At 41.7% G+C, this 144,179-nt stretch overlaps 1 protein-coding gene across 4 annotated transcripts; it reads right to left on the reverse strand.

Annotated features, from left to right (window-relative positions):
• Positions 1–7,120: 7,120 nt before the first annotated feature.
• Positions 7,121–91,443, reverse strand: PHF21B (PHD finger protein 21B). Of its 4 annotated transcripts, none has more exons than XM_077266618.1 (13): positions 90,871–91,443; positions 58,882–59,172; positions 36,721–36,813; positions 30,318–30,662; positions 29,390–29,512; positions 29,118–29,169; positions 25,748–25,824; positions 23,444–23,495; positions 18,582–18,604; positions 16,549–16,707; positions 15,868–15,940; positions 9,658–9,761; positions 7,786–8,246 (listed from the first exon to the last, which is right to left on the reverse strand). In XM_077266618.1, exons 1-13 carry the CDS (start codon positions 90,889–90,891, stop codon positions 8,022–8,024), a joined length of 1,638 nt encoding a protein of 545 aa, XP_077122733.1. In that variant the 5' UTR covers positions 90,892–91,443; the 3' UTR covers positions 7,786–8,021. The 4 variants fall into 4 exon arrangements, with proteins under 4 accessions (XP_077122735.1, XP_077122733.1, XP_077122734.1 ...); XM_077266619.1 differs by having other exon boundaries at positions 91,116–91,436; XM_077266621.1 differs by lacking the exon at positions 90,871–91,443 and adding an exon at positions 59,296–59,520.
• Positions 91,444–144,179: the final 52,736 nt, after the last annotated feature.

A 144,179-nucleotide genomic window follows, 5' to 3' on the forward strand; every position in this document is an offset into this window, starting at 1 on the left:
ATTGGTCCTTTTGAAATTCAATTTTCAGAGTGAATCCCAATGAGCTGATTGTGTTTTTTTTTTATTATTTTTTTTCTTTTAAGATTGATTCCACTTTGAAAGCAACCGGGAATTTTTTTTTTTTAATAAAACCCTTCTCCCGAAACAATGATAAAAAGTTCATTAAGGGTCAAAGCAATAAAATCAGCAGCGCCAAAAAAATTTCTCTCCCCCGTTCGTATAATAAAGCTTTTCTACAATTAATTTTGAAGTTCCTCGCTGTAACCAGAATGTTAGATCCGAGACTATTAAAAAGAAAGTGACCCCTCCTGAGCATAGAAAAAAAAATTGAAAATATTTTGAGAGATTAAAGCCCAGCGTAAGTCTACATCTTCATGAATCCACATTAATTATTGAGGCCCCCCGCCGGGCGATGTAATTGGCTGCTGTCTCTTAGCCGAGTGCAGATTTTTTTTTTGTAGGTTAACATTACAAATGTTTTCTGGATTTTCATTATAAAAAAAAAGACTTTGGTTTTATAGAGATTATTTTAATGAATACACACAATGTTTGCTCGGCCGGGCATCGACTCGCTCACAGCTGTCTTTTTTTTCATCCTTTGGTCTTTGCTGGTCCGGCCAAAAAAAAAAAAATTAGGGAAGGGAATGTCTCCCCCGAAACACTACCCCTGACAAAAGGGAATGGATGTGTGCATTGCTTGTAGCTGACATCAAAGTGCGGCTTAATCCTATTGTTGGAAGCTTTACACCTTTACACGCAATTTTTTTTTAAACATTTGTTATACCGTTTACTTTCTACAACCTAAGCATGTGAAAAACTTTTGGACCATACCATTATCATAACTTAACATCTAGCTCACTGTCCTCCATAGCCATGCCTCTTGTCATTCATGGTATGTATATACCCTGGCGCAGTTCCTCAAAATAGGATTCCAATTAAGACTCACCCAAGTATACTAAGTACCCTTAGGATCAAATTTGATTCATTTTAAAACTGCCCTAAGTATCCTAAGCACCCTGAAGGTCAAAATCGATATTATTTAAGAATCCTGTAAGTAGTCTAAGTACCCTAACAAACAAAATTGATTCCTATTAAGACTCACCCAAATATCCTAAGTACCCTGTGGTAGTTCAACTCACTTGGTACACGAAGGTAGAAAACAGGAACACTGTCTGTTTAAATCTTCTGTTGGTTTATTATATGGCAGCATAAACCAACAAGAAGGGAAAAGTAAACACAGCAAAAACCGGAAAACAAAATGCTGTAAAGGTACCTTCACACGAAGCGACGCTGCAGCGATAGCGACAACGATGCCGATCGCTGCAGCGTCGCTGTTTGATCGCTGGGGAGCTGTCACACAGACCGCTCTCCAGCGACCAACGATGCCGAGGTCCCCGGGTAACCAGTGTAAACATCGGGTTGCTAAGCGCAGGGCCGCGCTTAGTAACCCGATGTTTACCCTGGTTACCAGCGTAAAAGTAAAAAAAACAAACAGTACATGCTCACCTGCGCGTCCCCCGGCATCTGCTTCCTGACACTGACTGAGCTCCGGCCCTAACAGCACAGCGGTGACGTCACCGCTGTGCTTTCACTTTCACTTTAGGGCCGGCGCTCAGTCAGTGTCAGGAAGCAGACGCTGGGGGATGCACAGGTGAGTATGTACTGTTTGTTTTTTTTACTTTTACGCTGGTAACCAGGGTAAACATCAGGTTACTAAGCGCGGCCCTGCGCTTGGTAACCCGATGTTTACCCTGGTTACCAGTGTAAAATATCGCTGGTATTGTTGCTTTTGCTTTCAAACACAACGATACACGGCGATCGGACGACCAAATAAAGTTCTGGACTTTTCTCAGCGACCAGCGACATCACAGCAGGATCCTGATCGCTGCTGCGTGTCAAACGAAACGATATCGCTAGCGAGGACGCTGCAACGTCACGGATCGCTAGCGATATCGTTACAAAGTCGTTTCGTGTGAAGGTACCTTAACAGAGTACATTCGTTTGCAAGTAGTACCCAGTTCTGTAGCAACACATGTTCAGTCTTTCCTCCTCAGGATGCAAACCACTGGAGATCCTCCCTCCAGTCCTGCTGAACAAAGACTGCCTCTGGAGCCCATCTATTTAAGCCCCAGATCATGTGACTCCTCCCCCATGTGCCTGAACACAAGACTGTGACATCACACAGGTCCTGTCAGCACAATATGGTGCCGACTCTGCAGGTGGAGATAAGGTGGACATCCTCCCACCCACTCTATGGATGACCGCATAAAGGCCAGACCAATTATGAAACTTAGCTTAATCTTCACAACACTTAGTGTGCTGGAGGAGAATACTCTGGGGTTTCACATTGCTGTACTTTACCAGTGACTTTGTCAAATCCCTTAAGATCAAAGTTGATTCATTTTAAAATTGCACTAAGTATCCTAAGAACCCTAAAGGTCAAAATTGATAGTATTTAGTACTTCTGTATGTAGCCTAAGTACCCTAACGATCAAAATGGATTCCTATTAAGACTCATCCAAGTATTCTAAGCACGCTTAAGATAAAAATTGTTTCCTTTTAAAGCTCCACTAAGTGTCCTAAGTACCCTAAAGGTCAAAATCGACTTCTTTTACCCTGGCCTGGAGAAACCACCGGCAATCTAGAAACAAGAACATATACCCCGGCAGTCTCGTTTCCAGTAGTTCCTCCAACTGTCAAGGTCTTTAATAGTATTGGTCTTTTCTTATGGGTGAAAGGGACCTTTTGGACTCTCCTTAATTTCCAGGACCAGGGTGTGACCACAACTTCTGCACTCACTACATTTTACACCCCTACCTGTTTCCTCTCCTCTCAGTGTTTCCTTAATAAAAAATACTGATTAATCTTAACGGGGTTGTCCACTACTCAAATTTGGTAGTGGTCAACCCCTTTGATTCAAAATACTTGGACAAAAATCTTCTCTGATCGAGAAAAGTACAAGACCGTCCACAGTATGTTTGGCCAAATCTTTTATCACACTGTAGTACAGGAGGGACGCTAAGAGTAAATGTAAGAGTCCATATCATGTCAGCCTCATAGGTGTCACGTATCCATGATAGGCGGCGTTCTTCAAAATGGGAAATTGATTACCAAGGCTTCCCTTATTCTAAGGAGGTTGAGAACGACTGAACAAGATACTATGGTGTAACTTCTTGCTAATGGGCCTCAATGCAAAATTTGTAAAAAAAACCTCACTTATCTTAAACTATTTATATGGGTCTTCAGGACTTCCTTAGACATCAAGACCCAGTGGGACTTTACCTATGAAACCCCTATAGGTTAGACCCTCAGACACATGTCACAACTCGGTGGTACAGTAGAGGGGCTATTCACTATTGACTTGACAGAGGGTCCAAAGCATTAGGATCATAGGACTTACAACCTAATGTGCACCTTCTTCCACCACCTTAAGTCCCACCACCATAAGTATGACCTACACCACCACTATCCATCTAGAAATGACAAGCCCGAAAACATCGCTGGTCACAAAAATTAAAAAAAAGATGGTAAACAAATTACCCCATGGGATAAGTAGTCTTTGCTATACCTAGTGCATACTTCCATAGCAGCTTCTTGTTGATGCACCCCACTGACACCCAACATGAAGGGGTTGACCAAAATATTTTTGTTAAAGGGGTCTACTGATCCTAAGCAGCTCACTGGATGTCCCTGCTGAGATTCTTAATGATCGTCGCTAATCTTTTGATGAACCAGACAAGAAGTGTGTGATTTCCCTGCAGTGCCTCCAGAGGGGAAATGAAGTATTACACATTTTTGTTATTGAAATGAATGAGCTAATGCATGTGTTGGGCCACATAATGGCGGAGCTAAGCTTCACGTGATGTTGTGTTCTGCCTCTGTATAGCACTACAATTTTTCTCTCTGGTACATAGAGGTATAATGGACCATTGCATGAAATTATATAATCACAAACACCATTAAATTGTCAATCAAGTTTTAATGCATCATAGAGAAGTAAAACTACATCGGAATATTTAGGACGAACACTTTTTATTTATTTATTTTTTCTATGCACACTAAATGGACTGTCCCTTTAAATTAAAACAAAATAAATAATACTACTTTTAACAGTCCCATACATTTTCTCCGTACATCCGCTCACATATTATTTTTATTTTTATTTTTTTTTTCCTATCTGCACGTCGTCAATTGTATTCAAGAAGAAAAATAACTTAAAAAACCCTTTAAACCTAAAAAACTACATTGCAAGCCGTATCTGAATGCGGAAATCGGCATAAAGCAACCAATATATAGCAACTTGTGGGTTTTTTTTATGTTTTTTTTTTTAAGTCAAGTTTGTTTTTATTTTTGTTCATCAGTAAAAGAATAGAAAATCTTGGTCAACCCATGGTTAAGTGTATTAAAATAGATTTGTATAGTACTGCACAGTTTCTCCCGGAGTTGTGAGAATGGTGGTCAACCCCCTTTTTTTTTTTTTTTTCCGTAAGACATTCACAACCGTGTGATATGCAGATGTACAGCGGAGCTGCCTGGTTTTATGTAGGTTTTTTTTTTTTTATAATGCAAAAATCCTCTCAATATGAGATTAGTGTGATATGATATAAGCAGCCTATGTTGAAGCATGTATCTCAAAATCCATTAAAAAAAATAAATAAATAATTTAAAAAATTTACACGTTGAAATGAGCGAAGAACCATAGTACAAATGTACATACCACATTATAAACCACATTATATAAAATAAAAAAATAAATAAAAAAAACCCCAACTTCTAACACTGGTAAGTAACAGCCAACTTTTCGACTAAAGTTACCATAGCTTGGGTACATAAAATAAATGGTAAAATTGTAGGTGCTGTTGATATATAAAATAAGGTATCATACACCACATCAAATTTCAAGTTGATAAAGAAACATTGGTTTGTGTGTATTCTAGACCCCCAAAAGTTATAAAAAGTTGACCAGAATATAACTTTTTTCCATTAACAGCGCCACCCACGGCCACAGATTGTGTTTGGTCCTGCAGCTCAGCTTCATTGAAACAAATACGGATAAGCTGCAATACCACATGTGACAGGTGGTGTCACTGTTTTGGGAGCAAGCAGACAAGTTTTTCTAATACAGGAGCAACCACTTTGGCTAAGTTGACCACTGTGGTATCAGGAAGACTAGCTAATAAAATTGTAATTTACTTAGAAGCTGAGTTTTAAAAAATGTCTCCCCTGAGCCCATTGTAGAGTGGGTGAAAAAAGCATTGAACACGTCATCAATTTTCTAAGTAAATATATTCCTACAGGTGCTATTGACATGAAATTCTCACCACATGTGGTTAATAACCCATCCAATCCACATAGACAAAGAAATCATACCATAGATGTCCATAAATTGTGTGTAATAATGGGAAATGACACAGGGAAAAAGAATTGAACACATGAAGAAAGAGGTGCAAAAAGCCACGGAAAGTCCTGACACAGGCTGAAATCTATTAGTAATTGCAAAGCAATCCTGACATTTAGTGAAAAATAATATCACCTGGTTCAACTGATGGGCCTAAAAAAAAGTGTCAAATTACCAAGGTGCCACACAAGAAGCATCACATGATGGATAAAATCAGTGAGCTGTCTCAAAACCTTCACAACCTTATTGTTGCAAAACATACTGATGGCATTGGTTACATAAGAATTTTTAAACTACTAAAAGTTCCAGTGAGAACTGTTGGGGAAATAATCCATAAGTGGAAAGAACATTATTTCACTATAAATCAGCCACAACATGTGCTCCCCGCAAGATTTCAGACAGAGGAATGAAAATAATTATCAGAAGAGTTGTCCAAGAGCCAAAGACCAATTGTGGAGAGCTACAGAAAGACCTGGAATCAGCAAGTACAATTGCTTCAAAGAAAACTATAAGTAATACACTCAACCTCCATGGTCGGTATGTATGCTCACCATGCAAGACTCCACTGCTGAACAAAAAGCAAGTTCAAGAGCGTTTTAAGTTTTCTCAACATTTAGACAAGCCTATGAAATACTGGGAGAATATAGTTTGGTCAGATGAGACCAAAATTGTACTATTTGGATGCCATAATACACACCATGTTTGGAGGCCAAAGGCACTGCATATCACCCCTAAAACACCATACCAACAGTGAAGTATAGAGGTGAGAACATTATGGTGTGGGGTCGTTTTTCAGCATACGGCACTGGAAGCTTCATATAATTGAAGGAAGGATGGATTGACAAATATACCAAGACATTCATAATAAAAATCTGCTGACATCCTCCAGGATGCTGAAAATTAAACGAGGGTAGACATTTCGGCAAGACCATGATCCATAACACACAGCCAAGGAAATTCTCAATTGGTTTCAGAGACAGAAAATAAAGCTGCTAGAATGTCTGAGCCGATCCCCCTGACCTGAATCCAATAAAAAATTTATAGAAGGAACTAAAGCTCAGAGATCATAGAAGGAGCCAATGGAACCTACAGGATTTGAAGAGTGTTTATGTGGAAGAATGGGCCAAAATCACACCTGAGCAATGCCTGCGACTAGTTTCTCCACAGAGAAGGTGTCTTGAAGCTTCATCACCAACAAAGGCTTTTGAATGAAGTATTAAATACATTTCAGTAAGCATGTTCTATACTTATTTCCCTGTGAGATTTTTCATTATTACACATAACTCAATTTATGGACATCAATGGTGTGATTTTCTTGCTTGTGGCTATTGAATTGGTTGTTACCGACATCTGATGAGAATTTCATGTCAATAGCACCTTTAGAAATATATTTACTTAGAAAATTGGTGCCGTATCCAATGCTTATTTCATCCCCTGCATAAACCAACTAAAAAAAATCATAAGTTAAAAAAAAAAAAACATGATATATCAGATATGAGAAACTCCACTTGAGGCAGTTTTTTTTCCTGTACCATATAGCAGATACTTCTGCAAGCATAAAATAAAAAAAGCATATTGTTCCTTTCACATTAAATATTTTACAATAAAAATGCAGTACAAAAAGGTTAAGTTTTTTTTGGCATATTGTCTGTACTGGCAAAAAAAAAGAAAATATTTATAAAAAAAATTATTGTTATTTTTTTATTATTATTTTTTTTTTAACCAAAGTGTAAATTAACTGAGTTACCCACTTTATCCCCTTTTTTGGGGAAAAAAAATTAAAAAAATGAGAAAATCTCAATGAGAAAATACATTGATAGCAAAATAAGTACAAAGAACCTGCGAAAAAATGGAGGCGTTGTACAGTCGTACTTTGTTCAATAGTTCGGCACGCATATACACAAGCAAAAGCATGAAAATACTTCAATGTCCCACTAGAAATGCTAAGTTTATACAATTTGTTTTATGACCTTAAATATAGCTGCGGACCTTGACGGTAATAATACTTGGAGGAAGAAAAAAAAAAATACAAATAAAAAATAAATTAAGAAAATCAGCATTTGTTTGAAGGCTCTGAGTATTTATTAACATCCTTTCCGATAGCCCCGTCAAAAAATAAACCTGAATATGTGCGGCAGATTAGAATTGAAAAGGGTTAGAAATAGTCCAAAAATTATCCGAAAAAAATGTTAAGGTTGTTTTTTTCCTGATTCATTCACTTTTTCCCAAAATAGAGTTATGATTCCCTTCTGCACTATAACTCTATAATATTTCGATTCTCTAGCCGATAAATGAAAGGATAATTTTTAGGCCTATTGGCCTTCTTCATGGTCGCTAATTTGGCCTTTTTTAAAAAGTTTTTAATCTTTTTTTTTTCCATTTTTTTTAAGGCCATAGTAAAAATTAAATGAAAAAAAAAACTCTTTGAAGATGTCAGCACGTGTCGCGGAAATCACTGCCATTGTCGCCATGTTTGTCCATTGCGAGTTTTTTTGTTTTTTTTTTCTTTGTACATCGATGCTGCTTGTGTACTTATAGAAAAAAAAAACACACACAAAAACAGACTGTTCCTTCTTCCTTCTTGGCGAAATTTGCTTAAAAGTTATTGTTCCATCTGCCCGTGTCAATTGTTACTCTGTGACTGCTGTAGGCCTTTGTGAATGGTAGGGGTGGCAGATGAAGGTTTGATCCAGGGGACCGTCAGCAATGAAGCCGTGGCGGTGGTCGTCATGGTAACCTGAAGCATCTGTTCACTCTGAATCAGTCTAATGAGAGTTTTCAGACGTTCCAAAGATGACTGAGTTCCTCTCTGCTGGGCCAGTAAGCTATTCTTTAGCTCTAAGCATTTCTGTCACATGGGGAAAGAATAAAATATGATGGTTATATTGAAAACTGGCACTTTGCATGCATAGATAACGCACAACCGTGGATGGGTGAAAAAAAAATCCCTCATTGGCCTCGCTCTAGTAAATATTATACTGTATCCATGGGTCTGGTAATAGAACAGACTCCATCTACTTCTTTCTTCAGAAGTCAAAATTTTTTTTTTATTGCATGATTAATATTCATCAGCCATAAAAAAGTATCAATACTAGACCTAAAAAAATCAATAGCATAACATCAAACCCAGTCCAGCCAGACAGAGGTGGAAAAAAAATACAGAAAAACTTGGAAAAAAAAAAAAAGTTAAATAGTTGTTGCCCACTTTTTATCTTTCACCCTTGCTTTTGAAATTATATTTCAATCTTTATGCTATGAAAAAAAGATAATACAGCCCAAATTATCCAAAATTCATCTCTCATCAGTTCTTCTAGTTGTACTTGCACGGTCAGGGATTTTGTCATATTATAGTCAAGCTTATGAGCAATCAGTTATACACAACTGGTGATCATGATGATCATTTTCGTATATAGGTTGAAACATGGTTATTAACTGAAACAGCTGTGTAGGAGGCTTAAAACTGGTGGAGGAACAGCCAAATTCTGCCACAAAGGTGAGGTTGTGGAAGACGGTTTCAAGTCGTAGGTCATACACCATGGGAAATCACTGAATAGGAGGATTGGTGGGTTATGAGCCGTGCTGCCAGCACATCCAAAGACAGACCAATTGTATAGTTAAACAGGGGCTTATTCTACGCGTTTCGGAGTACATATGACTCCTTCCTCAGGAAATACCACAAGTCCACCATACACCATGGGAAGACTGAGCAGAGCAACAAGACACAAGGTAGTTATAATGCATCAGTCAAGTATCTCCCAGGCAAACATTTCTACACAGACTGGGTGGCTCAATATGTGCTGTTCAAGCTATTTTGAAGAAGTGCCAATAAGTGAGCAACATTGAGGACCATAGACACTGTGGTTGGGAAACTTAGTATAGCAGATGAAAGACACATCTTAATTAGTTCCTCAACTTTTATTATATAAATATGTAATAATATATATTAAAGGATATAAAAAATTTCCAGTGATCATCATCCAGTGATGGAACCTGGCAGCACTCATTCAATTTCTCTGTAGCACCACCATGGGAGAAACAAAAAATTACTAAATATCCACTGAAATCAATGGGTTTTCCATGTAATTAAAGGACGTTCCAGGTCCTCCAGGAATAAAAAAAAAGTTATTTGTAACATCTGTGGCTAAATATTGGGGGTGTTAAATGAGGGACCACTGACTATTATCTTAAAATCTAAATGTGGAATTATCTAGGACATGGTCCTATCTTGATGAGTAATATATCTGTAGATGAGCACTGACCTTTATAGCGTTGTTTAGAAGTCTCTCTTGATCTTCAAGCTGTCTCTGTTCATGTTTTAATTCATTGCCTTTCTTCAATAGTTTTCTCTTCTCCTCCTCTTTCACTGTAAAGCAAGAAAAAGGAATCAGGTGGGTGTGAAATCTGTTATGATCCCAATGGTAGAGGATCTCAGGGTTTTCAGCAAAGTCTGCAAACATAAAAAAACAGCTCATAGGGAGGTGGTAACTGAGCTGACCGCATACCTGATCCTAACCCACAACTAATAGCAGCCGGGGAACGTACCTACGTTGGTTCTAGACGTCTCGCGCCAGCCGGAGAACTAACTAACCCTTTCAGAGAAAATCAGACCTCACTTGCCTCAAGAGAAAGGTACCCCAAAGTAAAGATACGCCCCCAACAAATAATAACGGTGAGGTAAGAAGAAAAGACAAACGTAAGTATGAACTAGATTCAGCAAAGAGAGGCCCACTATATAATAGCAGAAATATAGAAAGCGGACTTATGCGGTCAGCGAAAAACCCTACAAAAATATCCACGCTGAATATCCAAGAACCCCCGCACCGACTAACGGCGTGGGGGGAGAACATCAGCCCCCTTAGAGCTTCCAGCAAAATCAGGAATCACATTATGAACAAGCTGGACAAAAAACAAAACAATACAAATGAACAAAAATAAGAAAGCAGGACTTAGCTTATCTTGCAAAAATCAGGACCAGTAGACAGGAGCAACCAGACAAGGACTGATTACATTAATGCCAGGCAATGGACTAAGAATCCAGGAAGTTTAAATAGGAACACCCAGGGTCTAACGAACCAGGTGACTACCAACCTGGGGAAAGACAATCCAAGGCCATACCGCTAGTGACCACAAGAGGGAGCCAAAAAGTATAGTTCACAACAGTACCCCCCCTTTAAGGAGGGGTCACCGAACCCTCACTACGACCACCAGGGCGATCAGGATGGGCAGCGTGAAAGGCACGAACCAAATCGGCCGCATGAACATCAGAAGCGACCACCCAGGAATTATCCTCCTGACCATAGCCCTTCCATTTGACCAGATACTGAAGCCTCCGTCTAGAGAGACGAGAATCTAAGATCTTCTCCACCACGTATTCCAACTCGCCCTCAACCAAGACCGGAGCAGGAGGGTCAACAGCAGGAACCACAGGCACAATGTACCGCCGCAACAAAGACCTATGGAACACATTGTGAATGGCAAACGACGCAGGAAGATCCAAACGAAAAGACACCGGATTAAGGACCTCCAATATTCTATAAGGACCAATAAAGCGAGGCTTAAACTTAGGAGAGGAAACCTTCAGAGGGACATACCGAGAAGACAACCAAACCAAATCCCCAACACGAAGTCGGGGACCCACACCGCGGCGGCGGATGGCAAAACGCTGAGCCTTCTCCTGTGACAACTTCAAGTTGTTTACCACATGATTCCAAGTCCGCTGCAACCTATCAACCACGGAATCCACCCCAGGACAGTCAGAAGGCTCAACATGACCTGAGGAGAAACGAGGATGAAAACCAGAGTTGCAGAAAAATGGAGAAACCAAAGTAGCAGAACTAGCCCGATTATTGAGGGCAAACTCAGCCAATGGCAAAAAGGTCACGCAATCATCCTGATCCGCAGAAACAAAACATCTCAAATAAGCCTCCAGCGTCTGATTAGTTCGCTCCGTTTGGCCATTAGTCTGAGGATGAAAGGCAGACGAGAACAACAGATCAATGCCCATCTTAGCACAAAAAGATCGCCAGAATCTGGACACAAACTGGGATCCTCTGTCAGACACGATATTCTCAGGAATGCCGTGCAAACGAACCACATTCTGAAAAAACAAAGGAACCAGATCGGAAGAGGACGGCAACTTAGGCAAGGGCACCAAATGGACCATCTTGGAAAAACGATCACACACCACCCAGATGACAGACATTCCCTGAGACACCGGAAGATCTGAAATGAAATCCATGGAAATGTGTGTCCAAGGCCTCTTCGGGACTGGCAAGGGCAAAAGCAACCCGCTGGCACGAGAACAGCAAGGCTTAGCCCGAGCACAAGTCCCACAGGACTGCACAAAAGAACGCACATCCCGTGACAAGGAAGGCCACCAAAAGGACCTAGCCACCAAATCTCTGGTACCAAAAATCCCAGGATGCCCTGCCAACACCGAGGAATGAACCTCGGAAATAACTCTGCTGGTCCATTTATCAGGAACAAACAGTCTGTCAGGTGGACAAGGGTCAGGTCTACCAGCCTGAAATCTCTGCAACACACTTCGCAAATCAGGAGAAATGGCCGACAAGATTACTCCCTCTTTAAGAATACCAGCCGGCTCTGAGACTCCAGGAGAGTCAGGCACAAAGCTCCTAGAGAGAGCATCAGCCTTAACATTTTTCGAACCAGGCAGGTATGAGACCACAAAGTCAAAACGGGAGAAAAACAATGACCAACGAGCCTGTCTAGGGTTCAGGCGTTTAGCAGACTCGAGATACATCAGATTTTTGTGATCAGTCAAGACCACCACACGATGCTTAGCTCCCTCGAGCCAATGACGCCACTCCTCAAATGCCCACTTCATGGCCAACAACTCCCGATTACCAACATCATAGTTCCGCTCAGCAGGCGAAAACTTCCTGGAAAAGAAAGCACATGGTCTCATCACAGAGCAACCAGAGCCTCTCTGCGACAAAACAGCCCCTGCACCGATCTCAGAAGCGTCTACTTCAACCTGAAAGGGAAGTGAGACATCAGGCTGGCACAAAACAGGCGCCGAAGTAAACCGGCGTTTCAGCTCCCGGAAGGCCTCCACGGCCGCGGGAGCCCAATTAGCAACATCAGAACCTTTCTTGGTCATATCCGTCAGAGGTTTAACAACGCTAGAAAAGTTAGCAATAAAACGACGGTAGAAATTAGCAAAACCCAAAAACTTCTGAAGACTCTTAACAGAAGTGGGTTGAGTCCAATCATGAATAGCTCGGACCTTGACTGGGTCCATCTCCACAGCAGAAGGGGAAAATATAAAACCCAAAAAGGAAACCTTCTGCACTCCAAAGAGACACTTTGAGCCCTTCACAAACAAAGCATTATCACGCAAAACCTGAAACACCATCCTGACCTGCTTTACATGAGAATCCCAATCATCAGAAAAAACTAAAATGTCATCCAGATAAACAATCACAAATTTATCTAGATACTTCCAGAAGATGTCATGCATAAAGGACTGAAACACTGAAGGGGCATTAGAGAGCCCAAAAGGCATCACCAAGTACTCAAAATGACCTTCGGGCGTATTAAATGCAGTTTTCCATTCATCTCCCTGTTTAATGCGCACAAGGTTGTACGCACCACGAAGATCTATCTTGGTGAACCAACAGGCACCCTTAATCCGAGCAAACAAGTCCGACAAAAGTGGCAAAGGATATTGAAATTTAACCGTGATTTTATTCAGAAGCCGATAGTCTATACAAGGTCTCAAAGACCCGTCTTTCTTGGCCACAAAAAAGAATCCCGCACCAAGAGGGGAAGAGGAGGGATGAATATGTCCTTTCTCCAAAGACTCCTTTATATAAGAACGCATCGCGGCATGCTCAGGTACCGACAGATTAAATAATTGTCCCTTAGGAAACTTACTACCAGGAATCAAATCTATAGCGCAGTCACAGTCCCTATGAGGAGGAAGAGCACTGGACCTGGACTCACTGAATACATCCTGATAGTCAAACAAATACTCAGGAACTTCTGAAGGAGTGGAGGAAGCAATAGACACCGACGGGGAATCGCAATGAATTCCCTGACAACCCCAACTTGACACAGACATAGCCCTCCAATCCAAAACTGGATTATGGGCCTGTAACCATGGCAGACCCAAAACGACCAAATAATGCATTTTATGCAGAACAAGAAAACGAATCACCTCCCGATGTTCAGGAGTCATGCACATGGTCACTTGTGTCCAATACTGCGGTTTATTCTCCGCCAATGGCGTAGCATCAATTCCTCTAAGAGGAATAGGATTTTCTAAAGGCTCCAGGACAAAACCACAGCGCTTGGCAAACGACAAGTCCATAAGACTCAGGGCAGCACCTGAATCCACAAACGCCATAACAGGGTAGGAAGACAATGAACAAATTAAAGTCACAGACAAAATAAATTTAGGCTGCAAGTTACCAATGGCGACAGGACTAACAAACTTAGTTAGACATTTAGAGCATGCTGATATAACATGTGTAGAATCACCACAGTAAAAACACAACCCATTCTGACGTCTATGATTTTGCCGTTCAGTTCTAGTCTGAATTCTATCACATTGCATTAAGTCCGGTGTCTGTTCAGACAACACCGCCAGAGGATTAGCGGATTTGCGCTCCCGCAAACGCCGATCAATCTGAATGGCCAGCGTCATAGAATCATTCAGACTTGTAGGAATGGGGAAGCCCACCATCACATTCTTAATGGTTTCAGAAAGGCCATTTCTGAAATTTGCGGCCAGAGCGCACTCATTCCACTGAGTAAGCACGGACCATTTCCGAAATTTTTGGCAGTACACTTCAACTTCATCCTGGCCCTGAGAGATAGCCAGCAAAGCTTTCTCTGCCTGAATTTCAAGATTGGGCTCTTCATAAAGCAATCCGAGCGCCAGAAAAAACGCATCAATATTTGCCAATGCCGGATCTCCTGGCGCCAATGAGAAAGCCCAATCCTGAGGGTCGCCCCGCAAGGAGATAACAATTTTAACTTGCTGAGCTGAGTCTCCAGACGAACGAGGTCTCAAAGATAGAAACAATTTACAATTATTCCTAAAATTCCTAAATTTAAATCGATCTCCAGAGAACAGCTCAGGAATAGGAATCTTAGGCTCTGACATAGGACTGCTAATAACCAAATCCTGAATGCCCTGCACACGTGCAGCAAGCTGATCCACACTAGTAATCAGAGTCTGAACATTCATGTCTGCAGCAGAGCTTCAAGCCACTCAGAGATAAAGGGGAGGAAGAAAAAAAAAAAAAAAACTCAGAACTTCTTTTCTTTTAATCCCACTTCTGCAATGCATTAACTATTCACTCGGCCTGGCATTCTGTTATGATCCCAATGGTAGAGGATCTCAGGGTTTTCAGCAAAGTCTGCAAACATAAAAAACCAGCTCATAGGGAGGTGGTAACTGAGCTGACCGCATACCTGATCCTAACCCACAACTAATAGCAGCCGGGGAACGTACCTACGTTGGTTCTAGACGTCTCGCGCCAGCCGGAGAACTAACTAACCCTTTCAGAGAAAATCAGACCTCACTTGCCTCAAGAGAAAGGTACCCCAAAGTAAAGATACGCCCCCAACAAATAATAACGGTGAGGTAAGAAGAAAAGACAAACGTAAGTATGAACTAGATTCAGCAAAGAGAGGCCCACTATATAATAGCAGAAATATAGAAAGCGGACTTATGCGGTCAGCGAAAAACCCTACAAAAATATCCACGCTGAATATCCAAGAACCCCCGCACCGACTAACGGCGTGGGGGGAGAACATCAGCCCCCTTAGAGCTTCCAGCAAAATCAGGAATCACATTATGAACAAGCTGGACAAAAAACAAAACAATACAAATGAACAAAAATAAGAAAGCAGGACTTAGCTTATTTTGCAAAAATCAGGACCAGTAGACAGGAGCAACCAGACAAGGACTGATTACATTAATGCCAGGCAATGGACTAAGAATCCAGGAAGTTTAAATAGGAACACCCAGGGTCTAACGAACCAGGTGACTACCAACCTGGGGAAAGACAATCCAAGGCCATACCGCTAGTGACCACAAGAGGGAGCCAAAAAGTATAGTTCACAACAGTACCCCCCCTTTAAGGAGGGGTCACCGAACCCTCACTACGACCACCAGGGCGATCAGAAGCCAAAAAGTATAGTTCACAACAGAAATCTGTCTGTATTGGGGTAATGGGTTGGCAAAAATATAATCCAAAAGGTCGATATTGACCATATTAGTCTTAGATCTATGCTTTCCAACCTGTAGTTCTCAACGTATTACAAAACTTAGACCCCTTTCATGCAAAACTTCTCTTCATCTTGTAGGTTTGCCGTGAAGCCTCAGATTTGAGACAACTTCCTTAGTAAAAGTCACTGAGTATAGTCGACCTTGACAATATCCATCTCTGTTGGGCCTCCATTTTTTAATTCAACCATAACAGAATGGTCCCCACCTGATTTATGTGTCACATAAGACTGAACAGTAGTGAGGGCCCCGCTCCATGGCACTGTTTCCTTCTTTAATACCTACAAGAAAATAAGAAAAAAAATTGGGCTAAGGTTAGATAATGACATTTTTGGAATCCAAAACTTGGACTAAAAAGTAAAACAATAATTAGAAATTTTTATTGTCAATTGTAAGGACCAATGTTGGTGTTATGAAGCTACCTCAAAGGGTCAAATAAGCTTCACAATTGGCAAACTTTGACCTTGTGTCAAGACAGAAGAGTCAACTCATATATGTCAATGGAATTGGTTGGAAAAACTGTTCTGTTAGCACATGCCAGTGAATAATTAAGGATTTTTGTACAGGTGAAACTTATCCTTTCGCTTTGAGGAGTAACCTCATTAATGAACCCTGAAGGGATGTGGTAGTCAAACAGTTCCCAGGGCAAACAATTGTAATCTTCATCAAATATGCTTAAGTGGCCTTTTGGCTTGGAAAAGTCAAACAATGTCACAGACCTTGTCTATTTGAAAAGTGCTTGCACATATCTGATTTTATTGAATATTTTCAGGCAATTTTACTTTGTCGTAAACATTGAAACTTGAGATGTTATAGATAGGGCGAAACAAAAAGGTTGGGGTACCCTAAAGGTAAAATTTCATGAACACTGATTTTGAGTTCTTCTCACCTTCTGTTGGCACTTTGGACACATCCAGACTCCTTTGGGTGCTATTTTCTCTGGTGAAACTAAGCATTCTAAATGGTAAGCTCTTGGGCACGTTCCACATGGTTGTAAATTATTACCACGTTTGCACGCTGAGCAGTGTTTGTCATGAATGATCTCATCCTGAAAAAGGAAAGCCAAAAATGTTATAACATTGACCTGCAAATTAGTGATTGTCGCAGTCACTCAATGACCTTTCTATTAAAAATTGACCATATTCTTCGGTCATCCATGTTTAAACCCAAAAAATTGGGAAGAAAATGAGATGGTCCCCAAATTTTGAAAGAGGAAATAAAAATTGGATATTAAAGAAACTTAAGGGACAATCAATGTGAATCCATACAAGACTTTTTCATCTACAGATCAACCTTCTACAATAGATGGCAAGACTGTAGAAATAAAACAAGTAGTGTCAAGCCTTCCAAACACCAAGAAGGATGTGTCAGATGTGTCATGATTAACGTAACCTAATCCTAAGTAAGTGATGAAATTATGTCACATTTTGGATAATGAAAATTTTTTATTTCAATCTTTTTCTTTGAGTGTGAAATGCTAATGAGTGTCAAACATTAGTTGTTGAGTTAATGCCAGATTAAGTAACACAAAATAGAAACGTAAAATATAAACTGATAGTATGAAGAAACATTTTTTTTTAAAAGACATACGTGCGCCCCCATGAATCAATGACCCTGTGAAATGATTTCTTTACTATTTCGCATGCCAAAAAAATTCCATGAATTCATAAACTTTCCATCTGGATCTCAGATTTAAAAGAGTAGCTTGGCAATATGGTGCTTTTGTGAGATGTTCCCTTTGATAATTTTGCAGGATGTGTAGTCTTTAGGTTCCTCACACCACCGTCCATCACATGGTTTGCCCTTCTGGGATAGCCACAACTTCGCCAGCCTTTAAAGAAAGCTTAGCTGAAAGTTGATTTTACCCTTGTGTACAAAATCTTTACCTAAATCTTGGTTGTAATAGAGGAATCACTGGTTTTGAGTGGCCTTATGGAAAATTAAGGTCAAGCAATGTCAAGGACCTTCTCTATTTGGAGAGAGTTTGCATTACATTTCAGAGTAAATAATTTTTCTAGGATAATTTTTGGGCACTTTTATGGTGTATTGAGCAGTTGCCGAAAACAATTAAACCTGAGATATTCTAGACAGGACAAAAGGAAAGTAACCCAGATGAGGATTTCTTGATCCTTGCAGGGCCTTTTGTCTAATAGAATTTTGTGGTCCCTTCTCTTTTAGAAATGATTGCCTTCTGGAACCACCACAACTTCTCCAGCCTTTAAAGAAAGCTCGGTTGAAAGTTGATTTTACCCCTGGTTACAAAATCTTTACCCAAGACTTGGTTGTAAGAGAGAAATTACTGGTTTTGAGGGGCCTTATGGATAATGAAGGTCAAGCAATGTCAAGGACCTTCTCCATTTGGAGAGAGCTTGCACTAAATTTCAGAGTAAAGAATTTTTCAAGGATAATTTTTGGGCCGTTTTATGGTGTATTGAGCAGTTGCCGAAAACAATCAAACCTTAGATATTCTAGACAGGACAAAAGGCGAGTAGCCCAGATGAAAATGTCTAGATACTTGCAAAGCCTTTTGTCAAATAGAATTTTGTGGACCCTTCTCTTTTAGAACTGGGATTTGTCATATACTGCATGCCAGTGTACTTTTTGTGCAACCTGTTTTATTTGAACTTAGTCTAAAGCAGTAATAAGGAATATTTGGGCCATGACACCAATTTAAGGGCTTAGACTAAATCAGTGATATTTAACCTTGACTTTTTGCTCTCGGTACATTACTGTGAGAGATCTGGAGTATTAATTAGGGATGACTAATCATTTTAACAATGGTTTATCTAAAATGTGAATCACTCTCCAGACTCCTTACATTTGGACCGGGACTGGAATTAGACTTTAATGACAATATGGTTACATTTTCCATTGGGTTACATGGTTTAACGTGGTGATGAAAGAAGCGCCATGCCGACATACCTTCCAATAGGACTCCGAAATTGCTAGCACATAAAGAAGGGCAGAAATAGGTTAGTGGTCAAACTTATTAAAATAAATTATGTAAATTAGAATGGGTGTGCACACACAAGTAAATCTAATAAGAATTAATTATTGTGGGATTAGTCTTTCATGTGTCCATGCCAAATGGTAAATGTTAATCTGTCCAAATGTAATATGGAAACTGGATGCCCCCAGAAGAAGCCTGAGGAGAAGGCGGAACCCAGGGTCTTTGCAATATGTCACTACCTTTATTCGATGAGTGATTTTTATCTGTTTGTTTATGAGTATTAATAAATAAAATTCCTCATTATTGAGAGCCCACTGGATCTGCACCATTTAGTCCATCACCCAGCAGGTAACCGGTTTGTAGACTCCTGAAGGACGCTGAAGACGAGCTTGTCATCACCGTAAGGGTGGTAACTGCTGGAAAGAAAACTGGGCCAAGTTGCGGACATACGGTTGTCTTACATTTGGACTATCTCACTTTCAATCAATAAGGTTGGTGAGTAATATAAACTTCTACTATTTTCCGGTTTTGCCATGGGATTGTAGCCCAGTTATCCATTAATTTTACCTTTATAACATGGAAACTGTTTTCTACGAAGGGGTGTTGGTAATGATGTCGGCCATATTATATAAAGTGCTAATGTATATACAATCCAGATGGGTCATCTTGAAACCTGCCCTCGAAATGTAATATCATTGGTTGCTATGGACACACCTTTAAAAGAAACTAGTTGCTATGGGCCTAACTTTAATGAAGCTAGTTGCAATGGATAAAAATTTGAATATAATTGGTTTCTATGGGCACAACCTGAAATTTACTTGGAATTAATGTATAATTAGCACACATTAAAGTGACACAAAAACAACATACAGTCATGGCCGAAAGTGTTGGCACCCTTGAAATTGTTCCAGAAAATGAAGTATTTTTCCCAGAAAATTATTGCAATTACACATGTTGTGTTATACGCATGTTTATTTCCTTTGTGTGTATTGGAACAACACAAAAAAAACAGAAAAAAGGCAAATTTGACATCATTTCAGACAAAAGTGGGCAGGACAAAATTGCTGGCACCCTCAACTTAATATTTGGTTGCACCTTTTGGAATAAATAACTGCAATCAATCACTTTCTATAACCATCAACAAGCTTCTCACATCTCTCACCTGGAATTTTGGAGCACTCTTTTTTGTAAACTGCTCCAGAGCTCATATTTGAAGGTGTCTTCTCCTAACAGCAATTTTAAGATGTCTCCACAGGTGACCAATGGGATTCTTGAACTATGTTTGGCGTCATTGTCCTGATGGAAGACCCATGACCTAAGATTATTATTATTATTATTTATTATTATAGCGCCATTTATTCCATGGCGCTTTACATGTGAGGTGCAGCTTTCTGACACTAGGCACTACATGCCACCAAAAGTCCTTTAGTAATCTTCAGATTTCATGATGCCTTGCACACAGTCAAGGCACCCAATGCCCAAGGCAGCGAAAACAATACATCTTTGAACCTCCACCATAGTTGACTGTAGGTTCTGTGTTCTTTTCTTTGTAGGCCTAATTTTGTTTTCTGTAAACGGTAGAATGATGTGTTTTACCAAAAAGCTCTATCGTGGTCTCATCTGTCCTCAAGATGCTTTCCCAGAAGGATTTTGGCTTACTCACATACATTCTGGCAAACTAGCTTTTTTATGTCTGTGGGGTCCTCCTGGATCTCCAGCCATAGCGTTTCATTTCATTCAAATGTTAATAGTTCACGCTGACACCGATGTACCCTGAGCCCACAGGCTAGATTGAATTTGGAACTTGATTGGGGCTGATTAGCCACTATTCAGACTATCCTGTGTTGCAACCTTTCATCAATTTTTCTCTGCTGTCCACGTCCAGGAAGATTAGCTACAGTGCCATGGGTTGTAAACTTCTTGATTATGTTGCGCACTGTGGACAAAAGAACATCAAGATCTCTGGAGATGAACTTGTAACCTTGAGATAGTTGATCTTTTTCAACAATTTTGGTTCTCAAGTCCTCAGACCGTTCTCTTCTTCCCTTTCTGTTTCCCATGCTTAGTGTGTCACACACAGACACACAATGCAATGATTGAGTTGAGTTTCAGGTGTGATTTTCATATTGCCCACATCTATTACTTGCCACAGGTGAGTTTGAACCAGCATCACATGCTGAAAAAAGTTGTTTACCTACATTCTTGGAAAGGTAATAACAGTTTTGTCCTTCCCATTTTGTTTTGTTTTTTTTTGTGTTAAATTATGTCAAATTTGCCTCTTTTTTCCTGATTTTTTTGTGTTGTTCCAATACACACAAAGGAAATAAACATGTGTGTAACAAAACATGTGCAATTGCAATAATTTTCAAGGAGAAATACTTCATTTTCTGGAATAATTTCAAGAGTGCCAACATTTTTGTTGATGTCTATATATCCACTTTTCATAAAAAAGTAAGATTGCTGAGACCCCCAACAATTCTGAAAACAGGAGGTCCAAATTTCCCATGTGAGCATGTGCGACCAGCACTCTTATGGATATTCCTTTACAGGTCGAAAAAGCTCACTAACGCCTAATTCACATAGAGGACATTGGGATTCACATTCTCGTGATTTATGGTGGTCCCAGTAATTGAACCCTTAGTAGTCATCATGCATTTATCCTAGATTTGTGATTAGGTAATGTATGTTGTTTAGAGACAAGGAAAATGAGCAACTGCTAGGGCAAATGAGCTATAATCTGACGAATTTAACCTACCCCAGTCACGAAAACTAGGGTTACAAAGAGTTACTGTTAGACTGAGTTTACACATCGGTTTTTCATGGTCTCCGTACTACCTGTACTGACCATGGGTCTCCTGACTTGAATATACAGTCTCATGAGACTGTCAGGTTGAGTAGAGACCTGTGGGTGGTGCAGGCATTGTGGTCCCTGCTTGGGCTATAATTTTCGGCATATTCTGCATTAACGAGGACCTTTCCGCTGAGTAATGACATAGAGGACTGTACAAGGTCATTACTCCAAAGACACGAGGTGTTGACTTTCGATGACATTCAACTGCTAAAATAAATTACCTGAAGATATCCTCTTTTCTGATTAGCAACTAATCAATTTGCTCATAGAAAACAGCTCAAGGCACATTAATCATAGATCTCAGCCCTAAGATGAGGCTCCTAATAACTCAGGGATATTAGTTAATAAAACCTAATAGCCTGTTTTATGTTTGCTAGGAAAACTGTTATGAGATCTGTCATCCAAAAGGTGAGATGATGGAGGATCTCCAAGGTGCTCAGAGACTAGCGGTGGTCCTGATAAATACACAGAATCCATATTTGTGCAGGAAAATATCCCGGCGATGTCCACACGAATCGAAATCATTTATCAGAATACTTTGTAGGGAGAGTTAAATATTTAATAGGGTTGAACAAAAAGGTTTACTCTACCCTCGTTTGGCCTCAAGTCCAATCCAACACAGGGCAGCCTTCACTCTGTGGCCGGGCAACTCTGGAATCGAGATTGCAGTACTAGGCATGTCATGATGTTGCAAGGGTTAGTAAATGCCAAAAGCATCCAAAATGCAGGCCGCAGAAGTGAGGACTGCCCTGGACCTGCTGCCACAGGGAACTGGACTGGACACAAATCTTTTTGCCCAATTCTATTATTTAGAGTTGCCTCCTTAAATGGGTTGTCTGACTTTAGGCTACAAAACTTTTGAATCTCACATCGCGCCCACTGCGACCTGTGAGGATTCTTTGGTACCGGTGGACTTGTACCAATAGCATGTGATATGCATACTGGTACATGCGGTCACATACCAACTAGACATGCGCGGCCTCGTTGAATCCAAGTGCATTGAGTGAGGCCAGACACTTCTGGTCGGAATGTGACCGAAAGTATGCAATTCGCAAACTTGTGATCATGTACCCGCAACGCCAAGCGCCAGCACTAGAGAATCCTTAGTGCGCATGATGTGAAGATTTACAAGTCCCTAAGGCTGGACAACCCCTTCAAAGGAGTTCATCCACTTTTGATAACCCCTTTTTTCGCTCAAAGTGTCGCTTTCCCTGAAGATCAGCTAATTTTTTGTAGTCACATTACATGTAATTTGTGATTGAACCCAACAGCGAGTGTTTAATTATCACCTCCAAAAGTATCACGCATCGTTACACAGTTCCCATTGAGCATCCATTTGATGCCCGACCATGCTGAGTCCTCCAAGAAACACTCTTGAACAAGACGACTATGATAAGACTTGGTCATCACATGGCCTTGGACAACATAATCTCTGGGTCTTTTCACCCTAAATTTTCAAAGCTCCCATAGAAATGAATGGACAGGGCAAAGGATGGGCTGCCACTTTTCCACCTTTCCATTCCATGAAAAGTGCATACCAAGCCTTGTTGTCCAAGCAGACATGGGTACACGTGGTGGAACCCCATTTAGAAGAGATTTATGGCATGTAAGGCCTCCTAATCTGATTGTTGGATTCCTCTGTTGTTGACCCTTTCCATGAAGGGATGGAGAGGACTATAATGAAGGGAGACCCTGTTCGATACTGTATCAGCAAGGCTGGTGTATGGGGAGGGCAAAAGGGGCAAATTCCCTGTGGTCTACATATTTTTACTATCATAATTTTGGGAATATATGAAGGTGCTATTTGGCACTTTTGATAACAGATAATGATACAATTTGAAATCTATGGTCACGGTATAGTCACTGTATGGTCCCATTTTTTTACCCTCTGATACATGACCTGAAAAGACGAAAAATGGGAAATATGGTGACGCCAACTGCACATAGTTTTTAACTGGACATATATAGCAGGTGGCAACTTACCTTTCCCTGATAAGAAGGGGTTACTCAAATAGTTTGAAGCAAGGCGTTTCCGCTGAAGACACAATAAGAGCGCCATGAGACACAGACACAAAGACATCTGGCATTTCACTCAATAACTAATTCCAACAAATATATTATTAATCGTTTAAGACACATAATAAATAAAAAAAAATTTAGAAAAGCAAAAATAACTAAATAAAATTATTTTAAAGTAACGGATATCCCTTATCTAGTTTCCATTTATCACACTCACTTTTTCAGAAAATACTTACAAGCAAAGAAAATTTTGGTAAGAAAGCAAAATTGTAAAAATTAAAAAACAAAAATGACCAAAGAAACATTCTTTTCGAAAGTCACTAGAATTTACATTTTATAGGCTTCATTCACAAAGCGCAGTATGGATGCATCCAAAATCAAAAGTGAATTAAAAAGGCAGAAAAAATAAAGAAATATAAATAAAAAAAAACTTATATATCGATGAATTGAATACCAAAAACTAAAAGTTAAAGAAAACAAAAAAAAATGAAAACTTTATTGTGTGAAGGAGGGCTAAGCATGTACTCGCTTGTGTCGGTTTTGTCACATTATTTAGGAAATTTTCACACATATTTGTTTTTATAAAATGTTTGCTTTTTAAATGTTTTTGCTTTTTCAATCTATTTTACAAAAAAACCCACTAAAATTGTGTTGAAAATTGTACGACTTCTACATAAAAAAAACACAGCAAACCAATGTAAACTACTCAATCTTCCTGATCTGATGAATTCTTACTAAATATATACTGTTATGGTGTACGGTATTTTGCTGCAGGTTTGCTATTTTTTTTTAAATATACACATACAATACATGTATGCAGGCTTGGACTGGCCCACTGGAGAAAAGGAGAATCCACTGGTAGGCCCCTATGAAGAGTGAAAATGAGTAGTATAATCTAATCATTCAGTAAACAAGCTAGCCAAGTGAGCCACCATACTGCCCTAAGTACAAAAAAGAAAGAATTTATGTGAATTTTTATTTTTTCATTCATATATATATACAGTATATATATATACTCATATATATATATATATATATATATATATATATATATATATATATATATATATATATATTATGTTTTGGAGAAAAGAAAAACTACAAAAACTGACTGATCTCAATGGGATTTTAAATGTTTTTGGAAAGAAAGAATTTAAAAAAAGGCTCAACAAGATTTTTTTTAACAAAATTTTTGAAAAAATAAAAACTGAAAAAAAAAAAAACCCTAAAAAAAAACTGACCTAATGGCTTACTGGTAGAAAAGTTGAGTATCGTAGTGTTCACACATTGCGTTTTTGCTGCGTTTTTTTAATGCAAATTTTCAGCTGTGTTTTAGAGTACCAGTTAAGTCTATGTGATTTCAGAACTCTCATGCACACACATTGTTTTTTTTTTCCTTCCTGACTGATTTGGAAAACTGCTGAGTTTTTTAAAACTGCAACGTGCCACTTCTTTCAACGTTTTTGCAGCATTTTTTCACCCATAGAAAGCAATGAGTAAGTGCAAAAAAAAGCAGCAAAAAAACCCACAGGTATCAGGTTTTGCCGCGTTTTTGGTGCAAAAACCTTAAGGAAGTTGCATCATGATTTTTTAGGGGACGCTAAACTTTATCAGCGTGCACAAGAGACAACAAAAACGCTGTAAAAAAAAAGTAGCAAAAAAAAAATGCAGCAAAAAACGCAGCGTGTGAACATAGCCTTAGAGCTCAGTCTATGTCTACAGAATATAAGGAAATCATCTCTATTTCCACAGCAATGTCTCCAGACCCCTAGCTCGTTTGTCGGCTCAGCACTTCTCGCTGCTTACTCATCAACGATTTTATGTTTTTTTTAGCGCACACAAGTTTTGATCCTCCGTCCCTTCTGATAGAAATGTTCAATCTGATTATTCAGCATTTTCGTGGGGGGGGGGTAAAATTGCTGCGTGCGGTAATCCTTCTTGTACGGAATATAAACTACGCCGACCATTATACATCATAGCTGACTGTCACAGAACACAAAGCAATTACATTGGCTTCCATTCATTTGCCAATTTATTTTCCAAATGTCAAAAGTCCGTGTCCCCCTCCCCCGTTTTTTTCTTTTGCTCGGGGCCCTGAATATGCATGAGCAGATCATGCAATCCATTTCCGTCCCCACCCCCCACTATTGTGTCACCGGCCGAGGATTGCACTGCATACATTTCATCTATTCACCCCCACCCCCCTCGATCTAAGTGAACTGGGACGCGTAAAGTTTTTATTGTTACGACGGCAGAGGTCGGCCATACCTCTGGTTCCAGGAGGCCGCTGTAGGCCGGATTGGCCGTACTTCTCCTCTTCCTCTCGTGACGTTTGCTTTGGATCTCTGTAACCGTGGAAACACATTTACATTAGTATTCTCTATAAGAAGTCAAGGGCAGGGATAGATATTACACTTCTTGGTAATAAATGTGATGCTTTGAAGGAAAAAAAGAAGTTGAAGTGGAGTGAAATGTGGCCAGATCGGGTCAGTGTTAAATTGAAAATAGTAGAAGAGGGCCTGTATATAGAAGAGAGGCTTATAATACCCACAAGCAAAACAGAAAAGACAAGAAAAACATAACTGGAAAAGAAATAAGAAAAACATAAATAGAAATGAAAACGACTAAAAAAAGGTAAGAAAAACAAACAGTAAACAACTAAAAAAGACAAGATGAACATAAATAGAAAAGAAAACAAATAAAAAGGACAAGAAAACTATAAATAGACATAAAATCAAATGAAAAACAATAAAACTTAAATATAAAAAGAAGCAAATGAAAATGACGTTAAAAAAGTATATAAAAAAAAGCAAATAAAAAATAACTAAAAAGGCAAAAAAAAAGAAATTCAATAAAAACAGATTAAAAAAGAAGTAAATAAAAAGTACACTAAAAAAACAACTAAAAACGGCAAAAAAAGAAATTCAATAAAAACGTAGCTAAAAAAGAATTAAATAAAAAAGCACTAAATAGAGGTAAAAGAAAATGAGTAAAAACATAGATGAAAAAGAAGTAAATAAAAGTACACTAAAAAATAACTAATTTTAAAGAAGAAGTAAATAAAAAGTACACTTAAAAATAACTGAAAAGGGCAAAAAAAGTCATTCAATAAAACAGATAAGAAAAACACAAATACAATATACGGTACACAAAAAACTAAAAAGGGGCAAAAATAAAAAAAATTCAATAAAAATATAGATAAAAAAGAAGTTAAAAAAATACACACAAAAAAATAACTAAAATGGGGCAAATAAAAAATTCAATAAAAATACGGACAAAAAAGAAGCAAATAAAAAGTACAATAAAATGCTAGCTAAAATTAAAAAAATGTATAGTCTTTCAGGCTAGTGGGCATTCTCTCAGGAGTTGCATGTAGATGAGGCTACATTTGCAAAGTTGTTCGTAAGCAAGGGTCACAATGACCTTTGGAACTCATGCAATATGGACAGACTTTATAGATTAGCATAAGGAGTTCTGATGAGTAGGTATTATAGGCAGGAACCTCAGGAGATACTGCTGTCTGGGACCCTGGAAAATTAGGTAAAAAGGGGGAAAACACCTTACAGAAATTAATTTCCACCCGTCACCCTCCATAGTTACCAACAACCTTGGTGTTGGCAATTTAGTGACGTTCTAGTCCCGCCTTTGGTCCTGCCGGGACTGCCTCCAATTCCGAAAAGTCAAGATTGACCCAGCAAATTTAGAACATTAGGTATCGAATTAGTTATGAATTGACCCTAAAATTTCAGAATCTGAAAAATCTGTTATTTGGGGGGATTTGGCTAAGATGGCCAAGATGGCCATGAATTGGCTAAGATGGCAAGAATGTCACCAAAATCGGGACCCTGTTACCACCTATTATGTTACCTGAGTGCAGTAACGATATTGAAGTAAGTTGTCAGGCCTGGCTTAAACATAAGAAATGTGCCCCAAGCTGTTGTCAGTTCCCTTCCCCCACTCCTTATAGCAGCTCCGGAATCATCCAGTAGATGGCGACAAAGAGGAACGCGCCTTCTTCCACCAACACCCTTCATCACACACCATGTACCGTATAGATTACCAGTCCCTTCTTATGTGACAGAAAGGCCTTCAGGCCCCTCATCATATGCAAGGTGCGACAGCTATTTATGCACCCCCTATAGCTACGCCCCTGTCCGCAAGTAATCAGCGTGATAAAGCCTCATGATTTCATACACGGAAAATGAAAAAAAGTTCAACCGTCGGCAAAAAAATTCTTAATGAGCAAATGCATCAAACCTGTAACGAATGCGGGAAGGGATTGATATATGCGTATACATTATGCTAATGAAATGAAGCGTGGTAAAGAGTGTATTATAGCGGGGGATTGTGGGACATATCTGCTGTATTAGGAGAACATGGTGCTAAAGAGCTACTAATGGAAATGGTGGATAATTTTTATTACGATGGGAATGCAGATGTCACTTTGCAGCTGGAGGAATGCGCTGGGAGTTAATACCATTTACTGCAGATTAACGCGTTTCGCATTTTTTTTGTGTGTGTTTTCTTTTTAGTTTGAAGGGTAACGTTCATTAAAAGTGTGTAAAGTTGTCATTAATGGCTCCCCAGGTAATGATCCACGCTGTCTCTGCCTTTGTCTGCAGCAGATGGGGAACGGCATTAGCCATCTACAGGTATCTGATGCCTCCTAGATGACTTTTCTCGTGTGTCTAGATACTCAACGATACATCCAGTGTTGGATTTACATCTCAGGACAATGACGGCTAAGCTTATCGGATTTCTTAGACTTCGACCATTAGGAAGACCACACGTTCCACATGTCTCAAGCCTCAGCGCGCTACATCTGTGGACTTGAAGGGGATTTTTTTGATTTTTAAAAAATGGCCCATAATGGTGAAAAATAAAATATATCATACTTATCCTACTGATCTATCCTCTTCTACCACCGCACACATTCCCCTCTGGTCTTCCATGCTTCCTCTTCCTGCCTCATGAGCTTATGGACACATGGCATCCTGTATCTGCCTTGCAGACATGTGACTGCTACAGCCAATCACTGGGCACCACTGCGGCCACTGATTGGCTGCAGTTGTCACATGTCTGTTCGTCTCGAAAAGGAAGCACAAAAACAGTTGGGGACCCGGGCAGCCCTGGAAGATGAGTAGCAGAGAATTGATAAGGCGAGTATGCTTTTTTAGTGGTGGTCAACCCCTTTAACTCATTTAACGTTTGCCGCTTTAGGCTTTTTGCATAACGCATGTTCTTCGGGTACGTGAGTAGCAATGGCTGGCTATACAGTAAAATATATTCTTCTCTGGCATGACTGTCCATATCTCTTTTAACCAGGTCTCAGAAAGTTGCGTTGATATCCATGTTAGGTTTTGTGATGGTGGTCACACCAAAAGAAATAGTTCCAGCAAATTTTGGTATGTCCCGAGCAGAAAGTGGTTGGGTTTACATAAAACCTACCCATAAAAGAGAGGTACTGGGTGGAGTTGGAGGTAACCCTAGGTGGAATTGGGTGGGCTAAGATGTCCCTAAATTGTCAATATTAAGATTGGTAACTGAGTGGTCATGTTGGTGGTCACCTGATTTATTTAAAAAAGAACCAACAAATGTCTTAAAAAAAAATATATATATATTGTAAATTATTACTCACCTTCAAGATGTTCTGTCGTAACAAGGCCTAGTGATACCATGAAGGCTATTTTCTGGGGAGAAAAAGAGTTATCAAAGACTGACGCTAACACAAATGAATGCCTGAACAATCTTCTAAAAAAAAAACTAAAACAAAGACTCAAATCCCGTTACTGGGAAAGCAACCTGTTTTACTCTGAAGAGGAATCAGTCAACAAGTGTTCAATTACCCTGCGGTGCCACCACAGGTGAAATCAAGACATCTTAACACTGAGAACCAAGGCCAAATCTTACCTCAGGATTTTCCTCCTTTTTCTTTTTGGCAGCTGGGGGTCTCTGAGGAGGTTCTTCACAAGGTTTCTTAATCTCTTTCTTGATCTCTGGTTGGCTCTGAACTTGAGGTTGTATGATGATTACCTAAAACACATATGATACCTTCTTGGATTCCAGAGCTTAGTAAAGAACTTGGGTGATATTGGTGGAGAACGTTCATGTAGTCTCCTTGGCCTCCAACCTATGGCGCGCCAGTTGTTGCAAAACTACTTCTGCCAGTGTGCCCTGACATCACGTCATGCAGGAAATTGGTGTTTTGAACTAGCTGAAGAGCTTCAGATTGGAAGGCCATTGACCTGCACTTATCTTTGTTTATGAAAATCAACTTTAGACATTACGAGCTCCACTTAAGTAAGCCCAAAGTGGAGAAAGATAGGCTGTTAATTGGCCAATGGCTCATATTTCAAGAACTTTTAGCAAGATGAAGACGTAATGGTTTATTTTCCACCCATTACTCAAGATACCTCTGGCCATTCAAAAGATGTCCAGAACTCACAGTAGTAAACTTGATCTAGTTGAAGGTTGGCTTCAAGATCTCAATTAAAGACCATCCATAGTAGCTCATATACAGTATGTGGCAATGCTGCAAATGCAAGCTGAAGAACATGGGAGGAAAGCTCAGCTAACATGACATGGAATAGTTCCCCTTCATAAGTCCTCCACCAAAATAGATTGGGGCAGTGGAGATCCCATGAAAAAGATTCTAATGGACCTACATGAAACCAGGTTTTCCCACACAATCATAAATGATCTAGGCTTTTCTAGCCTCTGCATTCTTGGACAAATGCTCCATGACAGAGGTGTCCTGCACAGGTTATTGCTGCCCACTAGCAAAGGGAACTGGATGAACCACGACAGACAGCGGAGGGGACCAACTCTGTGAACCTACCTTGCTATCGGCGCTGATTAGGAGAGGTTGAACTTTGATGCTGTCATTCACCACAGAAACGTTGCTGGTGTTAATGGGGTTTGCATTGCTCGGCGAGGTGGATATAATGGCGTAGGCCACACCTCCGCTGCTTAGAGGCGAAGAAATTGTTGTTTCCGATGAGCTCTGAAATTGGCCTTTGGAAGTCTGGAGGTGGCTGACGGTATTGTTGGCAGTGGGAAGGGCTGGACTGGGGTTTTTGATATTGACCACTGTGGCCTTTTGAAATGTAGGGGGTTGTTTCAAAGTCTGGTCTCTGCAGGGGGAGATGGGAAGGCTTTCTGGAATCAGAGTCTTTGGCCTAACCTGTGATAAAACACCAAAACACCATTATTTATAAAATGTTTAATCATAGAATCATAGAATCTTAGAGTTGGAATGGACCTCCAGGGTCATCGTGTCCAACCCCCTGCTCAATGCAAGATTCACTAAACCATCTCAGACAGATGTCGGTCCAGCCTCTGACAAAGACTTCCATTGAAGGAGAACTCACCTCCTCTCGTTTTCTAATATCTAATCTGTATCTTCCCCCTTTCAGTTTCATTCCATTGCTTCTAGAATTGACATGGTTGTCATAGCCCCACCCTTGTTCTTTCTATATGTGGTCCACCAGAACAGAGGACTGGTTTGAGTTATAACTAATTCTCTTATGTTAAAAAGCCAAAAACACTCATTCACAAATTTTTTTTACAAATACTCTTTATTTATGACCTGTGACCAAATCAAAACTGACCAGTTTTTGCTCTTCTTTCATTCCCACTGCTCCCCTGAGTATTCTGTTTTTCTTTTTTTTTTTTTTTTAAATCCGCCTTATGGTTCCAGAGATATGGGCCTTTTTATTTTGGGATCATTTTTATGATCTTTACAAAAGGGGTGTGGCTTATAGGATCCTCTGGGGCGTGTCTTTAGACTGCTCTGCATTATTACCCGTGAGCCACGCCTCCTTCACAAAGACCATAAAAAGTAGGCGTAAATAAAAAGGCCGAAATCTCTGAAACAATGTGGTGGATTTTAAGAAATGGAAAAAAGATAATACTCAGGGGAACGGGGGAATAAAATAAGAGCAAAATCTGGACACTTTCCACCTGGTTATAAGTTCTATTTAAAGGGATTGTTTTTTATTTTTATTTTTTCTAGAAATAGTTTAACCTTTGTCCATGGGTTATGTCTGGTATTGCACCTCATCCCAATTTTAGTAAATAGGTCTAAGCTGCTATACCCCAGGCACCACATAGGAGGGATTCAACGGCACTGTTTCTGGAAAAAGGAAGGCTTGTCGTTTAATACTTTAAGGTAAGGTGTTAAAGAGGACATGTCATCAGGACAAAAATGGCCATTTTTTGTTGTTTTATTACCACTGCTCCTCTGAGAATTCATTTTTTTTCTTTTCTTTTTATAATTTGCTGTACAGTTTCAGAGATATGGTCATTTTTATTTAGTGATCATTTTATGGATTTTACTATGGGGGAGTGGCTACCTGGGTAATTATGCAGAGGATCATAAAGACACGCCCCAGAGGATCTTGTGCAACGTTAGATGCCGTAAATAAAAAGGATCATATCTTTGAAACCGTGTGGTGGATTTGAAAAAATGAAAAAGTGGAATACTCAGTAGAGCAACGGGAATAAAAGAAATTATTGGACAATTTTGACCTGGTAACAAGTCCTCTTTAAAAAAAACCCAAACATTCTACACACTATATAGCAATGCATACAAGACACGACTTGTACTGTAAGTCTCAGCATGCCATAACAGGTACAAATAGTCACTTGTAATCTACAATAGCTGAATATTTTTCAAAATTTCACTAAAGATAATTATTTTCCTCAAGGTAAGGGCAAAATGGTATGAAAACAGTATTTTTTTTTTTTTGTATGAAAACAGTAATTTTCCTCAAATTATAGTAAAAAATGTTCAAATATTGAGTGTGAAACATAAACATGTGGCCAAATATAATTTAGTACCAAACGTAGAAAAAAATGTGATCGCTAAACACTAAGTAGCGTAATCTTGGAAAATAATTCTCATTTTCCTCACAGGGGGTAATCCTGGAGCATAAAATGAAAAATAAAATCAGTCGTCCATTATAATTTATAGATTTACCAACAGGATTTTTATAGGACACCGGGATGTGGAATAGGAAAAAACAACATCTATAAGTAATAAACAGAATTTAGGACATTTAGTCTCCGCGGTATAATTAAAGGAACAGCGGGCCTAGAAATAAGTGAGAAATGTAAACTGAAGAAAAAGCCTCCATGGTGTTTGTCTGTAATTTTGTTCAGAAGGCACAGAAATTATAATTTTTTCTTACTTTATCCATTTTTACATAGATAACTAGGGTATGGCTTTACTAAATGGGTGGGGACGGTTTAGTGCACAAGGTGTCTTCCCACTGCAGGCGAAACAATGAGGCAGAGCTCCTGCTGCAGCCTGTCGCCCTACAGCCAGAAAAAGGTTTGATTTAAAGGGAATCCATATTTATGTGTATGGGATGTTTGGCTGCACATGGTGAGGCTATGGAGGTCTCATCACGGACATGGGGAGGCTATGGGGGTCTCATCATGGATATGGGCAGGCTATGGAGGTCTCATCATGGACATGGGGAGGCTATGGGGATTTTATCATGGATATGGGGAGGCTATGGGGGTCTCATCATGGACATGGGGAGGATATGGGCATCTCATCATGGACATGGGGAGGCTATGGGCATCTCATCATGGACATGTGGAGGCTATGGGGGTCTCATCATGGACATGGGGAGGCTATGGGGGTCTCATCATGGACATGGGGAGGCTATGGGGGTCTCATCATGGACATGGCGAGGCTATAGGGATCTCATCATGGACATGGCGAGGCTATGGGGGTCTCATCATGGACATGGGGAGGCTATGGGGGTCTCATCATGGACATGTGGAGGCTATGGGGGTCTCATCATGGACATGGGGAGGCTATGGGGTCTCATCATGGACATGTGGAGGCTATGGGGGTCTCATCATGGACATGGGGAGGCTATGGGCATCTCATCATGGACATGTGGAGGCTATGGGGGTCTCATCATGGACATGGGGAGGCTATGGGGGTCTCATCATGGACATGGGGAGGCTATGGGGGTCTCATCATGGACATGGCGAGGCTATAGGGATCTCATCATGGACATGGCGAGGCTATGGGGGTCTCATCATGGACATGGGGAGGCTATGGGGGTCTCATCATGGACATGTGGAGGCTATGGGGGTCTCATCATGGACATGGGGAGGCTATGGGGTCTCATCATGGACATGTGGAGGCTATGGGGGTCTCATCATGGACATGGGGAGGCTATGGGGGTCTCATCATGGACATGGGAAGGCTATGGGGGTCTCATCATGGACATGGCGAGGCTATAGGGATCTCATCATGGACATGGCGAGGCTATGGGGGTCTCATCATGGACATGGGGAGGCTATGGGGGTCTCATCATGGACATGGGGAGGCTATGGAGGTCTCATCACGGACATGGGAAGGCAATGGGAGTCTCATCATGGATATGGGGAGGCTATGGAGGTCTCATGGACATGGGAAGGCTATGGGGGACTCATCATGGATATGGGGAGGCTATGGGGGTCTCATCATGGACATGGAGAGGCTATGGGGTCTCATCACGGACATGTGGAGGCTATGGGGGTCTCATCATGGACATGGCTAGGCTATGGGGGTCTCATCATGGACATGGAGAGGCTATGGGGGTCTCATCATGGACATGAGGAGGTTATGGGGGTCTCATCATGGATATGGGGAGGCTATGGAGGTCTCATCATGGACATGGAGAGACTATGGGGGTCTCATCATGGACATGGGGAGGCTATGGGGGTCTCATCATGGACATGGGGAGGCTGTGGGGTCTCATCATGGACATGGGGAGGCTATGGGGGTCTCATCATGGACATGGGGAGGCTATGGGGGTCTCCTCATGGACATGGGGAGGCTATGGGGGTCTCATCATGGACATGGGGAGGCTATGGAGGTCTCACTCATCATGGACATGGGGAGGCTATGGTGGTCTAATCATGGACAACCCCTTTAAAGTGAACCCGTCAAAAAATTCCAGGTTGCCTTTGGTCAATTTGCTCATCCCTACTCCGAAATGAATATTCTTTTCTATAATATTAATTTCTTTAATACTAATTACTACGCATCGGGGAAATACTAATGGCTAATCCACGGTTCAGCGCTGCGGTTGCTAGTTATTGCCGCATTGGTCTTAAGTTGTTAATTCTTGATTAAGGCACTGTCTTTGTTCGAGACATTTGCAGTGTTGGCAAGCTTGTCATTAAAATGCTTGCAGCTCTCGTCCTTGTGAATCTGAATAAGTGGCTGACTGCTTAAACGAGGAACGAAAGTAATAATTGTCTATACGCGTTAATTTGAATTCTAATGGAATACACCTAGCAATTATACAGGGACGGGGGGGAGTTTAGCGCTTCACCTCTGTGCCGCAGCTCGCGCTGACAGAGAACCAATGAGAATATAATCTCTCATCTCAGGAATATCATTTGGATGGGAAAGAAAAGCTTATAGTGGCCAAGAACTTAACAAATTCATCATATCTGTGCTTTTTTTTTCGATTTGGCGCAATGATCAAAATTAGACTTAAAGGGAAACTCCACCTTCAAGCTGGTTTAAAAATAGAAATTAACATGTAATTAAGGGAACACTCTAGGGAAACATATGTCCTCCAAGTGTGCTGCAGAATGTGTGTGCTACACGGCAACCAAAATTAATAGGAGTCCATTGACAGAAAGAGATTAATCTACAGGAAGTGATGGAGGACTACCTAGGCCCTCCCCCAAAGAGCAGGCAGTGGTGGTGCTAAGCACCTGTCCTGGATCCAGGATTTGCTTCCCTCACCTGGGTCTGCTACACCCTGTTCTGCTCCATGTCAGGCTTTGCAGATGGCCCAGCGTGATCCCATGTGAGCATCCACCCGGGCCTATATAAGACTCACCAAGACACACCCCTGTGTCTTGGTATTAAGAGTTCAGTATTGCTAAGGCGCTGGCTTGCTCTATACACCTCAATCTGTTTAGCTGCTGTCTGCAGTCTCCTGGATGTCTTCCACCTACCTGCATGTGGTCTCCTGGATGCCTACCACCTGCCAGCAGTTTCTGGAATCCCACCTGCCTGCTGTCTCTTGAATGTCTCCCATGTGCCTGCGGATTCTTGGATGTCTCTCACCAGCTTACGGTCTCCTGGATGTCTCCCGCCTGCATGCAATTCCATGCATCTCACCAGCCTGCCTGCAGTCTCCTGGACGTTGTCCGCCTACCTGTCTGTGGTCTGCTGGATGTCTACCACCTGCCAGCAGTTTCTGCTATCCCATCTGCCTGCCTGCAATCTCTTGGATGTCTCCTGCCTGCATGCAGTTCCCTGCAATCCGCTGGCCTGCCTGCGGTCTTCTGGATGTCATCCACCTACCTGTCTGTGGTCTCCTAGATGTCTCCCGCCTGCCAAAAGTTTCTGGTATCCCACCTGCCTGCAGTCTCTTGAATGTCTCCCACCCGCCTGCGATCTCTTGGATGTCTCCCACCTGCTTGCAGTCTCCTGGATGTCTCCCGCCTGAATGCAATTCCATGCATCTTGCCAGCCTGCCTGCGGTCTCCTGGACATCGTCCGCCTACCTGTCTGAGGCCTCATGGATGTCTATCTCCTGCCATCAGTTTCTGGTATCCCATCTGCCTGCCTGCGATCTCTTGGATGTCTCCCACCTGCCTGCAGTCTCTTGTACATTTCCCGCCTGCATGCAGTTCCCTGCATCCTGCTAGCCTGCCTGTGGTCTTTGGGACGTCATCCAGCTATGTGTCTGTGGTCTCCTGGATGTCTCCTGCCTGCCAGCGGCGTCCAGCATCCCACTTGCTTGCCTGCAGTTTACAGCATTCCACCTGTCTACCTGCACTTTACAATCCCTCAGCTCTCCGTTTTCAGCGTGCTACTAGCTGCTGCACCAATGCCTGTGGGCCATGCGCCCACCAGGATTTGGAGGATCCACCTCACCTGATGAGTCTAACACATGGGGAGCTGTGTACAAAGCTTTATCCTTGTATATAGTGTTGCCATCCTGCTTTATCTAGACCTTTAACAATGAACGCAATTATTGTTAACTCAACCACTTTATAATGAAAATGAGATGGCTCTGCTCATTCTGTTCCAGTCCACACAGCAAAGCTAATACATTATCTATAGAAAACAGGTCATGCCAGCCTATTGAACTGACTTGATACTTGATAGTTTGGGTTTATCAAAGATAAAAATTGACCTCAATGGCATCAGGGGATCACTTCTATAAAAAAAATAAACTAAGACGATAAGTGAGTAATGTATTTACCTGAGGTAGCACTGCTGGTCCATGTCCTGCCAATCTGTGCAAGGAACTGACCTGAGGGACTTTAATTGGCACTGCAGTTATGGTGCCCAATGTCTGTAAAAAGAAAGATAAGAGAGAACGTTTCATCAGTTAAAGTTTTCCTAATTTTGGAAATACTACAAAAAAGCAAAATACAACCTTAGAAATATAACGATTATTAAAGGGGTTTCCAGTGTTAAAAATGATTGCTATGTTATCAAGGACATCCAGGGATCAGCTGTGACATGTTTAGGATTCTGATACAAGTGTTTCATTTCCTTGCAGCACCCCCGCAGGAAAAATGAAGCATTACACCGAGTCCTCCAAAGCAAAATACTCTCTTTGTAGCCTATCTGGGCAATAAATGAGGTTGCTGAACCTCACGTAATAACTCCGAATTCCCTAAAAGGGATTTCATAATGTGTTTTCTAAAACAGTCGACCACTTTCAATACCCTTTTCACTTTATAAAACCAATTATTCCTCAGCCGAGAGTTTGAGGATGCTCCTGGAATTGTAGATGCAATAGAAATTTCATGGATGAAAAAGTAATAGATTACCTTTTCTTGTCTCTAAGAGGTGGGGAGGGTAATGATGTTAGGGATTTTGTCAGACTCCAGTACATTAATGTTTTTATCCTCCATTTGCAGAGCTTAGAAATGTCAGCCACAGGACATCACTGCACAATTGCAAAACCACTGACATTTTTGATAAATAGGCCAAACTGTAGATTTGTCAAAAAATAGGTAGGCTCCTGCTGCATCCATATCTACTGATAACAGCAGTGGACACGTACACATTCCTCCCAAAGGTCACAAATATAGTGAGCCAGCCAGGATTCCCAGAAAAAGGGGGAAAATGCCTAATTATGGGTGCCTCTGGTCAGGGCATGGCTCGGAGTAAATTGGAGAATGATTTCTTGGTCCTGGCAATAATCTATAAGATACTTGAAAACTACCATTTTTATAAAACCTTATAGCCTTGAATATGGATGAATCCATTAAGAGGAATGTGTCGTCAGAAAATGATCTATTGTTTAAATGTGATTTTTTTTTGTTGAATGTATTTTTAATTTTATTTTTGCTTTTTTTTTCACCATATCACAATTTGTAATAAAAATTAGATATCTTGCAATTCTCACAGGGTGACTGGGGAGATTTCAGATGCTAACTTCTAGTTGTTAAGGAAATAAATATGAACATTAGCCACAATGAACAGACTCCACCTCTATCTGCTGTATTGAAGCATCTAATGAGCATGTGCAAAATTAATTGTGAAGGGAGGGGGAATAGGGGAACTGTGACATCACCTATTGTGAATGGTGGATCCTGTGTTATCTACTGTATATAGAGGTGTTATCAGTCATTGTAGAGGAGGAGGAGGAGGTGAGCTGTGACATCACCTATTGTGAATGGTGGATCCTGTGTTATCTGCTGTATATAGAGGTGTTATCAGTCATTGTACAGGAGGAGGAGGTGAGCTGTGACATCACCTATTGTGAATGGTGGATCCTGTGTTATCTACTGTATATAGAGGTGTTATCAGTCATTGTACAGGAGGAGGAGGTGATCTGTGACATCACCTATTGTGAATGGTGGATCCTGTGTTATCTACTGTATATAGAGGTGTTATCAGTTATTGTACAGGAGGAGGAGGTGAGCTGTAATATCTCCTATTGTGTATGGTAGATCCTGCGTTATTTATTGTATACAGAGGTGTTAAATGGCCACAGAGTGAACGTGCTCCTGCACTTATACCAACATACTGTATGTTTCGGCTCATTTCTTTGGTCTTGCTATAGTTTCTTGTACTTTGTGTGAATCCTCCCTTTATGAGCTAGGCATTTCATCTATGTAGTTTGCCATGGGCACATGTCTGAACAGTCGGGTCTGGGTTCTGCTCTGCCCCCATCTATATTGAGGTGGCTTGAGGCAAGGTGAGGTTTAATAGCAGAGATAGGCCTTTCCCGATTGGGTACACCTTGTTGTGGCCGGATGGCTTTCACACTTTTTTTTAACAAGATAGTATTACTAAGTACTTTATGTTTTTTACATGTACTAAGACTATTTCTTTACTTACTATAGGGTATATTCTCATTGTGTTTTTATGTAATGTTTTATGCGTTGGATTTCAACAGAAAAAAAAACAACTAAAGTATCAGGCGAACGTTAATTACTTAAGTATTTTCTTAACATACAATACATGTGCTTAGTAGATAAGGGGTTTCATTTTGAACTGGTGGAAGGGGCCGGATTAAGGGCCACAAAATACTTGCCTTGCCTTGGGTGCTGGCAACTCACGAAACGCCACTGCTACCGGTTAGTTTTTTTTTTTGCCTTTTAGGACTCGGGGGTTTGATACTGTGTATGGAGCCACAGTATATGTCGATTCTTTAGAAATAACAGATAAAACCATTATTATCTGTAAGGGATCGTGATAAATGAAAAAAATGGAAGCCTGTACTGTGTAAAGTGTCTGCACAGATATTTAAGATCAGAAGCCGCTTTTACCGTTTCCCTGAAAAAATTTTATGGTAATTTTGCTTTGAAAATCATGTTAAGAAAAGGAAAAAGAAAAAAAAAAGATTGGCAATGCCTGGCCTTTAAATGAGTAAATTGAGAGCGGCAGAAACAATAACTGTGAAAGGTTACTGTATGAGCCGAGCGGATAAATTAGTCTTATATGACTACAATCACTGCTTAAAGTATCTTAATAAAAAGGAGGCAGTAATGCAGATACACAACGCAGAGCTTTATTGATCTCATCTATTTTGCTCTCTCAGAGGGAAAGGAATCTTGAAAGCCGCAGTCAAGGTTCTTTTACTGATCTCGATGTATCCAGAGCTTTCAGCGCGCGGAGAAGTCGTGTAAGTACTGTGGGTATTCATGTAGGCATTTCTACACTGGAAATATTAGCATTCTGATAAAAGTCGCTGCGTCCCTGAGATGGGAATACCAATATTCAAACAGACAGTTCTATGAATGTTGTGAGGCCCATAACTTATAGGGATGGAGCGAAACGGATCTGACTTTATGTTCTAGAAACAATGGCATGTTTGTCTAAAGGGTCCGTACTACTCACTCAGTGGGGTCTGGAACAGCAGGACTTTTATAACCCCGGGGGACCCCCTAGTGCGGCCTAAATCACTAGTGAACGAATGGATCGTAGACAGAAAACAGTAGATGGATAATACATAGATAGATAATAGATAGATAAATAATAGATAATACAATAGATAATAGATAGATAAATAATAGATAATACAATAGATAATAGATAGATAATAGATAGATGCTAGATTGATAATAGATGGATAATAGATAATACATAGATAACAGATAATAGATAGATAATAGATGATAGATAGATAATAGATAGATAACAGATAATAGAGAGATAATAGATGATAGATAGATAATAGATAGATAACAGATAATAGAGAGATAATCTATCTATATAATTGTCTAAGGGTCACTTCCGTCTGTTTGTAACTTCCATCTGTCTGTCGCGGAAATGCCAGGTCACTGATTCGTCGCTGCCGGCCGCCACCAATCAGCGATGGGCACAGTCCGGCCGCGAATTCGCCCCTCCCTACTCCCCTCCATTCAGTGCCCCCACAGCGGTTTAGCAGTCCGTTAAACGGACTGCGTTACACCGTGGCATAACGCGGTATAACGCAGTCCGTTAACGCTGCTATTAACCCTGTGTGACCAACTTTTTACTATTGATGCTGCCTATGCAGCATCATTAGTAAAAAGATCTAATTTAAAAAAAAATAAAAAAATAAAAAATCATTATATTCTCACCTTTCAGCGCCTTTCCCGCTCCTCGCAATGCTCCGGTCCCAAGAATGCATTGCGTCAATGACCTGAGATGACGTAGCGGTCTCGCGAGATGATGACGTATATATATAACTATTTTTTATTTTAATTCTTTTTTTAACAGGGATATGGTGCCCACATTGCTATATACTACGTGGGCTGTGTTAGATACTGCGTGGGCTGTGTTATATACTATATGGGTTGTGTTATATACTGCGTGGCCTGTGTTATATACTGCGTGGCCTGTGCTATATACTACGTGGCTGTGCAATACACTACGTGGCTGTGTTATATACTACGTGGCTGTGTTATATACTGCATGGGCTGTGTTATATACTTCATGGCCTGTGTTATATACTATGTCTCTGTGCTATATACTACGTGGGCTGTGCAATATACAACGTGGCTGAGCAATATACTACATGGCTGTGCTATATACTACGTAGCTGTGTTATATACTACGTGGGCTGTTTTATATACTACGTGGGCTGTGTTATATACTGCGTGGGCTGTGTTATATACTGCATGGGCTGTGTTATATACTGCATGGCCTGTGTTATATACTACGTCTCTGTGCTACATACTACGTAAGCTGTGCAATATACTACGTGGCTGTGCAATATACTACGTGGCTGTGCTATATACTACGTGGCTGTGTTATATACTGCGTGGCCTGTGTTATATACTGCGTGGGCTGTGCTATATACTACATGGCTGTGCAATATACTACGTGGGCTGTGTTATATACTGCATGGGCTGTGTTATATACTGCGTGGGCTGTGTTATATACTGCATGGGCTGTGTTATATACTGCATGGCCTGTGTTATATACTATGTCTCTGTGCTATATACTGTCTGGGCTGTGCAATATACAACGTGGCTGGGCAATATACTACGTGGCTGCGCTATATACTACGTGGCTGTGTTATATACTATGTGGGCTGTGTTATATACTACGTGGGCTGTGTTATAAACTGCTTGGGCAGTGTTATATACTACGTGGGCTGTGTTATATACTGCGTGGGCTGTGTTATATACTACGTGGGCTGTGTTATATACTGCGTGGGCTGTGCTATATACTACGTGGGCTCTGTTATACACTGCGTGAGCTGTGTTATATACTACGTGGGCTGTGATATATACTACGTGGGCTGTGTTATACTGCATGGGCTGTGTTATATACTGCGTGGGCTGTGTTATATACTGCGTGGGCTGTGCTATATACTACTATACATATTCTAGAATACCCGATGCATTAAATTGGGCCATCATCTAGTATAGATAATAGATAGATAGATAGATAGATAGATAGATAGATAATAGATAGATAATAGATAATAGATAGATGATACATAATAGATAGATATAGATAGATAATAGATAGATATTAGATAAATAGATAGATAATAGATAATAGATAGATAATAGATAATAGATAGATAATAGATGATAGATAATATGAAGATAATAGATAGATAATATATAGATAATAGATAGATAATACTGTATATAGATAATAGATAGATAACAGATAGATAATATATAGATAATATATAGATAATAGATAGATAATACATAGATGGCATTTAAGATTAGTTCATTCATAATATCCGTCCATTATTTTTCCTTATGACATCTGCCGTGTTCAAAGACAAGTAAAGGGCAGAAATGAATCTACTGACTCTTAAATGACTTACATTCCGAGTTAATGGCGCTGCGGCCGCGGTGGATTGTGGGCGCGGAGGGTAATATATTGTTTTTATGACTGTAGCGGCGTTCACTCTCTGTAATGTTTCCATATAGATTTCTGCGAGTTGCTCCCGTAAAGTGACAACATATTAGCCGCGCTTCGGCTGTCACAATAGCGGCGTGTTCTACATGAAATTCTTTTCTCTTGTTTTTTTTTTTCCCCTTCTCCGCTCTTGTTTATTCAATATTAAAGACGTGAGAGTTGTAAAGTAGCAGAGCCGGAATACCATGGCAACCGCCAGGACGGCAATGTGTAATATGAATGGATATTTACTAAAGTCATTTCAACATTCATTTTTCTCCCTGAATGTTGTGTTTAACCTTGAGCTGAAGCTACAATAACCGGCGACATATGCCAGGTCCCCCCCATATGTTAGACCTTGTTGTGCACAACAATGCTCAATGCAGAATAGAAAATGATGTGATGTGTTCTTACAAAGACAGAAATACATGGGGGGTTGGGTACGGGGGTCCTGATGTCAGAGGTGAAGCGCAGCAAAGTCGAGCCCGTCACTTCCATGCTGCAGGCAGCCATGATACATGCCTCGCTTTATTGATGGACACAATCATTTTGTAAACTAAGCTTTTCCTGCGCTAAAAAATGAGGCCATGATTAGAAATATCTATGCCACCAAATCCTATTCTGTGTCACAAAACTCCATCACTGATAACTGCAAATGAGCTCTGATACACAGTACTGTGCAAAAGTTTTAGGCAGGTGTGGAAAAAATGCTGTAAGACGTTCCAAAAAAATAAAAGTGTTTATAGTTCATATAATAATTATTATTATTATTATTATTATTATTATAGTTCATATTAAACAATTACAAAAATGTAAAAGTGGGTGAACAAAAAAAGAAAACTAAATCAGATCAATATTTGGTGACTCCCTTTTCCGCCATCAGTTCTTCTAGGTAGTTGTCACTCACACACAGTTTTGAAGTTTTGAACTCGATAGGTTGTTCCAAACATCTTAGAGAACCAACCACTGATCTTCTATGGATGTCACCTGTGCAGATCCTTCTGCCTCCTCATGTGATCTCAGGCAGACTGAGGTTTTGTCCTGATGAAGAGGTCATGTAGAACCTTGAAACGTGTTGACTTGTAAAACCTGTCTAATTAAATTCCTTTGGTTTTACCTCAGCCATCGAGCTTTTATCAGCAGCTCAATTGAATGACATCATCTTCTTGAACATCGTTTTTCCTTTTTCTAGGTAGTTGTCACTCACACAGAGTTTTGAAGGAACTCGACAGGAGGTAGTTCCAAACATCTCATCGAACCAACCACCAATCTTCTGTGTATGATCCTTGTGCAAATCCTTCTGTTTCTTCATGTGATCCAAGACAGACGGACTTATGTGAAATCAGGGCTCTATGGGGGCCGGGTTATCATTTAATTGTCCTTAATGATATTGGCTGTATGTTTGGGATCTTTGTTCTGCTGCAAAATAAATTTGGAGGCCATCTGATGCCTCCCTGATAGTATTGCATAGTATCTGCCTATATATAAGCGTTGAGGAGAAATGGGAAGAAATGAAGACCGTAGACGCTGTGGTCGGCAAAGGAAACTTAGTGCAGCAGATGAAAGACCCACCATGCGCACTTCCCTTCAAAATTGAAAGGTGTCCAGCAGTGCCATCAACTCAGAACTGGCAGCAACCACGGAGACCCATCTACACCCATCTATTGTTTAGAGGAGTCTGTCCAGAAGTGGTCTCCTTGCAAGAGATGCGGTCAAAAGCTCATACCTTCCACTTGAAAATAAGGACAAGAGACTTGATTAGGCATGTGCAAAAGAATGGCAGCAGGTGCTCTGGACTAAGGAATCAAATTGTGAAAAATGTGGGTGTAACAGAAGAAAGTTTGTTCATGAATGAGCTGAAGAGCGGCACAATAATGATTGACTTACGGTGGAGGGTCCTGCAAGTTTGCGGCTGCATATCAGCAAATGGAGTTGGGGGATTTGGTCAGGATTAATGGTGTCCTCAATGGTGAGAAATACGGGCAGATATTTACTTATCGAGTAATACCATCAGGGAGGCGTCTGACTGGCTCCGAATTTATTCTGCAGCATGAGAACAACCCCAAAGATCCAACCAATGTCATTAAGAAAAAGTTGTCATGGAAGTGAAGATCCAGCCCCCAAGGAGCCCAGATCTCACATCATCCAGTCTGTCTGCTGTCACGTTGTGATGGTCTTCAGTAAGGAAGGGGGGCCTTCAAATGTCTCTGGAATTGGGACCCTAAGGATCCATGTCCCGGGGGTACTCTTGAAGGTAGAGAGGCCCGAGTCTCCGGCCTTACTATGCTCCTGTTAAATCCTGATCTGTTGCCTCCCCCAACCCATGAGGCCTGGGACTGAAATATAAGGTAAACAGGACACAAAGACAAAACAGGGATAAAGAAAGCAACAAATGTACAAACACTCACCAGAGGTAAAGAGGTATATAGGAAAGAATGGTAATGTACTAATCAAATGGGACTAGGACAATGAGGAAACCATACACCCAAAACAGCACGCAACAATCTCCAATAGCAACAACGATCTCCAATTCTGCGCAGCATCCCCAAGACAGAGAAGGTCTGGCCAAGTTTTATAGGGAGAGGTAATGACCAGATCAGAAGCAGCTGAAAATGGAGCTGCAAGTTTCTGACCAGCATAGAAGATCTGCGATTCACAATATGTAGTGATCTTCTACCTTCAGATCTTCCAGGAGAATGTGACACAGAGTGACACTGGGATCACACGAAGAGACAGAAGGATTTTCACAAGTGACATCAACAAAATATCTGGTGTCAGTTCTCCAAGATGTTTGGAACAGCCTCCTGCCAATTGCCTTCAAAAACTGAGTTTAAGTACCTAGAAAAAGTGATAAAGGTAAAAGGCCGTGACCAAATACTGATTTTTATTTTGTTCAATCACTCTGTATTTTCTTAATTGATAAAAATCTATTCAGACTCCCATTTTTTAAAGCATTGTTAGTGCGCAGCATTTTTTCCACACCTGCCTAAAACTTTTGCACAGTATTATATATGACGATAGTAAGGCCCTTTTCACATTGCGTTCCCCAAGTTCAGTGGTCCTTACACCCAGAAAAATGGGATTCGGTGGTTTGCACCGACGGACCCGTTGACCATAATGGTACCAACAGAGTCAACGTGTACTCTGACGTGCCTCACTTTCTGGCGTATACGCATACTGGAGGCAGACACTCAGACGTAGCAGAGTTCTTCAGGGTGTCCACCTCTAGTAAGCCTATACACCCCAAAATGATGCACATTGACTCTGTCACCACCATTATAGTAAATGGCCCCTAAGACGCATACTCCCAAATCCCATTTAGAGGGGGCTTCAGACATTCAAAAATTAGCCCAAAATGAACATTATATCCTCAAAAATAATATTTGGTATCACAAAATAATACTCTATGCCACAATAGTAATAATATCTCCTTCAAAAATTACATTCTGTCCTCAAAATTGTAATTTGTGCCACATTATATACCTCAATTCCACCACAGCAACCAATCACTGCGCAGCTTTCATTTTATCAGAGCTGTTTAAGAAATGAAAGCTGCACTCTGATTGGTTGCTAGGGGCAACTCATACAGTTTTGATAATTGAGGCCTAGTTACCGTTTTGCTATTACATGACGCGTTTTTTTCTTAATTTGGCCTAAAACGCTGCAGTCAGATGTTACATTAAAGTCTATCCTTAAAAATATTACACAGGACTGTAGCAAAAACCTCCTACATTATCTTAAAGGGGTTGTCTAAGATTACAAGAAAAAAAAACAAAAGATGGCTGCTTACTTTCAGAAACAGCATTATCTCTGATCTCCAGATCAGGGATAGTATTGTTTCTGAAAGAAAGCAGCCATATTTTTTTTGTATCTCAGCTCAATCGTGAGTGGAGCTGAGCTGCAGTACCATGCAGAACCTCATAGTCAAGGGTGGCACTGTTTCTTAAAAAAAAACAAAAAAAAAAAACAAAGCAGCCATGACTTTCTAATCAAGGAGAAGCATGAACAATGTGACAAACTGAGCTCTTCTACATCTGTATATGTACAAACCTTGTGTGTAAAGCTTGTAAAAGCCTGAAATTAAAATTTAATGGCAGAGTAGGGGGAACTGCAGCTCACGAGGAGGCGTATTCTGCTGCAAATAATTCATGTGGCGGTCACTCTCCAAATAAAAAACAATCATGGCTGGTTAATGCAGGCCATGTTTTTATCCCAGATAAGAGAACGACGGGTAACGAGCGGCATTGCGATGCTGTATATTGCTTTATGGCGCTGTAAAGCCTCGCTCACAAATCCGGGCCCATTGATGCTTTTTCCCACCGCGTGGGATTGATAAATTGAATGTGGTCTCTTAAAGGGACTAGAACAAGCAGCTGTGCGCGGCTGAGTCCATAAACCGTACGCATTAGTCAGGCATCACCGTCAATTTGGCTGTAAGGCCCGGACAGCTGAATAGGCCTTTTTCCATTATATCATTTATATAGACGGCCTGTCACCTACACAAAACAGGGTAGCCATTTTGTAGTCTGGAGTAAATGATCAGCTCCAGAGGATTCATTCTGTCACTTCGCTATGTGTTAAATGATAAAACTAGCTTCATGAATACAAAATGGCTGCCCGTAAGTAAGTAAAGCTGTTTTTTCCCACCCCAATCACTTCTTATGTTATCCCCAAAGAATAACCTGTACGTTCCTGAGGTCTGGCAGCTGCTTATCACCCTCAGCCTACTGAAAATAAACATTTTTACCTGTTTGCTATACAAAAGGTCGTCAATGGACATCCTAAATATCAGTGTAATTCGTAAAAACGCAATTAATCATATATTTAAAGGGTTATTTCCATCTTCAGAAACGGGTATTGTTGGATAGAGCTTGTAAAAACAAGCACATTTGCAATTTACTGTTTGTTAAAATTTTCAGCCATTCTCGAGATATTAACACTTTTCTTTTGTTTACATCTCATTGCCTTGGAGACCGACCACCGCTGCTCGACGGCCGAATACGTGCAGAGCTGAAAAGCTTGTAGGCATCGTTTTGAAGCTGACCTGGATCGTTGGAAAACGCTGTTACCTCCTAATCCAGGCTAACTTCAGCTAGAAAGCAACGGTGGTCGGTCTCCAAGGCAACGAACAGTAAACAAAAGAAAAGTGTTAATATCTCAAGAACGGCTGAAAATTTTAACCAGAAGTAAATTGCAAAAGTGCTTATTTTTTCAGGCACTATTTGATAATCTCCATATATGAAAATGGGAATAACCCTTTAAATAAATTGCAAGTTTTACGTTAATGGCATCTCCGCCTATTTAACCTTATAATCAGTGAGATTCTCAGCCAGGTTATACAGAAGATGCACTTTACAGGGACATTGCATTTGACCTGCAAGACAAACTCCAAACTATTAGAGGGGGCCACTAAAAATTAGCTAATCACAGGACGCGTTGCTGCAATCTCCGAGGACATATGAAATCAATTCTCCTGCAGCGCCACCACAGGGGACATGATGCATTACACAGTTCTTGTATAAATCAGTAGGTTGTGTAATATATTCATTTATCTGGTGCTGCAAAGCAATTTGATGCTCCCGCTATTAGATGAGGGTCCCGAACAGTGTTGCTTATCAGTATGTATCATCACATGGCAGCTACCAAAGAAATGAGAAAACACATCTATTTCAACCAATAGTATTTCACAGTAAGAATCCGCTTATCACTGAAATATCCAGCAAGGTTATATATTAGCATTGGTATTACTGCAGTGATGGATACCATATGCCTCAGATATGGCGCAATATAATATCATCTCTAAAATTATTGAACGATGTGGATAAGAATCTTAATCATCAGCCAATGTCATTGGAAAGATATGAGATGAGCAGGTGGAAAGATTCACATACCATTATTGGAGAAACTGGTGAAGGCTTCTGCGTCATCCTCCGAGACCAATTTTAGGGTCCCAGATAAACATATAATGCCATTCAGTGTTATGATAAATAGCGCTATACAGTGCACAGATACATACTAAATACAATTCCCAGGTAATGTAATGTCTTGACAAAATCATGTAATTGTGTCCTAAGAGTACAGTGGATACGGAAAGTATTCAGACCCCTTTACATTTTTCAATCTTTGTTTCATTGCAGCCATTTGGTAAATTCAAAAAAGTTCATTTTTTTCTCATTAATGTACACTCTGCACCCCATTTTGACTGAAAAAAAAACAGAAATATAGAAATGTTGGCAAATTTAATAAAAAATAAAAACTGAAATATCACATGGTCATAAGTATTCACACCCTTTGCTCAGACCCTCATATTTAAGTCCCATGCTGTCCATTTCCTTGTGATCCTCCTTGAGATGGTTCTACTCCTTCATTGGAGGCCAGCTGTGTGTAATTAAATTGATAGGACTTGATTTGGAAAGGCGCGCACCTGTCTATATAAGACCTCACAGCTCACAGTGCATGTCAGACCAAATGAGAATCAAGAGGCCAAAGGAACTGGCCAAGGAGCTCAGAGACACAATTGTGGCAAGGCACAGATCTGGCCAAGGTTACAACAGAATTCCTGCAGTACTCAAGGTTCCTAAGAGCTCAGTGGCCTCCATAATCCTTAAATGGAAGAAGTTTGGGACCACCAGAAGTCTTCCTAGACCTACCTGTCCAGCCAAACCGAGCAATCGTGGGAGAAGAGCCTTGGTGAGAGAGATAAAGAAGAACCCCAAGATCACTGTGGCTGAGCTCCAGAGATGCAGTAGGGAGATGGGAGAAAGTTCCACAAAGTCAACTATCACTGCAGCCCTGCACCAGTCAGGCCTTTATGGCAAAGAGGCCCGATGGAAGCCTCTCCTCAGTGCAAGACATATGAAAGCCTGCATAGAGTTTGCTAAAAAACACATGAAGGACTCTCAGACTATGAGAAATAAGATTCTCTGGTCTGATGAGATGAAGATAGACCTTTTTGGTGATAATTCTAAGCGATATGTGTTCAGAAAACCAGGCACCGCTCATCACCTGCCCAATACAATCCCCACAGTGAAACATGGAGGAGGCAGCATCATGCTATGGGGGTGTTTTTCAGCTGCAGGGAGAGGATGACTGGTTGTCATTGAAGGAATCATGAATGCGGCCAAGTACAGAGATATCCTGGATGAAAACCTCTTCCAGAGTGCTCTGGACCTCAGACTTGGCCGAAGGTTCACCTTCCAACAAGACAATGACCCTAAGAACACAGCTAAAATATCAAAGGAGTGGCTTCAAAACAACTATGTGACCAATGTTGACTGGCCCAGCCAGAGCCCTGTCCTATACCCAATTGAGCATCTCTGGAGAGACCTGAAAATGGCGTCCACCAACAATCACCATCCAACCTGACGGAACTGGAGAGAATCTGCAAGGAAGAATGGCCGAGGATCCCCAAATCCAGGGGTGAAAAACTTGTTACATCATTCCCAAGAAGACTCATGGCTGTACTAGCTCAAAAGGGGCTTCTACTCAACACTGAGCAAAGGGTCTCAATACTTATGACCATGTGACATTTCAGTTTTTCTTTTTTAATAAATTTGCAAACATTTCTACTTTTCTGTTTTTTTTCACTCAAAATGTGGTGCAGAGTGTACATTAATGAGAAAAAATGAACTTTTGTGAATATACCAAATGGCTGCAATGAAACAAAAAGTGAAAAATGTAAAGGGGTTAATAGTGACTATTAGTGATACAATTATTAGTATTAGTTACAATGTGTAAATAAATAGCGCGATACAATGTCATCTGCCCCATTTCGCGGTTTTATGCTCTGCAGTATTATAGAATGACCTCGTCGCTTATGTTATTCCTTTTCCTTATACAACAAGCCTTAGGGAACAGCGGACCGCTATATAATACAACTTAGTAATTGTGCAATATTACAAAGCACTTCAAGGATTTGCTTACTGCTGCAGGAATCGTAGGAAACCAAGATAGGAGCCCGCATTCTCCTGGAATTGTTCATATTCTCTTATATTATTAATGATTGGCATTTTACAGAACAAATTTAACTAAGAGAGCTGGCGTCCTTCCAAATACTTTCATTTCCGAAAATTAAAGTCTTTATTAAAAAAAAAAAAAAAAATCCCGAGATGTTAGATAAGTGCTTCTTTTTTTTTTTTTTAAATAAATGTCAAATAATTTATAAGTTCTACTAAAAGCATTTCTCGTTGAAAGGAATCGCATTTTCCTGTAAAATAAAAATCCGCCTTCAAAGAAAAAAATGGTCGCAATTTTAGCAGTGGCTCAATATGAACTGTGTAGAATTAAAGGGAAACTTCATTCAATTTCGGCTATTACATAGGATTGTCATATTCTCCCAGTATTCACTATAACGGTATAGTTTCTACATTTTAAGAACCAGCTGCTGTTATTTCCACAACGAGTTTTCCCATGCTAATATCATAATCACCGTACTAGTGATGAGCGAGCATGCTCGGATAAGGTGTTATATGAGAATGCTCGAGTGCTAACTGAGTATCTTAGGCGTGCTCGAAAAATATGTTCGAGTCCCAGCAGCTGGCCTACATTTCCTATGCTAATATATTTATCACAGTACCTTTTCTCTAGGTATCAGCTGCATGAAGGTATGTAAGCTCCATCACTAATTAATTAGCTACAACCACTGGAATACTCTGCAGCAAGTGTTCAATTCCCCTGCAGTGCCACCCCAGGAGAACTTAGATATATCTTTTTTTTATCATTTAAAAAAAAACTTGCACCAATTTTTTTCATGCTGAACAGGACGCAATGCAATAGTGGCTGCACGATTAATTTCGCCTCATAGTCGCAGAGATATTAGCACTGAAAGCATGTGACATCTAATGAGTTAACTTTTTTAAATCTAAGTGGGTGTTATCAGACAGCTTTCACTGAAAGGGGCGTGTACTTCTTCTCCCCTGTGTGATGCTGACCAATCAAAAGCAGGCAGCAGCTCTCAAAGGAAAGAAGAACATGCCCCCTCTCGCCAAAGCTTAGAGTGTGACATGTAATGATCAATGGCAGCATATTAGCACTGAAAGTATGTGACGCCTAATGAGTTAACTTTTTTAAATCCAAGTGGACAGCTTTCACTGGAAGGGGGCGTGTACTTCTTTTCCCCTGTATGATGCTGATCAATCAAAAGCAGGCAGCAAGGAAAGAAGAACACGCCCCCTCCCGCCAAAGCTTAGAGCAGGTTTCTCAGTGTGTGACATGTAATGATCAATAGTAGCAGACAATCTATTTCTTTGCAGTGCCACCACAGGAGAAATTAAGTAAAAGTCTCTAGACTTCATGATGCAGCAACAATATCCTAAATTACTAGCTGTAGTGGATCACTGACATGGCCAGTGATTGGCTGCAGTGGTCACCAGTCCTTGCTGGGAACTCATCGTTGCAGAAGGAAGTAAAGAGCCCTGCAGGTGACTGGGAGGCATTTGTATGGAAGCCACTGTTGTAATACTTAACTTCTCCTGCGGGGGCACTGCATAAGCCCTTTATTATGAGGGAGGAGCTTAGTTGTGACACAACTGTATGTGCCTGATACCTAGAGAAAAGGTACTGTAAGCATCTAGTACTGAGACAGGGGAAGTATTGAAAGGGAATTGAAGGGGACCAGTAAAGTGAATATTATTTGTTTTTACGATTTTAACCCATTGTGAGCTGTCTTCAAGACATTTTTCTAGTCTGGACAATTCCTTTAAATCAATAGACTGCTCATGTACATGCCAAGGACGCTCCTCACTCTGATTAATGGATGATAGTGCTGAACGGAAGACCCAAATCTTCATTTCCTGGATATTTGGGGGAATTTCCGAGGACTACAATTAGGGTGGAAGCTCCTTAGAATCGTCAAGTGTTAAACATACAGTATTTTCTTTGTTCTTCAAGACTCCAAAACAGCAGAATCAAGGAAATAGAATGTCCCGATGCCTGGAGAATATTGACTCCAAATGTCATTAGTCGTGTTAATGAAAAGCACGTAATTAAGTGCCATCTTGTCTGTTCCGACGAAGCTTTATAAAATCTGCGGAGGCTTTGTTTTCTACGTAACCTTAAAAAAAATAAGTGTCTTAGGCAGCTCGGATCCATCTTCTTCATTAAATTATGCCGAGTGAGTGAATAGCACAAGAAAAGACCGAGCTCATCTCTTCTTCTCCATACTTAGTGACTTAGTGACAGATGCAGAAGAGCTGGATTCCTCAATTTGCGCCATAGGGCCTCAATAGATCAGAAAATGACCTACAGGTTTTCTGCCTATAGGTGGCACTGGAGAGACAGATTTCTACCTTCCGGAGGGGAGCTAATTTGCATACTTTTTCCCAGGGAGCATTGCTTGGCCCTATTTCACAAGGAGAAACTGTATCCCCCCTATCCAGGAAAAGAAAAACAAAAAATCCCTATAGGAAATATCAGTGCTCAGGCTCTTTTTAGGGGATTTCCAAGCTCACTGGTGCACAGGACATATAATAAGGACTCAATTTCTACAATTATAGATGCAGAGTTCTAAACCCCCTGGCTTCCCTTCCCTGCTTTCTACTAGAGGGAGCTCACTCCGTACACATTTATGTGTATAGCGCTACCTAGAGGCCACAAAAAGATTTTTTTCATTCATGTTTTTTTTTCTCCTGAAAAGGTTTCTGAGTGCAAGAAAACTTCTATAAATGTGTCCATTGACTAGAGAGAGGTGACGGACACAAAAGAGACATTTTACTGACTATTTTAGCTTTAGGTTTTGATTGCTAAAAGATAGATGATAGATAGATAGATAGATAGATAGATAGATAGACAGACAGACAGACAGACAGACAGACAGATAGATAGATAGATAGATAGATAGATGATAGATAGAGTGAGTCATGGCTAAAAGTGTTGGAACCCCTAAAATTATTCCAGAAAATGAAATATTTCTCCCAGAAAATTACTACAATTATACATATTTTGCTATACACATGTTTATTTCCTGTCACGGTGTGACTGTAGGATAATAGATGTGAATCTATACTGACCCTCAGGCTAGGGGTCCCTGGCTGTCCTTGTCCCAAGAATACCCCTGAAGGTGGAGATGCCTAGGCCTCGTTCCTTCCTATGCTCCTAAGAAGCACTAGGCTGTACAGCGAGCATATGGGGAAATACATAGCAAGAAAGACAGGGCAGAAACGGAAGCACAAATCACACAAGAGTCAACAAAGTAATATAAAGATATCTAGGGGAAAAGGAAAGGGTTAACCAAACACCACTCGCAACAACATTAGAAATAACTAATAATAACCAGGACGTGTCCAACTTTCCAGACTAGGATAGAGAACTATTTCTGACATTACCTGATCAATGTAGCCAGATTAAATAGGGAAAGAGCAGACAAGACTGGTTCTCCTGCAACATGTGACCATAGGCAATCAACAAGCCGAGTCCAGCAAAGACTTAACTCCTTCTAACCACTCTGTGCTGATCATAGCTATCCATGAAGGCCCAAGGAAGAGTGTCTAGATCTGCGGAATCCTCAAACCCTGACATCACCATGACAGTTGGAGATTTTTGAGAAAACCTCCTTTATATCAAATAATACCCCAGCACTGAAAACTTGCAGGTGAAAGCACACAAACTGTATTTAGTTTGAGGGTAAACAACTTTTTTTCAAGCATGTGATGCTCATTCAAACTCACCTGTGGCAAGTAACAGGTATGGGCAATATGAAAATCACACCTGAAACCAGATAAAAAGGGAAGAAGTTGACTCAATCTTTGCATTGTGTGCCTGTGTGTGCCATAGAGAACAGAAAGAGGAGAAGAGAACTGTCTGAGAACTTTAGAACTAAAATTGTTGAAAAATATCAACAATCTCAAAACTACAAGTCCATCTCCAGAAATCCATCTCCATGGTGCGCAACATAATCAAAAGGTTTACAACCCATGGCACTGTAGCTCATCTCCCTGGAAGTGGACAGCAAAGAAAAACTGATGAAAGATTGCAATGCAGGATAGTCCGGATGGGGAAAAAGCAGCCCCAATCAAGTTCCAAAGAAATTCAAACTGACCTATAGGCTCAAGGGGCATCGGTGTCAGCGCGAACTATCCATCGACATTTGAATGAAATGAAACACTATGGCATGAGACCCAGGAGGACCCCACTGCTGACACAGAGACATAAAAATGCTAGACTGCAGTTTGACAAAATATACGTGAGTAAGCAAAAATCTTTCTGGGAAAGCATCTTGTGGACAGATGAGACCAAGGTAGAGCTTTTTGGTAAAGCACATCATTCTACTGTTTACTGAAAATGGAATGAGGTCTACAAAGAAAAGAACACTATACCTACAGTCAAATATGGTGGAGATTCAAAGATGTTTTGGGATTGGTTTGCTGCCTCTGGCACTGGGTGGCTTGACTGTGTGCAAGGCATCATGAAATCTAATGATTACCAAATGATTTTGGGTCGCAATGTAGTTCCCGGAGTTGGAAAGCTGGGTTTGCGTCCTAGGTAATGGGTCTTTTATCTCTAGGTGAATGACCCCAAACATACTTCAATAAGACCCCAGAAATTAATGAAAACAAAGCCCTGGAGAGTTCTGAAGTGGCAGCAATGAGTCCGGATCTAAATCTCATTGATCACCTGTGGTCAGATCTTGAAATTGCTGTTTGGAGAAGGCGCCTTCACATATGAGACCTGAAGCAGTTTACAAAAGAAGAGTGGTGCAAAATTCCACTTGAGAGGAGAAAGAAACTCGTGGATCGTTACGGGAAGCGATTGATTGCAGTTATTTATTCCAAAGGGTGTTTCTCTGTTTTTTTTGTGTTGTTCCAATACACACAAAGGAAATAAACATGTGTATAACAAAACATGTAACTGTAATAATTTTCTGAGAAAGGCTTCATTTTCTGGAACAATTCAATAGTGCCAACACTTTCGGCCATGACTGTAGGTAAATGATGGATAGATAGATGACAGATAGATAGATAATAGATAGATAGATAGATAGATAGATAGATAGACAATAGATAGATAGATAATATGATAGATAATAGATAGATAGATAGATAGACAATAGATAGATAGATAGATAATATGATAGATAATATATAGATAGATAGATAGATAGATAGATAGATAGATAGATAGATAGACAATAGATAGATAGATAATATAATAGATAGATAGATAGATAGATAGATAGATAGATAGATAGATAGATAGATAGATAGAATGGATAGATCTCAGTATATACGTAACCTCACACAAGGCACAGGAGAGACCACAATACAGCAAGACCTCAAATAAGATCCCAGTTCAGGAGATGATGAAAGTGAGAAGATGACGCCGTAGTTCCCATAAGTGCAAACTTCAAACCCAGCAGTGATTGGAAGTAACATTTGCTAATTGCTAATTTAATTAAACAGTCTTGTTCTGCACAGGATTTTATGGTCGTACAATCTGCTCAGAAACAGGCAGGATTCTCTACTTGGCAGAACCCTTTAAAATATGGATTCGATGGTCTGCAGCCAAAATATGAATCATGGAGCTGTTTAATGTTCACAAGCCCGGCTCTGCTCCACTGAATCGTTTAGTGAGCGAGGATGTCAGCCCCTCACCCCCCCAACCCACATCCTCCATAGGTAAATCACTCATGTCACAAAATAGGAAACCAAAATCAGCTCTCAATCACTACCTGTCAAAGAAAGAAGATATAGACAGATATTTAGATGGATAGTAGAGAGAGAATGAAGGCATGGAGGGAGGAAGGAAGGAAGGAAGGAAGGAAGGAAGGAAGGAAGGAAGGAAGGAAGGAAGCAAGAAGATTAAAAAAACTGTAGATAGATAATATATAGATAATATAGTAGATTGATAATATATAGATAGATAATAGATTGATAGATAATAGATAGATAGATAGATAATAGATAGATATATAGATAGATAGATAGATAGATAGATAGATAGATTATAGATAACAGATAGATAGACAGATAATAGGTAGATAGATAATAGATAGATAGATAATAGATGATAGATATTAGATAGATAATAGATATATAGATAATAGACAGATGATATATAGATAGATAGATAGATAGATAGATAGATAGATAGATAGAATGATACTAGATAGATAATAGATGATAGATAATAGATAATAGATAGATAATACATAGATAATAGTAGATAGATAATAGATAGATAATAGATAATAGATAATAGATAGATAGATAATAAATACAGTCCTCCTCATCCTTATTGGTACTCATGAAGGTTAAGTACATCATGTGGAATATACCCTGAAAAAAATGAATCAAGTGAAACAGTTTTTCTATAGAGCACTCATCATATTAAATACAAAAGAGCAAACAATAAACAATAAGGTAAAACAAAAAACAATCGAGTCGTATTGGTAAATCACAAATGAGAATCACCTGTGATTAATTGTCGGTGGCCATGTGACATGAATTAGCCAATGAATGAGGACTTCAGTGTTTTAAAAAGCCACATGGTCAGCTCTGTTCCTCTGTCACAATGGTGAAGACACAGGAGAAGTCTGAGGACATCAGAACTGATATTAGCAAAAACAAGACTTCAAAAGGGCATAATGCCATCTCCAAAGACCTTGGTATCCCAGTTTCAACTGTGTGCAATGTTATTAAGAAGTTTGCCAAGCATGGAACCGTCCAAACCTACCTGGACATGGGGGAAAGAGGAAAATTGACAAAAGATGTCTTCTAAGGTTTGTGCGAATGCTGAAAAAAACAACTTGTCAAGCATCTAAAGACCTGAAGGCCAACCTTACGCCGCACACTAAACCAAGCAGAGCTTTATGGGCGAAGGCCAAGGAAGAAACCATTGCTGAAGAAAAGACGTAGAAAGGAAAGACTGATCTTTTCCAAAGAGTACCTTGGCAAACCACAATCCTTCTGAGAAAATGTTCTGTGGACAGAGGAAACAAAAACAGAGCTTTTTGCTAATTGCAAAGCAACATTTTGTATACAGAAGGCGCACTGAAGCTTATAAGGAAAGAACACCCTACCAACAGTTAAGCATGGTGGAGGATACATAATGCTATGGGGTTGTTTTGCTGTGTCTGGTCCTGGAGGCCTTGACCGTATCACAGGAATCATGAAATCAGAGAATTATCAAGAGATTTAGAGAGCAAAATGTTGTACCCAGTGTAAGAAAACTAAGTCAAAGATCATGGGTCCTCCAGCAGGACAATGACCCAAATAACACATCTAAATGTGCACAGGAATGGTTGAAAAAGGAAAAATGGACTGTATTAAAATGGGGATCAATGAGTCCTGACCTCAGTCCCATTGAAAATCTTTGGGGGTGAGCTGAAATCTGCCATTGTGAAAAAGAACCCTGCAAACATTCAAGAGCCTGAACAAACTGCAAAGGAAGAGTGGGAGAAAACACCAGAGGAGAAGTGCGAGAAGCTTATAGATAGCTGCAAGAAACGTTTGGAGGCTGTCAGGAATGCCAAAGGGAGTGCAACCAAGTATTAATTAGGGGTGCCATTATTGCTGCACATGATGCTTATTCTGCTTCGTCTTTCAAACTGCAACATTTAAGCTGAAAAACAATGTTTTATTGTTATATTACTCTGGACCACTAATTACAAAATCCTGAGGCTATAACGATGGTACATTTCCATTTATTTCTGAAGATTGTACAGTCTATGAAAAAAATGAAGGGCTGCCAATAATGGTGACCAGCACTGTAGATAGATAGATAGATAATAGATAGATAGATAGATAGATAGATAGATAGATAATAGATAGATGATAGATAGATAATAGATAGATAGATAGATAGATAGATAGATAGATAGATAGATTGATAGATAGTAGATAGATAGATAGATAGATAGATAGATAGATAGATAATGGATAGATAATAGATAGATGATAGATAGAAAGATAATAGATAATAGATAGATAATTAGTAATAGATAGATAATAGATAGATAATAGATAAATAGATAGATGATAGATAGATAATAGATGGATGATAGATAATAGATAGATAGAAAGATAGATAGATAGATAGATAGATAGATAGATAGATAATAGATAGAGGATAGATAATAAATGATAGATAATAGATGGATGATAGATAATAGATAGATAGATAGATAGATAGATAGATAGATAGATAGATAGATGATAGATAATAGATAGATAATAGATGGATGGATAGAGATACATTCTCTGGATGCTGCAGCGCTTCTTTGCTCTCCTGTGACCTCTAGTGGTGACTCGCAGTGTACGGTGAGGATAGAGCGGGATATGAGCCTTATATACTGACACGCAGCGGATCAGACGTAACATCACCACGGGATGAGGACACGACCAGCCCGGCTCTGCTACATCCGAGCGGCTGCATACAGGCTCCTGCGCAGAGGTGAGCGCGTTCTGCCTCCTTTCTTCTCCCCCCGGCAGCGATCACGAGGATTTCTTATAACTCATCCCATTGATGAACACTGCAGTCAGCCCCCTGCCTCACATGGCTGATAACAGCGAACAAAAGATGGCATTTACCTGCACAACGAAAAAATAGAGTCACTTACCTGGGCACGGGGCATCTCCGAAACTCTCCTCGCTGCCATGTTTAAGGTGCCCCCCACCAACTTGCTGGTTGTCTGTAGGTTAATGGGGGCTGTCTGTGGGGGTCCGGCGCTGTTGGCCGATGACGGTGCTGAGGCCGCCGCTGTTTTCTGGCCATTGAGGTGTGCGGTCACCATCGTGACGGGTGCTTTGGCCGGGACGACTGAGATGGCGATGCCCCCCTGACTGTTTGGTGCCTTGATGAGCGGGATGGGCTTGGCACTTTCCACAGGACAGCTCCGGACCGCCAGCTTCTGCCGGGCAAAAAGAAAGGGTAAAAAAAAAAGGGTGAGTTCAAGTAACCATAAAAAAAAAAGAAGAAAAACCAGCACCCTCCTTCCTACACGTCTCCACGCACCTCCTCCCGCACCACCTACCGGAGCCGGCACAAAGGGGACATTTCGCTGCACGTATCAGCGTGCACCATCTGGCTCCGATACTTCATTAGGCTTTACATGCTCCGAGCAGAAGACGGGGGATTGAGGAAGTGCAGCCCACACCGGAGGAAGCCCCCCACATCCCACAGCAGCGTCCCCCGGATGAAACGACCCCAGCCGGGCACATTTAGGGCAGCCGCTCTGATCCCCCGACATGAACAGTGCAGCGTTTACTCCTAACCACCAGGGTTTGTGTTCCTGCGCGATTCCAGCTGAGCCGCCTGTCGAGAGCACAAGCCTCACAATCCGAGGCATCCTCCTCCCTGTTGTGCCATTGATTTCAGACAAAAAAACTCAGATTTTATTCCCATTTTACGCCTGGATATTAGCGGAGTGGAGAATTCCAAATTCTACAACTTAAAAAATATATATATTTTTTGTTGTTGTTGCTTTCTTGAGTTTATTTTTATATTTTAGCGTTATATTTTATGCCGTTATTTTAGTCCATCGTATTATTTTACTTCATTACTATACTTACGACTGATTATTTTGGTGTATAGTGCAATTTGGGGATTCGATTTTATGGAATTCTATTATTTTACTGCTTATTATAGTCGTCGTTTTTATTATTTTAGTGTATTATTTCACTTTTTTGAACTATGTGACTTATTTAATATTATTATATTAGTGCATTATTGAATGTTCTTCGTTGTTACGTTTTAGGACATTTTTTATTTTACTGTAATTTCAGGCTTTTAGTATCGTGTTCTGTATTTGAGTTTTCATTTTTCATTGTTTTTTTTTTTTCTTTTGTTTTTCCTTTTGTTAAATGAGTTTATTTGCTCTTTTTTATGGTTTTTACAATATTTTTTGTTTATACTTTTCCTAGAAACTGGAGCTTTACACTCATGATTGGTCTGTTATCTACACAAATTACAGTTTTCTACAGATCTAATTGATTATATATATATATATATATATATATATATATATATATAGTAAGTATCTTACATGTATCTATACTTTTATATATATTTGCATATACACACACCAATTTATAATGACATAGATGTATATATATATATATATATATACACAAACACAGATAAATATATAAATATATATTCATATACTTCATATACACACACACACATATATATATATACACATATATACACAACAGCGGATGTCAGCGTGTTGCATGTCGCATGGCAGTGGCGTCATGTGTCGACATAGTAGGCACGCCAATGTCTGCTGCTGGCCTCTGCGCCGGCAGCAAAACAGGATGCTCAGGATCCGTCAGGATCGGAGGAAACTGAGTAGAATTTTGTATTATTTTTTATGAAGGGACAGAACAGGGACATATACCAGGATGGGGGGACATATATACCAGGATGGGGGACATGTATACCAGGATGGGGGACATGTATACCAGGATGGGGGACATATATACCAGGATGGGGGACATATATACCAGGATGGGGGACATATATACCAGGATGGGGGACATATATACCAGGATGGGGATATATTATACCAGGATAGGGGACATGTATACCAGGATGGGGGACATGTATACCAGGATGGGGGACATGTATACCAGGATGGGGGACATATATACCAGGATGGGGGACATATATACCAGGATGGGGGACATATATACCAGGATGGGGGACATATATACCAGGATGGGGATATATTATACCAGGATAGGGGACATGTATACCAGGATGGGGGACATGTATACCAGGATGGGGGACATATATACCAGGATGGGGGACATATATACCAGGATGGGGGACATATATACCAGGATGGGGGACATATATACCAGGATGGGGGACATATACTGTATACCAGGATGGTGGATATATATACCAGGATGGGGGACATATATACCAGGATGGGGGACATATATACCAGGATGGGGGGACATATATACCAGGATGGGGGACATGTATACCAGGATGGGGGACATATATACCAGGATGGGGGACATATATACCAGGATGGGGGACATATATACCAGGATGGGGGACATATATACCAGGATGGGGGACATATATACCAGGATGGGGGATATATGTGCCAGGATGAGGGACGTATATACCAGGATGGGGGACATGTACACCAGGATGGGGGACATATATACCAGGATGGGGGACATATATACCAGGATGGGGGATATATGTGCCAGGATGAGGGATGTATATACCAGGATGGGGGACATGTATACCAGGATGGGGGACATATATACCAGGATGGGTCCTCGGATGAAGGACATGTATGCCAGGAAGGGGGATATATATTCTAGGATGGTAGACATACTGTATATACCAGGAAGGGGGACAAATAAACCAGGAAGGGACCCAGGATGAGGGACATATATACCAGGATAGGGGTCATATATACCAGGATGGGGGACATATATACCAGGATGAGTCCCAGGATGAAGGACATGTATGCCAGGAAGGGGGACATATAATCCAGGATGGTGGATATATATGCCAGGAAGGGGCCCAGGATGAGGGACATTTATAGCAGGAAGGGGCCCAGGATGAGGGACATATATAGCAGGATGGGGCCCAGGATGAGGGACATATATAGCAGGATGGGGGAAATTATTACATAATCATGGGGGGAGGGCAAACACATGTCTTTATAGGATTTTGAATGCTACAAGAGCCTATATTTTTTTACCAATGTGTAGGGGGGTCCCAGGTTCTAATTTTGCACCAGGACCCATCGGACTTCATTTACGCCACTGATACACACACCTAAATATATGTACACCCACATTTATACACATACACACATACAGACACACATAAGTATACATGCACAAATATATACACACATATACAGTGGGGAAAAAAGTTTTTAGTCAGCCACCAATTGTGCAAGTTCTCCTACTTATAAAGATGAGAGAGGCCTGTAATTGACATCATAGGTCGCCCACAACTATGAGAGACAAAATGAGAAAACAAATCCAGAACATCACCTTGTCTGATTTGGTAAGATTTATTTTGCAAATTAAGGTGGAATATAAGTATTTGGTCACCTAAAACATGCAAGATTTCTGGCTCACACAAACCTGTAACTACTTCTTTGAGAGGCTCCTCTGTCCTCCGCTCATTACCTGTAGTAATGGCGCCTGTTTGACCTTGTTATCAGTATAAAAGACTCCTGTCCACAACCTCAAACAGTCACACTCCAAACTCCACTATGGTGAAGACCAAAGAGCTGTCGAAGGACACCAGAAACAAAATTGTAGCCCTGCACCAGGCTGGGAAGACTGAATCTGCAATAGGCAAGCAGCTTGGTGTGATGAAACCAACTGTGAGAGCAATAATAAGAAAATGGAAGACATACAAGAACACTGATAATCTCCCTCGATCTGGGGCTCCACGCAAGGTCTCATCCCATGGGGTCAAAATGATCACAAAAACGGTGAGCAAAAATCCCAGAACCACACTGGGGAACCTAGTGAATGACCTGCATAGAGCTGGGACCACCATAACAAAGGCTACCATCAGTTACACACTACGCCGCCAGGACTCAGATCCTGCAGTGCCAGACGTGTCCCCCTGCTTATGCCAGTACATGCCCGGGCCCGTCTGAAATTTGCTAGAGAGCATTTTAATTATCCAGAAGAGTATTGGGAGAATGTCCTATGGTCTGATGAAACCAAAGTAGAACTGTTTGGTAGAAACAAAACTCTTCGTGTTTAGAGGAGACAGAATGCTGAGCTGCATCCAAAGAACACCATACCTACTGTGAAGCATGGGGGTGGCAGCATCATGCTTTAGGGCTATTTCTCTGCAAAGGGACCAGGCAAACTGATCTGTGTATATGAAAGAATGAATGGGGCCATGTATCGTCATTGAAGATGAAACGTGGATGGGTTTTTCAGCACGATAATGATCCCAAGCACACCGCTAGGGCAACGAAGGAGTGGCCTCGTAAGAAGCATATGAAGGTCCTGGAGTGGCCTAGCCAGTCTCCAGATCTCAACCCCATAGAAAACCTTTGGAGGGAGTTGAAAGCCTGTGTTGGAATATAGACCGTAAAAAAACTTTTACAGCAAAGTATACAAGTTTCATTAATTTTCTTTTCATTTTAGAATTATTTTAATAAACTACCTTATATGTTTCTTTGCTTTTATCTTTTTTTCTGTTTTACAGCTTTTTAGCTACACGTATAATACACTTACTGTAGATGTATGTGCGCCATTAGTCTCACAAATTGATAAATTAATGGTAAAAAAAATAATAATTGAAACATCTGTAAGTCTACATTACTCAAGTGTGATTGGGCAACATTATTATTTTTTTATTGTTTTTTTTTTTGTACGAGTAAGGAGATGTATTTTTTGATCATTACCCAGCGATGGGCACATTTTACACAACAGCAGGAGAGCTGCACGCCTGATTACACACCGGCCGACCACAATCTTTCCAGGCTCTAACTTGTAATTCAGGAATTGTGATAAATTACTAATGTCTCTTAATAATAGAGAGTCCCTAATAGAGAGAAAAAAATAATATAGAAATTTTTTTTTTTTTGCTTTACTTAGTAATAATTTTGTTCACTGTCATCTCTTTAGTCTGCCAGATTTTACCCTATGATTTCGAAGCTCTGGGGAAATGCACCCTGTTCTTCAAACATGTCTAGTAACGCAGTCATACATAAAAAGACAATCATGGCGTACAAGCAAAGATAAAAATGAGGTGCTTTACAGCAGCTGCCTGACACCACCACACTCATAACCTTCCAGAACAGGAGGTCCTATATGAGTCACTGCACAGAATATGATGTAGATACATGCCATCCTTTAGGACCTGCACCTCTCTAGAGAACGGGGGTCCTATGTCATGTCACTAGGAATGGGGTGGAGACTGCGCATGCGTGACTTGCGCATGCGTGACTCTCTCCATTGACTTCTATAAGAGTTCCCAAACACATTTACCATGCCTCCTTACGTCAGGATCCCATTCTCTAGAGCTGGGATCCACATCTACTAGACATTAATGGCCTATCCTGCGAAAACGCCATTAAGTTTTATGATGGGACTTTTTTTTAACTATTCAAAAAGTTGGAAAAGTTGGGTCTCAGCCACTACAGGACTAGTAATGGTGCCCACATTGTTGTCACCCTTTTTTTCCCCAAAAAACTTCCATGAAGTTTACCCTGTAGCATTCGATGACATGATTAGTTTCTAATAACAGCGCCTCACCTGTCCACAGGTTGGGCATGGTAATGCAGTTCAGCCTCAATATGTTCTAGTTTTTAGAAGAAAACAGCCACGTTTTTCTAAGATTATTTCACAGGCGACATTCAGCCCCTAAACTGGTAAACTAGAAAGAAAGTGCTATAGTCAGGCCGGATAAGAGGCTGCAAAAACAGCAAAGGATAGGTAGTTTTCAATATACTTAAAGTGTGACCATCGCTTTAATTTTTATTTCAGAAATGAAAACAACACAAGAAAATAAGAAACTTTGTAATATATCTTATCAGAGAAATCTGCTTCCTTCTCCAACTTTCATCTCCTATCTCAGACACATTTTACCCATGAATTGAGAGTTTTGTGAATGAAACTGCAGTCCAGAAAGAAAAAGAATCGGATTTCTCTAATAAGACTTATTACAAAGTTTCTTATTTTCACCTCTACTATTAATTTCTGGGGGGGAAAAAAAAATTAAAGGACGGTTACACTTTAAGTTTTCAAACCTCAATGGTTTGCCCCCCCTTCCAAAAACAGACATATGAAAGTGACGCATCAGAATTGATAGCATAGCTTCGAATAATCCTGAGATTTCCAGGATTTTCTTGATTTTTCAAAAAACAATTCTGGCAAAATTCAAGGCTGCCCTGTGACAAAAAAACGGATGGGGTTAATTTAAAGGAGTATTTCCACCTCCAAAATCCTATCCCAATATGTAGTAGGTGTAATAATATTAGCAATTAGAAATGACGTACAGTTCTTCTGATTAGCTATGTTGCTTACTCCATGTGTAGGGCATTGCAGTAGCTTAGATATAGAAATCCATGGTTACGATCACTAACAACTAACTGTCATTGTATGAGTAGATATCCATAGTTACGACCACTAACAACTAACTGTCATTATATGAGTAGATATCCATGGTTACGACCACTAGCAACTAACTGTCATTATATGAGTAGATATCCATGGTTATGACCATTAACAACTAACTGTCATTATATGAGTAGATATCCATAGTTACGACCACTAGCAACTAACTGTCATTATATGAGTAGATATCCATAGTTACGACCACTAGCAACTAACTGTCATTATATGAGTAGATATCCATAGTTACGACCACTAACAACTAACTGTCATTATTTGAGTAGATATCCATGGTTACGACCACTAACAACTAACTGTCATTATTTGAGTAGATATCCATGGTTACGACCACTAACAACTAACTGTCATTATATGAGTAGATATCCATAGTTACGACCACTAACAACTACCTGTCATTATTTGAGTAGATATCCATGGTTACGACCACTAACAACTAACTGTCATTGTATGAGTAGATATCCATGGTTATGACCACTAACAACTAACTGTCATTATATGAGTAGATATCCATAGTTACGACCACTAGCAACTAACTGTCATTATATGAGTAGATATCCATAGTTACGACCACTAACAACTAACTGTCATTATATGAGTAGATATCCATGGTTACGACCACTAACAACTAACTGTCATTATATGAGTAGATATCCATGGTTACGACCACTAACAACTAACTGTCATTATATGAGTAGATATCCATAGTTACGACCACTAACAACTAACTGTCATTATATAAGTAGATATCCATGGTTACGACCACTAACAACTAACTGTCATCATATGAGTAGATATCCATGGTTACGACCACTAACAACTAACTGTCATTATTTGAGTAGATATCCATAGTTACGACCACTAGCAACTAACTGTCATTATATGAGTAGATATCCATAGTTACGACCACTAACAACTAACTGTCATTATATGAGTAGATATCCATGGTTACGACCACTAACAACTAACTGTCATTATATGAGTAGATATCCATGGTTACGACCACTAACAACTAACTGTCATTATATGAGTAGATATCCATAGTTACGACCACTAACAACTAACTGTCATTATATAAGTAGATATCCATGGTTACGACCACTAACAACTAACTGTCATCATATGAGTAGATATCCATGGTTACGACCACTAACAACTAACTGTCATTATTTGAGTAGATATCCATAGTTACGACCACTAGCAACTAACTGTCATTATATGAGTAGATATCCATAGTTACGACCACTAACAACTAACTGTCATTATATGAGTAGATATCCATGGTTACGACCACTAACAACTAACTGTCATTATATGAGTAGATATCCATGGTTACGACCACTAACAACTAACTGTCATTATATGAGTAGATATCCATAGTTACGACCACTAACAACTAACTGTCATTATATGAGTAGATATCCATGGTTACGACCACTAACAACTAACTGTCATCATATGAGTAGATATCCATGGTTACGACCACTAACAACTAACTGTCATTATTTGAGTAGATATCCATGGTTACGACCACTAACAATTAGCTATCATTATATGAGTAGATAGCCATGGTTATGTCCACTAACAACTAACTATCAATATATGAGTAGGTATCCATGGTTACGTCCACTAACAACTGTCATTATATGATTAGATATCCATGGTTACGACCACTAACAACTAACTAGCTGTCACTATATGAGTGGTCATAACCATGGATATATAAGCTACTGCAATGTCCTGCACATGGGGTAAGCGACATAGCTAATCAGAAGAACTATACCACCTTTATAATTGGAGGTATTGGCTAATATTATTATTATTACACCTATTAGATATTTTGATAAGATCTTGGAAATGGGAATACCGCTTTAAGCCCTGGACCAAGGAGGGTGGTTCTGCTCATTTTGGGGGCATTTCCATGTATAATTAAATGCACTCCTTAATGGGGCCAAGAGTGGGACATAAACATTGCTACTTAGCCTATAACATTGATAGACAGCATGTGATAGGATCCGCTAAAATCCAAAGTCTATGGCCAACTTTAGCAAAACCCTTCAAGAACGTGTTTGATATGACCATTATTATTCCTCCGAACCAAGTGCGCCCGTAGGCTCAGGCAGAATAGAAGGGATTTATCTGGCTATAAATTGGTACTTGAGATGCATATGGAAGCAATCACACAATCCCTTTGCTTGTGTGAGCATGTAATTAACAGAACAAAAACAAAAAAAACCAATCAAACTCAAAGCATAAAAAAAAACAGAACATCACCGCCACTGCCTGGATAACTTTAAAGTGCACCAGTAAATTGCCCTAATAAAGCAGATCCTTCAATCCTAAATCTGTATGATTAATAGCCTCTCGTAGAAGCATACAAGGCACAATTATCGTAATAGAAAAATAATGGAAAACTAAATAAACATAATGCGTGAATAAAATAAAATTACATATTGATATTTGTGTAGTTTATCCACTCGACAACATGCTATTAGAATCAACGCTTAGGAGAGTTGCCCCATCCCATCTACCACAAGGCAACGACGGGTGGGGTGGTGGGGTATCCTGTTCTCTGGGCAACTAAGGAATTTTGATTCAAAATTCTATAATTTTATAAATATGGGATATAAGCCAAACCAAAAGAAGGGAATATCCATCTAAAGCAGTGTTTCTCAACTCCAGTCCTCAAGACCCACCAACAGGTCATGTTTTCAGGATTTCCTTACTACTGCACAGGTGATGGAATTGATGCTTGAGCAGGTGATGAAATTATCACCTGAGCAATACTAAGGATATCCTAAAAACGTGACCTGTTGGTGGGTCTTGAGGACTGGAGTTGAGAAACACTGATCTAAAGACAGGTGTTTTGTGGTCTTTTTCTTTTGGAGAAGACTCTGGTTTGGTTGATATCCATGGCCATGTTGTTCTTTAAGGGTGGTCCCAACTGGGCAAGTTCTAGTCTAGACACAGGATTAAGGTCCAAGGACTGAGAACCTCAATGCTCCCGAGAATGGGGCTCTAAAATGCCCCCGTTAGAATGCCAAAGTTGTTAAGTATATAGCATAGCCAAAGCACTTTCATTGAGATCAGCCATGGACCCAACACTTAGATCCTTAGAAGTTCTCACCGATCCCATGGGCAACCACTTTAAAGGGTCAAACAGTTACAGGACCAGCATTCTTTTTTTTTTCTACCTGAGAACCAATTTTTATAACTTTTTTCTTCCCCCTGTTAGCATTGACTACCTACACCAGTTGTTTGTCTCCACATAGAGAAGCAGTACCCCCAGACTCATAACTATCTTGTTGTCCTCCTGAAGTTTAGATGAAAATTTGCTTCAAATTTTGACCAAATTTTCATGAGAAAAGTGGCACCCCTCGTTTGTCGTAGTGGGTCACAAAATATGCAAGTACCACGGAAAAAACCTTTTTGAAGATCCGAATTTCTTCCGTTATGTCATCATCATTAGTTTGCAGTCAACAACTTGCCATACATGATGAGATAGATTTTCCAAAATTAGTGCAAGCGAAAGTGGTAGGCTGGGATCTCAGGAGATCATGAGAGTGACACCAAGTCACTTATGGTATCAATATTGGTATGGAGAGGTTAAATCCACTTGGTCTATTCTGGAGGCTTCAAATTCTCCCGATCTTGGGCCAAAGTCTAGGCCTAAATTGAACATCTCCTTTAATTACAATATTCATTATTGTCTAAGAAGAAAGATCTGGAAGTTGCTCTAACTACATCTCAACAAAATCCTGCAAATCAATATTGTCTTCTTTTATCGAGTACCTTCATTGCGGAGCGGCACAACGAGAGCTGCTGTCTTTGTTTTCACAAGATGTCAATGATTCTAGAAAACAATGTCCTAACACAGGTGAAAAAAGACCGTGTATTCCGTAATCTGTCTATCTCCCTGAGACACCGTCACATCTTCTGAGATCAGTGCCGGGTGGCTTAGACACTAATTAATAATGGCTTCTGAAGGTTTCAAAAATGACATGCCGATACTTTTGGTGCTAGAACCATATTCAAACATATTCTTGACTCTTCTGTGAAGCTGTTTTCCATCTACATAGTAATTTTAAGGTAGAGCCAATGGAAGCACAGAAGTGAAGACCCCTGGCTAGCAATGGCCCCAATTTAAAAGGATTGTCCATGTTTGGAACTTAAGTCAAGTACAAACTTGTGAATACTTATAACGTGCACAGTGTATATAGTCAGGATTTTCCGATGCGATGACCAGGCGGTCATGTGACCGCAAGTATGCAGTTTGCATACTTCTAGCCACATTCTGACTAGACGTGTCCAGCCTCGATGAATTCACTTGAGTTGAACGAGGCCACGCACGTTTAGTCGGCATGCAACAACATGTATACAAATTGTATATTAAACAGTCACATGCCCGCCCGCTCCCGTTGCCGCCACCCGAAAATACTGATAGCGTGCACACCGCACTTTCGCTATGAGGATTCACTAGTTTGCCGTCACATACAGTGACTGCAGACTTGAAGCCCCTAGCCTGGACAACCCTTTTAATCTAGTCCCCTCTCTTTTATTATTGGGTGGCACGACAACAATAACATAAGTTTGGTGAAAGATTGCCCAATGGACCCTCTCTCCAACAAGGAATGAAGAGACATGAAGAGAAGGACTATCCTTCCTAGATTGAAGGATATTTTGACTTATGTGATGGTCCCTCTCAACTCTACGTAGTCATCGTCAATAGATAAGTTCTTTTTTTAATTTCACACTATTAACTACTATTATCCAAACTTTTTAGGATCTCTGAAAACCTTTTTTTTTTTATAGAAGAGACTCCACTGTTCAAAGTCCTCATCTCTTAGTTGTCAAGGGCATCTCTCACTTGGGAGGACCTGTATTATCTTGCATTACATAGACAGCTCATTGTTTTTAATAAATATTGGGTAATGCTCCATTTCACCTGTGGGGGTGCTGCAGAGAGACTGAACATTTATGGCCAGATTTCCTGAAAGATTCCATCTCATAGTTTGAAGTTCCTACAGAGGGAACACTTTGTGATCAAGGGCACCATCTAACAAAATTGTCCAAAAATGAGAATAGGGGTCTTGAGATCTTGAACCATAACAGGTTGGATCTTCTGATCATAGCAAGAGATCTCCTTTAACATTACCCTTTACTGTGAATGTGCTGGAAAGCCAAGTAAAGGGAATCATTTAGGAGGTAAAGAGATATCAGATGATCAATTTTGATTGGTAGGAAGTAGGGAAGGACCTCATGCTCAACATACAAGGTCATAAGAGACCAATGCTGAGACCTGATCCATGGCACAGACATTGCTGAAGTCATGATTAGAGCGTCTTCTCTACATGAACCTACATTGTCTTCATTCTTTAAAGTAATCATTTAAAATCTCCAAAAAGTATTTACTACTTCAGACCAGATATTGCTATGATCTAGCCCGCTACATGATGCCTTGGAAACAAATGTGCTCTTGAAGGCAGTTTTCTGTAACACTTAGAATGAATGGAAACATATCCTATGTTACTATAGATCTCCCTGGAGAGAACACAGAATCAATTCATTCCGGCAGTGGAAAAAAAAAAGCGTAAGCCATCTCAGAAAATACTCAACCTGCTCAGCTATATTTAGCTTGGGAAAACAAATGCTACCATAGTTCTAGATTATATTTTTTCGCTGTTACTGTTCTTGTTGATTTTATGGGTTTTGTATATATTTGATTTGTTTAGCAGGGAGGCCCTCAAATCATATCTTCTGGTGGAACCAAGGGTCTTCATGGCAACACTACATCGATGATCTCTCCCTATTGACCTAAACTCTCTTCGATATTACAACGCCCGACCATTACCATCAAGGTAGGTCAAGGCAATGTCCAAACCATTCTTTAAGCTGTACTGGTCTACTCTATTAAGTTCTCTGCATCAAAAGTTGTTTTTTTTTAATTTTCAAGATTTTTCATAGAAAAGTTGTCCTTATTGATGTTATGGGATTTGTATACATTTGGTTTGTTTAGCAAGGCTGCCCTCAAATCATGTCCTCTTTTGACTCAAGGACTTTTACGTCAATACTACATAGATGATCGATCTCTACCAAATGACCTAACCTTTGTCATTGCTCTCTTTCAAACAAGATGGCATGAAATAATTTACAATGCAAGATCATTACCATCAAGGTAAGTCAAGGCAGTGTCCAAACTATTTTCAAACTGCATACAGAGGTTTTTCCAAGATTTTTCTTAGAAAATCTTTTAGTCCTTATTGATTTTATTAGATTTGGATACACTTGATTTGTTTAGTATGGAGCCTTCAAATCATGTCCTTTGGTAGACCCAATGGTTTTCACGTCAATGCTACATAGATTATATCTACCTACTGAACTAACCTCTGTCATTTCTCTCTTTGAACATGACGGCGTGAAAGAACTTACAAGGTCCAACCATTTTTAAGCTGTAAAGGTCTACGGTATGGAGCCAGTAATGGTAAGACAATGTACAGGTCATGTTTCATTTAAAACTCCCAAAACTAGCCCAGTCTTCAGCCAACTTAATGGAGAAGACTATGTGCTTTGACTAAGATCTAATATCTGTTCTTATCAGTGGTCAGAACCGGGCAATTGGTAATGGACAAGTACATTATACATGAATGTTTAGTTCTGGATGTATGAAGGTTAGCCCGATGGCTCTCTATGAGTGACTCAATCCTCTAGATCCAAGAAATGAGAAGCAGAGGAATCTTGACCATAAAGTACCTTAAATTACTAGGATTGACAGCACCTCTGAATGCCTGGGCTTCCAACCAGGAAAACTTCTAAGGAACTTTCATAATTCTGTACCCATGTTCATACCATTGTGAAATGTTGAGCATCTCCGATTGTTTCATTCCTTGTTTTGCACGTTAGTTTGTCACGAGGATTTTTTGGGGAAGTACTTCTTCAAGGTCTAGGGGTTTGTGTTTGGTCATAATGTAACGTTCCTCAATCCTCCTGTAACCAAAGCTCCCACTTCTAAAAAAAGCCAAACCACACAACTTTGGCTCCTGGAGGATACCGGTGTAGCAACCCAAGTACAATTTGGTATCAAGATCCTAAACTATTGCGACTACTGGCCTTTGCTGAGCCTTCTAGATCCAATGGTTGGGGAAGGTTTGTAGGGTTCTTCTCTATTTGGAGAGAACTTGCAAAGTTTTTTTGAGCATTTGTGTGAAGAATGCATGTTTTCGGCTTGTCTATTGCCATGCCTCACAATTCTGGATCTTATTGGTGCATTTACCCCGCAGGATCATCATGCATTCCTAGCAATCTTTGCTTCACGATATTCATGGCAATTAAATTACCTCCAACTGGCAAATATGTGGGTCAGCACATCAGGAGTTTTCACAGGTGACCACTCTATGGGGTATCCTCTTGGCCTATTGGGGTTATGTGAGTGGATAAAGAAGAACACATAGACACAACCCCTTTGATGTTATACCAAATGTCCAAGTACAGTACACACAACCCCAACTTTACTTGTTTTATAAAGGAGGTCCTTATCTCCACCTACTTGGAACCTCTATGGGCTCCGAGACACCCCTTTATCTCCCAACAAAGGAACCTCAGCAAACCCAAAATCCAATCTGACCCCATCATAACTGCATTTCCTACCACCAGTAACCAAAAATAACCAAAACTACCACAATCACTAGTTTAATAAAGCCCAGTAATACTAAAATAACGTCTGAAATGTTGAGCAGGAGATGGATTTATGTCAACTTTGGCCCCAGGACAAGAGGCAGGCGCATGAGATCAAGTCAAGGCGGATGAGGGAAGAGGAACAGGAGGAAAGATTAGAATAAAATGACATAAATGTAGTATAAAGAGTAAATCTTGGATTTTGTGTACTTATGCAGCAGAAATTAATCTGAATAATGAATAACGTCAGAAAATACCAAACTGTGGCAACAAGGGTTGTCACCAGGTTTTCCCAAATATAACTATGATACCCAACAACCAAAAGTTATCCACTCCCATTACAAAAATAGAGCTGAATGGGATGAGTAGAATTTACTGTGGATTTCCGTAGAAATACTGTAGCTAATTGGGGGCCATGGTCCAATTAGCAGAATGTTTGCCAGCCTCTCCTTAGGAACATCTTGGAGTGTACTTAGAAATCATGGTGCCCCATAGCAGAAGTTCTAATTGCCCTCCCCTTGAAAAAAAATGGCTGCGGCATATCTCTCAACTTTGCAGCCTTTACAAAGTAATTTTCCTCCTACTGAAACCCTAGATTCCCCTTTCATTACCCCCATAAAGTATGATGCCAACAAACACTGTATGATACTCCACAGGGAATTCCTACATAGTACCCTCCATACGCACAGTATGATGACCCTACTGTACCCCACCTCAACTCCCCCGACACAGTATTATCCCCCAGATGTGACCCCCACTCAGCCCTCCATGCAGTATAATGCGCCTACATACAGTTTAATGGCTCCCACACCTCATCACACTGTATAATGGCCCCCACTAGCCCTCCAAAACAGTATAATGGCTCCTACTCAGCCCTCCGCACAGTATGATGGACCCCACACAAACCTTCACACTGTAGAGCCACTGAGACCATCGTAGAACACCTGATGGCTATTATTTCTTAGGATTTGAAATGGGACGGTTCAAAAATGAAAGGGGATAGGACACGATAGCCCCTCTTACAAAATCTTCTGGCATCCATATTTCAACACTCAAGACAAAGAAGAGAAAGCAAGGTAGGAGAGGAGGGGAGATGCCAGCTATTCTGCATCTGGTTCGAATACAATAGATAGTTTGAAGGATAAAATATATGAAAGAAAGAGCACATAAGAAAGAGAGAGGGAAGACAGAGAGAGAAAGAAAAAAAGAGAGAAAGAAAAAGAAAGAAAGAACAAAAAAAGAATAATGGATCCGCTCTATGGCTTTTTTTGTAAATCAGTCTCCTTCTGCTTAACACTTCAGATGCTGCTTTTTTAACTATTAATTGATGCAGTTTTTTAGTTACTGGTGGTAGCACATGTAGATTTTGGGTTTGAGTGAAGTTCCTTTGTCATGAGATCAAGGGATTTATAAGGAGCCCATGTAGGTTCTAACTAGTTGGAGTTAAGTACCCCCTTTATAAAGCAAACTAAGTTGGGGGTTGTGTTTTGTACTTGACACCATACAGGACATTTGGTATAACATCTAAGGAGTCCTATCTATCTGCTCTTGTTGATTAGCTCAGATACCTCCAATAGGTCACGAGGACACCCCACAAAGAGATGACCTTTGACAACTCCTGATGTGCTGACCTCCATATTTGCTGATCGGAGGTGATTTCATTGCTTGTTAATGCTTGTTCACGATATTCAAGATCAACAGTACCGAGAGATGGACCTAGACAAGCTTACGAATGTGCCTTCACCACCCAAATAAGAAGGAAAAATTGCACGAGGATGCAATCTATCGAAAGCCGTTTCTAGATAGATCGATAGACAGGAGATAGATCCAGGACATACTAATACTCAGACATGTTAGGCCGGCCTGGAAAGCTTTATAGACTCTCTAAAACCTCTTATTTAGTAGGAAATCAACGCCGTCCAGTAATATTTATCCCAGGCTGGAATGAAAGTGAGCGCAGAGTAAGCAGAGGAGTGAAGACTTACAGCTCGGTCCGGACCTCCCTGCACGGAAAACGATATATACACTACTACCAGCCTATGTCTGCAATACTGGATCAACCCTGCCATCTCCTGGCGTGGAGCAGGCACACCGCACTTCCTGTACAACTGTTATACGTGAGCAATTCTTAACCAACCGGCAAGCATAAAAAAAAAAACGCTAATTTTGCAGAGCTGACTTCGTCATCAAGGTCTTGCAGAGCTGTGTAAATCTACTTGTATGTTGTGAAATTCCTACCGTGGGACTTTCATCTGCATCTATATGGTCATGTGCCAATTTATCAACTATATTACTGTAATGTGTAGCTTCTTTCCTTCCTACTACACCACTTAGTCTTAAATACATACAGTATAAATACATCAGCTTCATCTGGTCTTTAGTGCTGATAACATGTGTGTGAGTGATGCTAAGGAAGCTAAGATTACTTGTAGGGTGTAAGGCATGTGATTTTTGTCGAAATCAGAAAAGTGGAAATCGGGTCATATTCAGGTGTGAATAGACCATTATTAAAGGGGACCTGCCACTGGGTCAAAAGTGGGGAAGTTGTTGTTCTCATTTCATTCCCGCTGGTTGTGTGAGTATTCCAGTGTTTTTCTTTTGTAAATCCGCCATACGGTTTCCGAGATATGGGCCTTTTTATTTAGTACAAGTTTTTACGGTCTTTATCAAGGGGGGTGTGGCACAAAGGATTCTGTGGGGCGTGGCTTTGGACTGCTCTGCATAATTACCCAGAGAGCCACGCCCCTCTAGGTAAAGACCGTTAAAAAATAGAACTAAATAAAATCTCCCATATCTCTGGAACCGTATGACGCTTTTAAAAAAAACAAAAAACATAATACTCAGGGGAGTAGTGAGAATAAATTAAGAGAAAAAACTAGTCATTTTTAACCTGGTGATAGATCCCCTTTAACATTAGAAAGATGTTTTCTCTTTTAATTCAAGTCTCTATAGAGTATATTCTGCCAAGAGAGGAGGACAGAGAGGAGGGATGTAAAAAAAAAACACAAAAGAGGGTGAATAAATGACTATGTGTAACTCCATCTGCAAACACTTTCATCCGATCTGCAATGTAATAAAATGCGTTGCTAAGCTACAAGCTATTACAGAAGTTCATTAAAGGACATTTGTTCGACAAAGCTGCCAGATATTTGGGAAGTCAAGACAGAATATAAGGATCCTCATTCTCAAAAGAAAACTGGGGTTCACTTACTTTTTTTAAAAAAAACACTTAATTGGCTGCTAAATATGTAACAGGCGGTTTGTTAGTGATGGCTTCCTGCTGGAATAAATTGAGCTCGTCCCTGAGATGGTCCTTTATTCCCGTTCCTATAGAGGAGTCTATTACGCAGCGACGCTATAGAGCGCTCCTCTTCATCGAAGTCAAGTATTTAATGTATGACCTGCCATTGATAAAATACCGCCCGCTCCTCCATTAAATTAGTCACGTGACCATGTTTATGTACGGCAGGAGGCGGATAAGAATAGGAGCCCTTCCATGCAGTCTTTAGTGTAGTGAGACAGCTTTGTGCTACAAAAACAAGATTAATAAAGTTTTTTTTAAGAAAAAATTGGACCAGCTTGTGGTCTCTACAAGGTCCAGTAACTCCCTAGACCCGTATCAATATTAAAAACCTCTGGGCCTTGGACCCCCACCAATCCCAAGAATGGGGCCATGAAATAGTGTGAATGGAGTGGTGGCGAGAATGTACCCACTTAAAATGCGGGTTTCAGAGCACCGATTTTCTCACCCACCAATTTATCAGTAAGATAGAAATAACCCTTTAAGCACTTTCTTAAAGGGAACATGTCGCTTGCCATAAATATGTAATTTTTGTTACCCGGTATAAATACTCCCGTTTTTCTGAATCTGGTGATATTTTTCTTTTATTCCTGTGACTCTCCGTTCCTGAGATACGGCCCTGTGTAAAACGCTAGTATTTTTAGCCAACTAGGCGTTGTCCTTATTGACCCACCCATGAGGAAGAGTTGAGAACGTCGCCCAATTGGCTTAAAAGACTAGATTTATATATAGGGAAGAAGGGGCGATATCTCAGGAACTGAGAGGCGCAGGAAGAAAAGAAAAACATCACCGGATTCAGGAGAACAGTGGTTTTTACAGCAGCTTTAAAGAAGAAATAAAAAAAAATACATATTTTTGACAGGTTGTCTTTAAACGGGTACTTTCTTTACAGTACTTTAGGGAGAAATGGACAAACTAGAGGAAAAAGTATGAGTACGCTCAATGCCAGGAAGCGGCTTCCACACATGGTGGGAAATCAACAGGCCGAATGTGAGTTGTTGTTTTTTAGCCGCTAATTGTGATAATGCCGCCACCATGTGCATCGTAAGCCGCAGTTGTTTGGAAGAATTGGACCTGGCAAGGCAGAAGTATGGGAATATACATTACACAGCCCAAGGTGATGAGTGTGCAGAATACGTGCATATTATATTTCAATGGTCTAAAGAGGTCGTATTTAGCTGTAAGTGGCATCAGCAGTATTACGGCGAAACACAGACATAATCAGAAATAATGAAGTAGGTCATAACACACTAAGCATCTTCATAGCGTAGGCATTATAAACACCGGGCTAATGCTAAGATAAGAGTGAGGAAGGGGAAGGAAGTCATGCTAAGAACCGAGTTATATAAATTCATATGACCTCACTAGGGAGCCCTCAAGGATCATTGCGCTTTTTAATGTGGTGTATGGCGGTATTATTTGGGAGAAGTGTAGCGGTATTAAGTGGGTATTATATGGCAATATTAACAAGATTTCTTCAGACTTGAATTTGACTACAAATAGGGCATGCTCCTTTTAAAAGGGGTGTGGCTTAACAAATGCCACTCAAAAGAAGACATTCTCATTCAGGTTTGGACAGTCATGGGGGAGGAGCTTAAACATCTACATTTTAGCATCCAAGATGTTGATGAGCATTTAGGATGTGTTCTGTGTATGGCTTCTGTGTACAGTATTACTTGGGCACTATATGATGGTATTATATGGCCTATATATGCTCACTAATTAGCAGAACCATTTTGACATTTTACAGAGCATCTTGTTTGGCACTTGACCTTAGTTCTCCAAATAGTTGGAGCCTCCGGAGGAACGATGGATAAACCACAAATATTTAAGATAGGAATACTAATTCAAAGGGGGCATTCCGATCTAACAAAATGATCACCTACCAACTAGATGGTTGATAATTTTTAGACTACTATAGGTTTCATCACCAAAACACTCGCTCTTGTGGGATGTGGGACATATGATAGGTGATCATTTTTAGACTTCAGTAGGTTTCATCACCAAAACACTCGATCTTGTGGGATGTGGGACATATGATAGGTGATCATTTTTAGACTTCAGTAGGTTTCATCACCAAAACACTCGATCTTGTGGGATGTGGGACATATGATAGGTGATCATTTTTAGACTTCTATAGGTTTCATCAATAAAACCCTCACTCTTGTGGGATCAAGGACATAGGATAGGTGATAATTTTTAGACTTTTAGAGGTTTCATCACCAAAACACTCACTCTTGTGGGATGAGGACCATACGATAGGTGATAATTTTTAGACTTCTATAGGTTTCATCACTAAAACTCTCACTCTTGTGGGATCAAGGACATAGGATAGGTGATAATTTTTATACTTCTATGGGTTTCATCACCAAAACACCCATTCTTGTGGTATCAGGGACATATGTCCCCTGTCCTCCCCTAGCCACAAAACCACAGTAAATAGGAGTTGGATGAAGAGGAAAATTATGCATGTGCTTGCCACTCATTTCCTATAGGAGAGTAGTGCTTGGCTATCTTCGGCAGTGCCATAGACTCTTTACAACCGGGAGACCAGAACACAAAAGTCTCTCTTTCTAGAGATCTCTCAGTAGTGTGGCACCTACACCAATCTAAAAATTATCACCTAATTATTAGATAGATTTTCATTTTGAAACACTGAAATAGGGGCTTCGGCTTCCGCCCTTAGGACCAATTTCTATTCTTTTTATACATAAATGCATGTATTTTGGGCAATCAAATATTTTTGCAATTGGGGTTCATAAAAATTTTTGCACCGTTTGCCTATTATCATCTCTGTGCTCCACAGTCTATTGCTGGCTGCAGAATGAGTTAACTGAGAATCTGTCAGGCAGCCTGCTAATATGTCAGAGAGCTTGCAACTCTTATCTGTCTTTTTCTGAGCTGTTCTCAGCTGATTCATGACCACAGACCACATCAAAGTACAATGTGCGGCGAACCAAAGGGCCTGTAAAAGCCAAATATTGCAAAATATGAAATTAAACCCAATTGCAAAAATGTTTTTTAGCCCCAAATACACGTATTTAAGTTAAAAAAATAGATCTCAAAGGTGGGTAACCCCAGCAAGCACACCCTCTCTAAATAGTGTGGCGGAGCCGTGCTATAAAGACCCATTACCCATTTCTTGCGCCCCCCAGGCTTACACACGGTAGTATTTTTCCTGTAAGTTTACAGCAAAATCTATTGCTATGAGGACATCGATGTGCAGTAATAATAATGCCGTAGTGTGAAGATTAATCTCCAGGAGTCGAGCAATCAAAGATCCTAAGTACAACACGTTGCATGGACGTCGCTCATAAATAGTCATCTCTCAGTCCTTGCTGGAGGCGTCGCGAGTCCCCAGTAGCCAGGTGCAGCTTCATGCACTATTAACCGGACCCATCCGTCTGGAGCGCCAGTATGCAACCGCCATATTATGAGAGATAGTACAGAGGCGGCTCTACCAGAGAGGTGGATGGGACTGGCTTAGAGGGGAACTCCAGGAATGATGCACTTTGAAGTAGTGGTTCTAGGAACTCCATACTGAGATAAATAGATAGATAGATAGATAGATAGATAGATAGATAGATAGATAGATAGATAGATAGATAGATAGATAGATAGAGTGGCTTGCGAAAGTATTCAACCCCTTAGCTTGACTGTGTTTAAATATTTTTGCAATCCGATTTGTGTATGATGCATCAGAACTAAATAGTCTAAGCTGGTGAAGCGAGAAAAATATCAGCATACATTAAATTATGGGATAAAAAAACTAAAAATTTGCATGTTCATACAGTATGTATTCACCCCTTTTGCTATACACCCCCTAAAAATTTCTGGTACAAGCCATTCCCTTCATAAGTCACATGCTTAGGGACAGGATGTCCACCTGTGTGCAATCTAAGTTTCACATGTCAATCAGTATATACACTTTACATTCTTCTGAAAGGCCACAGAGACTACAACACAAGAGACACCACTAACCAAACACCATGATGAAGACCAAGGAGATCTCCAAACAACACCATGAAGACAATTGAGATCTCCATACAACACCATGAAGGCCAAGGAGATCTCCAAACATCACCATGAAGAACAAGAAGATCTCCAAACAACACCATGAAGACCAAGGGGATCTCCAAACAATATCATGAAGACCATGGAGATTTCCAAAAACCACCATGAAGACCAAAGAGATCTCCAAACACCACCATGAAGACCAAGGAGATCTCCAAACACCACCATGGAGACCAAGGAGATCTTCAAACACCACCACGAAGACCAAGGAGATCTCCAAACAACACCATGAAGACCAAGGAGATCTCCACACACCACCATGAAGACCAAGGAGTTCTCCAAACAACAACATGGAGATCTTCAAACATCGCCATGAAGAACAAGGAGATCTACAAACAACACCATGAAGACCAAAGAGATATCCAAACACCACCACAAAGACCAAGGAGATCTCCAAACAACACTATGAAGGCCAAGGAGATCTCCAAACACAACCATGAAGACCAATGAGATCTTCAAACATCACCATTAAGACCAATGAGATTTCTAAACAAGTCAGGGATAAAGTTGTTGAGAAGTACAAGTTAGGGTTGGATTATGAAAAATATCCCAATCTCTGATGATCCCCCGGAGCACCATCACATCCATTATCATCAAATGGAAAGAGCATGGTACCACAACAAAACTGCCAAGAGAGGGCCACCCACCAAAACTGTGAGCCCGGGTAAGGAGGGCATTAATCAGAGCGGCAGCACAGAGACCACAGCTAACCCTGAAGGAGCTGGAAAGTTCCCAAGCAGAGACTGGAGTATCTGTCCACACGATCACAATAAGCTCTGCACTCAATAAAGATGGCCTTTATGGAATAGTGGGCAGAAAAAAAGCCCTTACTTGCATGCAAAAATTGTAAGGCTTGTTTTGAATTTGGCAAAAGACATGTGGGAGACTCCCCAGATGAATGAAGGAAGGTGCTGTGGTCAGATGAGACCAAAATTGAACTTTTTGGCCACCAAGATAAACGTTATGTCTGGTGCCAAACAAGCACAGTTCATTACCCCAAGAACACCATCCCCACAGTGAAACATGGTGGTGGTTACATCATGCTGTGGGGATATTTTTCGGCAGCAGGGACAGGGGAAATGGTCAGAGTCTAGGGTAAGATGGATGGTGCGAAATACAGATATTCTTGAGCAAAACCTGTTCCAGTCTGTCAGTGATTTGAGACTGGGACGGAGCTTCACCTTCCAACAAGACAATGACCCAAAGCATACTGCAAAAGCAACACTCAAGTGGTTTAAGGGGAAACGTGTAAATGTTTTGGAGCGGCCTAGTCAAAGCCCAGACCTTATTCCAATGGAGAATCTGTGGTCAGACTTGAAGATTGATGTTCACCAGAGGAAACCATCTAACCTGAAGGAGCTGGAGCAGTTTTGTCTTGAGAAATGGGCAAAAATCGCATTGGCAAGATGTGGAAAGCTCATAGTGACTTCTCCAAAGCGACTTGGAGCTGTACGTGCCGCCAAAGTAGGCTCTGCAAAGTACTGACTGTAAGGAGGTGAATAGTTATGCACACAGAAGTATTCAGTTTTTTTGTCCTATTTGTTGCTTGTTTCACAGTAAAAAGAAAATATAATGTTCACAGTTGTAGACATGTTCTTTACATGGTGCAGTTTTTCCGGACCCCTAGCTTTCCCTAGTTATTGATGATACGATTAAATGGTTGTTGTTATAAAGGGGCTGCTCCGGTATTAACAATAATATACATTGCAAATAATGACAAAAAAACCCATCAATAATAATATTTGCCATTTACATGCTGCTAAAAAACTCTCCTTACATAGTATAGTGCCACCTAGTGTCCTAAATGTACAGCAATGTGCATGTCCACCTCCCTGAGCTGAGTGCTGATGGACACACATGCTCAGTCACTCCCCACACAGTCTGTTGTCTGTATACTGCTGAGCAGCCCATAGAAATACATTCCTTCCTGCTTGTCTGTAAAGAAGAGTTTATGCTAGTATGCTAGTAGCATGGCACTATTCCCTTCTGCAAGGGAAGCAGGAAGGAACTATACAGTCAGCTGCCAGAGGGAGAAGGAGACTGAAGGCAGGAACTACATGGTCAGCTACCAGAGGGAGAAGGAGACTGAAGGAAGGAACTATATAGTCCGCTACCAGAGGGAGAAGGAGACAGACCGAAGTAACTATACAGTCAGCTGCCAGAGAGAGAAGGAGGCTGTAGCAAGGAACTGTATGGTCAGCTACCAGAGGGAGAAGGAGACTTAAGGAAGGAGCTATACAGTCCGCTACCAGAGGGAGAAGAAGACTGAACGAAGGAATTATACAGTCAGCTGCCAGAGGGAGAAGGAGCCTGTAGGAAGGAACTATATGGTCAGCTACCAGAGGGAGAATGCGACAGAAGGAAGGAAATATATGGTAAGCTACCAGGGGGAGAAGCAGACTGAAAGAGGGAACTATACAGTCAGCTACCAGAAGGATAATGCTACTGAAGGAATAAACTATATGGTCAACTACCAGAGGGAGAAGGAGACTGATGTTGTCCACATCCTGCCCCAGGAACACCAGGAGAAAAAAAATGTGTAAATTACTGATGGTGCAAATAATGGCGTATTTCCTGGAAAACTGATAGCCAATATGTCCTTCAACTATTTTTTAAATGCAATATTTTATTTGGCTTTGCTACCAATTTTTATAATAATAATAATAATAATATAGAATATTTAATAATCTGGCACCTAACCAGTAATTTGTGCTGTTCTATTTCATGCTGGTGTCTCTTTAAGAGGTGAAGAAATAAAAGCTTGTCGAGGTAAGGACACGGAGATTTCTAAAAAGTGTCGACTGCAGCACAAAGGATGTAAAATAATGTTGTAATATGGGGCTAATTTCAATATTGGCCGAGGGGCAGACTACCAATAGCATCATAAGAATGACACTTTCCAAAGGTGATTGAATTTACTGAAATGTGCCGCAATATAGCATATATTTCCCAGATAGCAGTAGTATTGAGGCACTAGTATGTGTTCACTATATGGCGGCATTATCCGGCCAAATGTATCCTATTATTTGGGCTCTGTATGACTCAGTTGTGTATTCAGTACACAGCTGTATTATGCATGTGGACACTATGGTACTGTTATTTTGACACTGTATGTTAGTATTATACAATAAGTAAATGGCAATGTACAGTATATTTGAGCACTGTATGTCGCTGTTATGTGTTCACAGTATGGCAGCAGTATTTGATCACTATTTAGTAGTATATGTGCACAATATTTTGACACTATATGGTGGTATGTGCCATTGTGGGGAACATAGAAAAAAGCTTGGCCTGAGCCGGGATCTGCATATTAAGGTATAATCTGTGGTCTGAATATTGATTTAATGCGGACCAAATATTGGGGGTTGATCTGGGGTTTAACTGAAAGGATCTAGTCTGCAAATGGAATTACGGGGCTTGGTCTGGGGTCTGCTATCTGGGGATTGGTCTAGAGTCTGATTTCTGAGGCTTGGTTTGGGGTCGGCTTTCTAGGGTTTGGTCTAGGGTCTGCTTTCTGGGTCTTGACCTGGGGTATGAATTTTGTGGTCAGATTTTCCATCTAAATATTGGAATCTGAAAATTGGAGCCTGAGTTATGGGGTTTGGCCTGATGTCTGATTTCTGGGGTTTTATCCAGTTGTCTGAATTTTAGGGTCATATCTGGCATCTAAAAATTGAGGTCTTGATTTTAGGGTCTGATTTCTGGGGCTTGGTCTGGGGTATGATTTCTGGGGTTTGGTCTGGGGTATGATTTCTGGGGCTTGGTCTGGGGTATGATTTTTAGGGCTTGGTCTGGGGTCTGATTTCTGGGGTTTGGTCTGGGGTATGATTTCTGGGGTATGATTTCTGGGGCATGATTTCTGGGGCTTGGTCCAGGGTCTGAATTCTGGGGTTTGGTCTGGGGTATGATTTCTAAGGCTTGGTCCGGGGTATGATTTCTGGGGTTTGGTCCGGGGTATGATTTCTGGGGCTTGGTCTGGGGTATGATTTCTGGGGCTTGGTCTGGGGTATGATTTCTGGGGCTTGGTCTGGGGTATGATTTCTGGGGTTTGATCTGGGGTATGATTTCTGGGGCTTGGTCTGGGGTATGATTTCTGGGGCTTGGTCTGGGGTATGATTTCTAGGGCTTGGTCCGGGGTCTGATTTCTGGGGTTTGGTCTGGGGTATGATTTCTGGGGTTTGGTCTGGGGTATGATTTCTGAGGCTTGGTCTGGGGTATGATTTCTGGGGCTTGGTCCGGGGTCTGATTTCTGGGGTTTGGTCTGGGGAATGATTTCTAGGGCTTGGTCTGGGGTATGATTTCTGGGGCTTGGTCTGGGGTATGATTTCTGGGGCTTGGTCTGGGGTATGATTTCTGGGGCTTGGTCTGGGGTATGATTTCTGGAGCTTGGTCTGAGGTATGATTTCTGGGGCTTGGTCTGGGGTATGATTTCTGGGGCTTGGTCTGGGGTATGATTTCTAGGGCTTGGTCCGGGGTCTGATTTCTGGGGTTTGGTCTGAGGTATGATTTCTGGGGCTTGGTCTGGGGTATGATTTCTGGGGTTTGGTCTGGGGTATGATTTCTGGGGTTTGGTCTGGGGTATGATTTCTGGGGCTTGGTCCGGGGTCTGATTTCTGGGGCTTTGTCCAGAGTCTGATTTCTGGGGTTTGGTCTGGTGTCTGATTTCTGGGGTTTGGTCTGGTGTCTGATTTCTGGGATTTGACCTGGGGTCTCAATTTTGTGGTCAGATTTTCCATCTAAATATTGGAATACACTGTGCATGATCTGCTGTCTAGCAGAGGTGGACTGTCTCCAAGACAACGAAATGTAAACAAAAGAAAAGTGTTAATATCTCAAGAACGTTTGAAATTTTTATGAAGCAGTAAATTGCAAAATTGGTTAATTTTACAAACACTATCCAACAATGTCCATTTTATGAAGAAGGGAATTACAGTTTAAGTCCCGCCTTAGTCTTAATTTAACCTTATAAGGGAACATCAATCAGCTTGGGGTGGAGTTTATATAAACCCCACCCCTTTTGGCCAGGTCCGCCCAAGTATTTTTGCAAAAATCATAGCAAATTTTGGGTCTGCAATAATGCAATGGCCGCATGTACAGTAGCAATACATAACAGGAAATAGCAGCTCCAAAGACTTTTAGGGGGAGAATATTGTAGCAACTCAGTTTCCGAGCTTTTGTAATTGGGGGATTAGGAGGGAAAATTGGGGTAGAATGTGTAGGGTTTTGGCGACTAACCTAGTGCAAAGCAGTATCCACTCTACTGATCATCTTATTGGTCCTTCACATGACCGCTGCAGCCAATCACTGGCAGAAGCAGTCACCTGGATATCAGGCATCTATTACATACGTCAGTGGCCATTTTCTTTGACTCTGGGCAGTAGGAGGCTTGTGAGTTACGTGGCGAAAAAAAACAAAATCTATTGTTTGATTGACTAATATGGCAGCGCCTCAGATCTACAAACTAATCCTACCCCCTACATAGGGGTACATGGTCAGTACGGTCACACTATTCCCTGCTGGAGTGGGCACCTTAATCATGCACCCCGTTATTTATACACTTCCTGTGGCAGCGTAATCTGGGTGTTAGGTGTTTGTATGGCATTATTTTCATGATGATTGGCAATGTTGTTTGGGCACTGTTCGGCATTGTTATTTGGGCAATTTTTGGCATTGCTATTGGTGCACAGTTTGGCATTGTTATTTGGACCATTGTTATTTGGGCATTCCATTCCTTTGCTATTGGGGCACTGTGTGGCATTGTTATTTGGGCACTTGTTGGCATTGTTATTTGGGCACTGTTTGGCATTGCTATTGGGGCAATTTTTGGCACTGTTATTTGGGCACTGCTTGGCATTGCTATTGGTGCACAGTTTGGCATTGTTATTTGGGCACTGTTATTTGGACACTCAGCATTGTTATTTGGGCATGGTTTGACATTGCTATTGGGGCAAGTTTGGCATTGTTATTTGGGCACTGTTTGGCATTGCTATTGGTGCATAGATTGGCATTATTTGGTCACAGTTTGGCATTGTTATTTAGGCAATTTTTGGCATTGTTATTTGGGCAATTTTTGGCATTGTTATTTGGACACTCGTTGGCACTGTTATTTGGGCACTGTTTGGCATTGCTATTGGTGCACGGTTTGGCATTGTTATTTGGGCACTATTATTTCGACACTGTGTGGCATTGTTATTTGGGCACTGTTTGGCATTGTTATTTGGGTATTCCATTCCATTGCGGCACTTTATGGCATTGTTGTTTGGGCACTGTTTGGCATTGCTTTTGGGGCACAGTTTGGCATTGTTATTTGGGCATTACATTGTGCGTTATTTGGGCACAGTGTATCACTGTTACTTGGGCACAGTGTAACACTGGTAATTAAATACTAGTACGAGTATCAGTACACTGTACTGTACTATAAAGGCACTGTATGGCAACACTATTTATAAAATTGGTAATTAGATGCTGGTGTATTTGCATGTACTGTGGTACTATTAGAATGCTGCATGGCATCATTATTGGAGCATTGTATATAACTGGTAATTAGACACCGGTGTGAGTATCTGTACACTTTATGACACTTTTTGCACTGTATTTGGGCACTGTATGGATTCAATATTTGGCCACTGTATAATAAAAGTGCATAGACATTGTACAGTATAGATATTTGTACTCCGTGCAGCACGATTTGGGCACAGTATATCCCTATTACTTGGGCATTTTAAAATACTGGTAATTAGACGTCGGCATGAGTATTTATACAACGCATGGTGTGGCAGTATTATTAGGGCACTGTATGAAACTAGTAATCAGAGACACTGTTACTAGTATTTGCACACCTTATTGTACTATTTGGATACTGTATATTGTTTATATTCGTGTGTGTATGGTACTGGTGGCTAAACACTGCGGTATGTATATTTGTACACTGTACGGCACTATTTTGGCACTGCATGGCGCCGTTATTGTGGCACCGAATAATACTGGTAGTTAGACGACGTACGGTATTTGTAGCATTATTTGAGCACAGATTGTGCCTGTTACTTTGGCGTAAAATTATATGGTAAGGTATGGCCATTGGACACAGTATGGGACTATTTGGGCACTGTATGGCGCCATAATTTGAGCTCTGGTCATTATGGTATTTTTACTCTCTGTAGCACCATTTGGGCATTGTATGCCATGTCCATTTGGATACTGGAGACTGAACACTGTATTGTAGGTGTATTTATTGGCTTTATGGCACTATTTGAGCATTGTATAATGGTATTAATTAGTCACTACATAGTACAGCTATTTGTACATGTTATGACTGTATTTCTACGTTAGGCCATAGCCTGTTATTTGAGCGCCATAGGTTAATGATAATTAGGCACTGTATTGCGTGACTATTTTTGACACCCTATGGCAGTATTATATAGGAACTGTGCAGCATAGTGCATGCCAATAGAAGGTCATCATCTAACCTTAGTTATATGATTAAAAGGAGATTTTCCTTTATGTATTACCGGACGGTACCCAATGGTTTAGATATTCAGCTAGATTTTAAGGGTCTGAAAAGCCCCTCTAAGCACCTAGTAAACCAACGTAGGACTAAAGTACACCGCAGAAATGAAAAAGATCAATACGTTATCACCATCGTATACTAGAGAACGACACCTGGCGGCATAAAAAAGGCAATAAACGCCCAATAATAATAAGGGTGTAAAGGGCAAACTTGCACTAGAACGAGGGAAGCCGGGCAGAGGAATCATGGGATTGACTAATAAAGATGTTTTATAAACTTTATCTTTATCGATCACCATTAAAAAGAGACTGCAGTCCTCGGCAACTAACTGCATAAAAAAAAAAGAAGCGTAAGAAAAAGACAACATATGGAAAAAAGGAAAAAGAAAAACAAAAGGGCAAGGTAATATCGGCAAGGCAATATGTAAAGCAAACAAGCAGCTGTGGTCTGAATCCCCCCACCGCGCTGCAGCCCCTTCATCAACCAGCTCCATATTTAACCGGGCTGCATGATGTGTGACAAGAATTAAGTCAGTAGCGGGATGGGATGACAACGCGCGTCAGATTATTACACCTCGGCCAATGAGATTTATAGAGCGCTGAAAAAAAACGAAAAAAAAACGAAGCGATGAACTGAATGATAATGTGTCGTGATAAATCACTCGCTCAAAGTACAGTTTATCAAGCAGTTTCCATAAACTACGGAAGATAATGGCGGCGGATGGACCAAATGTGAGGTTAGAAGGCAAAAAGAAAAACTTAAGGGGAAAAAAAAAGAGACATTACAAAATGAATGAAGTAATAATACCGCCATTTGTGTCTAATGTAGTACAACCGCAACGATAAACTTTATTAAACTCTACAATTATAGTCTCGATTTAGTAAGCGATCGTCAAAAAGGAGCGCAGATCATCATAATATAAAAGTGCAACGCCGATAGATGCTGAAGTTGGGGGGGAGGGAATGATAACATCTACAGCAAGTATGCACATTCATCTACCGTGCACAGGAGAAATTACTGCAGATGTGCTTTGTAAAGCAGAATCTGATTGTGGCGAGCGAGGACCCGGAATTGCATTGTTGCGGTAAGGACTAAGGAGGGAAAAAAAAAAAATCTGCACCATCGAAAACAACCAAAGTCAACAGCTTGCAGAAAAAAAAAAAGTATCTGATTTCCGATTGCATGCGGTGATTAAACATCTTTGTGTGTTGTGTGTGAGTAGAAGGTGGAGAAGGAAGGTGGTGGTGGTGGGATTGGATTTTTATCCCCTCCCCCCCTCCAAAAATGGCATCAAAGCAATCAAAATGGTAATGTTCAGCATGAATGGGGCCCCATCCCCCATCTGAAACTCTGCAGACTTTTTCTCTATGTTTGAAAAAAAGAAAAAAAACAACACCCCTTTTCCGCACACAAAATGGAAGCTTCCACTACCAAACTGAGAGTGCAGCTTACGGACATTCCTCCCCCCTCGAACGTTTGCAAAAGTCGAGCAGAAGTAGGAGAAGAAGCTTAAATCGAAGACCCCCCAGAAGATGATGGAGAGATGGGGGGATTAGGATGGGTCGGATGGAGAAGGAGCTGTCTTAAGTTCGGTGCTGGAAACTGCTGCATTCCGAAGGAAGAGCTCGATCGATTCCATTCTGAACGGGGGAGGGTTGGAGGGGGTGGAAAGAAATATCAAAGCTGCATAAATTCGGCACAAAAGGTTGAATATCATTCCACATCTTCCCCAAACCTAAACCCGCGAGACATTGGGGGCATTCGTTTACGAAAGACGAGGCGTGAAAGTTACGGTTGCGCATTTCGTTACACTGAGAGGGGAAGAAGAAAGCTTTTCAATGGCATCTGTCCATGGTGCTGAAAGGCGCACGACCACACAACACACATTGCCTCCCCCTCCCATTTCCGGCACAGCACAACCAGGGAGGAGGGCTAGAAGAGGAGGTTGGGGGGTGGTGGTGGTGGTGGTTGGGGGGGTTGGAGAGAGAACTACACTTCTGGCAATGCAAGTATGTCTTCTGTTATACAAATAATATGCTAGCATACAGATTGCCATGACGTGGCAGGTGGGCTCACACACAATTTGATCAAAATGTGCACTAAGAACCTCACGCACCACGATACACGTACAGCTATTTAGAGACTATAGAATGAAACTTTACTTAGTCAACGGCACCTGTTTACTAGGACTTATAAGGAGGCGCGTAGTAAACTTTTGCTTCTTTTTACTTCCGGCAATCGTAGAGTTAACTTTCGAGAGTGAAAGTGTCTCTGTAAAAAAGAGAGAGGAGGAGGAAAGGGGAAAAAAAAGTGCTGAATGGATCGGCTGCCGCAGCAATCTGCAACAAAGGGGACTTCTAACACCCATCTGCTGCTCGTGAAATAAATGAAAATGAACGCCCAACACCTCCTCTAATCAAAGTCCATTTTACTTGACACCTAGCCTAAAAGCATGTCGACCAACTCAAGATGGATGCCTAGAAAAAAAAAAAAGCCAAAGAAAAGCCATGTAACTAGTGAGTGTGGTTCGAGAAGAAAATGGTGCACGCGGTGAACTCAACAACCTTGACGGAGCTCAACCGGAATCCTACACTTTGGATGGGTGTTGACAAAGTAAGAGAATGAGTCGATACGATATCATGTTACCGATGTGTCATCGAGGCATGTGTCATAATTCATCTTGGATGGACTCTTGCAGAGAGAACTTCTTCTTCCACTCCCCCAAACCCTTGACTAGATACCATGCAGGAGGACAAAACTGTAGTCAACAACCATCTTACAAGAGTTCTGGTGGTCAAAATACAAGAGCTCGAAGAGAAAGAGAGATGAGAGTCAACCCCCCTCTCTCCGTCGGTAAGAGTCGAAAGATGATAATGATGTGATAGATGGATCTCAATGAGTATCTCCTACCTCTTTTCCGTAAACATCCATGGACAAAAAATTAAGAACTAAGATGAGTCTACTCCTTGTTCATGGCCATGATGATTCCACCATGAAAGATGCCAAGCTGATAAAGTTTGTCATCCTTGCAGTCCACAGCTGTACTCCATCACAACACAACCAATCCAAGAAGCACCAACCATAGGAAACCAGAAGGAAGAACCTAAAAAAATAGCGAAAAAGGAAAAACAACCCCCAACAACCGCCGCATTTACCTGTGGATCTTGCTTCATCCGTGCAAGTAGTTTATAAGGAGGTAAGGAAAAATATGGATTCTATGGTTCCTTGCGCAAACAAAGTATATTCCAGGAAGAAAAAAAAAAAAAAGAAGAAAAGAAGAAGTAATGTCACGAGAGGAGGAGGAAGGAGAAAGTGTTTCAAGTTTGATGGAAATGGGGAGGAACAAAGAAGCAAGTAAACACACTGTGAGTGTGCAAGGCAGTTTCCCCCAAGCCAGCTCATAAATATTCAGGTCTCGTCCTAATCTCCACGCAGCAGCACCGCATTACTTCCAAATCCTTGTTGCTTGCTCTAGCAAAAGACAAGAGAGGGAGGGGGCAGGGAAAGAGGAGGGAGGGGAGGAAGAAGTAGTGAGAGAGGGAGGAGAAAAAGAGAAAGGGGGAGAGAGGGGAGAAAGGGAGGGGGATGTGGGAGAAGGGAGAAGCAAGGGGAAGGGTAGGGGGAAGGAGGGGGACGAGTGGGGAAAGGCCAAGCAAAATGGGGGGCGAAAAAGTCAAAGTGGCCGCCGGAGAGCGTTAGTGATGGAAAAGCGAAGAGGTGACGCAGCGGCAGTCAATACATGAAGTTCTACGAGGAGACCATAGGAATACTGGAGTATGAGACAAGGAGGACAGATGGTAGAGAGTAAATATGATGAGGTTGGAAAGTAAAAGTGATGCAGGCCAATGTACTCCGAGCATCGAAGGGGAGGAGGCCGCAAGCGAACACGACATTGTACTACGGGGAATGTTTACTTTCAGAGATTCGATCAAAGAAAGGATGAAAGAAGAAAAGAGAGAAAGAAAGAAATATGGATTTATAGATAGACAGAACAAAGTGTAGGGAAGGAAAAAGGGAATAAATAAAGGAAAAATGGAAAGGAAGGAATGAAAGAGAGAGGACTGTAGGAAAGATTGATAGACGGCAGCAAGGAAGAAAGGATGGATGGAATGAATGAAGAAAGTAACGGATAGAGGAGGATAGATGAAAAAAGGATAGATAAAAAGATGGTAGGTAGAAAGAGAGAAAGAAAGAAAGAGAGAGAGAGTAAGATGGATTTATAGATAGATAGAAGAAAGTGTAAGGAAGGAAGAAGGGAATAAATAAAGGAAAAATGGAAAGGAAGGAAGAAGTAATTAAACAGAGAGGACTGTAGGAAAGATAGACAGTAGCAAGGAAGAAAGGACGGATGGAATGAATGAAGAAAGTAACGGAGAGAGAAGGATAGATAAAAAGAAAGGATAGATAGAAAGAAGGCAGGTAGAAAGAAAGAGAGAGAGGGAAAGAAAGAGCGAAATAAAGAATGAAAGAAAAAAGGGGAATTATAGATAACATAAGAAAGAAAAGAAAAAAGTGAGATTGAGAAAGAAAGAAAAAGATAGAAAGGAAGAAAAGAAAGACAAACATAGATAGATGGAATGAAGAATATATGAAAGGCTGCAGGAAGAAAGAAAGAAAAAAGAAAGGAAGGAGAGAGACAAAAATAAAGAATAAATAGAAAGACTGCAGAAAGAAAGAAAGCAAGAAAGAAAGAAAGAGGATGGAGAAGAGTGCAGTGAAAGTGAGAGAAGTAGAAGTAGTTAATGTCTTAGTCAGCATGGAAGATGACAACTAGAAGAAATAAAGTGGGACTAAAGCGATCAAATCTTTAAGTTTAGAATATGAATCAAGCAAAATATAAAAGAATAAAGAGAAAATAAAGAAATAACAAAGCTACTCGGTTCCAAGGGAAAATCAGGAACAGGCCACATCCTCCACATGTCATTTATGATGCAGGTGTCTTCAGGATAGGCATGATGTCATCAGTGCTACATGTGCAGCTGTACAAGGGTCAAAGAGGTAAGGGAGTCACGACCACCTTCAAAGCAGCGGGCAGCTTGTCACAGACATTTAAGAGGATGGAATTTTTACGGACTTTACCAATGGGTTGTGGCTCACAGATCCTCGGGGGCGTGTCTATAAGCTGCTTGCATTATTACCCTGTGAGTACCATCTGTTTGGCAAAAGCCATTAAAATAAGCACTGAATAAAAAAGCCTCTATCTCTGCAACCTTATGGCGGTACTTTAAAAAACAAAAACCAGAATATTCATGAGAGCAGAGGGTATAAAACAGAATTAAAAGCTGGTCACTTCTGACCTGGTGACAGGTAAGTGGAAGTTCCGGAGTAGAAAATTAGGTGATGATGAATATTAATAAAGAAGCTGGATGAAGCTGGGACAATTTATGTGTAAAGTTTGTCGGGAGGAGTACAGAAGGGAATTAAGACGGAGGAAGAGAGATAATAGGATAAGATGGAAAGTATAAGTGATGCGGTGGTCACTTACTCCACAAATTGCTCCACATCCATGTAGATGAGTTATTTAGGACGTGGTTGCCTAGAACTGCACAAAGTACGGAGGAAGAGTATGAAAGTAATACACACTGAAGGAAGGGTTAAAATGAGCAGGGAGATGATGACAGAAAGAACATCCATAGAGCGGAAATAATATCTGTCAGAGTACTCTTATAAGAGGTCTTTTAATGTACTTCATAAATGTGAAACAAGCTTGTTGATATCATCTTTCTGTGCAGAGTTATGACGCCTTAAAGTTACAGGCCCAAAGCCTGAGGCTGCACTACTGAGACAGTCACCTGATCCCATTGTTTTGTCCTGGAATGTTGTGGACCACTGACAACATCTACGTTAATATCTACATTCCCCACCTGTCCCACAGAAAATTGTCCAAAAGAAAATTAATGGAGTGGTGGTGCGAAGGTTTGCCCGCCGATTTAGTTTAACGGGGCCCATTCTTGTAAATAGTGAGGGTCCCAGTAGTTGGACTGAGAGTTCTAACTTGGTAAAACCCCTTTGAGAAATAAAAGGGGGTCCCCCAGTGGGCCTCAAGTCTATTAGAGTCGTGACTCAAGCGTTCCTCAACATTTAGGCTGGTGTCTTAGACCAATGGCTCGCATTCAGTCAGGTCAACTCCTACATTTTGCTTATATGTTCTTCGTGTTTCGGTGGATGTTCGCCAACTCATGCTATGGATAGTTAAATCAGAAACAATGCCTCAATTGTCCAGAGGTTGCGTTTGATGCCATGCACCTCAATAGGCCTGAGCTACAATACTAAACACAACCTTTGGGACACTATGGTGCAGTTTGTAGATATATATATATATATATGTTTGACATTGTTGAAACCATAACCCTAGAGCTCTTAAAAAGAAGTATTGAGGTCTTCAAAGGGACCCAACAGAAAGAAAAAATGGTTTAAAAAAATAAAACGTCATTTACTGTACATTAGAAATGTGAAAACCGTGTTTTAATATCAAATTTCGGTGTTGAGATATCATCTCTAGAAGTTGTAGGCCCAAAGCCTACAGCCAGGTTCTGGCGACAACACTTCTGAGTACTATCATCGTTGTCATGGGAACCATGCATTGATCCAAGTCACCAAATACATCTATTTTGTAGCGTATACATGTAACTGATACTAAGCATGGTAGATAATTAGTAGATATCGTTGTATTTGGTTATTTGAGCCCGACCGTGACAGAAATCAGAATTGTCTTGTCGTCCCAAGAATCTCTCTCAGGCTTTGGGCCTGTAACTTCTAGACATCATATCTCAAGATCAAAATAAGATATCGAAAAACAGTTTTCACATTCCCAACGCACAAGGTGGGAACTGCATGACTTCCGTTGTAGTCCCTCAAGTTTCCAGGACAGAAAATAGTCATATATGGTGCGCCACTCTTGCCATGGAGCGTGACAAAACCCCTCAAAGGATGCTAATATGGCAGATATGAATTTCCACTTTTAGAAACATTTGGAGAGAATGACTACATTGTAGTCAGGCATCCACCTGATGCATGAGTCTGGTTTTATAAGGTAGTCCTAATTTAGAGGGACCCTCCTCAGCTAGTTCGAAATTTGCTTGAAAGTTCATGTGACAATGTGTTGTCCAAAGTGGAAAATCCCATTAATGAGCATACTTACTAACATTTCAGTATAAGGACATATAGGTCCTGCTTGAGAACATCCAAGGCCAAGAACCTGCTAATAATACCCCTGTCCAAACCCCAAAACATTCACTTTTTGGTATCCTCAAATTTAGAAAAAAAATGTGGGATAATCCTGGGAAATTTGGGGCAATTGGCAGGTATGAAAGAGGGTTTTGGGCCCTTGATACTAGGCCTCATCCTGTTCCAAATTACTCAATATAACAGATGGGATCATGACCTTCGCAGCTAGATGGTCCCCTAAAAATCACTTAATACCAGCCAACAGTCCTCATTTTGCTAATATTTGGGATTGTAAGAAAGGTAGATATAGTAAAGTGGACATTTTGGCAGTGTTTAAGAGGCTTTAAAGGGAACCTGTCACCCCCAAAATGGAAGGTGAGCTAAGCCCACCGGCATCAAGGGGCTTATCTACAGCATTCTGTAATGCTGTAGGTAAGCCCCGATGTATCCTAAAAGATGAGATAAAGAGGTTAGATTATACTCACCCAGGGGCGGTCCCGGTCCGGTCCGATGGGCGTCGCGGTCCGGTCCGGGGCCTCCTATCTTCATCAGATGACGTCCTCTTCTTGTCTTCACGCTGCAGCTCCGGCGCAGGCGTACTTTGTCTGCCCTGTTGAGGTCAGAGCAAGGTACTGCAGTGCGCAGGCACTGGGCCTCTCTGACCTTTCCCGGCACCTGTGCACTGCAGTACTTGGCTCTGCCCTCAACAGGACAGACAAAGTACGCCTGCGCCGGAGCTGCAGCGTGAAGACAAGAAGAGGACGTCATCTGATGAAGATAGGAGGCGCCGGACCTGACCGCGACACCCATTGGACCGGACCGGGACTGCCCCTGGGTGAGTATAATCTAACCCCTTTTTCTTATCTTTTAGGATACATTGGGGGCTTATCTACAGCATTACAGAATGCTTTAGATAAGCCCCTGATGCCGGTGGGCTTAGCTCACCTTCCATTTTGGGGGTGACAGGTTCCCCTTAAAGGGACTTGTCACTTGCCATAAATATGTAATTTATTTCCCTGATATAAATGCTGCTCTCCTCCTGAATCCGACAATGTTTTGCTTTTGTTCCTGCGCTTCTCCGTTCCTGAGATATGGCCCCCAGTATACAACGCTAGTTTTGTTAGCGGAGTGGGCGTGGTCATCATCTCTTCTCTGTGGGCGCGTAAATCAGGATCACGCCCCCTTGACTAAACTAGAGTTACGTATTAAGAACAGAAGGCCATACCTCAAGAATGGAAAGGCGTACAGACAAAAGAAAAACATCGCCAGATTCAGGAGAACAGCGGCATTTACACCATGATTAAAAAAAAAAAATTACATATTTATTTAAATTTTCCAAATTTTGAATCATCAACATTTTTGCAGGCACAGTCATAATTTTTAGTCATTTGGTTCGAAGTTATGCATCAGTGTTATTGGAGATCGTAAGACCCCCTATAACTGGTGTTTTTACAGCTAATGACCCGTTCTGTAATTTGTACAGTTCTTAAAGGGGTTTCTGTTCTTTAAGAATCCTGCTTGGTGCTTTTCTTCTCGCTTCTGTAGTGCGGGATGTGTTACTCATCAGGTACATCCACTTTTTTTCTTTTTTTTTAAGAAATAAGATATGTTGCTAAGAGACACAACACTATAATAGAAGATTTGTGACACGCCTGAGTGATGTGACTTGAATCCTGTAAAGCGACAGATAATATTTACAGCAATCCAGGCACCAAACTCTCTCTCAATTATTAATCCACCTAAGATTTGTGCTTTTTTATTTCTTTGGAAGACGTATTGAGCTAATTCATACTGTCACATCCCGGCTTACAAATCTAACCAATAGTGTCTAGCTAGATATGCCGGGTATTTAAAGGAACAGTTTCACATTCTTTAAGGAGTAACTAAACTTTATTTATTTATTTTTTAATAAAAAAGTTATCAAACTTTGCAAATCACTTCATTAGGGGAATTTGACTTCGTTCATGCAAAAAAATAAATAAATAAAAATAAAAAAGGCCAACTTTTCCCCACTGAAATCAGAGCGCACTAATTTGGAGTACAGATGATGGCAGTGATTGGGTAAGCCCAGCCCCTGTGTATTACTAACCCTGTTTAGGAGACTACAGGAGATTCATATGATGGGCAGAAGACTCAGAGAAGCAGACATGTGCTGCTGACACTTTCACTGCCATCAGCTGTACTCCACGTTCTGAGATCGGGAAAAAGCAACGATTTAGAAACCTCTTTTTTCTTTTTTTTTTCTTTTGACAGAATTGCCTAATGTCTTTTATGGGGGCAAGCATGACCAATAATTTTTGGAAGTCAATGTAGAGTGTCAGATGATTCCTTGATAGGAGTGTGGGTTCCGGAGGTGGCACCAGACATTTATGGCTTTCCCAGTGGAAAGTAGACACCATTAAAGAGAACTTGTCTCCAGGTTTTCCCAATATAAGCTAAAGACGCCACCTTTAACTGCTCTACTATCACAATCCATTGACCTCACTCCCTCTGCATATGCCAAAAAATACTTTATATACTTCTGCTATATGGTACGGTCCAGTCCAATGGGCATTTTTTCTCTTTTCTTGGCGCCTCTTCAATCCCTGCCGTTGTTGTACCCCTGGCTTGATTTATGTGGTTGATGCGTCCTATGGCATCCACAGATCACGGCTAATCTTGTGGAAGCTGAGTTCTGCGCAGTCACGCATTGCTTACTAGTGCACTAAATAGGGTGGGGAAAAGGGCACTTGCGCAGGCCTGCACTTTGACTCCAGATTCGCAGTGATCTGTGGATCATGTAGGATGTTGCACTTGTGTAGTATGCCGGACTGGTCGCATATATGAGACTGTTGAGTTCAGGACAGGAGACTGGTGATGAGTGACCGTGCTGGGATAAGGTGTTATCTGAGCATGCTCGGGTGCTAACTGGGTGACTTCGGCGTGCTCGAAAAATATGTTCGAGTCCCCATGGCTGCATGTCTCGTGGCTGTTTGACAGCCGCAACACCTGTTTGTTAGGTAATTCCTGTATGTGTTGTGGCTGTCGAACAGCCGTGAGACATGCAGCCGCGGGGACTCGAACATATTTTTCGAGCATGCCAAAGTCACTCAGTTAGCACCCAAGCATGCTCAGATAACACCTTATCCCAGCACGCTCGCTCATCACTACAGGACACCCATGTCCGATCCGGACTGTGAACATTGGACCAGTTTAAAACGTTTGTAGGACTCAATACTTCTCTGCGTTTAGGTTAAAAAAGTGCAACTCTGAAGCCCTTGTCACCTGTATTCAGCTATTTTATCATTATTTCAACCTATGAAGACACTCTATTATTCTCTGTTATCAGCAACTCAGACTAGAGATCTGCTGACTGTAGGGATGATCGACAGGACACCTAAGAAATAAATAAAAAAAAAAACAGAAACAGGAAAATAGACTTAAAAAAAGGCGCAAACAAAAAGAAGAATTAGGCGTGTATAAAGGATAAAGTGGAAAACAAAACAGGTGCAAATGCAATGGAGTTACAGGTTTAGTTTTTGGGACACTTATTTTCCCTCTTATTATTTATTTCTTCCTTTTTTTTACCTTTTTGCATGTTCTCGTTCATATTTATAGTTTTAGCCGCCTGTTGGGAAATTGTTTTCCCCAATTTTGTAGTTAAAATTCACACTGTTGTACAATCTAGCAGCAGTGATGGCTGCCCCCGTGATGCCTTAGAGACCACTCTGGAGCTAAACACTGTGAGCGACCTCCCATCTGTCATGCGTACTGCAAATAACTACTATTTCAATATCCCCCCCTCCCCCTTCTCCGACCAGTGAGAGAATTACTACTCTTCGACATGCACTGCAGTCACAATGGATTCAAGAAGAAAAGACAGAGAGCTTTTCTCTCTGGCTGCAAAAACTTGGCCCCTAAGAGGGTCACGGACGTTCCTATTGTCAGAAGAGCTAACGCGCTTCGGCCCATGCCCATTTCGTCCGTTTAGACGGAAGCTGCAGGGAAGAGATGTTCTGTACCCCACGCCATCAAATCTAGGGCTGAAATTAAGGCCACTTTCACCCGGCAGGATTCTGCATTACAATTTGTATGCCAAAAAAACAGGAAAGGAAAGTACACAGAGAAAAGGAGATAATGGGAATTTTGGACCCACTCCTGTTTTTATGCCTTACAAATCCGGACCAAAATACCAGCATGTAAAAGTGTCCGAGAAATTAGCTATAGAGGGAAAAAAAAAAAAAAAAAAACACACAAAGAAACAATAAAGTCAGAATAGTGTAATAAATACTTTTAATATATATTGAATAACTAAAAGTAAAAAGAAAATAGTAATTAAAATAAATCACAAAGTAATTATATAATGTAAAATATACGATATTTATCTAAATAGATGGAGAAATGAAAAGCCAAGTTGCACGACGATCAGTACTATTTGGCTAGAATTGTTGCTGCAGTTATTTTGAGCCAAATCCAGAGGTGGATTCATAAAAGATGGGAAATATTCTGACTTTGGCTCAAAAAGCTGCATAAAAAATGCAAAGAAATTTTTTTTTTTTTTTTACAACTTTTTAAAACTGGCTCCAAAATGCAAGAAAAAGACTAGAATGAGAAAAAATAATATATATATATATATATATATATATATATATATATATATATATATATATATATATATATATATATACATATATATATCAGGGGTCGACACTGACAGCTTGGAACCCCTGTGCAAAACATGTGTTTGGGCCCCCATTCCATTATGGCAACCAAACTGTAATATATATTATACTGTATGTCCCTTATTATACAGTGCCCTCTCTTGTTATGTATAGTGACATCCTTTATTACATAGTGCTCTTTCTTGTTATGTATAGTTCCGTCCCTTATTCCACAGTGCCCTCACTTGTTATGTATAGAACTGTCCCTTATTACATAGTGTCCTCTCTATTTATGTACAGCATCGTCCCTTACTACACAGTGCCCTCACTTGTTATGTATAGAACTGTCCCTTATTACATAGTGTCCTCTCTATTTATGTACAGCATCGTCCCTTACTACACAGTGCCCTCACTTGTTATGTATAGTGCCGTCAATTATTACATAGTTCCCTCTTTTGCTATGTACAGCATCGTCCCTTATTGCACAGTGCCCTCACTTGTTGTGTATAGTACAGTCACATATTACATAGTGCCCTCTCTTGCTATGTACAGCATCTTGCCTTAGTACACTGCCCTCTCTTGTTATGTATAGTGCCATCCCTTATTACATAGTGCCCTCTCTAGTTATGTACAGCATTATCCCTTACATATCAGATTCTCGTTTTTTTGTTGTTTTTAGCTCCCTGTTCTTTACTACATACTGTCCTCTCTTGTTAGAGTGGATAATGCAATGACGGCTGATTGATCATGGGAAAGATTCTTTTCTGATGGAGGAGGCTGAAGAACTGGTCTTCTGGTCAGGTGCTGACCCATCAGCAGCCATTTTATATCTAACAAGAGAGGGCTAGGTAATAAAGAAAGGGCATTTGTGATTAACAAAAATATTGAGAGTACACAATGTAAGGGACGGTACTATATGTAACAAGACATGATCCTTTGTAATAATGGGACAGCACTGTACATAACAACAGAGGACGCTATGTAATAGGAGACCGCGCCATGCATAACTACAGAGGATGGCACATAATAAGTAGGCCTTTCAGTAATAATGTCCGCCATACTGGGACCCTTTCTGGGATAATGTCTCACAACTGGGCAACCTTCTTGGTATAATGTCTCAATCAGTTTGAGTAGTCACCAATCATTCATATGCGATTTGCACACTTACAGTCACATGCCGACTCGCTGCTCTTTATAATTCTCTCAACATCCATTGAAAAAGTAAGAGAAGCATGAAGAGAAGCTCGTTGTCACATAACCGTAAGTATGGAAATCGCATATGAGTGAAGTGTCTATGTGATGACTGCTGCACCAGCAAGCAGAGCTGAATCCTGACAGTGAGGATATTACACGCTGTTAGGATTGGCTGCATGGCTTCATTTTATAACTAAAGGGATTGCTCAGGTTTGAGATGAAAGTCTTTAGTCACTCTAGGTGACTTCGAGCTCATGAATTCTCACAGCACATTCACTGCACAGTTTTAGGATTTTCCCTTGCCAGTGGCAAGAGTGGACGGTCATGTCAGCACAAGTTTGTCATTTGTATACTTCTGGCCACATTCCAACTAGACGTGTCTGGCTTCACTCAATTCATTTTCATTGAGTGAGGCCATGCATGTCTAGTCTGCACATGATCGCATGTATGCAAATCATATAATTGCGGCTTCATGACCTCCTACTCTCACTGCCGCTACCAGAGAATCCTGACAGTGTGCAGTGCGCGCTGCGAGAATTGACAAGTTTGCAGCCACATAGAATGACTGTAGACTCATCACAAACTTGGACAGTCCCTTTAATGTTCCTAACATAAATAAAAAGATAGTAACCCTTAACTTGTCTGACAGCACAACACTTTATTACCATAGCCATGAATCACGTAATCGTATAACTTATGGATTGTTACATGTGTACAGGATCAGAACCAATAACAGCACAAGAATCCATCACCAGAACTACCAGCAGTACAGAAATACATCACTAAAACCCCAATCAGTACAGGAACACAGCATCACGACCCTCATCAGTACAGATATACATTATTATTATTATTATTTATTATTATAGCGCCATTTATTCCATGGCGCTTTACATGTGAGGAGGGGTATACATAATAAAACCATACATCACCAGAACCACTTGCAGTACAGAAATGCGTCATCAGAACCACCAGCAGTACAGAAATAAATCTGTAAAACCCCCAGCAGTACAGAAACACAGCATTAAAACTCTCATCAGTAAAACAGTACATCACAAGAACCACCATCAGTACAATAATACATCACCAGAACCACCATCAGTACAATAATACATCACCAGAACCACCATCAGTACATGGTACATCAATTGTAAAGTCAAGTAAGACCCATACACATTTGTATTGCAGAGTTGTTGCTATACAGCATCAGACTGCAGACCTTATAGAAACCACAGTACTTTATAGATGACATTGCTTCTCATTGGAGTCATCTTGTCCAGATGTCATGATGACTTTTCTCATCCACAGCTCGTCTTTGCAGACTTCCATCTTCTCTGGTCTTCTGCAAACATCCCCACATGATACCCTTAAAAATAGCAGGGCCATTATGATGAATAAATAATTGCTCATCCTTGTGTCGCCTGCACAAAATATGACTCACACAGTGTCCCTCTTATGGTATATGCCCTCCACATTGCTCTCTCCTTTCCATACTGGGCTCAATCTTCACACTGTCCTCTCACAGTGTCCCCTATACTGCCAAGTCTCTATACTACTTTCTCACACTTTGACTCACTGGCGTACTGTTCCCTCCTTGCTGTGGCCTCACACTGTCCCCCTATGCTGCCCCATCCCCATACCGCCCCACATTTACCAGTCTCTATTCTGTACCCTCTCATATTTTTCTCTTTCCATACTGTCTCCTCACACTATTTCACTCAATGGACTCCTGACACATTTCCCGCTCCCCATACTGTTTCCGCACTCATGCCTCCCTCGCTCCATATACAGTGTCTGCAGCTATCCCCCTCACTCCTCATATTGTGTCCACATACATTCCCCCCACATCTCCATACTGTGTACACACTCTTCCATCCCCCTCGCTCCCCAGTAATACTGTGTTCTCAAATTTACCCCCTCACTCCCCACATTGTGTCTGCACCCATCCCCCCTCATTTCCCATACTGTGTCCACACTGCCCCATCGCTCCACATATTGTGTGAGTACCCATCCCACCTTGCTCCCCATACTGTGCGCTCAAATTTCTTCCCCCTGCTTGCTCCCCATACTGTGTCCACTTATACTCCCTCCTCAGTTTGACTGCTGGCTCAGAAAATGGCAAACCACCAGTCTGGGGGTGACAAAATGCAGACACCGGGGAAACACCTCAGACCCCTGCATCAGGGGGCCCTATCGCATCCCCCTGCCGGCTGCTCTAGAGGCAAATGCACTGCCTAGATGCGTCCCTGCTGGAAGCATCGCTTTCACCCACTTACCACAGAAGCAGCGTGTTCATATTCAGGCGCTGGTCAATCGGCAACAAAGCTAGAAACAAATGTAAAAAATAATGTTATTTTGATGTCAGAGAGCTGAATTTGTCGTCAGTGTTTCCCAAAGATACCTGCAGTCCTATGTAAAACCAAAAAATTGATAAACTAAAGGCATTTTTTCCAATACGGCGCCCAAAGGTCCAAGTTTATGTTGCAGTAAATGAGGAACTACTCCTGATACAATCCCGGGAATTGAGGAAAACACTCAAAATTACCATTAAAGTCGACGCTGAAGCAGATCTATTCTTATTAAGCTATAAATTTTTAATCTGACTCCACTCACGCTCCGATCGCCGTGTTTAGCATAAGTTCATTATAGTCGCTATTGAGTATATTAATCCGCCCCGGCTGCCAACTGTTTGTAAAGGTTCCTATTGTTCCCCCATTGATAATATCGCCCTGGTGGACTGAGCTCGGAGCTAATCATGTATACAATGACTTTCCTCCATTATTGTCGTGAACAGGAAAAATCCATCTTCTGGATTTACCCTTCTAATTTTGTAAATGAAAAAAATAAATATCAGTCACAAAATTCGCCTGTAATCTAGTTCTACCACATACGAAAAGGGAAAAAAAGGTAAGTTACAATACGTAAGATAAAAATTCAGTAATTAATAATTGCGGGGGCCAATTATACGAGTGGGGGCCAATAATACTGAGTGAGGGGTTTCTTGGGGGCCATAAAAATTAGTGATGGATTTATGGGGTCCATAATCCTGAGTGGGGGCCATAATAATGAGTAGGGGACTAGTGGGGGCCATAATACTGAGGGGGAGGCTGGTGGTGGCCATAATACCAAGTGTGGAGCTAGTGGGAGCCATAATACTGAGTGGGGGCTGTGGGGGGCTCCTGTACTGAGTGGGGGCTGTGAGGGCCCACATTTTCTGTTGGGGCCTTCATTCTGTTTGAGCAGCTATTGGGACCCTCATTCTGTGTGGGGGACTGTGGAGGCCCTTTTACTGAGTAAAGGGCTATGGAGGCCCTCATCCTGAGTTGGAGGCTGTGGGAGCCCCCATACTTTTAGAGTAGCTGTAGGGACCCTCATACTGAGTAGTGGGCTGTGGGGACCCTCATACAGAGTGGGGATAATACACTGTATGTGTGGTGTGAAACTGTAGGGGGATTCACTGTGGGGATACATCATACTCTAAAACGGCCATAAAAGTATTACTCGTTAGGAGACCAACTTCAATAGGGATATCTTTTTGGGGGGGCAATTAGATCTTTTGCTTTGGGGCCCTGTAATCTGGAGGTTTCCATATGATGTGAAATCTTCTCCAAAGATCATTTCTGTGGGCAACCAGTGATCAGGGCGGGTCCTGCAGACTTCTCCCCTCCGGGCATGACTTCTTAGAAATGTTGCCTCCAATGGGAAGGGCTGACCCTCAATATATCCATGGTTTGGGCAACATGAAGCACCTGACAATGACCCGGCATCACAAAGACAGTTCATTGTTTTCAATAGGAACTATGTAATACTTAGTTTCTCCTGCAGGGGTGCTGCAGAGAAATGATCAACCTACTGTTGGCTTTCTTTACTGTTTACCACTGTTGGTCCAAGCAGTAGGATATCCTGTGACCATCAGAACCCCCTTATTGTGCATGTTTAGTGCAGAATCATACACACTGCTCAAAAAAATAAAGGGAACACTAAAATCCCACATCCTAGATATCACTGAATTAAATCATAATGGAATGTGTTGAGAACAATAAAACCTAAAAGTGATCAACATAAATCACAACTAATATCCCACGGAGCTCTGGAGTTGGAATGATGCTCAAAATCAAAGTGGAAAATGAAGTTACAGGCTGATCCAACTTCAGTGGAAATGCCTCAAGACAAGGAAATGATGCTCAGTAGTGTGTGTGGCCTCCACGTGCCTGTATGACCTCCATACAATGCCTGGGCATGCTCCTGATGAGGCGGCGGATGATCTCCTGAGGGATCTCCTCCCAGACCTGGACTAAAGCATCCGCCAACTCCTGGACAGTCTGTGGTGCAACGTGACATTGGTGGAAGGTGCGAGACATGATGTCCCGGATGTGTTCAATCGGATTCAGGTCTGGGGAACGGGAGGGCCAGTCCATAGCTTCAATGCCTTCATCTTGCAGGAACTGCTGACACATTCCCGCCACATGAGGTCTGCCATTGTCCTGCATTTGGAGGAACCCAAGGCCAACAGCACCAGCATATGGTCTCACAAGGGGTCTGAGGATCTCATCTCGGTACCTAATAGCAGTCAGGCTACCTCTGGCGAGCACATGGAGGGCTGTGCAGCCCTCCAAAGAAATGCCCCCCCACACCATTACTGACCCACTGCAAAACCGGTCATGCTGAAGGATGTTGCAGGCAGCAGATCGCTCTCCACGGCGTCTCCAGACTCTGTCATGTCTGTCACATGTGCTCAGTGTGAACTTGCTTTCATCTGTGAAGAGCACAGGGTGCCAGTGGCGAATTTGCCAATCCTGGTGTTCTGTGGCAAATGCCAAGCGTCCTGCATGTCGTTGGGCTGTGAGCACAACCCCCATATGTGGACATCGGGCACTCAGACCTTTCTCATGGAGTCGTTTCCTAACTGTTTGTGCAGACACATGCACATTTGTGGCCTGCTGGAGGTCATTTTGCAGGGCTCTGGCAGTGCTCCTCCTTTTCCTCCTTGCACAAAGGCTGAGGTAGCGGTCCTGCTGCTGGGCTGTTGCCCTCCTACGGCCCCCTCCATGTCTCCTGGTGTACTGGCCTGTCTCCTGGTAGTGCCTCCAACCTCTGGACACTACGCTGACAGACACAGCAATCCTTCTTGCCACAGCTCGCATTGATGTGCCATCCTGGATGAGCTGCACTACCTGAGCCACTCGTGTGGGTTGTAGAGTCCGTCTCATGCTACCACGAGTGTGAAAGCACAAACAATATTCAAAAGTGACCAAAACATCAGCCAGAAAGCATTGGTACTGAGATGTGTACTGTGGTCCCCACCTGCAGGACCACTCCTTTATTGAGGATGTCTTGAAAATTGCCAATAATTTCCATCTGTTGTCTATTCCATTTGCACAACAGCATGTGAAATTGATTGTCAATCAGTGTTGCTTCCTGAGTGGACAGTTTGATTTCACAGAAGTTTGATTTACTTGGAGTTATATTCTGTTGTTAAGTGTTCCCTTTATTTTTGAGCAGTATATATATATATATATATATATATATATATATATATATATATATATAATGGTCGTCAGTAATAAGAAACATATTGTTCTAAGATGGTAGATACACAATACCACATCCAGGTACACAGCATACAAAGCATTGAACTTATCTTTCCCTATTCATGAAAAATGGAACATTAGGTAAAATTAGCTCATCTCAGGGCCGAATACATGGCGGCAATCCATCTCTTATTTTATAATGCTTAATGCCGGTTATTCTGTGTGATACAGTATTGTCAAGAATAAAACATTTGAAATAATCGGAAAAAATAGTAGAAATATGAAAAGTTCAACAATGCAACAAGCACACAATATTGATGGAAAAAAAAGCCCATAGCATTGTGCTTAGTGATGTACGGCTGCATGTTGCTGCTCGGCCATGATGCTCCAGTCGAGGGCACAGTGTTTGTGCTGATGTTAATAGCAGAGGTGGTCTGGACTCTGCAGCTATGGAGTCAGCAGAGAAATGGTGACTTTCCTCCCCTCTGCTCCTTAGCACTCGGCCCCCCACTCTGTAAATTACGGGGTCTCTACTTCATGGCTGAGTTGCTGCACTTCCTTCCACTTCTTAATAATATCACTCAAGTGATGGGTGAAGATTTAGGAGGAAAAAATGTAATGAGTGGGCTTATTACCCCGGTGGCTCCTATTACTGGACCGCGCTGGTATCAGGGAGCTCCGCACCACCGGCCAATCTGTCACAAATTAGTAAAAGCAGACGGCATGTGGAGGGAAGTGCGGAGGTTATATACCAGACAGAGATTAAAAACTGGGGGTGAGGGGCCGGATGTTATACAGTGGGGGGGCGATGGGGCCAGATGTTATACACTAGGGGCAAGGGACTGGATGTCCTACACTGAGGGGCAAGGGACCTGATGTTACACACCGGGGGAGAAGAGGCCAGATGTTATACACCAGGGGGCAAGAGGCTGGATGTTATACACCGGGGGGGCAAGCGGCCGGGTGTTAAACACCAGGGTCAAGGGACCATATGTTCTGCACCGGGGGAGCGAGGGACCGGATGTTATACACCATGGGCGAGAGGCCGGAGGTTAGACACCAGGAGGCGAGGGGCCAGATGTTATACACCAAGTGCGAGGGGCCAGATGCCATACACTGGATGTGAGGGGTCGGAGGTTGTACACCGGGGGCAATGGAGCCAGATGTTAATATATCGGTGGCAATGGGGCTGAATGTTGTATATCAGAGGCAATGGGGCCGAATGTTATACACCGGGAGTAATGGGGCCGGATGTTATACACTGGGGGCAATGGGGTCAGATGTTATACACCGGGGGCAATGGATCCAGATGTTATACACGGGGCAATGAGGCCGGATGTTATACACCAGGAGCAATGGGGCCAAATGTTATACACCAGGGGCTATGGGGCCGGGTGTTATATACTGGGGCAATGGGGCCGGATGTTATACACGGGGCAATGAGGCCAGATGTTAAATACTGGGGCAATGGGTTAGATGTTATACACCGTATCAATGGGGCCGGATGTTATACACGGGGCAATGAGGCCGGATGCTATACACCAGGAGCAATGGGGCCAAATGTTATACACCGGGAGCAATGGGGTCGGATGTTATACATCGGAGCAATGGGGCCGGATTTTAAACACCGGGGGCAATGAGGCCGGATGTTAAACATCAGGGCAATGGGGCCGGATGTTATACACTGGGGCAATGGGGCCGGATATACCGGGAGCAATGGGGCCAAATGTTATACACAGGGGCAATGGGGTCAGATGTTATACACCGTGAGCAATGTAGCCGGATGTTATACACCGAGGGGCAATGGGGTCAGATGTTATACACCAGAGCAATGGGCCGGATGTTATACGCGGGGGCAATGAGGCCGGATGCTATACACCAGGAGCAATAGGGCCAAATGTTATACACCAGGGGCTATGGAGACAGATGTTATACGCTGGAGCAATGGGCTCGGATGTTATACACCGGGGCAATGAGGCCGGATGTTAAACATCGGGGCAATGGGGCCGGATGTTATACACTGGGGTGATGGGGTCGTATGTTAGACACTGGGGCAATAAAGCCAGATACACCGGAAGCAATCGGGCCAGATGTTATACACAGGAGCAATGGGGTCAGATGTTATACACCAGAGCAATGGGGCCGGATGTTAAACACCGGGACAATGGGGCCTGATGTTATACACTAGGTCCAATGGGGTCGGATGTTATACACAGGGGGTAATGGGGCTGAAGGAAAAATGGAATTCAGTGATTAAGACGCATGTCCTGATACTTTCCCTCATACAGTGTATATGCATTATATGTACACTCAATGGCCAATTATTACAGTCATCCATCTAGTAACAATTAATTCTCCTTTGGCCTTCAGGAATTTGCTGTGGTGTAGATTCCATCATGTGTAGAAATCATTGCACAGTAATATTGACCAATTTGGTCAGAATTATTTGCTACATTGTTACTCCACATCCACCAGCCTGAGAGGAAAGAGTCATTTATCCACAGGTCACAGTAATCAGTGGATGTTAACATCATTACCCTAACAATAGGGAACGAGGGATGGGACACCTCCTGAGCTCCTACCAGAGCCTGTCGCTGAACTCCTCTAATGCCCTATGTGGGTCCTTCCCCCCGCCGCTGTCTCGTACATTGTCCCTAACTGTCACCTCACAATACCCTGGCTAGTGCACTGGCCATCAAGGACGCTAGCCTCACCACTGTAGATGGTACAAACACAGTGGATAGTGACAAGCACGAGACAGACAAGATAAATACACAAGACTTAGCTCCAGGCTCTGCTGCCAAGCTTCACACTACAGAGGATACTGGAAACAGGACCCTAAAATCCACAGAAGAAACAGATTCAGGGCTGACAACAGAAATCTGCAACTCCAAGGCTGGTCTCCATAGAAAAGTCTATTACCAACAGTCAGCTGTTGCATCAGGTGACTATTTAAAGGATGGTGGGAGTGGTCAACACCCGCATCAGATGACCAGCAAAACAGCAGCTGCAAGCAGGGAAAACTGACATTAAACTTTGCTGGCTTGAAAGGAAAAAAAGCTACATTTAAATTATAGCAGAACCAGAGCTGCCACGAATCCAAGCCTGACTCGTGACATTGCCTCTAGGGAGAGTTACCAGTGTGAAACATGCAGGTCAGGAGAGCAGATTGTCACTCATCACATGTCACATTGGTAGTGCCCCCTTTCATGTAAATAAGCTCTGGAGGCAGATTTTCGGAGAGATCTATGTCCGACAAATAGATCTTAACAGCTAATTTACATATTAAGAAAAACATTAATTTCTCTGGAATAAGACATCAGAGTGCAGATATCAAGGTATCATTTTATTCAGATTCATATGACCTATGTACTGTATATCTAATAGTAATGAATGAAGGCGATGACAACAAGGAATTAAGCCTATGTCCTATCATATAGTAAGGAACTTAAAGGGCCGGCATCACAATTATCCCTATTGGAGCAATCATATAATATCCGTTATGATTTACATTGTTTATTTAATTATATATTCATGGCTTGACACATAACTGTAAGGGGCACAAAGTGGGACATAATTGTATGGGGCTCTAAGTGGGACATAACTTTAATGCACACAAAGTGTGACATAATTGTAAGGGAGCCAAAACGATATAATTGTAAGGGGGCACAAAGTGGGACATAACTGTAAGGGGCACAAAGTAGGACATAATTGTAAGGGGGCACAAAGTGGGACATAACTGTAAGGGGCACAAAGTGGGACATAATTGTATGGGGCCCTAAGTGGGACATAACTGTAAGGGGGCACTAAGTGGGAATTAATTGTAAGGGGGCACAAAGTAGGACATAATTGTATTAGGTCACAAAATGGGACATAATTTTAAGGGGGCACAAAGTGGGAAATAGCAAAGCAGGAGTGGCTTCTGTATGGCAGCATGAAGGGGAGCACAAAGTGGTACATAATTGTAAAGGGGCCAAAACGAGACATGATTGTAAAGGGGCACAAAGTAAGACATAATTCTAAAGGGGCACAAAGTAGGACATAATTGTAAGGGGGCACAAAGTGGGACATAATTGTAAGGGGGCACAAACTGAGGCATAACTGTAAGAGGCACAAAGTGGGACATAACTGTAAGGGGGTACAAAGTGGGACTTAATTGTAAGGGGGCACAAAGTGGGATATAATTGTAAGGGGACAAAAGTGGGACATAATTGTAAGGGGGCACAAAGTAGGACATAATTGTATGGGGGCAGAAAGTGGGACATAAATGTATCGGGGCACAAAGTGGGACATAGCAAAGCAGGTGTGACTTCGGCATAGCAGCATGAAGGGTGCACAAAGTGGTACATAATTTTAAGGGGTTCAAAACAAGACATAATTGTAAGGGGGCACAAAGTAAGATATAATTCTAAGGGCACAAAGTGGGACATAACTGTAAGGGAACACAACGTGGGACATAATTGTAAGGGAACACAACGTGGGACATAATTGTAAAGGGGCACAAAGCGGGACATAATTGAAAGGGGCCACAACGTGGGACATAATCCATTCACAATGGATAATGTTACAGGTCACCTCCTCCTCTTGTAAAATGACTGTTAATATCTCTATATACGGTAGATAACACAGGATCCACCATTCACAATAGGTGATGTCACAGCTCACCTCCACCTCCTGTACAATGACTGATATCACCTCTCTATACAGGAGACAACACAGGATCCACCATTCACAATAGGTGATGTCACAGATCACCCCCTCCTCCTGTACAATGACTGATAACACCTATATATACAGTAGATAACACAGGATCCACCATTCACAATAGGTGATGTCACAGCTCACCTCCTCCTGTACAATGACTGATAACACCTCTATATACAGTAGATAACACAGGATCCACCATTCACAATAGGTGATATCACAGCTCACCTCCTCCTCCTCCTGCACAATGACTGATAACACCTCTATATACAGTAGATAACACAGGATCCACCATTCACAATAGGTGATGTCACAGCTCACCTCCACCTCCTGTATAATGACTGATAACACCTCTATATACAGGAGACAACACAGGATCCACCATTCACAATAGGTGATGTCACAGCTCACCTCCTCCTCCTGTACAATGACTGATAACTCCTCTATATACAGTAGATAACACAGGATTCAGCATTCACAATAGGTGATGTCACAGCTCACCTCCTCCTCTTGTACAATGACTGATAACACCTCTATATACAGTAGATAACACAGGATCCACCATTCACAATAGATGATGTCACAGCTCACCTCCTCCTCCTGTACAATGACTGATAACACCTCTATATACAGTAGATAACACTGGATCCACCATTCACAATAGGTAGGAAGTTGGAACTACGAGTCTAATACTAGGCCTCGTGACCAGTGTGGGCATTGTAAGAATTTTAATTTTTTTATTATAGTGAATACAGCATAATAATAATAATAATGTGCCTCTTGCTATGATATATGGGAAATCCTACTGATAATAGTCACATTTCTTGTATCCCCAGGAAAATTAAAGGCTACCTATCATTTCATACTGCGATATCAAAAGTTTTCAATGATGGCCAATGCTATAAGTGATCCACGTGATATCAGTGTTCAATAATAAAACTGATGAAATTCTGTCAATTATAACAATTTGTGAAATTAAATTTATATTCATGTCTCCTGTTTTTTTCCTATAATGACCCTACATCTCTTTCTATTCCATTTATCCGTGGCATTAGTTAATGCGTCGTCTTTTCCCCCCTGTTACTTTCTCCTAATGGTTCATAAATGCAAAAAATAGCTTCAAAAACACTATTTACTTTAGGTGACCAAAGGTGCACTTTATATTACAGGGAACGCTGGTAATGGCTCTGAGGAATGGCAGCAATTTCGCTTGCATAAATAGGGTCTCGTATTATGACCAGAATTTTTGTTTGTTTGTTTTTTTAATAAAATACATTTGGTTACAAGAATTGAATTAAAGGGGGCCTGTCATTTGCTACAAATATATTTATATTTTTACCTGGTGTAAATGCCACTATTCTCCTGAATCCGGCAATGTCTTCCTTTTGTTCCTGCTCCTCTCCGTTCCTGAGATAGGACCACTTCTTCCTTGTATGTAAATCTAATCTGGCTAGCTAAATGGGCGTGGTCCTCAACTCTTCCTTGTGGGCGTGGCCTTGGCTCACTAAAAATTGGAATTACGTAGAGGGAAGAAGGGGCCATAACTCAGGAACGGAGAGGCGCAGGAACAAAAGAAAAACATTGCCGGATTCAGGAGAATTGCTGCATTTACACCAGGTAAAAATAATACATATTTATTTAGGTCCTCTTTAAAAAAAGATATTGCCTTAAAAGCAGCAATCTTCTCTTCTGATTGCAGTTAATCCCAGTGTTACCTTCCCCGTGTTTTGAAGGTGATGAAGAGTCATGAACATATAGATAGAAGTTTTTGACTAAATCATGGCCCTCTAATCAGATGCTGAAGTGCTAAGCAGGGGTGGCGCTATAATGACTACTAATTTATTTTCATGTACTAATTTTTTGTCTTAAAAATATCAAAAGAAACAGTAGTATTGGGATCTTAAAGAGAACCTGTCACCAGAAAAAAGTGCTAATAACCAGCAGATGTGGGGTTAATTTGTAGTTTAATAGCCAGGAATGGGGGGGGGGGGGGCTGTAACTGAGCCTCCAGCACTGACTGACAGCCGGCCCCAACCACTGTCAGTCAGAGATTGGGGCACAGTTACAGCCACTGCTCTGTACACTCCGAGCTGTGGCTAAACCAGTGCCTGCGTCACCCCATCACTGAAACTGGAACTCTGCAGCAGGGAATAAACAAGGTTTTCTTCCAGTAGCTTTCGGCTAAGTGCATGTGCCGGGTAGAATAATAACGCTATTAGCCTGCAGATAAACCCCATATCTTCAGGTTAATAGCAATTTTTCTGGTGCCAGGTTCCCTTTAAGAAAATTTCCAAATTCTGTATAATCAAAAAAAAACAGAGAGGAGACTGCATGCAAGTAAGAGGGATAAAGGAAACCGCAGGCAGGTGAAAGACTTCCAGGAAATTGCAGGCAGACGGGATGACGGAGACTGCAGACAGATGGCATAGTCCATGTAGGATGCTAGAAACGGCTGACAGGTAGGAGACATCCATGAGCCTACAGGAAAGCAGGAGGGCTGCTGGAAACCGCTGGCAGGTGGGAGACATCCAGGAGACCACTGGCAAGCAAGCGGGAGATGTCCAGGATACCACTGGCAAGCAGGTGGGATGCTCAAAACCATTGGCAGGTGGGAGATGTGCAGGAGACCACAGGTAAGCAGGTAGGAGTCGTATAGGAGACCGCAAGCAGGCAATGAGGAGATGTCGAGGAGACCACAGGAAAGTAAGTGGGATGCTGGAAACCACTGACAGGTGGGAGACATCCAGGAGAGCACAGGCAAGCAGACAGGAGACCGCAAGCAGGCAAACAGGAGATGTGTAGGAGACCACAGGCAAGCCGAGGGAATGCTGGAAACTGCTAGCAGGTGGGAGATGTTCAAGAAACCACAGGCAAGCAGCTGGGGTGCTAGAAACCACTTACAGGTTAGAGACATGCAGGAGACCACAGGCAAGCAGGCATGAGACTGCAAGCAGGCAAGTTGGAGACTTCCAGGAGACCACAGGCAAGCAAGTGGGGTGCTAGAAACCACTTACTGGTTAGAGTCATGCAGGAGACCACAGGCAAGCAGGCATGAGACTGCAAGCAGGCAAGTGGGAGACTTCCAGGAGACCACAAGCAAGCAGGTGGAATGCTGTAAACCGCTTGCAGGTGGTAGACATCCAGGAAACTACTGGCAAGCAGGCTGAAGATGTCCAGGAGACCACAGGCAAGTAGGCTGGATGTTGGAAAACCGCTAGCAGTTGGGAGACATCTAGAAGACCACAAGCAGGCAAGTGGGAAACATCCAGGAGACTGCAGACAGCAACTGAGCAGGACAAGTTGTGTAGAGCAAGCCACAGTCTAGCAATACTAAAGTCTTAGCACTGAGACACAGGTGAGTGTCGTGGTGGGCCTTATATAGGCCTAGCTAGATGCTCACATGGGATCACGCCATTTGCAAAGCCCAACGTGAAGCTCAATAGAGTCTAGCGGACCCGGGTGAGGGAAGGAAGACACGGACCTGGGACCGGTGCATAACACCACCCTTATGGTAATTAAAGGGACCACCCCTATGGAAAACAGGTCAAGAGACCACCCTTATGGTAATCTTCACCTCGGTCAAGGGGAGATCCTTATGATTATGAGGGAGCACCATTTCTCAAACAACAAATGACCTAACAATGCGGGACATTTTATTGGTAGAATCAATGTTAAAGAAAGTCTTTTAATATCAGGCATTTATGGCATATTAATTGGTTATGCTAAAAGTGCCTGATAGATGAGGGTTACACCTTTGGATCCATGTATGCCTATCCTCCTGATAGATGAGGATCCCAAAAGTGGTTCCAATTCCTAGCTACAATATTTGTAATATTCACACATTATTACGGGATCACCCCTTTAATGGACCCATTTTGGCTCCATCAGATCTTGCAAATTTGACAAAAGTTCTGATTTTGTTGAAACCATAGTGCAAAAGGGGCGAGGTGTAGCCAAAAAAAGGCATTCCTGTCTCTTTAAGGGCAGTGCTGGGTGTTACTTGGGGCGGGGCTTAAATGTCACAATCAGAATATTAGTCAGTGTGGGGCGTGGCCTGTACTCATGGGTGGGGTTTACAGGAGCATGGCATGCTACACACATACCATCTTATTCCTAGAAGTTGGCCAGTATGACTCCCGGCTCTCCGGAGAGACAGACACACACTTTGGCCTTGCACGGACCCAGCGTTGCCCATGTTATACACAGCTGGTAATACTCCCTGACAGAAATTTACAGGATCTTATGACAAACTATTGAGGAAGCCGCCTTCAAATCAAGTAAAGTGGCAGAAAATCAATGCCCTCTGATTTCACTTATCTCGGATACTTTAGAAGCGGAGAACACGACACGAGCGGTTTCACCGGAGCCCGGCTGTGCAAACCGTTAGCATTTTTAGCACAATGACGGCCGAAACATAAAAACCATCAAATCTTTCTGGAGTTTATGTTTATAATTAAAATCTAGCGGTGCTGTGCAGCCGGAGAGTGGCATCCGAGAGCCACCGCTGGCACATGTCTGCAGTAGCCCTGGATGGAATGTGCACCAGTGTCATAAGCGCTGCACTCTACAGCTTCGCGAATGGTTTTATGGTCTAATTTTAAGAGGATGCCTTATGACTTGTGAGTCTCGGAGCTACGCACCCCCATTTACTGAGGTCACAAACAGGTCACGTTCCTTCCCAATCCATTGTCCTCGTCACGTCACTCCGCTTGCCGTAAATCTGCACCTAGTAATGATGCCTCATTGTGCTCACAGTACCAGTAAGCTGCTGTCAGCAGGGGCAAATTTATACTGGTGGAGCCCACGTCTCATCATTGAGATCTGGACCCTGAACCACAATAGTAGACAAATACCTTCATGGCCAAAAGTGTTGGCACGCTTGAAATTGTTCCAGAAAATGAAGTATTCCTCCCAGAAAATGATTGCAATTATACATGTTTTGTTACACACATGTTTATTTCCTTTGTCTGTATTGGAGAAAAAAAAAGACAAATTGGACATAATTTCACACAAAAGTCCAAAAATCGTTGGCACTTTTTCAAAATTGTGGGTAAATAACTTTGTTTCAAGCATGAGATGCTCGTTCAAACTCACCTGTGGCAAGTAACAGGTGTGGAGAATATGAAAATCACACCTGAAACTAGATAAAAAGGAGAGAAGTTGACTCAATCATTGCATTGTGTGTCACACTAAGTATGGAGAACAGAAAGAGCAGAAGAGAATTGTCTGAACAGATCTGGATGTTATTTTGTCCACAGTGCGCAACATAATGAAGAGGTTTACAACCCATGACACTGTAGCTGATCTACCTGGAAGTGGAATGGCAGAGAAAAATTGATGAAAGGTTTCAACGCAGGTTAGTCTGGATGGTGGGTATGTGGGCCCAATCAAGTTCCAAAGAAATTCAAGCTGTCCTGCAGGCTCAGGGTACATCAGTGTCAGCGTGAACTGTCCATCCACATTTGACTGAAATTAAACGCTGTGGCGGGGGACCCAGGAGGATCCCACTGCTGACACAGAGACACAGTTTGCCAAAATGTACATGAGTAAGCCAAAATCCTTCTGGGAAAGCGTCTTGTGGACAGATGAGACCAAGATAGAGCTTTTTGGTAAAGCACATCATTCTACTGTTTACCAAAAATAATATGAGGCCTACAAAGAAAAGAACACAATACATACAGTCAAATATGGTGGAGGTTCAAAGATGTTTTGGGATTGTTTCGCTGCCTCTGGCATTGGGTGCCTTGACTGTGTGCAAGGCATCATGAAATCTGAAGATTACTAAAGGATTTTGGGTGGCAATGTAGAGCCCAGTGTCAGAAAGCTGGATTTGCGTCCTAGGTCAAACAGGACAATGATGCCAAACTTTCTTCAAGAAGCAGCCAGAAATGGATGGAAACAAAACCCTGGAGAGTTCTGAAATGGCCAGCAGTAAGTCCGGATCTAAATCCCATTGATCACCCGTGGAGAGATCTTAACATTGCTGTTGGGAGAACCCTTCACATATGAGAGCTTGTTGATGGTTATAGGAAACGATTGATTACAGTTATTTATTCCAAAGGGTGCGCAATCAAATATTAAGTTGAGGGTGCCAACAATTTTGTCCAGACCCTATTTGGAGTTTTGTGTGATATTATGTCCAATTTGCCTTTTTTTCTTATTTTTATGTTGTTCCAATATACACAAAGGAAATAAAAACATGTATAACAAAACGTGTGTAATTGTTTTGTTTTTTTGGGTTTTTTTTGGTGCCTTATTGGCATTTAGGGCACGTGCTTTGGTTACAGATGAACCATCCTTTAGAAGAGAGTGCCACACGCCGCATGCATGGCCACCTCTCCATTTTTTCTCGGCAATATTGGATCACCAAATACTTAGGAAAATATTAGTTTGGTACCATATCTCTATATCTAGTGTAAAGTGTATTTTGGTGCCTTCGAGGCACTCTTCACCCATGGTAAATACTGTACATACATCCTTTAGATGAGAGTGCCACATACTTCCATGGTCACCTCTCCATCTCTTCTTGGCAATATAGGATCATCCAAAGTTTAGCAGAAGTTCAGTTTGCTGCTATATCTCTACATCTTATTACCCTGGATAAGGGTCAAAATTTTGGGTTTTTTTGTGCCTTCTTGGCACTCAGGGCACATGTTTTGCTTACACAGGAGCCATCCTTCAGAAGAGAGTGCCACACGCATGCATGGCCACCTCTCCATCTCTTCTCTGCTACATAGAATATCTAAATGCTTAGTAAAAGTTATGTTTGCTACCATATACCTATATCTTTTTAGGGATAAATGTGATTTTTTTTTTTTTGGTGTCTTTTTGGGATCCAGCATCTAGTGCACATTTCGATTACGGTTGAGCCGGTGTCCACCTCCTCCTGCACCCCGGCGCACTATATGAACATCTTATCTGTTTCGTCCTACGTCGCCACACCTAGCCTGAACGCCGCAGTCTCTCTACTCTCTCAGCCGTTCCACGTCCTATTTCTTCCACTATTGGTGCCCTGGATCTACCGCTTGGGACCCCCACTAGTCCGACGCTCTTAGTCCCATTGAAGTCCATTAACAAGCTCTCGGGTTTCATGACTCGGCACCCGCCTCGGTCGGAAGGTCGCTCAGTCTCATCTGTAATTCTCTTCAGTATCTCGCTATCCATCTCTCCAGTCTCCTCTAGCTATGGATCACCCCTTGTTGCTCTTACTACAACTCAAACTACACTGTATCTACAGGAGGCAGTCCTTTCCCTATAGCTAATCCCCTCCCACTATGGGCAAGTCCCAAACATTTAGCACCGTCTTACCCTAATGTCACTACCTAAGCTATAGTCAACTATCTTATCCACCCTGGTTGTACTAATCCCTAAACTACACGTCCCTACATTACCTACCTTATCACATTCTAAACTCTAATACCTTAGTGTTACCAAAAGTGTAGTTTAGTTGCCATATCTATATATCTTATTACCATTGGCTGGGGCAGAGAGGGTGTTCAGTGCCTCCTTGGCACATAGCACCCAGGTCCCATGTCTGACCCCAAAGTAGAGTGGGAAATGAATCCCCATGTAGAGCATAAAGATATTAGCGGTCCAAGTGTACGTGTTTTTGGGTCCCTTGCAGTACTCCGCACCTGATATTAAGCTGTAGTCCACTATTGAAGATTAGCGCCACCTTTGAAGAAAACTGTATTATATTATGAGAATTTCCAAATTAAAACCTTACAAATATATTAAGAAACTCTAATTTCCTCCATTTTTTTTATCTTATTTTTTTATTACTTTGTCAACAGGGAAAAATTTTGAATTTTTCAACTAAATGGACCAGACCTGTAATACCAGAGCCAGCCACAGAAAAGAGTGGCGCTGTTTCTGTTTTTTTTTTTTAAATTATGTGTCTAGACATGATAATTCCAGACTGGGGGTTTTGCTCTGTCGAATAATTTAGTAGTTGTGTCTAATCATGTGAATTCTGCTGGAAATGGATTTCTTTTTCCTGTGTATTGAAATTGGCGTTCTGACACCTGTCCTCTGGCATGTGGATGTTGGCAAGAATCGCTGTGTCCGAGCCACCCAGCCATCCAGGATTTCCTTGACTCATGCAAAACCCCGGGTTTGACAGCTGTGAGGAGTTTGTCGTAGGGCTCAGCTCAGAAAGGCAGAATTGGCAGATTTGCTTTTCCAGGCCTGCTCTGGTTGTGTCTGCAGAAGCACTAAACGTATCAAAGGGCGACAAAGGGTGCGACGAAACACCCACCGAGGAGCATACAATACATTATTGGATAAAGGGGGTGATAGCAGATCCTGCGCGTTGCTCGGCGCAGCCTCCATGGATCAGATACAGATTTGGGAATTTGGAGACAAGTCATCACCTTGATCTTGCTCATGTTCCTCAGACCGTTCCTGGCCCACCCATTGAATCCTGCTGCCATGAAGGGGGTCTACACAGTTCCTTAGGTAGATGTGACATCCAGATGGTGCCAGGACACAAGTTTTCCAGCAGAACATTACTCCATCTCCGTGCCCCGCCGGCTGGTCTTCTCCCCATCGGGCATCCTGGTGCCATCTCTACGCAGAAGATCTGTATGGAGGAGGGGGCCAATATCCCTGCTGCAATGTGTGCAAACCTGGTCAAGAACTACAGGAAACGTCTGACCTCTGTAATTGCAAACAAAGGTTTCTGGACCAAATATTAAGTTCTGTTTTTCTATTGTATCAAATACTTATTTCATGCAATAAAATGCAAATTAATTATGTAAAAATCAAACAATGTGATTTTCTGGATTTTATTTTCAGATTCTGTCTCTCACAGGTGAAGTGTACCTACAATAAATATTACAGACCTCTCCATTCTTTGTTGGTGGGAAAACTGCAAAATCATCAGCGTATCAAATACTTATGTTCCCCACTGTAGATAGACGGACTTTCCCTTTAAGAAATATAGAGACAGTTTCCCTTAAAGACCCTAATGTCATGTCCCACCATTACAATGTGAAGGTCTCCTCCCACAGATACGGAGTCAGCAATGTTCTATGTATTTCTGTTACGGCACAACTGGTATTTTCCAGGAAGAAAAAGGCTGAAGTTCCCCCTCGACTCCTGCGTCCCGTCACCTGCCAGCGTGCGGCATCCATCCAGCCCGACCAGTGACGACCACGAGTCCGACAATCACATTCACTTACTCCTGATATTAATGAGCCTCCGCTAATTCCCCGCTGAACGTCGGCTTTGATAAATGAGATTATGGTCACAGCGGAAGCTTCCGCCTTTAAACTGCTGTTTGTTCTCTTTTTTTTTTCCAAGACAATGCCTCGGGGTGGTACGCAGTCCTATGTAAATATTGCTTAAAGGGGAATTGTTGACAGAAAATGATCTATTGTCCTAAATCTGTTTTTTGTTGTGTGTTTTATGCATGTTTTTAATTTTTGGCAATGTTTTTTCCATATCGCAAACTGTATTAAAAAAAATAGATAATTAGTAGTCTTACAAATTTCATACTGGCCATAGGGGATTTATTAGACACATATTTCCTGTTCTTTCAGCAAAAGATTTCAGCAGTCTCATTATAATCAGAGCCAAAATTATAATGACCAATAACACCTCTATACACAGCTGATAACTCAGGGTCCACAAATCGCCATAAGAAATGTCACAGCTCACCTCCCCCCCCTGTACAATGACTGATAACACCTCTATATACAGTAGATAACACAGAATCCACCATTCACAATAGGTGATGTCACAGCTCACCTCCTCCTCCTGTATAATGACTGATAACACCTCTATATACAGTAGATCACACAGGATCCACCATTCACAATAGGTGATATCACAGCTCACCTCCTCCTCCTGTACAATGGCTGATAACACCTCTATATACAGTAAATAACACAGGATCCATCATTCACAATAGATGATGTCACATCTCACCTCCCCCTCCTGTACAATGACTGATAACACCTCTATATACAGTAAATAACACAGGATCCATCATTCACAATAGGTGATGTCACAGCTCACCTCCTCCTCCTGTACAATGACTGATAACACCTCTATATACAGCAGATAACACAGGATCCACCATTCACAATAGATGATGTCACAGCTCACCTCCTCCTCTTGTACAATGACTGATAACACCTCTATATACAGTAGATAACACAGGATCCACCATTCACATTAGGTGATGTCACAGCTCACCTCCTCCTGTACAATGACTGTGACTGATAACACCTCTATATACAGTAGATAACACAGGATCCACCATTCACATTAGGTGATGTCACAGCTCACCTCCTCCTGTACAATGACTGTGACTGATAACACCTCTATATACAGTAGATAACACAGGATCCACCATTCACATTAGGTGATGTCACAGCTCACCTCCTCCTGTACAATGACTGATAACACCTCTATATACAGTAAATAACACAGGATCCATCATTCACAATAGATGATGTCACAGCTCACCTCCTCCTCTTGTACAATGACTGATAACACCTCTATATACAGTAGATAACACAGGATCCACCATTCACAATAGGTGATGTCACAGCTCACCTCCTCCTCCTCCTGTACAATGACTGATAACACCTCTATATACAGTAAATAACACAGGATCCATCATTCACAATAGATGATGTCACAGCTCACCTCCTCCTCTTGTACAATGACTGATAACATCTCTATATACAGTAAATAACACAGGATCCACCATTCACAATAGGCGATGTCACAGCTCACCTCCTCCTCCTGTACAATGACTGATAACACCTCTATATACAGCAGATAACACAGGATCCACCATTCACAATAGATGATGTCACAGCTCACCTCCTCCTCTTGTACAGTGACTGATAACACCTCTATATACAGTAGATAACACAGGATCCACCATTCACATTAGGTGATGTCACAGCTCACCTCCTCCTGTACAATGACTGATAACACCTCTATATACAGTAAATAACACAGGATCCATCATTCACAATAGATGATGTCACAGCTCACCTCCTCCTCTTGTACAATGACTGATAACACCTCTATATACAGTAGATAACACAGGATCCACCATTCACAATAGGTGATGTCACAGCTCACCTCCTCCTCCTCCTGTACAATGACTGATAACACCTCTATATACAGTAAATAACACAGGATCCACCATTCACAATAGGTGATGTCACAGCTCACCTCCTCCTGTACAATGACTGATAACACCTCTATATACAGTAAATAACACAGGATCCATCATTCACAATAGGTGATGTCACAGCTCACCCCCTCCTCCTGTACAATGACTGATAACACCTCTATATACAGTAGATAACACAGGATCCACCATTTACAATAGGTGATGTCACAGCTCACCTCCTCCTCCTGTACAATGACTGATAACACCTCTATATACATAGATAACACAGAATCCACCATTCACAATAGGTGATGTCACAGCTCACCTCCTCCTCCTACTGTACAATGACTGATAACACCTCTATATACAGTAGATTACACAGGATCCACCATTCACAATAGGTGATGTCACAGCTCACCTCCTCCTCCTGTACAATGACTGATAACACCTCTATATACATAGATAACACAGGATCCACCATTCACAATAGGCGATGTCACAGCTCACCTCCTCCTCCCACTGTACAATGACTGATAACACCTCTATATACAGTAGATAACACAGGATCCACCATTCACAATAGGTGATGTCACATCTCACCTTCTCCCCTCACTGTATGACTGATAACACCTATATACAGAGCTGATCACATAGGAACCACCAATCATAATTATATCTCCTCCTCCCTTCACAATGACTTTGCACACGCTCATTAGAGGCTTCAATGAAAAAGACAGGGGAGGGGCTTGTTCATTGCTGCTAATGTACATGTGCACTTCCAAAAACAACAGGAAGCCAGAGTCTAAAATAGCCCCAGTGGCCAGTGTAAAAATTGCAAGCTTTCTATTTTTTATTTTGAAAGTAGTTAAAAAACAAGAAGAAACTTAATTCAAATTAAATAAAAAAAAGTAATAAAAAATGTAAACCAGGTCGTTTTCTGAAGATAGCTTCTCTTACCGTATAATGGAAAAATAGTGAAGCTGACTATGTCCTGCTCACACAGCTGATAGCACGGTGACATACTAATATATGAAAGCCTCCAGACATAAGATAAGGATAGGGCATGCTACTGTGTATGGGGGGTGTCGTAACTGATAACTGTCCGACGACCGATGTCTATTATGTGAGACCCCTGTGGTTACTTGTTTTGCCCCCATATGTCGGAATGTTCCGTATTAGCCGCTAATGTGTGCAGAACAGTGGGGACTAAAAATACATCATGTTTATTTCATGAGTGCCACTCGGGGGTAGTCGGTAAACTGTCAGGTCCGCGGCAAACACGTGTCAAGGGTGTTATAGCAGAGAGGGAAAGTGGTTTTCTAGTTACAGGAACATTCCTGCTCAAAAGCAGAATTTACTGCGTGTGACGGATGACTCTGACTCGCTGGATCCGGCGGCTTTTATAAGAATACAATCAACGCCGGTGTGAAAAATAGAGGAGACAGATGCCTGGGGCAGGGCCAGCAGGTAGGTGCAGCGCGGAGAGGTAGGACAGATAGGACGCTGGATGGGGGCCAGTGTTTCCAATGGATAAAGTATCAGGATCCCGCTCTACATGATGATAGGGGGGCTGCCAGGAGCTGACAATGATATTTAAAGAGATCTCATCACTTTCCCTGATTACATCGGAGATGAGATGCAAAGTGTGAAGTTAGGAAACTTTCCAATAAAACCAATTAGGCAATTAAAGGCATGAACTTAAAGGAGTTGTCCACCTTCTTTGACACTTTATGTTTTTTTTTACTTAAATAGATGTAATTGGGGCAAAAAATAGTTTTTATTATTGGGTTTTATGAAATGTTTTGCACTGTTTGGCTTTTATGGACTTCTTTTTGCTTCCAGGCACATTCAGCTTTGATGCGGTCAGTAGTCATAAATCAGAATAAGACATAAAAAAAGCCACAAATTCTCCAGTCACTGACAGATTCTCAGTTAAACCATTTTGGATCTGGCATCAGACAGTGAAACCCTGAGGCTATTGAAGGTAAATAATGTGAAATTTTCAATGAAACCCAATTGTAAAAATTATTTTTAGCCCCATTTACAAGTATAAATAAAAAAAAGTCATCAAAGCCTTTATCAAGTCGAATCGAAGTGAATGCTGTGAATTTTTGCAATAAAACTGTTTGGTGAAATGATCTCTTGCCCAAATGTGTGCAGGACCTTTACTGCGGACCTTCCCAAATTAGGTCACATGACCATATTTGTACTGGTCCTGTAGTCCTGAAGCCAATGGACAAAGCAGCAGGGCTCCAAAGATTTGGTCTGGGGTCTGTATTAGTTTGGGGACCTGGCCTGGGGGCCAAGCTGTCATGTGTATTAGTTTAGGGGTATACGGATATATATTTAGGGGTTCTGCCAAAATTCTGTACTAAACAAATCTGGTCTTGCATATGTATCACTTTATGGGGTCTGACTGAGGATCGAATTTATTTAGGGTCTGGTTTGGTAGGACAGTCAGGGCCTGTTGGAGTAAGTATTGATTACAGGATCAATCTGCACAGGGGGTATTTGTAGTCTATACCAATGTAGAAGCATAGGTCTGCATAGGAGCTGTATACACTAAACGGTAGCAGATTAATTCTCCTTTAAGTTCCTTTTCCCCGATTTCATCCTGAATTTCCTTCACCGCTATACTTTTCTCTGTTTTTCTTAAGGCACATTTTTTTCCTTGTGTCTTATCATGTTCCTGAACATGCGATTGCGATGGCTTCATTTTGTTCGGTGGTCCTCTCTGCTGTTGGCTGGCGCGGCACTCACCAGATACGCCAACGTCTCTTCATAATTACAGAGGAAACGGGCGAAGTTGTGTGTAATTTCATTGTTAAATGTCATTTTGATTAAAAAGACAGAACGTTAGACGTTATTAAAAATCACATTTCAAGATAAGAGGAGCAATCGCCGCTCTCAGGAAGATTCCGCAGTAAATTGTTTCTCCCCAGTCCCCGGCTCATCACTTCCCATACCTAATTGTGGATATAAGTGCAGAGAAGGATTACACGATCCGACGAGCAACCGGTGACGATGTCTGCTGTCTGACCGCAACTATCTCCATTTTCTCTTTCTTTCTTTCTTTCTTTCTTTCTTTCTTTCTTTCTTTCTTTCTTTCTTTCTTTCTTTCTTTCTTCCTTCCTTTCTTTTTGTTTTCTTTCTATCCATCTATCCCCAGTCCTTTTTTCTTTCTTTTTCTCTTTCTTTCTATTTTTTCTTTCTTTCTTTCTTTCTTTCTTTCTTTCTTTCTTTCTTTCTTTCTTTCTTTCTTTCTTTCTTTCTTTCTTTCTTTCTTTTTTTCTCTCTTTCTTTCTTTCTCTCTTTCTTTCTTTCTCTTTCTTTCTCTCTTTCTTTCTTTCTCTCTTTCTTTCTCTTTATCTCTTTCTTTCGTTCTTTCATTCTTTCTTTCTCTCTTTTTCTTTCTCTCTTTCTTTCTTTTTCTTTCTTTCTTTCTTTCTTTCTTTCTTTCTTTCTTTCTTTCTTTCTTTCTTTCTTTCTCTTTCTTTCTTTCTTTCTTTCTTTCTTTCTTTCTTTCTTTCTTTCTTTCTTTCTTTCTTTCTTTCTTTCCTTTCTTTCTTTCTTTCTTTCCTTTCTATCCATCTATCCCCAGTCCTTTTTTCTTTCTTTCTTTTTCTCTTTCTTTCTCTCTTTCTTTCTTTCTTTCTTTTTCTTTCTTTCTTTCTCTCTCTTTCTTTCTTTCTATCCATCTATCTCCAGTCCTTTTTCCTTTCTCTCTCTCTCTTTTTCTTTCTTTTTTTTTCTCTCTCTTTCTTTCTATCCATCTATCTCCAGTCCTTGTCCCTTTCTTTCTCTCTCTCTTTCTTTCTTTCTCTTTGTTTCTTTATTTTTCTTTCTCTCTTTTTCTTTCTTTCTCTTTCTTTCTTTTTTTCTTTCTTTCTTTCTCTCTTTCTTTCTCTTTCTTTCTTTCTTTCTTTCTCTTTATCTCTTTCTTTCATTCTTTCATTCTTTCTTTCTTTTGTTCTTTCTTTCTCTTTTTCTTTCTCTCTTTCTTTCTCTCTCTTTCTTTCTTTCTGTCTTTCTTTCTCTTTCATTCTTTCTCTCTATTTTTCTTTCTTTCTTTCTTTCTTTCTTTCTTTCTTTCTCTTTTTCTTTCTTTCTCTCTTTCTTTCTCTCTCTCTTTCTTTCTTTCTTTCTTTCTGTCTTTCTCTCTTTCATTCTTTCATTCTTTCTCTCTATTTTTCTTTCTCTCTTTCTTTTTCTTTCTTTCTTTCTCTTTCTCTCTCTTTCTTTCTTTTTCTTTCTTTATCTCTCTTTCTTTCTCTCTCATATCTATCTATCTATCTATCTATCTATCTATCTATCTATCTATCTATCTATCTATCTATTTATCTCCAGTCTTCCAAGGACCAAAAAGAGAGACATTTAAAGGGGTCAGAAGTATTTTATTTATTTTTTAATCCGCCAGAGATACAGGCCCTTTTTTTTTTTATTTGGAGCAAATTTTTATGGTCTTTCTGAAGAAGGTGTGACTAACAATGCAATTATACAGAGCAGCCTAAGGACACGCCCCCGAGGATCCAGAGAGTTCCGCCTCCACATAAAGACCATAAAAATTAACACTAAATAAAGAGGCCCGTATCTCTGGAACCGTATGGTGGATTTGAAAAAAAACAGCAAAAGACTGAGTATTCAGTGTGGTAGGGGGAATAAAATAAGAGCAAAAACTGATCTGGAATCTTCACATACCTGTCTGATTTGTGGAAGTCCACCCCCATGACCATGAGAATGAAGGTCCCTAAGTGTGAAAAACAAATTTGTCACAATTTTTCGATACCCAAAGGCCGGGTTCAGACGGCTCACACACAGACGGCAATGCCTGGACTGACTGCGGGTCTCCTAACTGTTTGGGTGAGGCCAGAGACCCACGCTCGGTCTGAGCATTGTGGTCCTATATGGCCAGTCTGAACCTGGCCAGAAATAAATAGGTTACGGTAAGCCTGAAGGCCTCGTACAATCTATCCGAACCCTGAATCTCGTTTTGCCTAATATGATTTGAGATTGGATTTCATCGCCATCTGTACAAGATGGTGCTAATCCTTTTTCACGGTTGTGCACAGACTGGAAAAAAAAATTATATTGTTCCCTTCGGGGCCATGGAGGGTTAAACTGATTTGATATTAACCCCTTCAATCTGTTTTGGGACTATAATTGAATGCATGGGGACCTGCTCAGTAATTTGTGCGCTAAAGGCTAAGAAAGGGGGAGAGAAGCGCATATTTAAAGAGCAGCCGTCATCTTTGCCGATATGTCTACTTTAATAAAAGTTTGAATCAATAATGCCAAAGCTTCTTTTTTTTTAGCTCTTCTTTGTACCATCCCTCAGTTAATCCTCCTGGAAATATAAGAGTTAATTGGAAAAACGGACATTACCATTTCTCTTGTCAATGAGGTGTGTCTCTATATACTTTCACCGTAGTGTAAAGTGCTGCGCGTTATTACCTAGTTGTCATTTTATTTATTAGTTTCCAGGAGGAATTGCATTGAAGGGCTTGTCCTGGCTTGGGGCTTAAATAAGGAGTCACAGTGTGCTGTCAGGAATCTCCGGTGCCATCGCCAAGAGCGTGCGGTTTGCATACGTCCAGCCACATTCCAATTAGACGTGTCTCACTCAGTTTACTTGTATTGAGAGAGGCTGTGCACGTCTAGTCGGCATGTGATCGCATTTATGTACCAGAGAATCTTGACATTGTACACACTGCGCACTGTGAGGTTTCACATACAGTGACTGCAGACTTGGATCCCAAGACTGGACAACTCCGTTAACACCAAAACCTTCCAAAAATTCAGTTTCTCCTGCTCTAGTGTGAACTGAGACATAACCGATAAGGGGAATGGGAATGGAGGGGCGTAGCTTTGCAAGGAGGGTTTGGCTATGGGCAAAAAATATCTACAGTGCTCTCACCTACCATACGCGACTCGCAACCCAACTCCCAGATGACGACCATCACTATTTCACAAGGCTTTGAGTAGTACCTGATGACCCAGAGGTCAGAGGACTCCTTAAACTTGGCATTAGGGATTAGTGTTCCTCAAGGTTTGATGACTAGACCCCAAAAATGTGACACCCTAAGGCCCAGATCATTCTTACCCTTTCTCCTCCAGGTGGGTAGAAGATTCGGAGGACACATTGTGGATCAAACCAACACATCTTCTATTCTTCCCATATTGACGCGCCTGATATTCCTGTACGGGTGAGATTTCGGAGTCATTGAATGAACTTTTTCAATTAAAGCAGAGGACGACTTTCAGTCACTACGACTGTCACACCCGATTTTCATCACATTAGCTGCGTTCCCTGATGAAACCATCCTCACTTGTGCACGACCGTCCATCTGTCTCTGTCTGCATTAAATAAGTTGTCCAGGATAAGAAAAAAAAAAGACGATTTTTTTTTCCATAAACAGCGCCACTCTAGTCTGTAGGTCGTGTTTGGTATTACAGTTCAGTACTATGGAAATTAAATTGCAATACCAGGAGTGGTTTATGGAAATAAAAGCAGACCCTTTTATCTTGTTATATTTATCAATATGGAGTAAAATGGATTCTAATTCTCCACTGTGACAATGGCATGAAAGTGTTTCTACCAGTTAATCAAATGTTTTGAGACTGACGCAAACTTAGTTTTTTCACCCTTTGCTGCTCCAATGTTTTTGATCCCTTGGTCGGATGTTTCTACGATTAATGGAGTGTAATCATAAACTTTTCTTTACGTTTTTACACTTTTATTGACAAATACATCAAGTATATGGAAAGACTCAATATTTCCGGTGTTGTCCCTTTTTTTTTTCCTGACGTCTGTCCTTCTCCCTGGCAGATGGGACAAATCCTGACTGATGGCCACCCGTTCTTGTCTCATCAGTGCTTGGAGTTTATCACAGTTTGTGTGCTTTTCTTTGTCCTTTTTTGAGGATTGACCAAAGGTTCTCAATGGGCCTGAGATCTGGACAGCTTCTTGATCGTGGACCCAAAATGTCAATGTCTTGTTCCCCGGCCCACTTAGTTATCACTTTTGCCTCGTGACATGGTCTTCATCATGCTGGAATAAACATAATCAAATTGCTCTTTGTTGGTTGGGAGAAGTTGCTCGTGGACCCAGTTGTCCCATTCTTTATTCATGGTCATGTTTTTAGGCAAAATTGTGAGTGAGCCGCGTCCATGGATGAGAAGTCCCCTCACATGAGTGGTCTCAGGAGGCTTTACTGTTGACACAGGACTCACTTTTTCTTCTCCGGATATTCATTCTTCCAGATATCCCAAACAGTCTGAAGGAGACTTCATCAGAGAAAATAACTTTATTCCAGCCCTCTATAGTCCAATCCCTGTACTTGCTATATAATGTCAGTCTACCCTTAATTTTTTTCTTGAGACAATCCTGGCAATTGCTGGACTTTTTTTGGGTGGCCTGAAGCCTTCTTCACAGTAATTGGGTTGATTTCTTTTCTGATACAAAAAATGTTTGATTTAGTGGCAGTCTTACAAGAATCAATTCAAGTACCTGAATGCTCAGGCGGCCTTTAAGGCCTGGGTACAAAGTGCATGACAACCTGATGCATCGAGGAAATGTCTCGGGTGTGTCAGATGATACAGACAGTCGCTCTGCATTTGTCTGCAGAAGGTCTCTGTGTTTGGCATTGCAGACACCTTCTTAATCCTTCTGACTTTTGGACCCAGTGGCAAGCTCCCTCCAGCTTTAATTGACACACCTGGACCTGGGTGTTTATAGACTCCCAGTCTGCTTCAGGGAGTCGCCATTGATATTCATATTTTCCCTTGTGAAGGCTTGGAGCTATAGCAGTCGGCTTACTTCCTCTCTGGTGCTGTTGGAGGACATTTGGTGTTACCTCTCTGGAGTCTGCTCAAGTTAAGTTGCTTCCCAGTGTTTGTCTCCCTTCTATTTAGTGTACAGTGGGGATTGACCAGTGCTCACCCCCCCTTCCCTATTCAGGGCCTATCTCTAGAGATATACAGAGCTTAGGTTCCTGCTCGACGATTGATGTTGAACCAATATAGGGACGGTAGGGGAGGCAGGGTGCTATTAGATCTGCCTAGGGAACTCCACTCCCCCTTTCCCTAGCGTTTGGGCTTCCTTCATCTCTTTCCCTCGTGTTGTACTTAGTCTTCCCACACTGTGCGTGACAGGAAAAGAGTGAGCCGGCAGAAGGAGGAGAAAGCAACGCTCAGCACTAGACTAGATGAGCTTATAACATTCAGACAATCCAACTCATGCAACGTAAAGCGACGCCAAGAAATCCAATTTTTATGTGCCTCGAATGTTCAGAAACAATTTCAATGAATTTTGCCTTGTCATGAACCAAAAAGGATAATAGATTGTGTAAAGCATGCCCAAAAGTGGCCATTCCCACCCTGATTTTGGGCAGTACCGGACTGTGAGACTCTTTGATGTTCTGCTTCCCCCATAGATGAATCAGGTGGGCTCCCTTGCCTCTGACTTTCCCTAAAACTGATGTATCTGATAAAATTATACTATATACTGTGCCAGTTGTCTGTGCTGACTAAGCAATGAGCAAACAGCAGACATTATCATACTTTGGCAGGAGCACAACATGAGAGCATCCTGCTTACTGGAACTTAATGTGCACAGAAGATACAGAGGTCGCAGTAAATTCCTAAGAGCCTGGAGCAGGCTACCTTAGTTAAAGGAGACAGAATTGTGGGGCTGCTTGTGCTCCTGGATGGCGATGTGAGGTTTGATTTCTGGGACGTGTGGTGCCTTCCAGGCAGGGACCTTGGGTGTTAATTTCTAAACATGGCTCTCACTATCTCCTTTCTTTGAGCTTTGCGTGAGGCTCTCATGATATAAACCCTTAGCTTCCTGCCTTCTGTTGCCAGTTACAGTTTATACCTGGTTCTGTTCTTATATCTATGCTGTTATCACGGGCAATGTGGGGCCCATTATACTATATGGAAGGCAACATAGGGCTATTATAATATTTGGAGGGCTATATGGGGCCCATTATACTGTATTGAATGCTATGTGGGGGCAAATATACTATTTGGAGGGCTATGTGGGGGCCATTTTGCTATATGGAGGGCTATGTGGAGGCTATTATACTATATGGAAGGCAATGTGGGGCCATTATAATATTTGGAGGGCTATGTGGGGGCCATTATATTATATGGAATGCTATGTGGGTGCCATTATAATATTTGGAGGGCTATATGGGGGCCATTTTATTATATGGAGGGCTATATGGGGCCATTATACTATTTGAAGGGATATTTGGGCCTCATTATACTATTTGAGGGCCTTTATAATATTTGTAGCCTTATGTGAGGGCCATCATACTATTTGGAGGGCTATGTTGGAGTCTTTATATTTTATGTGGCTATGTGTGGGCCATTATATTGTTTGCAGGGCTATGTGGGGGGTATTTTACTGTTTGAAAGGCTATCTTGGGGCCATTATACTGTGTGCAGGGTTATATTGGGGTCCATTATACTGTTTGGAAGGCTAGTGGGGTCATTATACTGTATGCACGCAATTATGCAGTGTAAAGGTTTGTGTGGGGTCTATCATACTGTGTGGACATCTGTGTGGGAGCTATCATGCTGTTTGGAGGGCTGTGTGGGGGGGCATTATGCTGTTTGGAGGGCTATGTGGGGGCCATTATACTGTTTGGAGGGCTAGTGGGGCCATCATACAGTGTGGAGGGTTGTGTTGGGGCCGTCATACTGTATGGAGGGCTGTGTTGGGGTCACAGTTGGGTCATCATACTGTGTTGGAGTCACCATACTTTGCCAGGGGGATACAGTAGGGTCATTAAACTATGCATGCGGTGGGTACTGTGGAGGAATTCATTGTGGGGGTATCATAATGTGTTTGTGGGGTACTTTTATTGGCATCATAATTGATCAGGGCAATGAAAGGGGAATCTAGGGACTTCAATAGTAGGAAAATTACTTTGTAAGGGCTGCAAAGTTGTGAGATATGTTCTTCTCTGACTCAGCCAAATATTATTTTTTATTAGTGGGGCCCAATTAGAACTTCTGCTATGGGACCCCATGATTTCCATGTACGCCTCTGCCTCTGGGACAAGCTAGAAGGAGTGACCTGTGCAAAGCTTGTCCGTGGAAGCCCTATTACAGTGGCCCCAAAAGGTAATAAAAAGTTTTACCTAAATTTATCTGTGTATGATTTAAAAACAATTCCTGGCACAAAATTATAGCAAATTTGACAGGCTGTTGGAGACCATGTTTCTGCTCCGTCAGGCCCAGTATTAAGGAAAAAATTATGAAAGGATGTAAAATTGGGAAAAACGTGCAAAAATAGTTGAGATATTATTTTTCCACAATTCTGGAGATCGGGTCTTAAAGGGGTTGTCCCATATGAGACATGGATGGGATATGTCAAATTTGTCGGATCGATGCAGTTCCTACAATTGGGACCCTGGAGAACGGGCTCTGAATGTGCATGCTCATGAAGCGCCCCCACTGCCGCAGGGCCGAGGGGTACCCGGTACCGGGCCTCAGAGTCTCTGTTCTGGGGATTTGTAGTCACGGTGGCTAGGCCCGGTCCGTGGCCCTGCCAGTCAATGGAAGACGTCCGGTGGAAGAGTAGTGGGTGAGAGTGTAGTTGTGAAATGCCGGTCGCAGTAAATAACGAGGACACCAGGGTGCAGTCTCTTTACCTCTTTACTGAAGGCTTCAGGAACCTCAATCCGGAATACGGTTAACCAGGCTGCGCAAGTCCGGCCGGTCCAATGGCACCTCCAGAGTTCTCTTTGCAGGTGGAAATCTGTGCCTTCCTGCTAGAGCTATGTGTTGTGGTCCTTCCCTGCTGAGCTTACGGGATAGTCCCCACAACTGTTGTGTCTGTTTCTTAAGTTCCCTCACAACTCGATTAGATGATGTTCTGCTAATCTTCCGTCCCTCCCTGATGTTACGGTTAGGACGGCACCCGTATGACGGGTAGGCTCGGAGCTCTTCCGGGACCCTAGAGTCGCCCCTCTCCACAGGTTGCCCCCTATGTCTTCGTAGGTGATTTAGGTGAGACAGCCTGCCTATGACTGACTGTCCTGCCATTGGTTTGAAGTATTGCTTGAAGCTAGATTTATAAATACTTCCTCGGCGTTCCGGCCGCCGGTTGTGCGCCTCAGTAGGATGTTGCCTCAGTCTCACAGCACGACTCCTACTGGTATTCTCCTTGTTGCTTTGATCTCGTTTCTCACTCAGCACAATCTATCTCGCTTCTAATCCTTCCTTGAGCACCGCCGCTATGCTGAGCAGGCACGGTCCCGTGACGTTCTCTCAAGTTGCCAGGCCTCTGTCAGGATCCCACCCCTGACAGGGGCCCTACCGAATCTTCCCCCACAACACCCTCTGCCACAAGGTGTTGCCTGGTTCCAACCCAGTCAGCTTTCTCATCTAACTTCCTGCCTGACCCCCAGTTTTACCAGTATGTGAGGAGTGGCCTAGTGAATAGAACCCTTAGCTCCCCCTGGAGGCCCGACTGTGAAATGTATTGGTGTCTGTGATACCTGGTCAGATGAGCTCCTTCAGTGCCATCAGACGTACCATAGCTCCCCTTAGTGGCGGAGCCACAGTACTGCAACGACCAGGACTCTGGGGGGCTGCACTCCCCCCCGGTTAAATCCAGTACTCCTGGACTGGGAAGAAAACAACAATACAGGTTAGCAAAAAGACATACAATTTTGAAAATGCAATAACAATAAGTAAGCTTGAACAGAGCTTCCCTTTATGGGAGGTGAGGACACTTGAACGTTACAAACATGGTTAAACATTATAAATTACAGGCTATAAATAACTCCTGTTACCCAACCGGGTATTCTACTCAGTGCAAACTTTTGAATAATAAGTTAACATTGTCTTTAAGGACGTACACTTCCTATCCACTAAAGACTTACTTATAAAAACATTATAATACCAATTAACTTGTCTCTTTTATTCTCCTACTTTAAGTCTGCAGGACCGCCTGTCCTAACCGCTCCAGGCCTACTGCCTCTCCTTTCTATACAGGACCGCCCCTTTCAGCCCGGGCCTACTGCCTTTTCAACTACTATACACAGTATAGAACATAACATTTACTTTCAGTTTGAAATCACTGAGCCATCCCTTCATGGCTCCTAAGAGGACTCGCTGACTAACCCCGCACGGGTTCACTTTTCTGTCCTCAGTCTTCTAGCAACATTATCAACATCTCTTTACAATAAACTAATTTTCTACATATAACTTTTACATGTAAGCATCATCATCACTTTCTTTTGTCAAGACATTATTGCTATCTATCTGTCTTAAAGCAATACCATTCTTTAAATGCAACAAGTGAACATCCCCTTTAAGAGAGGACCAAGTCTTTATGAGGTAGCACATCTTCTCAAGCTACCAGTCCGTACTCAGCAAAGGCTCCAGTGCGGTATCTTCGCAAAGAGTCCTTCTTTAAGTAAAACCAGTAGGGAGCACCTTTAAGAAGGTGCAAACTATTTACAAGCAGTTTGTATCATGCACTGTTCATGATTGCGGCAGTTCTTGATAACGAAGGAGAAAATAGAAAATAACCAAAAAGCAGTAGGGATCCCGGGTCAACAAAGGGATCCCTTTAAGAGTTAACCCTAGACGGGTTTAGCAGCAAAGTCAGGAAACAAACAGTTAACTATTTACATTTGATGCAGTATTCTTTCTTACTCAGGAGGCAGCCCCCACCGAGGTATTACCTGGCAAGTGGCTTTCTGCGGACCGGGTAAGCTGGACTCCAAGTTTACTCCCGCGGCCAGGTGTACCCCGTGGGTTCGGGTCTTCTGCACGACCAGGTCGTGCGCTGCGATGAGGGTCTGCGTGGGCCGATGGATGATGCTGGCAGCGGCGGCGGCAGCAGCAGCGGCTTCAGCGGCAAGCTCCTCCCCCTCGGTTCGGGATACCGCCAGGACGGCGGTGCAGCGCTGCATATCCCGGGCCCACCAGCTGTTCCCCTTTAGGTGCCGGCGGTATGTGACCACATCCCCTGGCTTCAGGAAGGACTTGGCGCCATCTCCATACAAGCAGGGTTCCACTTCCTCCCGAGTGATGCGGACTCTTAAGGCTGTCCCAATCTCCTGCACAAAGCCTTTTCCTGTCTGGGGCAGGTAAACAATCACAACGCCCCACTTCGGCAGGGAGCCCTCTAGCGGTTCGCCTCGCGCCTCCCGCTCCACTTCTCGCTGGAACTCCGCGATCAGATGGTTCCGATATTCCCCCCAGGGGAAGGGCCCAAGGTCATGCCCCCCCGGTGCATTGGTGCCAGACGGCGGGGATATTGGGGCGCCACTGGTCGCAGCAGTGGCCGGGTCGTGTGCAGAGGTGAGGTGGCCTCCCCGGGGGTCGCGGCATTGGGTACCTTCACTCGCGGTAGCTCCTCCGGCGCCGCTCCCACCTCCTGCCGAAGGCGTACGAACTGGGGACCATTCAGGCACGGGATGCCCCATCGGCAGCTCCCAAGGATCCAAATCTTCCAGCGGGGGCATATCGGAGTAGTTCTCCGGCGACGGGGGTCGGTGCGGGGCCATCCTTTTCCACAGGCCTTCACTGGTCTCCAGTTCCACCTCATCTGAGTCATAGTTTCGTTTCTTCGGTTTCCGCCCGGCATAGAAAATCAGAAGGCGGGTCTCGACTGCTGACGGACACGTCCTCAGGACACAGAAATATTTAGACTGGGCGGCCATTGTCCTTCGCGCTCTTCAGCTTGTTTACGCCCACTCCACGCCCTTCTTCTTCTCCTGCGCTTCTCCTCAGCGCTGCAATGGCGGCGGTTTTGGCGGTAATCCTTGTAGTAATGACAACACACAGTTCTCTCAATAAAGCACAGTCCAAGCACAATAAATCACAGTTCCAAGGCACACATGACCCGATTCTTCAGGCTTAAGTAGATCCTGTTCGTGACGCCAAAATGAAGCGCCCCCACTGCCGCAGGGCCGAGGGGTACCCGGTACCGGGCCTCAGAGTCTCTGTTCTGGGGATTTGTAGTCACGGTGGCTAGGCCCGGTCCGTGGCCCTGCCAGTCAATGGAAGACGTCCGGTGGAAGAGTAGTGGGTGAGAGTGTAGTTGTGAAATGCCGGTCGCAGTAAATAACGAGGACACCAGGTTGCAGTCTCTTTACCTCTTTACTGAAGATCTCTGGGTCCTCAATCCGGAATACGGTTAACCAGGCTGCGCAAGTCCGGCCGGTCCAATGGCACCTCCAGAGTTCTCTTTGCAGGTGGAAATCTGTGCCTTCCTGCTAGCGCTATGTGTTGTGGTCCTTCCCTGCTGTGCTTACGGAAACTCCCCACAACTGTTGTGTCTGTTTCTTAAGTTCCCTCACAACTCGATTAGATGATGTTCTGCTAATCTTCCGTCCCTCCCTGATGTTACGGTTAGGACGGCACCCGTATGACGGGTAGGCTCGGAGCTCTTCCGGGACCCTAGAGTCGCCCCTCTCCACAGGTTGCCCCCTATGTCTTCGTAGGTGATTTAGGTGAGACAGCCCGCCTATGACTGACTGTCCTGCCGTTGGTTTGAAGTATTGCTTGAAGCTAGATTTATAAATACTTCCTCGGCGTTCCGGCCGCCGGTTGTGCGCCTCAGTAGGATGTTGCCTCGGTCTCACAGCACGACTCCTACTGGTATTCTCCTTGTTGCTTTGATCTCGTTTCTCACTCAGCACAATCTATCTCGCTTCTAATCCTTCCTTGGGCACCGCCGCTATGCTGAGCAGGCACGGTCCCGTGACGTTCTCTCAAGTTGCCAGGCCTCTGTCAGGATCCCACCCCTGACAGGGGCCCTACCGAATCTTCCCCCACAACACCCTCTGCCACAAGGTGTTGCCTGGTTCCAACCCAGTCAGCTTTCTCATCTAACTTCCTGCCTGACCCCCAGTTTTACCAGTATGTGAGGAGAGGCCTAGTGAATAGAACCCTTAGCTCCCCCTGGAGGCCCGACTGTGAAATGTATTGGTGTCTGTGATACCTGGTCAGATGAACTCCTTCAGTGCCATCAGACGTACCATAGCTCCCCTTAGTGGCGGAGCCACAGTACTGCAATGACCAGGACTCTGGGGCGCTGCACTCAATTCTCTCTATTCATTTCAAAGTCAGAGCTTTGACATCACATCTCAGGGTTCATTTACTTTATACTTGTCTTACACTTGCCAATTTGTTTGCTTGTCCTGTGTCCTTTAAAACAAACAGTTTCCCTTTAAAACGAGTCTGTGCACATTAGTTCAATGAAATAATGAGCTAAGTTACTGCTCGACATCAAGCACTAGAGCTTTTATTCCACTAATGTAATCAGCAGTGATTGGAAAGAATCATCAGGTCTTAGTATGAACACAAGCGCGTACATATGGGAAAGAGGAACTCTGGAAGCGAAATGTGAATGTTGAAGTTCTACAGCGACTTGCAAATCCGTTCTATACAATGAACAAGTCCAGAAGAAACCGCTGTTCCATACATCTGCTGATGAGAGGTAATAAGCCCCGAACATAATCTGTTCTACATGATGTACAAGTCCAGAAGAAGTCGCTGTTCCATACATCTGCTGATGAGGGGAAATAAGCGCTGAACATAATCTGTTCTACATGATGTACAAGTCCAGGAGAAACCGCTGTTCCATGCATATGCTGATGAGATGTAAAAAGTCCCGAACATAATCTGTTCTACATGATGTACAAGTCCAGAAGAAACCGTTGTTCCATACATATGCTGATGAGAGGTAATAATCCCCGAACATAATCTGCTCTACATGATATACAAGTCCAGAAGAAACTGCTGTTCCATACATATGCTGATGAGAGGTAATAAGCCCCAAGCATAGTCTGTTCTACATGATGTACAAGTCCAGAAGAGGCCGCTGTTCCATACATATGCTGATGAGAGGTAATAAGCCCCAAGCATAATCTGTTCTATATGATGTACAAGTCCAGAAGAGGCCGCTGTTCCATACATATGCTGATGAGAGGTAATAAGCTCCGAACACCTGTAGTAAAGCCTTGTGGGTTAGCTTATCGGTTGTGATTCAGTAGGAATACAAGAAAGGAACCGTGCAAATAGCATTGCACTGAAAGTCAACACTATATGACAGTGCACCAAACCTCTACAGATACATATTAAGACTCCACTGCACCATGTAGTATCAGAAGTACATTGAGCTGCTGAAAGACTTCAGATCAAGAAAAGTTTCAATAGCCAAAAACAAAGCCAAACTTCAACCCAGGAGTAAATGTAATCATGAAAGGAGAAATTTAATTTTATTTTAGTTTTCTTTTTGTTTGACTTCCTCTACTTCAACCCTTCAATGTTCATTTAGGTACCACTAAAGTAATTGTTGTATTGGAGGCTTTTTCTTTGGAGGTTCTTTGGAGATATGCCAACTCTTCATGGAGTGCAGGAGGTCTCTTTTTCAAGGAGACTCAAAAACGTTCCAGAAGATTTGGAAAGATTGGGTACAACTGGGCGGTAATATTTAGGTCCTTGGGTGAGGCAGAAAACCATGAGAAGGAAATCCTAGCTAACACTTTCTTTAAAATCTAATTCTTATTATTATTATTTATTTACATAGCAGCATTGATTCCATGGTGCTGTACATGAGAAGGGGTTACATACGAAATACAGATATAATTAACAGTAAACAAACTAACAATGAGACTGGTACAGAGGGAAGAGGACCCTGTTCTTGCGGGCTTACATTCTACAGAATGATGGGGAAGGGGACAGTAGGTTGGGGGGATGCAGCAACTCTGGTTGTGTTGAGCTGGCCATGTGGTCATTGCAGGCAGTAAGATTTCTTGTAGAGATAAGTTTTCAGGTTCTGTCTAAAGGATCCGAATGAGGTGGATGTGTCGGAGCACAGAATTCCAGAGGATGGGGGATATTCAGTAAAAGTCTTGTAGGTGATTGGGTGAGGAACAAATAAGTGTGGAGGAGAGAAGGAGGTCTTGGGAGGACCGGAGATTACGTAAGGGAAGATATCGGGAGATTAGTTCAGAGATATATGGAGGAGACAGGTTATGGATGGTTTTGTAGGTCAGTGTTAGTAGTTTGAACTGGATACGTTGGGAAATGGGAGCCAATGAAGGGATTTGCAGAGGGGAGAAGCGAAGGAGTATCGAGAAGAGGGATGGATTAGTCGGGCAGCAGAGTTAAGGACAGGCTGGAGAAGTGCAAGAGTGTTAGCAGGTAGGCCACAGAGGAAGATATTGCAGTAGAAGAGGCAGGAGATGAAGAGGACATGCACAAGCATTTTAGTACATTGAGGGTTGAGGAAAGGACAAATTCTGGAGATATTTTTGAGCTGAAGGCGACAGGAGGTGGAGAGAGCTTAGATGTGCAGTTTGAAGGACAAAGCAGAGTCAAGGGTTATTCTGAGGCAGGGATTTCTGGTACAGGGGAAAGCGTGGTGTCATTTATTGTGATAGATAGATCAAGAAGGGAAGATACTTGAGATGGAGGAAAGATAATGAGTTTAGATTTGTCCACATTGAGCTTGAGGAAGCGAGAGGAGAAGAAGGAGGACACTCTGGGATTCTGGACAACAGAGAGGTGACGTCTCGGCCAGAGAGGTAGATCTGAATGTCATCAGCATATAAATGGTACTGGAAGCCATGGGACTTTATGAGATGTCCCAGGCCAAGGGTATAAATGGAGAAGAGTAGGAGTCCTAGGACAGAGCCTTGAGAAACTAAAACAGAGAGATGCGGGATGAGGAGGTAGTGTGGGAGTAGGAGATGCTAAATCTGCAGTTGGAAAGATATGAGGATATCCAGGATAGCGGAAGGTCTTTGACACCAAAAGGAAGAGAGGATCTGTAATAGAAGGCAGTGGTCAACTGGGTCTAAGGCAGAGGACAGGTCTAGAAGGAGGAGTATAGAGAATTGTCTGTTAGCTTTGACTGTAAAGGTACCGTCACACTAAACGATATCGCTAGCGATCCGTGACATTGCAGCGTCCTGGATAGCGATATCGTTGAGTGTGACAGGCAGCAGCGATCAGGATCCTGCTGTGATATCGCTGGTCATTGGTTAAAGTTCAGAACTTTATTTGGTCGTCAGATCGCCGTGTATCGTTGTGTTTGACAGCAAATGCAACGATACCAGTGATGTTTTACAATGGTAACCAGGGTAAATATCGGGTTACTAAGCGCAGGGCCGCGCTTAGTAACCCGATGTTTACCCTGGTTACCAGTGTACAATGTAAAAAAACAAACAGTACATACTCACCTTCGCGTCCCCTGGCGTCCGCTTCCTGCACTGACTGAGCGCCGGCCGTAAAGTGAAAGTACAGAACAGCGGTGACGTCACCGCTCTGCTGTTAGGGCCGGCACTCACACAGTGCAGGAAGCGGACACTGGGGGACGCGAAGGTGAGTATGTACTGTTTGTTTTTTTTATTTTACACTGGTAACCCGGGTAAACATCAGGTTACTAAGCGCGGCCCTGCGCTTAGCAACCCGATGTTTACCCTGGTTACCAGGGGACCTCGGCATCGTTGGTCTCTGGAGAGCGGTCTGTGTGACAGCTCCCCAGCGACCAAACAGCGACGCTGCAGTGATCGGCATCGTTGTCTGTATCGCTGCAGCGTCGCTTAGTGTGAAGGTACCTTAAGTCAAAGAGTTTGGAAGCAAAAGGGAGCAGTGATATGGAGCAATAGATGGACATAGCAGTTGGGTCGAGGGATTGCTTTTTGGGGATTATTGCATGTTTGAAAGCAGAAGGGAAGGTACCAGAAGTTAGTGATAGGTTGAAGAGATAGGTCAGGGATGGGATTAAATGTGGTGGTGAGGTTGGGAAGGAGGTGGGATGGGATGGGGTCAAATGTACAAGTAGTGAGGTGTAATTTGGAGAGGAGATGAGTAAGCTCTCCTTCAGTCATGTAGGAGAGGGAGGTTATGGCGAATTCTCCAGAAGAGAGACCTCATGGAAGAGTTGCGAAATCTCCCAGGCACCTCCAAAACCTCCCAGATGGTTATCCGTGCATGTTCTTGGTTGTTTGTTGTCAGACAGAATAAATGCATCCAGACACAGATTCAAGGGGTGGGAAACGAGGCATGGTGGGCGACATAGCCATTTAAAGGGGGAAAGTTATGCAAAACATTGTGGGACACACAATGAAGTTGCCTGTAGGACCTTTGTGAAAATTGGCCGGTATGCCAGACCATGCCCTCATTCACGTGACTACACTCGATGAATGTGAATTTGAGAATTTTAAGAGGATTTGGGAGACTTTAGGAATTTTGTAAACTCTTCCAGGGGGTCCAGAAGGTCTCCCCATTTCCATGAAGCTCTGAACATTCTAGGAGAGTTGACAAGCATGGGAATACCTGGGCAGGTAACTTATAAGACTTGTGGTTGGGTGTTGGGTGCAAGTGGAGTGCCTTTGAGCTACTCTGCAATAACCATATAGTACTGGGATGAGGCAGAGAACTAAATCCTTTGCTCCAAGTGAAAGAAAATCCTAGATACTCCAGGAAAAGTTGGAAAGACTCCGAGGCACCATAAAAGCCTCCTGAAACCTCCCAAGATAGCAAAGCATCCAGAAAGTCCTGGATGTTTATTATCAGGCAGAGCTCTAGTGTCCAGACATTCCGACTGTGGAAAACGGGGCAAGATGGTGGTATAACCTTTTAAAAGTGTAATGGTTATGCAACACACTCTGAAGTTTCCTGTAGGACCTCTTCGAAAAGTTGGCAAACATGCCTCTAATGTTAAGCCATTTTCTTTGATTTGACAGAATCAAAACTCCCAATATTATGAATACTAGTCAATCCAATTACATTTTTTTCCCGAAATTCTAAGCAAATTAGATTTTTACTATATTCGAAGCAAAGTAGATTTTTACTATATACAAAATATTTATTTATCTATCTACTCAACTTTCTTTCTGTCCATAGATGTTTGTAAGTGGATTGTCCTTTCAAGCAAAGTTCACCGATTGCCAAAAGAAGTGGACGACAATACTAAGCATAAACAACCCAACGTAATCTCCCAGTTATTCAGTCTGCAGATTTTTACTCCCTATTGTTTAGAGGTCAGAGGGCAGATTGCATGACAGGGAGAGAATAGGATGCTGGGAAATGAAGTCCTTAGCTCTCTGCATGGACCCTGGAACAAAGGAGTAGCAAAAGAATCATCTTCCAGCTCAAGAGGCACTCATGAATGGCTGGTTTTATTTGTAAAGCACTTCCAAAACTAATCAAAAGGAACACAAATAAATAAAAAGGTGAATATGCTGGGAAAATCACTACCAAAAGGTTCTCGATTCATGAGTAGATTTACAGCTTTACAAATCATAAAAGCAAAAATTACTAAAAATAATAACATATAATATCCAAAGTATAAATTAATATTCTGTTTCAGTTAAGTGGTTAGAAAAGAGCCCAAAAAATGGATTTAATTTTTTTTTTGTTTTAGCTGAAATTGAAAATTTAAATAGTTAATTAAATAATGTAATTAAAATAATAGTTTTTAATAAGAAACTTTTCCAATGTATATTCAACTATATCACAATACCGGGCATAACTAACTAATTTCCCAAAAATTAAATTTGAAAATTAATTTGAAAAAACATTATTTTATCTAACTTTACTTTTTGTTTTTTAACTTTAAATAATAAAACTAAAACCCTTCAATTTATTCCAATTTAAAAAAGAATTTATAAAACGAAAAAAAAAAATAAAATAAATAAAACGGAAAAACAAGAGCGGTCTGTGAATGAAAATCATGAGGTCGTTGAATTTTTGAAACCTCAGGGCAATCAGAGATATAAAAATGCAAAGAGCACTAAATCTCACGGGAACTATTGGTGTAGTCAGATTAGATGCCTCTAACAGAAAGGAAGGAGTGAAAACAATAAAAAAAATGTTTAAAAACAGAAAAAAGTTTCCAATTTTTTAGAGACAAAAAATTGCAGTTGACCACAAAAATTAAAATAAAATTTACAGACTTTTTTTTTTAAGATTTTGCTATGGAATTCCCTTTACTTTTCTTTTTTCCCCCTCCCCCAACTTTAACCTTGGCACCCTCTACCTCCTTTCTCCTCTACATCAGCTGCTACAACCCATTTCATGGCTGACTGGTGAAACTCTTCAAGTCCTTTATTTTTTCTTCTGGAAATATCTAACTTATTTTTCTCCCCATAGATGTGTTACACCAGCTCAAGGCCTCATCTTTTATACAGTTAAACCTTGCCTTTCTTGATATTACATATTTTTCTTTATGGCCGACTCTTTGCTTGTGATGGAAGTTCCTGCCCTGTGAGTGGAGGAAAAAAAAAAACCTTTTGAATAAACATCAGCCAGCCTATGAATAAGAATGCGAAGGGGGCGATACTCACATCAATTGTTTACTAGTCAACGAAGGCCTACAAAAATGTGTTTACAATTGGTAAAAAATAAAAATAAAAAAAACCAACCTGCTCGATCAGACAGATAACAATAATGAGCAAAACTTTATAAAAATTTGAATCAAATTGACCGCAACCAAGTCGATCGGTCAATCAATCGATCGCCTATTTTTAATCATTTCTGACATATTGACACATTAGGTGACTATCAACTATGAAATTGCTACGGATTTTTTTACTTTAATTTTTTTTACTATTTTATTACTCAATGACATAAGTTTAAAAAAAAAAAAATAAAAAATAAATTGTAAAAAATTAAAACAAAGAGGTTCTATGTGTCTAGGTGATAGATTTAGATATTATTTTGTAAAATAAAATCTAATAAAATTTATAATTTCTGATAAATATTAATTTCACAGCTACCCGGAACCTTTGCGTAAGAGATCAGTTAACACTCGAAACCTTTGCGTAACTGTCAGTTAAGAAACGGAACCTTGGCGTAACAGTC

Source organism: Ranitomeya variabilis, chromosome 5 (assembly GCF_051348905.1).
Source record: "Ranitomeya variabilis isolate aRanVar5 chromosome 5, aRanVar5.hap1, whole genome shotgun sequence".
NCBI classification, from domain to species: domain Eukaryota; kingdom Metazoa; phylum Chordata; class Amphibia; order Anura; family Dendrobatidae; genus Ranitomeya; species Ranitomeya variabilis.

Excerpts from the sequence above, each read along its gene's own strand:
- PHF21B (XM_077266618.1), bottom strand. The coding sequence starts at position 90,891 with ATGGATGTTTACGGAAAAGAG. Across the intron at positions 29,513-30,317 it reads TAATCAGCGCCGATAGCAAG|GTAATCATCATACAACCTCA; the intron begins GTAGGTTCACAG and ends TATGTGTTTTAG. Across the intron at positions 16,708-18,581 it reads TTTCGGAGTCCTATTGGAAG|GATGAGATCATTCATGACAA; the intron begins GTATGTCGGCAT and ends TTCCTTTTTCAG.